This window comes from Manis pentadactyla, chromosome 6 (assembly GCF_030020395.1).
Source record: "Manis pentadactyla isolate mManPen7 chromosome 6, mManPen7.hap1, whole genome shotgun sequence".
Lineage (NCBI taxonomy): Eukaryota > Metazoa > Chordata > Mammalia > Pholidota > Manidae > Manis > Manis pentadactyla.
This window is the reverse complement of record NC_080024.1, coordinates 147,011,041-147,133,542: the sequence shown is the minus strand read 5'-3', so window position 1 is coordinate 147,133,542 and position 122,502 is coordinate 147,011,041. Positions and strand designations below refer to the sequence as shown.

Sequence of the window (122,502 nt, the reverse complement as noted above, 5' to 3'; positions counted from 1 at the left end):
CCTAGAGTGGAGCAATTCTGTAAGCTCACTATAAAAAGAGAAGACATTCACGCAGCAAACAATTAGAGAAAGTTGTAAAAGGCAACATACGACTCAATGCCAAGTTGAGTGGCACCGATGATAGGAAGTGTCATAGGAAGGATGGGAAAGGATTGATAAATGTGTGTGAGAGCCTCAAGGAAAGGGTGACAGTAAATGAAGGAGTTAATGATTGAAAGGAAAAAGCACTACAATTACGGTAGTAGGAAGCAAAGATCACAGAGCGGCTGCCAGATCTGCCCAGAGCAGAGTGGGTGTTACAGGGGAGGGAGAGAGAGGGGAGGGAACAGCATCTCACAGAGGGGCCTCTGCACCAGACGGAGGGGGATCCTAATCTACAGGCATCCTACCCTAAACTTGGGAGAAGGGAAGTGACTTGTAAAAAGTGGTGTTTTATGAAGAAAAATCTGGAAAGTCTGTAAGAGGAAGAACCAAAGAGTGAGACACCTTTTAGAAAGACATGTCCGTACCCAGTGAGTAAGCAAAGAAGAACAGCAGAGCCACCACAGAGTGTTCCTGACCGTTATAAAAAATAGGATGAGGTCTCTCCTTTAACGTGAAATAGCGCACGTGACGACTGGAGGGCAGACCACTGCTATGGACACTGACAAGAGTGAAACAGAAAGTCTTTCACCATCTCACTGCCTTATCTTCTAGGACAGTGTGTATGAGATGATCATAAGTGGAAAAAGGAAAGATATAAAATTGTACATGCAGTATGACCTAGCTATATAAATAAAATACATGTAGAAATAAGACTTGAAGGACATATGGCACGTATAAACAGTGACTATCTTTGAGTGGTAACTTAGGCATATTTGTCATCTTTTTCTTTTACTTTAAAAAATTTCCCACATGTTCCACAATAGGTATGCATTACTTTTAAAATCAGAAATATATTATCAAAGTATCTTTATTGAGATGTTTATTCTTTTTCCAGTGGCACTACAATGAATCATGTATAAAGGAGAAATAATACCCAAAATAAGAAAACAACTTTATGAATCAAGTTCTAATATTCTAATTTGGAAATTGCGTACACTGTCCTTTTCCTTTGAGACACCTATCCAGCTGTGATCAGATGACCTAAGCAGCTAAATCTTCAGTGTCTCTCGCTGCTAGATGGGAGCACCACAAGTTCTAAACCGTGACAGTTTTCCCCAGTGACTAGGATAAGCACGTGACTCAGATTAAGGTGTGAAGTATTTGCTAAATGACTTACTCATGCTCAGCGTGTTGCAATGTATATCTACTCTTCGGTCCACTTTGAATGAACAACCTCTGGTGCTCCCATAATTACCCTTTACATGTGATCTGCTGGTAGATAGGGAATGGGCAAATTCAAAAAATGTGTCATCTCTACATCAGCAGTAATGTTACCACTGAAATAATCCAAAGCATGATACAATGGTAGGTCAAAAAGGAAGTCCCATTTTGACATAAAATTCCCTATAATAATCATATTTTATTAACGGCTTTCAGGTAAATATATTGAAACATTATTTTTATAACAAAGGTCATTAACAGTAATTAGCCTTAGTATTTCAACAGCATGGTTTGCCCTAGAAATTTAAGTAACTGTTGCTGTGAGCAGGACCAAATATGGTGAGAATTTGGGGTCACATTGACAAAAAATCCTCCAATACATACTTCTTGAAATAGCTTTATCAGAGAATAAACATCTCCTCTATAATTAGCAATAAAATTTACCATGTTAATGGCTCTGGGAGAAATAATACATGTTTCCAAATTCCTGCCAACAGAGTTTTGATGCAGTGGAGAGAGAGAAGGTCAGGGAAGAAGTTTCAGGGTGTGGGGAGAGGAAAAGCAAAAGAATGAGAAGGTTTTGACAGGGAGTGGGCCTAGGCCACAGAGAGAGCCACTCCTGGAATCCAGGCCAATAGAAAACAAGCCTCATCTATTTTAAGACACTGCCCTGGGCCAACCAAGAGTGTGAGAAAGTTTGCACAAGAAACTAGCTTTGTTAGGGAGTGTAGCACCTCAAGTCAGAGTATTTATCTTGTTGCCAAGTGCTAACTGCAGCATAGATGCCAAAACTGATAGTCAGTGAGAACAAATATCTACTGTTCTGTGATTCAGCTATTCCAGAAAGCCAACAACCATCCTAAAATGTGTCATGCCAGAAGCAAGCAAAGAAAGACTGCATTTTCAGAGCAGCCACAGAATGCACTGTGAATCATGAATTCACTCATTCTGAACACCAGATGTACCTCTAGGCTTAAAATGATGCATTTCCTTCAAAGATCTAATGATGGAACATTGGTCTCATGTAACCACAATTGCATGTATATTCAACTCTCTATTATCCTTGTGGATTATTTTTGGATAAATGGATTAATTTATATTACTCAATGAGTCTTAATTTAGTTTCTTATCTGTTCCCTGGCCAATGCTGTATGCCTAGGAAAAGTAACACATTTCAATGTCAACATTCATAAAACATATCTAGAAGGAAAACAAATAATCACATAATAATTGAATGCATTCCAAATCCAGAGGTCAGTTACTTTTGTTTTACCCTCTTATCTCTTTTACCTTCTATATCTTTTTTCATTAAAAGTAGAATTAAAAAAAAACAGACCAACTGACACTAATAAAATGCAAACATGATTGACACAGAGATTTCAGATTTGGTTCCGTATAAAATGACTAGGGTTTAGTTCCTTCTGAAATGAATGAGGGAATCCCTTGATTTCTAGGAAGGAAATAACATAGAAAAAGGAGATGAATCGTGAGTGATGTGTTTTTTCACAGGCCTGGACCGGCAAATTTGTATTGCCTTCAAGTCCTGACAGCCTTTAGGTTTGTGAAAAAATGTAGAGAGAGAAGAAATTACTGTTCAGTTCTCACCGTGTTAATTAGTCACATGCACAGAATGTGCGGATGGGAATGTGGGAATATAGATGGGAGGCTTGGAGGGAAGGAGAGGAGATAACAAAGACTCGTGGAGCTCCAGCTCCAGCCGGAGCCTCTGCCCAGATCTGAGACCTCCAAACCCAGCCTCCAGTGGACATCACCTGCTGCCCATAGCCACCCCGGTGTCAGCCTGTCCAAGACGGGACATGGCCTTGCCCCATCCTTCTCCCAGACCTATTTCTCCTCATCTGCTTCCCACCTGCCCACTAGTCATCCAAGTCAAAGTCAAAGCAGCGCAACACCCTTGACCCTTTTTATCCACTTTCACACCCATCATTTAACAAGTCCCACTAATTTTGGATTTGAAAAATGTTTTGAGTTGATATGCTCCTCTTTTTCTCTAATACTGGCTTTGCTCTTCACCATCTCTGGCCTGTTCTCCTGTTTCTAGTGTTTTGTCTCTAAAGCCGTAAGATTGATCCATTTACATTGTAAGTCCAACCCAGCCAGGACTCTTCCTAAAAATCCTCCAGTGAGTCCCCATTAAATGCACAATAAAGTCCTAACTGGGTTCACATGGATCCAAGACCATCTGGAGCAAATCGCATTAACTTAAATTTTGTAAATAAGTCTATAATATCTGGTACACAGTAGGTACTCAAATTTGATAGTGTTTATGATTACCTTTATTACTGTACTTAGAAAATTGTATTAAAGTTCTATTTTTACATATTTGTTTCCCCAGTAAGTCTCTTGAGAGCAGAAACTGTCTCTCTCATATTTTTATACCCACAACATTTAGTGTAATATGTGCTCACTGGAGATGCCGGCTTAATACTTTATGAACTAAACTGAAAACAAACTTTATATCACAGTTTTGAACCTCCCTAGCACTACTGAAGTTGTGTCAAAGTGTGGCCCTCCTTCTCGTCTTGCTTTGCTATGAGGATAGAAACCTTTATCTTCCAGGACAGGGAGCTGTAAAGGGTGAGTCTCATGAACTAGATGTCAGGTGAATGCTAGGATCCTGGCTGCAGAGCTTGGGGAATTTCAGGGCCAGGTGCTGGGCTACGACTCCCTATGCAAGGGATCCGACCGCCTTGATGTTGACTAGCTGCAAGAGACACAGAGGGGATCCCACCTGTGGCAGGGAAAATACCTCCTCTGTTCCAGGTTTTGGGGGAAGGCATCATAGGACTTGGGACCCCTGGAGCTCTAAGCAGTGAGTTAGTATCAAGTACCAAGAAAGGAGGCAAAGAGCTAAGACAGATGCTAAGGGCTAAGGCCACAGGAGGTAGACTCTTAAGGAAAGAAAGCTAGTCCATTTTCTAAGTTTTGTATGATACACTAGACTATAAACAGAAATGAATACAACTTTTAATAGAAAAGAAACTTTTGAAGATGCTGCTAAACACTATGCTCCAGGTAATAGATTACCTGGTATATATATCTTCGTGACTGTCTCTTAGACTTATCAGTGTTCAACAACTCTTACTCCATAAAAAGTTCCTGTTTGCCTGGACATGAGTGCATTAAGCCCATTTCAAAATTTTGTTGGAAACTTCACCATCAAGGAGAAACCTTTGGTCATCACACTTTTCTATGGAGAGTCACGATCCTTTAGCCTATAGCTGTGACTCATGTTGAAATTATGTTGCGTGATTTTCTAATACAGCATCATAATCTCGAAGTAAGATCCTCTTTCTTCTTATGCTAATAGTATGGAAAGTTAAGCCCATAGCCTGCTTTTCCAAAAGTTCTAATATAGTCATTTAAAGTATCATGATGTTCATGAGTTCTAACAGCTCCGAATAAAATTATAAGGTAGGAAAGATTTGAAAAAAAATCACATGTTCTATATGTAAAAATACATGTTATTACAGATAAAATAATGTAGGTGAAGGATTGGCAGAATGTCTAATCATAATAAGCACTCAATATTACTATCATTATTATTATTTTTACTGTCAAAGTAATAATAATTTGCTGGTAATTATTGTTATTATTACTATCAAAGTATTGTTAGTAACACTTGAGTGTTATACTAAGGTCTGGTAATAATTATGTGATTATGAGTAGGTCATTGAACTCCTTTGGGCATCCCTTACTGCACATTTTAGTGGTCCCACACAATTCATAAAATATTTCAATGCACATTATCTTATTTAATATTTTTGATGACTTCTGGAAGATAAATCATTGTTTCACAGCTGAATAACCAGAAGAGTAGTCAATGGACTTTCTTCATGGTTAATGAATGGCAAGGATTAAATTATACCTAAATGTTTTAGAGTTACCAAATTTTGGTTAGATCAACATTTGTTGTTCATTATAACTATGTTCATGCAATTCACAGCTGAATCATATTCTATAATTATACTTTTTGTACATTTTGTTTTCCTAGCATTATTATCTCCTTTAAAAAAATTTTATATACACTTATTTTTATAGAGAGAGATATACAAGAAATAACAAATGCTGGCATGGATGTGAAGAAACGTGAACCCTTGTACATTGTTGGTGGGACTGTAAATTTTTATATATACTTTTTTTATTTTTATATATGTACTTATCATGAACTCAACCACAAAGCTTCTCTTAATGTATCATACAGTATGGGACTGGCATAAAAACAGATAGATTGACCAATGGAACAGAATTGAGAGCCCAACAAATGAACGCAGACATGTACAATCAACTAATTTGACAAAGGAGCCAAAATACTCAATGGAGAAAAGATAGTCTCTTCAATAAATGGTGCTGAGATAATTGAATATTCAGATATAAGAGAATGAAACTGGATTCATATTTTACACCACTTACAAAAATTAACTTAGTGGATTAAAGACTCAAGTGTAAGACCTGAAATCATGAAACTCCCAGAAGAAATCATAGGAACAAAGCCCCTTGATAGAGGGTCTTAATAAGGATCATTTGGATATGAGAACTAAAGCACAAGCAACAAAATCATAAGTAAACAAGTGGGACCACATGAAACTAAAAAGCTTCTGCACAGCAAAAGAAACCATCAACACAGTGAAACAACCTAACAAATGGGAAAAAAATATTTGCAAACCACATATCTGATAAGGGGCTAATACATAGAGTATATAAAGAATTCATACAACTCCATAGGAAAAACACAAATAACCCAACTTAAGAATGGGTAAATTATCTAAATAGACATTTTTCCAAAAAAGACATATGAAAGGCCAACAGGTTCATGAAAAGATGCTTAACATCACTAGTTATCAGCAAAATGCAAATGAAAACCACAATAAGATACCACTTTATATTGTTAGAATGGCCATTATCAAAAAGACAAGCGATAACAACTGCTGGCATGGATGTGGAGAAAAGTGAACCCTTGTACACTGTTGGTGGGACTGCAAATTGCTACAGCAACTATGGAAAACAGTATATGGGGGGATCCTCAGAAAATTAAAAACAGAATTACCATATGATCCAGCAATTCTGTGTACCTTAAGTTTATACAATGATGCATGACAATTATTTCTCAATAAACCTGGACAAAGTATAAACACTTGAGATATCTAATCAGTTTCATTTTGTTAAAATAATCATGCTCAGAGCCCCTGGCCTGCTCCAGCCCAGACAGGTTGTTCTTGAGTTCCCTGCAAGTGTGTTCCTGTGATGACCTAAAAGCCTGAGGGTTTCTCCCACATCTCCCATGGACTGGGTTCTCCGTTTCCTCCATCCTTGATTGTCCTCTTGTTTGCTGGCTCATTTTTGGGGAACACATGCTCCATTAGTCACATGACAGACATAGGGAGTCAGGTTTTCAGATGTCGAACATCTGAAAATGCCTTTTTTCCTCTCTTGCACTGGATTGGTAGTTTGGTGATACATAGAATTCCAGGCTAAAAAATATTTTCTCTCCAAAACTGAAGGCATTTTCTGTTATATTCTAGCTTTAGTCTTATTCTTAAAAAGTCCCATGTTATTCTCATTTCAGATCTTTTGTATGTGACCCGAATTTTGATCTGTGGAAGCTTATACAATTTTTCCTGCCTCCAAAGTCCTGAAATATCACAATGATGGGCCATGGGGTGGGCTTATTTCTATCCATTTTATTGGTACTCAATAGGCCCTTTTAATGTGGAAGCTTCTATCATTCAATCCTGAGAAATTTTCTTGAATTACTTCTTTGTGGCTTTTTAATTTATTTTCTGTTACATTTCTACTATAATATTTAATGCATAGGAGGAAATAGTACCATTAACTTCCATGAACTTCTATGAATTCTTCCCCATTCTATTCTCTGCCTACTGATTTCCACTTAAATATACACTATTCTGAATTTACACTAGTCATTCTCTAGTTTTATTTTTGTATCTTCATCATGAAAGTCTGACCAAATTATAGGTTATTTTTGCTTGTATTTGAGGTTTGTAAAAATTTGACGTTATTGTACAAATACTCTAGAGTGGGGGATCAGCAAATATGTTTAGTAAAGAGCCAGATAGTGAATATTTCAGTCTTGGTTGGCCGTTTGGTCTCTGTCCCCACTACTCTGTCCCAGTAGGAAAGCAGACAGTACACAATTGGGTTCGACTTGTTCAAATACAATTATTCTTACAAACAAAGGTAGCAGGCCATATGCTGTAGTTTACTGTCTCTTGCTCTAGAGAAGATGTTCATAGGAAATGTATGAGTTTCTGTAGGGTTTATACAAAGCCATGCCAAATTCCTTACAAAAAAATTATATATCCTACAAAGTCTTCTAGATCTTGGTTGTTCTACTCTAAATTATTCCAAACTTAGCCAGGTAGTTTCTTGTAGGTCTAGTTCATTTTTTCATTACTATTCCACTGAGTGAATTAAACAGTCACAAATTATGTGTCCATTCTCCTGTCAAAACATATTTGTTTCTAGTTTTTGTCTTCTGAGGTGGCGTTTGAATATATATTCTCACCAACACTATATACAAAGACCAACACACATCTCTTCAGCACTTGATGTTGTCAGATTTCTTAATTTTTGACCATCTAATGTGTAAAATGGTGTCATAATTTTCATTTGCCTAATTGTCAAGGAGACTGGACATCCTTTGATAATAACATGAGGATGAGGATTTTCTCTTCTGTGAAATGCTTATTGGAATTACATTTTTGTGGGGGAAAAAAGGTTGGGGAGGCATTTTTTTGTTTGGTTATTAGTCTTTCTCTTCTTGACTGACCAAAATTCTTTCTATATGTGTGTGTTACAAAAGCATTCTAATTTGGCATTTTAGAAACTTAGTTTAGGATGTCTTTCGATGCTATTAAATCTATACTGTCTTGCACGCCTCACATTTTGTGCATTTTTTGCCTTTTTAAGGAAATCTTTTCTATCTCGAAGTCAGAAAAATATTCTCCTCCAGTAGATTCTAAAACTGTTGTCTCTGAAGAGGACCACGGCTACTTGAAAAATGCTTGACGGCAACCCTGATCTTATCTATGCCTGGTGTACTGCAGCCTGGGAGATACAGGGAATCCACTTGCAGTCACCTGCCTGCACTCCTGGTAGCAGAGGAGTGTGGGAGAGGACTGAATGTGTCAGACTGCCTCTTCACCAGTCTGCTAATCTTCCCATTTGTCTATTTTTGGCTCAAGCTTCCATTCCTGAGGCTCCAGGTGCTGCTAATTTTTCAGCCTTTAGATATTCCGTGGGTGCATTGGGGAAGGATCAGCCTTCCCCACTGCTCACATTCTAGGGTTCAGCTTTCTTGGTTCTGTTACATCAATTACCACACATCACGACCAATCACTTTTTAGCCTCCAGCAAATTGTTGCTGTTACAGTCTCCCCGATTCCCTTTATCTTCCGAGGTTAATGCTATAAAACAATGGCAGCAAAAATAAGAAAATTTACAATTTTCGTGTGTGATTTTAGGAAGTTCCTGAGGTTAAATGAACATGTGTAATCTGCCATCTTTAATCAGATGTCTCCCAAAATGTCCCCAGCAGCCCTCTGGAGATGGTGTCCCTGTGTACGCTGGCTGGCTGCATCGTGACTGACACCAGGAATTTTCAACATTGTGGAAAAGGCATCTTTTTACTGTTGGGGGCCTCTTGCTGACCAAGCTATTTTACCACAGAGGCTTCTCCTCATTATGAGCTGTGGTGTGACATCTTAATGATGCATAGCTGAGTCAAGTGATGTACCTGAGCGTTTTCAAAATGCTTCTCAAGCTTAAATTGTGGGGTTAGCATTAAATCCACCTTATTTTATACTTTGCTCTTTTCTACTCTATCCACACCCAGCCCCTCCCTTCTCAGCCTTTCTCTCCCAGCCCCCACACCCCAAAGATACCAGTTCCTGGTGAGGTAAGAGAGGCTGCAGTCTGGGAACTGGGGCCCTGCAAGCCTGGCGTGCCCGGGCACCGAGCAGGGATGCGGGCACTGTCCTGCTTTCAGCCAGGAGTGTGTTCCCCATGCCCTGGTTACAGCTGCAAGACCAGGTGGCCTTCACATGAAGAACTTTCTGTGTCCACCCCCTGGATGCTTATGCTTGCCAGGTTAGGAGGTCAGCAAATCATTTTTCTAACACTCTAGAGCCAAGTTTCTTAGAAATCAACGTGCACACAAATCTCCTGGCGATCTTCTTAACATGCAAACTCTAATAACTAGGCCCTCAGCGAAGGCTGAGTCCACATTTCGAACAAGCTCCTTGGTGTTGGGCCTCCTTAGACCAAATGCCTCTGGTCTGAGGCCACACCATGAGCAACAAGGAACTGGGTGCGCTTTCCTTCTTTGTATCCTGTCTACAACCTGCCACGCTGTGCGATGCAGGGGACCCTGGGGGTGCTTAGCCTACACGCTCCTCCCCGTTTCTGTCTGCTTTGCTGCTAATGCCTGGCACATGCACCATTTAGAGAATTTCTGCTGGATGCTAGAGCCATGTCCCCAGTCAGGAGAGCTGGGTATGCCTGGGAGTTCTGCGTTTCCCATGGGAAGCCCAAAGGGTTACCCTCCACAGCCCCCAGGCTGAGTCTGCGATTTCGCTTGAAACTCCACCCTTACTTGCCTTTTGCCCGTCTTTACTCAGTTGCCCCTATATCCTTCCTGGTGTCCCCTGGGGGCACTTCCTGCAGTAAATCACTTCTACAGGACTCCCAGCTTAAGATCTGCTTTGAGAGAAGCCCACCTAAAACAGGTGGCCAAAGTGGTTCTTAGAATCTAATGGCATCTAAGAGGGATGACAGCAAAAAACTCCACATTATGAGACTGCATGCTGCTGTTTTCCAGCACAGCACCAGCACATAGTAAGTGCTTCATCAAGTTTTGCTCGATATAGTCAACTCTTATATCAGGACGACAAATGGAGACCACCCCAGTGGCCAGGCCCATTTCACAAATCTAAAGCTAAGTCAGCATGCGCTTATGGAAATGCCTCACTGTCGAGGAAACCTAAGAGACACCAGTCATGGTCCTCCATCTCAGCCTTACTAGGTCATCACACCCTAGAAGATAGAACCTGTTAGCCTTATAAGAAAATCCCAGCCCCTAGCCAATCACACCCTGTTTCCTGTTGCTTCTTCTAACGCTATAAAATTTGGGCTTGCCCCAAGTCCCCTGGGAAGAGCATTGTTTGTGAGGCTCTGTGGCCCCCATCCATGGAGTGTTGTCCCTTGAATAAAAAGCATCACACCAGTTACTAAATTGTCCTTGGATAAGATGAATGACTTGATTTGCTAGGTGATTGAATCAAATTTCTTGAAAGAGTTGACTTAAAACCTTCCATGATTTTCTGATCACGTGCTCATGGCCGACCCTGAGGTCTGACCCTACCCAAATTACCTGCCTAGGCAGGGCTGGCCCACCCTGATACTGTTTGGGGATTTGTAGACGGTATAGAAGTTTCAGCAATAAATGTCCCTAGACATTTGTTATTACATGGATCTGTGCTGAAGCCGCTGTTGGCACATCTGCCCCGCTCCCAGAAACACCACCCGATCATCTAGTGAATTGCCACATCAGCGCAGAGCTGCTGACCCAGCTCTCCTCTCTAATAACATATCTTTCTAATCATGAGGAAAGACAGGAAGGTCACTCCACACGCAAACCCATTTCCTGCATAGCTGTAACGGCAGCATATCATGCAGCTGCCGGGTGGTGGGGAAACCCCACAGTGCACGTATTCTTGCAACATTTTTGGAATACGGGCCCAGCAAATACGCATGTAGTATGAAGCATCATCCTTCTAAGGATAATAAATTTGCATGGAGCATCTGGCAGAAAATGCCTTTCTGAGCTTTTTTTGCAAGATCTTATTTTGTGTGGTTCCTTCAAATTCTTGCACAGCAGAATAAAAAATGGAAGAGAAAATGAATGTGCATTGTGGGGCACGTAAGGCACAAAACAAAATAATAGAATTAAAGATGCAGTTGACAATAGAAATGGCAAATATAAAAAGGTAAAGCAAATATTTTGCTCAAGTAACAATTACCATCCTGAAGGAGAGTTTTGAGGCATCTTAGTTTGGCTAGTCTCTCCGTTTTACATTTTGCATTGCTGTCTGCACCTGCCGATTCTTCACACATTTTTCTCTTGTTTAATGGTTTATGGTAGCCTTGACCCATTCCAGTTCATTTCTGGTCATTCCTTCATGCTTTTATAATAGACAATAAAAACTTGTTAGTATGCAAACAAAAACTGACCTTTTTCCTTGCTTCATTATGATAAAGCACTGCAAATATAGGGAGAACAAAATTGCATCCTGAGAACTTTAATAATGTAGACAGATCTGGCGATGGTCTCTCAAGCAATAAAATCTTGAATAAGTCTGGAGTCCCTAACAGACACCACTGTATGTGTGATTTTTGCTGCATTGCTGTCCACAGCTCTGCCATGGCCCTTGTGACTATGACAAGGGCGCATGAAAATTAATTATTGTGATTTTGGAAACCTTGGTATTTTTGCACATTTTTTTTTCTTTTTGAACCCTAAAGTTAGCTTTTTCTTCCCCTTTCTGTTTCTGTCTCTGAGCCTTTCTTTGATTCCGACTCCCTGAGATTGCACCCAGACAAAGCCCATGAGAGTTTGCCATTTTACACCAACAGACGGGTGTAGCCTACAGGGTATTTTGTCCAGACAGTACAGTGAGCAGAAATAATTTTTTAAGTATTTAAACAATCCCACACTTTACTTCCATCTCTTGGAAGAGTATTAGGGGGTCTCCAGCTGGGGACCCACAGCACCACCATGCACATCCCTATGCAGTTCTTTTCCAGGCTCTGCCCCCGGCCCCGCCGCGCTCCTGCTCTGCTTTCACAGTCCTCTGGTTCACTCAGGACCCCTTACTCCACAGCAGTCCGTCCTGCCTCTCTCTTGCCCTCCTTTTGATCAGCCCTTGGTTGTATCAGTTGATGTACTCTCTGGCTGCTCTTTGTCATATGCATTACTCAGCTCCTCCTGCCAGGAAACTACTCCAGGAAGCAAAAAAAAAAACCCTGTAATAGAAGCAAAGAAAATAGAGGAAAGCAGAGACGGGGAGATTGTGAATTCTCATTCATTAGCTTGATTTAATTTATTCATTTAATTCAATAAAGATCATTAAAATTTTTGAATTCAATTTAAAATGAAGATTTACAAGCTATTGATGAAAAAGTGCTATGTTAACTGCCATAAAACTCACCCAGGAGCACCAAGAGCTGGGCGAACTATTCGCCTCTCCTTGTTCCCTACCTCACCCCACCCAGTTACTCCCAGCTGGTTAGACATGTTTCTGCCTCCCCGACTCCCAGTTTCTGGTTCCATATCCCAGTTTCCATCATTGCTCTGGGCCTTCTTTAAAGCTGGCATTCAGTGAATGTTGAGTACATTCCATTCAAGTGAACTATTTGCATGGTACTGAATCAAGTTCCCCAGCCACCCGGTGCCATCCTCCTTTCCCTTTGCACCTCCGTTCCAGCACCTTCCAGGAGCCATTTCCGCACGCCCACTGCCCTCTTCCACCAATCCTGGGCCGAAGTAACCACCTCGCTTGTCCTCCCCTGGTTTTGCATTTATATACAGACAGTATTTTTTTCCTTAGTGAAAAGAGCCCAAGTTTTGATTCTATTAATAACAATAACAACATAGTGATGAATAAAGTTGTTGAGCAGTCACTGTACTAAGCAATTTACACATCTTGTCTAATTTCACTTACACAGTAACCATGTGCACTGATACTATTACCACGGCATTTCACAGAGGAGAAAACTGAGACTTAAAGATATTAAGGCGCTAACTCAGGGCTACACAGCCAGTAAAGGTCAGAGCTGGGACTCTCTGGGCACAGACCTAAGATGCTCAGACGCCTTTATTTGTGCTTTCGTGGGGGTGAGCATCAAGAGACACCCCCACTGGGTGGAAGGGCCTGAGGCCAGCACGGCATACCCTCAGCCCCGGAGAGCAAGCCCATTGTATAACACATCATCTAGTTTCATGCAGTTTGCTCAGTGGACTCCACCACCTTTCAAGTCTCATTAAACAATTTCAACCTTGTCCTAGCTGAGTCTCAGAGTACTGCAAGGTGGATGACGGTTGGCAACCAAGGATTATGTTCTTCTGCCAACCTTAGAGAAGCCAGGGTTTTATATTAAGGAAGGATGGTATTACCATACTTGATCGTCACACGGCATTTCTTGGTTTTCTCAACTGGATTATCTGATTGTATCCTCCTTGTTTGAAGCCTTAAACTACTCTATTCTTTTTCTCGTGACATCTATTAGGCTGTTCTTAGCTTTAGAGGCAGTGGTGTTAAATCCTTTACTTCCCTCATTGAATTAGAATTCTATGTGATAAGAGACAACACACCTCCCTCCTCTTTAATTTCCTGCAGCTTTTCACTATTCTCAACCGGGGTCTCTTAAGAATAGTCCTGCATATTTGTATAGGGCGGGATTCGCTCAGTTGGCAGGACTTCCCAAGTTGGGTTATTTGTTGTGAGGGCTGTCCTGTGCACGATAAGATATTTAGCAGCTTTCTGGCTTCTACTCACTAGCACCCACCCCACCAAATCTGACAAAAATGTCTCTAGACATTGCCAAACGTCACCTGGGAGGGAAAACGGCTCCTGGTTGAGAACCACTGATAAAGTCGATTCCAAAATTCAAAAGCTTTCACACAAAAGATGGCCATTAAAAGCTGAATGAAAAGTGATCAGATCTGGCTTAAATTTGTTGAATCATGTAATTTTCAAGTGTTAATTTCACAATTTTTTTAAAAACCTCAAAACAGATGGAAGAAAGGGAACAGCTCTTATAAGTATACCTACTAGGTTATAGGCACTTAACTCATAGTGACTCATTTAACAACCCACAAAATGTCATGAACTGAGTTTATATCAGGACTTAGGAAAGGTCCTGTCTTCTTACAAATTCTCTATTGAAGATTCACCATCAATATAATAATAAAAGTACAGATAATAATTAAACCCATGGGCTATAGAGGTAGATAGTGGATTCCAAGCCTGATTTTGCCATTTACTAGCTGTGTGACTTAGGGCAGGTTACTTAAAGTTACTTACCTTCAATTTACACACCCCTGAAGATGGATTTCATTACAGCATCTTCTTCATAGGGTTTTGTGCTGATTAAACAAAGCAATGCATGGAAAGTGCTTAGAACATTGCCAAACCCTAAGGACTCAATAAATATTAGCATCAGAAAATAAAAATACTAACTTTATGTAAAAAGGAGCATAATTGCAAGCTCATCAACTATAAGATGTAGCCCAATTTCAGAGGCATTGAAACATACATTTATCATTTCCCTCAAGACAGTTGATGTTCAGCATCTTTTCATGGGCTTATTGGCCATTTGTATATTTTCTTCTGTGAAGTATTTTGCTTTTTTAAAAAAAATTGAGTGGTCTTTAAGTTCATTATTATTTTGAATACAAGTACCTTATCTGATCTACATGCACAAATATTTTCTCCCCATCTGCAACTTGACATTTTGTTTTCCTAACATCTTCTTTCAAAGAACAAATGTTTTTAACTCTGATAAAGTCCCATTATCTGTTTCCTGTTTATCATCTGTTCACTTGGTATTCTAAGAAATCTTTGCCTCCCCTAAGGTTACAAAAAATTCTCCCATATTTTTCCCCTAGAACTTTTGACTTTCAATTGATCCACCTCAAATTCAACAAAGTGGTATATCTGTACAATGGAATACTACTCTGGCAATAAAAAGGAACAAATCACTGACACACACAACTTTAAATGAATCTCAAAATCATTAGGTGGCAGATACATGAGAGTTGATGCTATATCATTCTAGTTATAAAAAGTTCTAGGAAATGCAAACTCATTCAGCAACAAAGTAGATCAGTGACCATCTGAGGATGGGAATGAAGGCAGCGTGCATTACAGAAGGTGATGAGGAGACTTTAGGTAGTGATGGGGATGTTTGGTATCTTGATTGTACTGGTGTATGCACAACTGTGAAACTGATCAAATGGTTCAATTTATATGCTGATTATTATATGTAACATATGTTACAAAGTTGTGAAAAATATACATTTCAGATCAAGGAGATATGGAATTTTGCTCAAACTATTTGGTGCAGAATTAAGATCCTACATTCACACCATGCCAACCCCAGCATCTGTCTGACTCCTCATACCCTCTTACTATCCCATACTTTTTTGGTAGCTGACAGTGGTTCTTGGTGGTTTATGTGCAGTTTATGTGCAACACCTGTCCTCTAGGGGTCAGGCTTGTTCCAGAAAAATAATTCAAGCTAGTAAATACATAGGCTCACTGTCACTCTGGAAAGTAGCCTTAAGATGTATTAGAGGAAATCTGTGTGTGTGAATTTAATTTAACATTCAATCCAAAACTGATGTGCTTTAATACGAGAACCCCCTCCCCTGCCCTATCACTGTCAAAAAGAAAAAAAAATGTTTCCCTAGAGTGAGGATGTTGCCAATTAACTTTTGAAGAGAGGAGAACCCTTTAGAGGAGTCTAAAAGGGATCTTAAATTTGGAACCGCTGCATGGAAAATCTGTTCTATGCAGATTTTAAGCCAGAAGCATCTGGGAAAAAAACAGGCACACCTATCTTTTCAGGTTATTTTCTGCCAGAAGGGAATGTGGAACAACTTAGTTAAGAGCAATCATTTATTGAGGGCCTGTTCTGTGTCTGTACTAGGTGACTAGTATCAGGGACTGTACTAAGTGTATTATATGTGCTATCATATGAATGCTTACACAAGCTCTCTGAAGCTGGTTCTAGTCTTCCTATCCTCACTGGAGAAGAAGGAGAGGATCAGTGAGGCAAAGTAAATCTCTAAATTCCCAGGACAGTAGATCCTGGCTTCAAGCCTTGGTCTTGCTTCCTTCAAAACCTAAATGGATTGTCACTGCAAGATATGACATTTTTATTTTAACAAGACTTAACCGGTCTATACCCAAAGGTTAAGTTCATTAATAGAAGCAATTTTGGGGGCCATTAATGAAAGAAGTTTTTGGCCAGGGGATTTTTAAGGGCACTTTTAGTTAGAAAGTATTCATAATAACATTTTCTATTGCATGTGTAGGTAAAGCAGTGGTGCTCAACTGGAGTGATTTTGCCCCCAGAAAGTATTAGCAATGTCTGGAGACGTTTTTGACAGTCACAACTTCGGAGGAAATGTTGCCGTTAGTGTCTGGTAGGTAGAAGTGGTGGATGCTGCCATATACCTGTGTATCTTTCAGTGTTCAGGATAGTCCACCGCAGCAAGAACCACCCAGCACAAAACGTCACGTGTTGAAGTTGAGAAGCCCTGATGTAGAGCAAGCAACCGCCTTATAAACAAACAATTGAAAAGTATAGAAGCAACAACGAAAACACTAGGGGTCAGTAAGAACTCATGAAATGTCATTTACTCCTAAGTAATCGTCTACCTGTCAGCGTTCCAACTGATGCAAAGGCCCATTTTTGTACGTATTGTAGGAGCAAGTAAATACATTGATGTTTTTGAGAAGCCGGTCTTTTCACTACGGAAAAAGGGATTTACAAATAGGAAATGGAGCCAGATGAGGAAAAGTCCTGCAAGGCTGTTTTTGACTTGTAGATACCAGTGTGAACACACGAACCCTTGCAATCCCGTATGGGTGAGCAGAGTGATGAGGCGGGGGATTCCTGACCAAATACTTTACAAAGAAGCACTTTTCTCTTATCCTTATTTAGAGGCTATGACAATACTTCATTAAAGTGAAACCCAATCTTTAATCAGCGTTGGCATTCATCTTTCCTAATCCTCCCTAATCTTGTCTGATTCTAGACTGGATGGTGGGCGGCCACACCCACTTCATACGACTGGACGATAGATACTTGAAAGGTATGGCTAAACGCAGGACACCATTCAGGGCCTGAATACATGATGTGCTTCAAAGTTCTCTTTCCCATCCCAATCCCTGTATTTTCTGAAGATACTACATAAAGTGCACCTGAAATGAATTTTTGCCCTGAAAAAGGATATGGTCTCAGCTAAAGTGGAAGTGATATTGCCAATACTACAAGGGAGTTTACTGCCTTAATATAGTCTTGATGGAAAAATGCTTTGAGAAAAAAAGTCTATTGGGTTTTCCCTACTGCTTCTTCTTGTTTATACACCTGAGTATTCATGCCCAATTCCCTAATTAGCTTGGCAAAATAGACAATAATAATATCATATATCTATTAAAGAACAATTTTTGTAATATAACTATAATAATATAACAAGACTGAGTATATCGATTCCTATTTACAAATTCTACTAGAGCCTATTAGAGAAAAGAGTTATGCAAAAAATAAACTATAACTTTAATTATCTCTAAATTCTATGCTAAAGGAGATATTAATACAGTTTCAAATTTATTTCCTTACTTTATTAACTCACGTAGAGCTATAACATGATGAAAAAGTTATAACATATCTCACTGGAAGATCCCTGTTCAGTTTGAAAATCAAACTCACATGCTTCAGTTGTTTCTTTAAAATGACGAGAGAGGAAGTGGCCACATATCATGCAAAGGAGGACACAAAGCCACTGCAGGAGGTGTTTTGATTCCTCAGGGAGCTGCATAAATTGAAGGCTTTTTACCTTATTTCAACCTCCTTATTTCACTTCTGTGTTTTTTCATAGATCAAAAGCGCACTTTTAGAAATACAACTGCCAGCCTCTCACCTAAGCAAATCATGACCCAATTAAAATTACTAAGTAAAATTGGAAGCACATAAATACCATTCCTCTTATTTTTGTTTGAATCATTATCATTACTGCATACTCTTATAGTTTTATTGCCTATATTAAAATTGCCCATGAGTATTATGGTAGAGTGTGTGGCATAGGTTGTTAAAATTCTGTAGAACAGTCGCAAATGTGAAGGGTTGGTTCTTTTCCAGAAAATTCTGTTTCAATAGGGAAAAATGTGAGACTGTGCAAGTTACAGACCATAGGTTCATCTTAGAAACAGTTCCTCAACAGAACATTTGCTTCCAAACAGCAATTTAGAAAAACATTCAAATTTTGTTTTTCAGACAATATTATTCTCCATACGGAATATATGATTTTTCTGCCCTGAAATTTTAATGACTCCCTTAAAATTAATTACAAGTGTTTACTCCTCATACTTTGGCCCTCTAGATGTCTTGTTCTAAGAGAGTGCCAGGTGAAGCTTATTTTAAGCTTTCAACTTACTGATTTACTTATTATTTTGACTGTTGTTGATTTTTAAATGTCAACATCAAGGAGATTAATTTGTAAGATATTTCATCTCAAATTTTATCTTTAATCTTATGCCAAATTTTTCTTAAACAAAGACAAAATGATTCAGCCCCTGTCTGCTAGAACAGAGTTGCACATGGAACAGCCCTTAGGCATTCACCCTGGAATGGCAGCTGTGTGAGGTAACTGAAGTTTATTTACACAACGGTGTCTCCTCATTGTTGTGTTGAAGGTGGATAAGTCTTTAGATGATGCCGTGTTCCCAGTGGATGCTCAGACATGTGGCGGCTGACAGATTTACTAACTTCATTAATACTCTCATCAATTCATATATAGATCCAAGAATAGCCATACATTCAGGGAGTGAATTAGCTATCTACCAGATATAAAGATGTAAATTTTAATGAACAGAAATAAAATATTTGTATCAAGTACAAAGTAGGGAATTTCTTTGAACCTATTACTCATGCTATGTTATAACCCCATGGTCACTCTCGCCTCTGTGTGTATTCCACACACATTCCAGACTCTTCTGAAACATATCTTCTTTATTTGAACTAAAGGCATTTTCTTTAATCCATGTAGTCTTTTTTTTTTAAAGAATTTATCTTTAAAAAAATCAGTGTTTTTTAAAGGTAATTCTGAATGATACTTAGATTTCCGAATTTTCTTCTTTTTTTTTTAATGATTGATTTTTGGGTGTATTCTTTTCTCTTTTATACAGATATTCTCTCTCTCTCTCTCTTTCTCTTTCTCCAGGCACGTATTTTTCTTCTCTTTTATTTTGACCTGTCCTTGAAAGTCAGTGGAATTCACAGAATTCTATTTATAATTTCGGTCTTTGGATGTAAAGAATTTAGTGTATTCATGGGTGGTGGTTAGTTTATGTGACTTACCTGTATGCAATATTCTTATCTATCTATACCTGTTTTCAGGAAATAGACATGGCAATCTGATTTTGATTACAATGTATTTCCTTCTATCAAATGGATCCTATGCGATTCAAAACAAAGTACATTAATCAAAGATGTCAAACTCCCTGTATGTTCAGTAATAATTGTATGATTAAAGTTAAGCTCTGACACATTTTAGTGGAAAGAACAATGTCTTATTTGCATGTAATGCTTGGCATTGTTTAGCATCATTGAGAAATATTTCAGTTTGCGGGGAGGGGCAACTCTAGAAGGGAATTAGTGATATTCTAGTAGACCCAGAAAAGAATTCTCTTTCCCCAAAGAAAAAGCAGAAAGACACATGGCTAACAGAATCAAAATGGAAGAGTAGAAAATGTCATAGGAATGGTATGAGAAGAAGAGAATAGAAATGTGTATCTGCCAGAGGTGATGTGGTGCAGTTTGCAGGGAAAAGGCAGAGAAATTTGCGGGCTAAGGTAACAAGGGTACAGTAAAGATGAAACTGCAGCTTTACACTCTCCACTCAATCTTCCAATACAAGTCCAGGAAAAAAGTCAAAATGTTTTGAATTTTAGATGAGAAAAAAACGCCAATGGAATAGAGCACCTGGCCAGGTAACTAACAACATAATCCAAGGGAGAATTCGGGAAGTATAATCAATGGATTCATTCAGGGACAAATCCATGCATTTAGAAAATTATATTATGAAAGGAATACTGAAATTATTTAACTATCTCTTCTCTTTATCAATAGCACTTTTGTTTTCAATGGTGTAGCCAAAGGCACCACATAAAAAATGAAGGCCAACTAAGCTTCATGATTCTACTTGTTGGGAAGAATGAGGTCTGGCATTCCATTCTCAAGCTCCCATCAGCAGACCTGGCTGCCACACCCTCCAGAAACATCTCCCTGGCGAGGAAAAGCCTTGAGGAGGGGCACTGGTTTGTTCTGTTTACGTTAGAGATACAGTGGTTCAGTCCCCAGCCTCTGTGCATTCTGTCTAAAGATTAGACGCAGACTTTTATTTTTGTAGAAAATAGTTCCCCTAACCATGAGTCCCACTTCCCCCAATTATTTTTTTCTTTTCTTTCTTCCCCCCTGTATACCTGATTAGGGCATGGATGTAAAAGTTCAAAAAGAACTTGAAACTTGAAACCAGCATTAAAATGAAAAAAACCCTAAGTTGAAGTGTTTCAACATATTGCATACCTTATCTCCCCCGCCAACCCCATCTTTTTTTTTTAACTTCCTTGACTTGTCCTGCATTAATTGTCTTCTTGTACCTCTTTGGCTGCACCTGACCATACTTCATTTGGAAACTATGATGAGTCAGATGTCAGCTTAGACAATGGAAGGTATTAACAACAAATTTTGGAAATGTGTTATTAGGGTGTACCAAGTCATTTGCAGGGCATAGGGTGTGCAAAGTTACTCAAAGCAAAGTACTCTAGGCATCTAGTAAATATTTAATAGAACAATATTTCCTCAGTAGTTTTATATTACAGAACTTTTACTCAGTTCTATTAAAACCTAAACTGTAAGGTAGCAGAGATGGAGAAATAATCTCATTACAATAAAGAAGCATTATTGGAACGATTCACCTGATACAAATTACCAATAAAATGAGTTAAGTGAAGTGGCTTATGTTACATTTATTACACCAGTAACTTAAAGTTGAATGGTAAAAATATTTTAAAGGTTCTATTATTAGGAAAGAAACTGAGTTGGAATGTATCCCCAGCTCACTTAAAAGTAGACATATAATTCAAAGTTTAAATATCAGAGAAAAAAATATTCAAAAATGTTCCTCTGAATCACTCCCACCAGATAAAACTAGAAATACAGAATGACTGCAAAATTACACCACAAAGATAAGTAAGTTATTGACATTAGCCATCAGGCCTGCAGGTAATATGAAGAAGAAGTAAGGTTCTCCCCACAGGAGAGGTAGAAAGCTGAGGGGAAAAATACAGGCAGAACCCAAGAGGATGAGCCAGAGAGGACTGAGTTGGGCTCCTTGTGCAGTGCCCCTAGACAGCTGCACATTTGGGCAACATGCAATTATAAACTTGACAGCTTATCAAGCTTTATCTTTCATGTTGACTTGAATCTCCCAGCAGCCTTGTGATGGAGGCAGGATGGAATGTCCATTCTGCAAAGGGCTGCGTTCTGAGAGGTGAATGCCTCCCCCATGCTGGTCAGCTACTAAATGCACAGAATCAGGATTTCAACTTAGGTCTCCTGATATCAAATCCAGGGATCTTTCCATTCCATTCTCAGTGGGATCCCCGGAGAGGAACTTGAAACAATGAACACCTGGAGGCCAGGAGAAAGAAGAGCTTGATGATGAGAAAGTGGACATTAAGAAAAGGAAAGGGACACAGAAAAAAAGATGAGCAGAAAATAAAAAACACATTGACCCATTAAATGATCTCAAGCTTGAAGCTTCTTTGTAAAGTTGAAAATGTTCTCTAAGTGTCATTTCTGAACTGCACCCATTCTTACATGAGGGTAAGGAGGAAAACAACTCCCTTCTTCTGCTTTTTGCTTCATTTTCTACCACAGAGGCCCTGGCTCTGGGTCTCAGAATACAAGCTTGTAACTAAGACAGGGTTGGTCATGACCCAGAGCCGGCATCTTGTATCAAACTTCCTAGGTGTGAAAATCCCATCTGTCACTTGCCGTTTGTGTGTTAAATTACTATGCCTAAATCTTGGTTTTCCACCTTAAAAATGGCAAAGTAATCCCTACCTCTCAGGGGTTTGGTGAGAATTGAATTAAGTCATCCATGTGAGAATTGAATTAAGTCATCCATGTTTTTTGGTAAAAGGCATACTGAGTTTTAGCAACCTACAAACAAGGTTCTGAGTTAGGATAAAGTCTACCTAAGAAAGAAGTAGTATTGAGCATCCTTTTTCAGTAAGTACATTTAACAGCATGCTATAACTTGTTCAGTCAATGTAAACCAAACCAAGGAGAGAAGGGTTGGGTATTCTCTATAAAATAACTGAAAACAATAAATTGCTAAGTAGCATGGTTTATCTTTTTCAGGTGCATCTATCCTGAGTGTTTTCTACAAGCTCATAAAATCCAGCTAATGTGAAGAATCAGAAAGTTGTTTGGGTATAAACTCATTCCCTTCCTTAAGGGGTGGAAACTATGCCATAGAAGAGAATTCTTTGTTTCCATGTGTAGGATGAAAAATAGGAAAAGACGATCCACCTTAAAGATTTCCGGATTCTCCACTCTGCTTGTTTGGTTAGTAAGTACTGCTTCTGAACCACACTCAACCACCTCTAGCATGGCCTTGTGGATTATCTTGGAGACCATGAGGCCTCCTCCTGCACTTATGCCAGACAGGTTAGCCCTTGAGGGGGTCAAAGACATCAGTCATTCCCAAAGCTTCCAATATGGAAGTTACATCTTCATGGCACACATCAGGTCTGAGCCAGGGCAGGTACAGAGCCACAGCTGTGTCTTTCATATTGTCTGAGCCTATCCAGATTTTTAGTTTCTTGTAAGTGATTTCCTTGGTAACCTATGGGAATGAAAGTAGAAAGCAAAACATGAAAAATTTTATTTCAAAAATAAAATCATAGAAAAATGTGAAGCACCCTAAGAGCTGGATATGAGGTTATGAATAGGTAAAATTACTTTTTATTGTCATTTTAGAAAGCAGATTTACAAGGACAAGTGGGGAAAGTGCAGCTGTGTGCAAGAATTACAGTCACAGCATGTAACCCTGGAATTTATGCCTTCACACACCATCCAAAAGTCACTTGGAATAAAAATCAAGTGAGAATTAAAACCAATAAGTGAAAATCTATCATCATAGGGAATTCCTACTATTCTTTTTATGATCCCTCTTTAAATTGTACAACTTCTGTTTTATAATGGTACACTTTACGTTAAGTGCCTACCCTTTTCTATTGGTCACATGGAAAGACATCTTTGGAACCTGAGATTTTCCACCACTAGCAGCAGAACTTGTATTTCTAAACTGGCCAAATATATCTTTCCCCCTCAATTAAAAACAAAATTCCCATTAGCCAGGCATCCATAGAGACTTATGTCAAAGTAAGTAACAGTTCTAGATGATTAAAATCAAATAATCTTAAGTTTGAAAGAGAACTGAGAGGAGCCACTCTTACCACATTTGTGACACCCATCAGCATGTACTCGAGAAGCCTTGATGGCAGTGTCCCACTTCCTTATAAAACAGCCTGGCTCCACGGTTGCACAGCTCAGCTTGTAAGAAAGGCCTTTGCCATCCTGACCATAAATCTGCTTCCCTATTAGTTTTGTTCTCACTTGGGAGCTACACAAAATTAGCCCATTCCTCTTAGAACCTCCCCCTCATGTTCTGAGAGAAATCTTCTGCATACGTGGATGTTTTATTGCCCTTGTCTAGCTTGGATTAACACATAGTCTACAGGCACACACCTGATCATCTACATTTGCTCTCTTACAACACTAAACTCTGTTTTCTACCTTTATCTCGTATCTACCTACCACTTCAGCATTTTATTAAAAATAATAATAATAGAGAAATGTGGTATCCACATATAAATCAAGTATAAAAATCAAATGAATATTCATATTTGAACTGTTTATAGTTCATAATGCATGAACAAAACCGAAAGCTTCTGTGATTCTTGTAATGTTCACCATGTAACTTATTCACTATGTAAGAATTTGTTCTCCATGGAAGAACTTGTTCGTTATGCATCAGAAGATTGGAGACTGACGAAAATTAGGCTTGGGGTGGATTAATGATTGTGCATTGAGTATTGACCCCCCCATACAGAATTTTATTGTTGTTAACAACCATTTGATCAATAAATATGAGAGATGCCCTCACAAAAAAAAAAAAATTATATATATATATAAACACACTTCCAATTGTAAAATAAATAAGTAACCGGGATGTAATGTATAGCATAAGGAATATAGTCAAAATATTGTAACAACTTGGTATGGTGATAGCTGGTTCCTAGAATTATCATGTATATAAATGTTGAATCACTGTGTTGTACACCTGAAGCTAATGTAATACTGTGTGTCAACTACCCTTCAATAAAAAATAATTATCGAAAAAAAAAAAATTAGCTCATTCCTTCCTCCCTATGGCAGCTAACTGTTTCAATACAACAAACACCTGTGTTTGTGATATTGTAATTACTGTGTAATTACTGGGAAGATATTGCTGATAATGTAATTACGTTATATTAGATGGATGCCATTTCATTGACCTTTCATAAGATCATCAAATTTAAGAGCTGAAAGGAACCCCAGAAATCATCTACTTTCATCTCTTCATGGTGTGGACAAAATGAGACTTGGAGAGATTAAGTAAGTGCCTGTCCTATGGTTTTACAGCAAGTTTGTAATAAAATTATGGTCAGATTCCAGTTCTGCCATCTACACATTCAGTGCTCACACATTGTCCAACCATGGGAAAGGACGTTTATGATAATCATACTATCTAGCACTAATAATTATCCACTAGCAATAACTCAAGTCTCTCCTTGTCAGAGAGGTTTCCCCGGGTCACCCCGTGTGAAATAGATGTTCCCAACCCTGTCGCTCTCCATCCTGTTTCCATAGAGAATCGTATTAGTTCTACATTTGTTTACATAGAGATGTAGTTGTACGTAAGAGCTGATATTTTGATTTTCAGCCATGGTCACAATGAGTCTGAGCCACTTTAACAAGCCTGGAGTGGCTGAGGAGCCAGAGAACTGGCCTCTAAGGACGCCACCGACACTAACCGCTTTTCTTAGTGAACAGGTGGAAGCAAGGACCACAAACTTGAGAGACGCATAAAGAGCAGAAGAAAAGGAAGACGGGTATTTAAAGAAAGCTGCTGAGGGTAGATCCACACCGAAGCTGAGAGCAAGAATACACGACCAGCCCTGGACCAGGAGCGTCAGCATGGGGCTCAGAGGAAAGTACCAGAAAGGAGCAAAGGGAAAAGGCTGGGCGTTGAGTTTGCCTGTTTGGGCTTTGGGTGTTGGTGGAAATCGATTTAGTTGGTTTGGGGCAGGTCCAAAAGAGGGTCAATATGTAATACATAAAAACTGCATGCAAAACAACGAAGACAACCATGAAGACTGAAAGAGGAGATGCCTATGCCTGCCACTTGAAAGCCGAAAACTTTACTAGTAGAGGCAGGACAGCTTAATTCATGGGCATTTGTGCTATTGGAGGTCCTCCTTATTTTTTCTAAATGAAAGTGACCGTGCAGTAAGTAGCTGTGTAGTAGTTATTTTAAATCCTTGACTTTCTGCATGTAATTCTCCAGCACAGGATTTCTTGGGCCTCTGGCTGCAAAGCACCGGCAGTTTACCTGTCCCAGGCCGACGCCCTCCCCGGGCAGGATGATGCCCACGCTCAGGTGATCCTCGGCATCAGGCATCTCAAGGACCTGCCCCCAAGGCTCCTTTATGAAGCCCAGCTAACAGCGTCCTTGCAGCCGCATCGTTTGTACAGGTTTGCTCTGGGACTACTAACATAAACACAGTGAAACGCCAAAGCCCATCCCTTTCTAAGGCACTGGAAATTCACGTTTATGTTCCTCCTCCAAAATCACCCACACTGAGTGATAAAAACAAAAATCCATCCGTCTTTCCTCGGAAATACCTGACTGATCACGACTGTGCAGATTGACAGGGAGGGATAGCGCCTCTACGAAGCAGCTACTGAACTACAAAAGGGTTGCCTTTCTGTGTACTGTTCGGATTCAGCTCTACATTTCTGATGCCCAGAATCAGTAAATTCAAAGAGCTAGGAAATATGCAGCATGAGATATCAAGATAACCGTTTAAAAGTCAAATAGGTCCTTTCAAGAACATAATTTAGAAATCTCTCCAACTCAAGTAAAATCTGGCTATTCTGGACTAATTGGCAGTGCAGAGTTGGAGATTACAAAATTGTTACAAAATAGCTAAGAATGTAACTAAGTACTGAGTTCCACACATTGAGGCCACTTTAAGGAAATTTAATGTCCTTAACCATATTTTATGCTTTCCTCTTTGAAATGCTAGTTAATATAAAGATATCTTCATTGTGTATATAAACCACATGGACCAGATTTTACTGTAAGATTAAAGATTCTGATTCATTAACTCTTTCCTCTAGCAAATCTGCTTGTTTTGGGATATGCTTACCCCTGATGTATCAATCCACGTATCCTGCTAAAATCGCCGTTCCATTTTCCTTACACTGCATTCCCACAGCTGGGCTGATCCTTGGAAGGACCTACAGATGTTATATTTAAAAATACAAATACTCAAGCACTTCTTGCAAATCAGAATTTTCAAGAATGTGGCCCTGGAATCTGCATTAAAAAAAATAACAGCTGTAAAAATTCACATCATTTCACTATATGTTTTATGATCTGAATATGTGATGGCAAAGTTCTTTGGAAAAATAGTGCTAGATACTTCCAGATGTGATTGATCTGTTTGTCTGGAGGATTATTTTCCCCTTAAAGTTGTTCACTATTTTTCATGAAAAAATCTCATTTAGAACCCTTTTTGTTTTTACAGTTGACTATAAAAAATTTTAACTTTGACCAATAATTTCAAGATTTTTTTGGTAGTACATTTGATACAGTAAATACATCTGACATCTTATGTTACAATATACAGATCCATTGTTTCTTATGAAATAATGTCTTATTTTGGTTGCAGTCTGATATTTAGGATAGCACACCTGGATCATTTTATTTTGATTTTGAATCTTGTTGACTGGTTTTGCTTTGCTTCTAAATGTCATGCCCATTTTACAAATGACCTGCCTGTTAGTTCCAAAAGTTTTTTTGATATTGTTATTATTGGTATATTATTAGTGATTCCCCATCACTTGACTTCAATTTCCAGTTTGCAGTTAATGAATTGCTTAATAATGGTTAAGCTTAGCCCAAAGCCCAAACCTACTTTACATCTTTTTGAGGTCTATGCTTCACATTAGTTTTTAATTTTACAACTGTAGCGCTAAAAATAGCCTTCCTATTTTTAGAAATTGGAATAATAGGCTAAAAAAACTATGGCAAATTTAGAAGAAAGGTTCAGTAGTAAACAAGTATCTTATAAATCTCAACCTGCACTTTGTTGAGTATGTAGTTAGGATAGTCTCTCAGAGATTAATTTACCTACCTGGGGCCCGAAATAATTTAGCATATTTTAAGGGCAAAATTTTTTAGAATTACCTGTAAGAGAAAAACAAATTTTGACATGAGACTACATCGTCCAACTGGAAAGCCATTGTTTGGGTTTGGCCTTTCTGAAATGCATATTTCCAGGTCCCTCTGAAGGAGATGGCATTAACCAGCACCAACTGGTCAGAAGATGTCAGGATGTTGGGTGACAAGAGGCCCTTGATTTCACCTTTGGGAAGAGAAATACAGTAAAACACACCAGGGTAGCCACAGAATATGAGTTATTGTCTCTGATTTTGCTTATGTTTCTGACCCATCTTAGAACTGGTATAATTGCCACTCAGTATCTTCAGACAAGCCAAAAAAGGCTTTTAAGCAAATATGTAAAGCATTCATAATTCTTTCATAAATCAAGAATATAGTATGCAGAAGAAGACTAAGTGAGTGTATAGACTACCTGCCTATATTGTGGCAACATACAAAATTGATGATGAAATTTTGTCTTACTCTGTTAACACATGTTATGCTGTTAATATGTCTTTGTTTCTCTGCTTTCAGTAAAATTCTTACACTAATAATAATTTGGATTCCAGACGGAACAAAAACTCAAATGTAAAAGGAAGGATGATGAAAATCTTCTGAGAAAACCTAATACATTTTCCACATGTACATTTACATACGCAGTCTTACAGTGAGGAGGACTTTCTTCTACAATTCTGGACATCTAGAAGTTAATATATTCATGTTTGATTATCAAAATTTTTAATGTACATGGCAAAAATAGAGCTCCAAATTAATCAAAAAATAGATTTGTAAAAATATTTAAAAGACAAATGATAACTTACTATTGATAATATGCTATCAGTTTTGACAGGTTAACAAGAAGAGAGTTAAGCAACACACTAGAAAAATGGACAGAGGGTATGAATAGGGAAATGTCCAGAAGTCTAACAAACATGGAAATATGTTTGTGTTCACTAATAGTCTGTGAAATTAAAATGAAAACAATATTACTTTATATGATCAGAATTGCAAAAACATTGGTAACATGTATGACATCTAACATGTATTACAGGCAGGATGGCAGGACAATCTGTATTTTTTTAAATATATTATTGGTGAAAGTGTGAATTACTGCAGATTGTTTCAAAAACAATCCTACAATTTTTATTTAAATTCTATAAGTACTCTTTATAAGCGATCCCACTCCTGAGAGCAAACAGATTGCACCAATACAAAACAATATTATATAAGGATACCTATAAAAATATCTATATTAGAAAACTAGTACTTATAAGGATTTTGTTAAAAATCTATATGTCTATAAAATATGTTTATTCTAGTACTATTAATATGGCCAAATTTTTCAATAAATTATGATTGGTCTACACAATAATTTATATGCAGCTATTTTTTTTAATGAATTAGTTCTCAGTTTATATGATGAGATTTCCATGAGTGAGAAATTACCTGACTTCATGCACATTTTCCCCATGGGGCCGAATGGCCTAGAATAGATAGCATGGAATGGAGCTCAAATTCAGAATCTATCACTTAGTAGTGTGTGACCTTGACTGGGTTATTTAAGCTTTCAAGGCTTAGTTGCTTCACCTGTAAAAGGAGAATAACAGGAGTATCTAATTCATACTCTTTAAAGGGGATTAAACAAGGTAGTCGATGAAAAATACTCAGAACAGCCTGTGACACAGACTGAGTATCACTTAAGTATTTATTATTATCACTATTTAACAGACAGGGCAAGAAAGGAATCTTTAAAATCAGGCATCCTGATGAAATTAACAGACCTAATTTATATAATGATTAAGTTACCCAGTTAAGAGTACAAATTTCCGGTTATAAAATAAATGTCACACAGGTGTGATGTACAATAATTATACAAGAGAAATGAATCAATTTATACACGAAAAACCTTTTACAAGAGTGTCCATAGCAACATTATCCATAATAACCCAAAACTAGAAAACAACCCACAGATGTCCATACAGGAAACTGGATAAACAAACTGTGATATATTCATACAGTTGAATGCTCATCAATAAAAAGGCACAAACCACTGATTTATCCAAAAATATGAATAGATCTCAAAAATAATGTGCTAAGTTAAGAAAGCAGAATGCAAAATAGTGCATACTGTATTAGCCAATTTATTTGGAATTTTAGAATTGCAAAACTAACCTCGGGCACAGGCATGGAGGACATTGTTAGGGGATGGAAATATCCATTAGGGTGTCTTGATATCCATTGGTCAAAGGTGAGTGCACTTAAGATCTGAGCATTTCACTGAATGTGAATTATGCCTAAAGGAAAAGGGAGGGAAGAAGAAGATGGAGAAAAAGAAGTAGACTTCCGTCTCTTACCTTCGGTCTTATTTTCAATCCATGAGTTAATCTGCATCCTGGCTTCTTCTAAATTATTTTTGAAATCCACACTTTCAGGTTTCAGTTTATGTAACTGTTCAATACAGTCTAAATACTTGTACAAAGTGGGTATGGAAAAAGAAAAGACAGCAAATAAATTATGGCTTTAACACATTCAGACCATATATTGTAGGAATTCTATATAAACAGAAGCAAAAATGGGTTAAATATCATTATGCAGGACTCGGCCCAATTAATAAATATATACATTGTCATGTCTGAGTCAGAGTTAAGTAAAATGAACAAATTACCAGAGGATGTTATTTCAGTGATAAGGACATTTCTCTTTCTTTTCAGCCTCTGATGGTGCATCTTCTGTTCATAATTACACAATTAGGATAATCAGGCTCAGGAAAATTACTGTCTTCAATCTGGGGTTCCAAGATATCAATTCCTCTTTAAATACTGATATCCAAATTTTGTCAGTGTTGTTTTTAATTATAAACTATGTAAAATTTATGCTTTTTTTTGCTTCAAATGTATTGCAAATCAGCATCTGAAAATTAGAATACTAAGCCCTCCTATTTTTTTCTGTATGAAATAAAATGCATATATATAAAGTAGATTGTACATTCTCTATACAGCAGTATCTCTCTCCATACATATGTCTTTTCTCTTTTCCTACAGTTCTCATAGCACAAACAATGCTAGAATAAATTAAAGAAAGACAGAAAGGAAAGACTTCTGCCCTACTTATGGAAATGTGTTATTTTAACTCACTGGGAGAAATGGATGGGCTTCCTCTGCAAACATCGCACTTGCCATGTGGACTTGACTGTAGCTGGACTTGCTGATTTCAGAGAGAAGTGCTTGAACGTGTGGGTGAACCCCTGTATCTTGCTCACACTAAGATGAAGTTAAAGGATACTTGAAAACAGGGGCAGTGGTACCATGCACTTGAGTATCAACTGAGGTAAGACAAGAGAGCCTTGGGTGTGCAAGGGGACATGCAATCTCAGAAGAAATGGAATCAAAGTCTACTCATTTCACCCTTTGGACATATCAAAAGTTCTGCCTTTCACCTAACTGTTGTCCAACAATCCGATCATATGTGGAGAGCAGGTGCCATAACCATGTGTCACAGTCACCTCAAACGTGTAAGGGACAACTTGACAGGGTCCATGCCCTGGCCATAACTTGGCCTGTCTCCTCCACAAAATAGTCCGGAGCATATATTCATACTGACATGTCAGTTAGTACAGTTCACATCAGAGAAAACTGTTTTTGTTTTTCTCTGAGAAAACTCACAACAGAGGGAAAACTGTTTTTGCCACATTTTGTAATAAGTAAGAATTTGGGGCAATAAAGTTGCTCTCAGGAGCCACACCATAGATCACAGTGGGAAGGTGACATGTTCTAGGAAGGTACAGACTGCCTTAGACAAATTAAGGTATACATTACATATTTTCCCTAGAAATTATCAATAGGGCAAAGCATTTAACCATAAAACTCATAAAGATAAGCCACCTTTAGTTACCTTCCAAAAAAAATGATACTTTTCTATTTTTTGAGCACTCACTTTGGTCCAGACACTGGGTGCAGCCCTTCGAGCATCCAGGTAGCATCTGGGGTTTCCTTAGGAAATCATTTTGGGAAAAATCTCCCTTCTGCACTTACTGCTCCAGGAAGGGAAGAGCCCTTCAAGACTAAGTGTCTCTACCTCAGCTTTTTGAGTTTCCATTTTGTCATCTCTCATCCCAGACCTGAGTGAGATTATTTAAAACAGCATATGCAGGAATATCTCTATTCTAGACTCAAAGGTGTCTCAAATAAATACTGTTTTACTGCCTTAAATGGTTAGTCCTCACAGACTAATGATAGACTCCCATAAAAGAAATAAAAAGGAAGGAGGAACTACATGTACCTTTGTGTTTAAAGAATTTGCGGTTCTTGTTAATTTATTCAAGTGAGGCACCTACAGTGGGAAACAAAGAACTCATTTCAAAGGCTATTCGGATGCTACTCCAAAGGGCAGGTAGTGACATATGAAATCACTCTCGTGCTATAAAAGTTTAGTTCTTTACATTTTTGTGAACTTTCTATTATTCACCTCATGTTTCTCTTTTCTAAGTCTGGTTCCTCATTTGTTAAAAAAAGATATTATTTCAAAGAGGAAAGTGAATTTGAAGAATAAAAGCTGTCTTATGCTCTTAGCAGGAGTCTGAGTATTAGAGTGTTAGGGAAAGGGGTGTGTGTGTGTATGTGTGTGAATGTGTGTGTATTTGCCTTTATAATCCTTGTGATGGAAGGCAAGTGGAGATTTTAAAATGTGTTTAAAAATCAATTCAGGCTTACTCATCTGTCTTGCATTCCCAGTTGTGACACATAGTAGGAACTTCATAAATAATTTGTTGAACGAAGAATGAATGATTGTATGGATAACTTAATGAATCTTAATATCATTTACAAGCAGTTTATATCTTTAGTTACTCACTGAGCTTATAAAGATAATAGCTAAGTTCATATAATAATTTTTGTTAAATTATTTTCACAAATGTTATCTGATTTGATGCTCACAGTATCCCTTTGAGATTCCAGTAGCTTGTATCATTTTCTCCACTAGGAATGAATATGTTTCCCACACTCATGTTGACTGAATGAAGATGTAACCAGTTTTCTAAGGCCTTCATCAGAGAACACCTGATAGAAATATTGCAACTCTTCAAATATTTAAAGGGTTGAGTACCTTTAACATGTTTTGTGTGATTCCCTAGAGTAGAAATGGAATTAAGAGGCAGTAGATACAGGGCAGATGATATTATAACTTTCTTAAAATACACATGGAAAAGGACATAATTTTTGGGTATGTGTCTTTTAGGAACAGAAAAATGATAAAAGAGTAATGATCATGAAGAGGTAGACTTTAGCTCAAAGCTAAGAAAAACTAGCTAAAATGTAGAGCTGTCTGATATTTGTTAAAAAGCGACTTTACACTATTCCATTCTTTCTTACTGGTGGCTTCAAACAGACAACTTCTTACATGCTGGGTTCTAGTAGAGATTACAGCACAGAGTGGCGAGTGGGAATACCAGCTCTGGGATTGCCTGGTAATCTCCTCTATCACAGGACATACTTTTCCAAATCCAGGGACTCTGCATGAATGGGCCCCTCTCATGCTGCCTCACTGGCCATCAGCATCAGCATTGTCATCAAAAAACACATTTTGGCCCCTGGAATTCTGAGCATTCAGCTCAGTTTTTGGATGTCGTAAGACAGAATCATTAAGAAGAGGAAAATATGAGAGATTTTTCTCCATTTTGTATGGAAACCAGCAAGGAAACAATTTGAATTCTTTGGTTATTTTCCTAACTCAGGCTGCTTGGTTATCAGAAAAGGCAAATAATTATTTCCACTCCAGACTCTCTGCCTGACCTCTGCCCTCAGCACAGTGGGCCACACCATTTCTCTGGCTGCAAAACTTGAAGTAAGCACAAAGTAGATAGAGCTGCCTGTCAGCAGGCCACCTCTCACGTTCAAGGAAGGAAGGGGGTGGGTGACTCTACACACACTTGTCCCAAAAGACTTGTAAAGATTCCCACAGTGTCCTCATTCTCCACTACTTCTCCTTTTCCATAAACAGGTATTTATTAAGCACTTATTATGAGTAAGACACTTGGGACCTATTCTTCTAATGCATGGAAATAAAATAAAATTGAACACAGAAGTTTTGCATTTAATTTTTCTTGACTTTAAATATATTATGACATTCAGAGTTTGACTCCAGCATTTCAAATTCTTTCCCAATTTAAATCCTGATTGCAGAGAAGCTTTGTTCCCCTAGTTAATCATTCTCTCGGTAATAAGCAGAGAGGTGATTAAGGCATGTTGAAAGACGCCTACTAAGAAATATTTCTTACAGTCACCCAAAATTATTGGTTGAGTTAAAGCACTGGTGATCTTAGAAATGTAATTGTATAGATCGTAAATCCTTGCAAAACATCCTTTATGTGACCCACAGCAGGAAGGCCCTGGGAGCCTGAGGCTGTATGTGGGTGGGGGTGGAGGTGGGGACTCCCAGTTTTACCTTGGACCAGGTTGGCCTCACTCAGTGCCTCTCCCCTTGCCGTGGTGCCCATTCAACCCCTGCTGCTCATAGTAGACCTATGGGAAATCTTACCTTTTGCACCCTTTTTGAAAGAACTAATTTGATAGATAACCTTAAGTGAAGGTATACGTTCTCTTGTGTTTACAGAGTTGGGCATCTAAGAAATCTCCCTAACAAGACAGCATTTGAAATCATCACTTGACTGTCTTCTAGGCATGGCTGGAAGTGTATTTGTGATATACCTTTTCCATCTTATATGCACTGTTGCCTCTGGCCCCAAAGAACACCACAGCCAGGGCAGACAAGAGACCCAACGGGGAAAAGAAGAGATTCTCAGCTGTGTGATCATAGCTCATCTCTTGAAAGACATCAAAGCAAAACTGAGCATTTGCGGCACTGAGTGAGCCCATTCCTTTACCCAGGTTCTGGAAAATAAAGGCAAGCAACAACATTGAAAACGTAGGTCAAAACACCACTGGTTATCAGTTTACTTCAAATTAGAGGAAGAGTTACTTCTATTTTGTGAAATCTAAATGCTCAAGGTGGAGCTTTATGGGAGTGAAAAGAACACAGATTTTGGTGTCAGATGCATTTCCAACTCTGCCACATTCTAGCTTTATGTCCCTGGGCCAGTTATTTAAATTCCCCTAGTCTCTATTTTCTCTCCTGCAAGACAAGCTAAGAAACAACTTCTTTGCAGGATCAGTGTGAGGTTTAAGTTATGTAATATTTTAAAGAGTTGAGGACTGTGCTTGCATATAATAGGTGGTCCGATAAATCAGTGAATATTGTCATTATGTTATTGCTGTCAGTTGAGGTTAGTTCACTTGGTTAGCATAATTACAAAGAAGACAAGGTTATAGCTTTGAAATAGTCACAGAACCTCAGTGAGTCTTTCAAAAGCACACAAAAGGGACTGACTGAGCAAGAGAGTAAGGACGCATCGGCCAAAGCCCATTCTCGCCCTGGAAAAGTAGCTCAAAGTACACATCTCTCCACAGTAGGCTGGCAGTGCCATCAACATATATAATGGAGAGTATTATTTTATACATTTTTTAAGAGAGGAAGATATATAACTAAGCACATTAAAGTCCTACAGTACTATTATCCCACTTTCTCCTATGAAGTTGTCCTCAAATATTTATTGACAAAGACAGAGCTCCCTGCTCCAGGGTCTGTGGGGCTGGCAGAGCTCACCTTGGCTTGGAGCTGTTAAGTGGCAGCTGACAGCCACCGCAGGGCTTTGGAGCTCTGCACCCCATCAGCGGGGCGGCCCAATGTCAAGTGGGAGTGGTGTTTCTGGAAGAAGCACAGTCTTTCATCCCTGCCTGCTGGCCTCCCTCTGTTCCCTATGTCCTCCCTTGCAGTGAGGTTAGAGAACAATGGGAAGCCTCAGCAGGCCATTTCTGCTTCTCCCTGGTGTGCTTGGTGGAATCAGGTAATGGGACCCCAAGTCCTGCAGAGCCGGGTTCTGCCTCTCGCTTCCCTGTGGCGCTATTTGAAGAACCACCATGCAGAGGAGTCTATGGCCTCTCCGATCAGTGCTGGTCTAGGAAGAGGGAGGCCCCTAGGGTGCAAAGTTTAAGGAAGCACTCACTTCACCTTGTTGACCCTGTGCCTGTGAGACCCTGTCCCTGAAGGTGAGTTGTCCTTAATAATGAGCCACCCTCTGTTCAGCAAAACTTAAGGAGGCATTTGTGCCCAGAGTCAGACAAGCACAGGGACAGCCCTGGGATGAGTGCCTCCTTAAACTGTGCTCCCCACTAGCCTTGCTTACCTGCTTGGGACACCTGGTCAGGGTTTTGGTCACTACCCACACCCTCCCTCCTGATTTACCAGATAGAGACACCACCTGAAAAAGAGGAACTACATTTTGGTGCCACATAGCACGATTTCTCCTTAGGTGATCATAGGCATTTACAAACTCCTACAACCTCAGTGCAGTCATCATTAAAGGCCTCCCCTTAATCTAGGCATAAAGGCTGGTGATGGGAATGGCTTTCTGCAATGCTGGAAACCAGGACATCAGAAAGTTCACGCGGCAGACATGAACAGCTGACAAGAGAACTACCAGCACCCCCTCGTTTTAAATTTGTGCCTCCTCCTCCCCAACTAGAGCACCACTCACCACCCTTTCCTTTGATTACAACTAAATATTTTACCCTATGTTTTCTGAGAAAAGTCATCACATATTACAAACACCGTGTCAAAGAAGGTACGATTAAGAGTTTGCCCTTTCACCTTGTCCCAGCTTGGTCCAAGTTCCGCTTGGTGAGCCCAGAGCTGAGTCTGCAGCGCGACACGCAGCATCAGCACCCACCACGTGTCCCTTCCGTCTTCTCAGATTTGGTTGCACAAGTCATTTTTCATTGCACTGTGAAGTGGTTTAAAGTATTTATACAAAGGGGCAGAGAGTGAGCCAGCTGACATATGCATTGTAAAATACACTGCTTCCCTGGTTCAACACAGTGATCCAAGAAATGTAGAAAAAAACATTAATGACACATTTAATGCCATGGATTTTGCATAACAAACCAAGTGCTATTTTATAATTACAAAACATTACAGATGTTGAAAAATTAAATGTAAGGTGTGGGTATATATTACACACACCCTCTGGCTGTGACAGGTGGTGGGTATTAAAAGTCAGAGAGGAGGCTTTTGTCTTGGGAGCTGATAACACATTTGTTTCCTTGACTCCTAAGATGACACACGGTGAGTGAGATGCTGTCCTCTCCTGTGCAGAGGCCTCTGGGGATGGTGTAAGCTGAGCTGAGCAAGGCTTTCAAGCATCTCTCATAGCAGATGTAGGCGGGATTCACAAGCGAGGCAAGTTACAGATCAGCCGTAGCTTCAGCTCAGAAAGAGATCAGTATGGTGTCTGGAATGTGAGAGATGAAGGGGCCTTAGAAGGCATCTCTTCAGAGATTTTCAATCCCAGGTAAGAAATACTTCCTACACCATGATCCAGAACATATATTCAAAATGGAAACAAGGGTTTCACAAAAAATACTTTCCTTCTCTACTAATGGTGCCTTCTGATATATCCTTTTCTATTCTCCTTTTTCAAGTTTTAAGCACTGGTGGAAATTCCTTAAATTGTTTTTACAACCCACTAATCGGTCCCACCCAATTAGCCGGAAAACACTGATTTCGACCAATTGCCTCATTTTGCAAAAGAGAAACTAAGCCCCAGATCAGTTTGATCTAACTAGGCAAGCATTGAACACAGTGCATAACTACAAAGGATTATTGGTCTTCTCAAATTGTTCAGTACAGAGAAGTGACTTATATAAAGGACAGTTCTGGGTGTTTGTACTCAATGGCAGAAGATTTTATCTACATATTGATCTGAGGCATCTTGGCTGAGTTCCTTTCATCTGAATCCCCTAATGACTTTTGGCTTCTATTTTACCCCTACAGATTAAACTACTATGCCTTAAAAGCATTTTTCTCTGAAAATAGAGGCACATGTTTTTGCCTTTCTGTAAAGAATCCCCCAGCAAATTATTGACTAACACTGCACTGGGTGCAATTAAAGTCAGATCCAGGCACTTGTTCTAGCACCTTTTATTAAATTACACTCACACGTACATGCATAGAGAGGAGAGCTTCTACTTTTTGACAACAGTATCCAAACCACAAATATGTCCAGAGGAAGAAAAGGCAAATTAATGGAAGAAAAAAATTAAAGGCAACTAAAAGGGAAAATGAAAACGGCAGGATTTAGGTTCTTTATATTCCATTAAATGACCCCTGATTTGTGTAGATAACATAAAAACAGATACCAAATATAGTTACAACAGGAAATGAAAACACAGTACCCTTCACACAACTTTTCAGTGAGGTGATAGTGAATTTTATAGGATTGCACACACAGGAATAAAAACTTGGATTTCTGTCTTCATAAAACAGAATTGGTGAATGCAGACTGTTGGCAGGGTTTGGCTTTCCCCTAATGAGTGTGAAGAGGAAATGGCCACAAGCCAGTGGAAACATGACCCATGGTTTCCTGGGTTCTCAGATTCCCAGAAGGGAAAGGAAAGAAATGAAACAACCACAGCACTTATGGCATTAGGGAGACTCTGTTTGCAAGGAAACCTTGCCCACACAGAGAGCCCCTTACCCCCCAGGAAGCACTTCAAGTAGCAATCCTCCCTTCTGGGTAAAGAGCCATTGAAAAGGGACACCGGAGATGTGGTGTTTCTTGTTGAGGAGTGGGGGCTGGGGAAGGGACTCTTGAACAAGGGAAAGGCGGCAGTAGTCTTCATGTTCTGGAGAGAAATGAACTTCTCAGTGACTCTTACAGCCTCTCTAGACTCTGTGAAAGCTACTCCTTGAATCAGACCATCCGCCAGTACAGAGACATTGACCTTCTCTCAGATGTAGTGGAAGATTTGGATCCAAGGAGCAAGAGCCCGGGGACAACGAGGGGTCCACAATGAAAAAAGAACTCTATTAAGTTCACAGAGACTGATTCATCGACAGACGCTGTCCCCAAGACCCAAGGAATGGATATGTGTAACAACAGATGGTTAAGGATTCACTGGTTGGCTATCACAGAACCAGGGGGTTATTTGCAAAGAGATAGCTGGACATATTCAGTGACTTCCATGCTGTTATTACCTGTGAACACTATTAACAAAAGAACATTTGCTGGTTTCTCTTGCCTGTAAAGTCCTTTGTCTATATAAAGACTCTGATTACTGAGTAGACTGAGAGTGTGTGTTCCTACTTCTGTCCTAGATGTTTAAAGGGCCAGATCATTGTATGTGGTCACCCGTGGATCCTTAATTCCACAGAATTGCACCCATCTCGTGGTCCTGGCTCTTGCAGTCAGTTTTCTTTGTGTGGAAATGGATGGTGTCTACCCAAATCACCCTGATTTAAGTTCATGTAACAAGGATTTTTAACCCAGTAGATCTCTAGATGGGATTCAAGAGATCTTTGAACTTCTTAACATTATACACTACATTCTTGTTATGGGCATGTTTTGATGTTTTTAAACCTGATTCTCAAAGGGAACATTTACTTCTAAAAGTAAAGGACCGTGCAGCCTCACCCAGGCACCCCTGCTCTTCGGCCTCATTCTCTGGGGCCCACCTTCTGTGACTGGCCACTGCTGTTACTGCCATTTAAAGACTGCGAAGCTGAATCTTCAGAAGGCACCCCCCTCCACCCCCTCATTAGTTCAGCCACAGAGTCCTGACCTGTCAGGCTATCTCCCAGATCTGCCAGCTTCATTCACTGCCTACCACCAACACCTGCATTCTGCTTCAGGCCTCCGTCGCATCCCACCAGACCGCTGCACCCTTCTGCTTGTTTATGGTTTTGTAACATGCTGGCCTAGGGTACACATGTCAGCAACGAAGTCCTTCAAAGTGCAAACCTAGAAGTGTCACCACCCTCTTTGGAGCCCTCCATGCCTGTGCCTCAACCTTGGGACAAAGGCACATTCCAAATGGCATGGACAAGCCTGTTTGTGGCCTCCTCCTTGCACCTCCCAGCCCTGCTTTCCCACCCTGCTGCCCTCCACATCCTGCAGTCCCCCCTGCAGCTCTCAGAGGAGCCCTGTGGCTGTCAGCCTCTGCACCTTGGACCATATCCTGCCTCTACTGGAACCCTCTTCTCTTCTCCATCTGCTGCCCCATTGCCACCTCCCACCCGCCGCCCCCAATCACACAACTTCCCATGTAGATGCCACTTGCAAACATTGTGGTCGCTCCATCAAACCTAAGAATCAAACTCCTAGCAGCATGGACAAATCTTCTCTGAAGGGGCACCCTTGGAAAGAAGTGTTACATTTAAAAATCGAATGTTGTAAAAATATCTGGAAAGTACTTCTATCCATCTTGTCTTCCCTGCACACTTCCCTTTCCATTCTGTTCCTTTCTCTCTCCTTCCAATACACTGAGTTATTGAGATACATTATTTTGCTTTGCCTAAATTAAAAGCCAATAATAAAACTCAACATTCATAAAAGATTAGCCCCTTTAGTTTTACTGAAGTATTCTCACACTGCAAGTATGATGGCATTCTTGTTCTGGCGCACAATGCTGTGGGCAGGGGACAAGGAGAAGAAAGGGATCATCAGAGGGACGTCTCATGACTCAGTTGAGCTCTGACAGCCAGCCAGTCACCTGCCCTTTTGGGCACCCCCTTCTGGCTTTCCTTTCTTGAAGGGACTACTAGTATTTACAGGGCACATTAGACTTAGGAACACTATTGCAGTCATGGGTCTTCACAAAATCCATCTTTGTCTTCAGGGCTAGAAATGAAATATTAGTGTTGGGAGATACTCGGATGATCAAGGACACAGACACCACGTTTTCCTGTTGACAAATAGGATCTCTCAGTTAGTGAAGGGGTACAGGGTGTGCCGGAGAAAAATCACAGAGTGAGCAGAAGATAACTGTCTTTATATATAGTTAGAACAGTTTATGTTATTATTATTATTGCTATGTAAACTCTCAAAAAATTTATTAGGAGAAATAATACCTAGCCAAGTGAAGTCACCTAAAAGTATAAATGACACAACCATGAGAATATGGAGTCATGTAATTATGGATTTGTAAGAGGTGTGGTGTTCCAGGAGAGCCTGAGGGCATCAGAGACACCTGGCGTCAGTCAGCAGGCAGGCCAAAGGGGTGAGCCAGGCGAGGCGCTGGGGCCCGAGACGAGAGGACTCCCCGCCCAGCCAAGGCTCCAGTGAGATTCACGATGACGTCCACGGCAGCATGTTATGACGGGAAGGGCACACGTGGTCTTGGGTACCTGTTTAGCCTCTCTGAACTTTATTTTCCTGGCAAAATGAGAATTATCATCATCATCACCCTCATTTACACCTTACAGGGTTGAAAGGGGCACAGAGATGGGGTCTGGGAGAACCTTCTGTAAACGATAAAGCAGGGATGGCGATGAAGGCATCAGTGGTGAAGATGATGGTAACAGGGCTCTTCCTTGTCCGTGTCGGAGGGAGAAAGAGGTTCCTTCTGCTTCTTAGAGAGAAAAAACGCGGCAATGCGCTCTCACCCACCTTAGAGACCTGCCTTTATAGAGGCTTTGGCATGTGACCAGCAGAGCACAGGAAGTTCTCCAGGAGGTGCCAGTGGAGGTGGGGACCAACACTCGCAGAAGCGCCTGTTACCTGGCCACTGTCTCTGTCTGCACTTACACTCTCTGTTTGATTTTTGTTTCTTTCTCAGGACCTTAAAAGAATTTATTCATTTAAAATGAGGAAGGGGTACCCACCATCTGCCACAGTGTATAATCTAGCAAGCCACATGCACACGCACACACACACCCAGAACAGGGCAAGAAGTGTGAGCATAGCTCTCATAAAAGACGCAATGTGTTTCATGAATCCACCTGAGTGAAGGTCTCCCCAGAGAACACAAATGTGGTTGGGTACTTGAACAATTAAATGAGTATTAAGCAAAGACGGAGACAGTGTGCCAGTCAGAGGGGACAGGCTGGGCCACGTGAAAATAGTACACTTGGTCTTCAATTAGTACAAGGTGTGCTGAGCTTAGAGTCAGTAGCAGGGAGTGGCAAAGCCAGGTGGAGAGGAGGACAGGGTAAAATCTGGAAGGCTTTGAGTGCCATGCTGGAGCTTAGACTCTGTCCATAGGTGCTAAGAGGACAACTTCTTATAAAGAAGTTGACTTGATGCAATCTCTGTTTCGGGAAGATAACTGGGATTTACAGGTGATAACACAGAATATCTTCATGGCTTGAGGTTAAAGAGTGAGAGGGAAATACAAGTCGTAAGAGGCACAACAGACATGAGACAATCCAGAGAAGGGATTAGGATGCCACCAGTGGAAATTTCTAGTGTGACAAAGAAGGAAGATTCAAGATAATCTTAATGTTTTGAGCTTGAAGTTTAAGACAATATGTGTCCTTAACAAAAAGCAGGCACCCAAAAAGGTAGTGTTGACTTTTAGAAGGCAGTGATGTGTTTCAGCTGAGACTTGTTTAGTTTCACTCTAGGACATCAGGATGGACTTATTCAGGAGGCAGTGGTAAATTTTGATGAAGTTAAGCATATTGATAAATGTCGTCAGCTATTATTGAAGCCCTGTGATTGGATGGAGAGATCCAATCACAGGGATCATATAGAGAGAAAATTTTGAATAAGAGTTTTGGGAACACTTATGCTCAAATAAGCAGATTGGAGAAACATGCCCCCAAAATATAAAAATAAAAAAAGTTATCTTTGTTTAAAAAGAAATCCATGATAAGATCAATGACTTGATATTATCCCAAAGTGGTCCCTGAGGTCTCACTTCTATCCAAAATCACACCCTTGGGACTAACAACTATATTCATTAAAAAGACAGACAGAGTGCCTACTAAATGTTAAGTATTGCTCTAAGGAGGTGAGTCTACAAAAGCAAATCAGACAGGGATCCTGCCCCAAGAAGCATGAAGCTCAATGTTGAGAGATAATTTGAACAGCTGTGACCTTTGCTGTCATTGAGCCTGATGCATATTGACAATGTCCAACAGAAAACATCAGTGTTCCCACCAGTGCCACAGTTTCAGAGACTGTTTAAAGCTGGTAGAAGTTCCCCAAATTAAGGCTAGATCGTGACTAGACCATGTAGCCCTTCACCACGTGAGCTGGGGCCCTCAACTGTGAAATGGACATGTGAGCAGAACCAACCAACTGAAACTGTAGGGAAAGCTTGTATTTGTTTTTCTATATTATTTCCTTACACACCTGACCCTCAGTCTTTCCAATGCTTGCTGGCTTCAAATCTCTGGCTTGGAGTCCCACCATGACTGCCCAGAAAACCCTATCAGCAGAGAAAAGTGTACATGGTTCTGAACATGTCCCGCAGCGGAACACGTGCTCTTGCCTCCCCTTCCTGTATCTTTACAACCTACGCAGAGATGAGGGGTATATTATTTTTGAATGGCTATAAATGAGAATGGAGTTAATCAGAAAATTCAGTTTCTCAAAAAAAAAAAAAACACCATGCCACTGCATACCTGTTCATTTCAATCCCCACAAAGGTCTCTGGAAGAGTTATTTCAGGTGGCATGTTGGTGATTAATTTATTTTCATCAGAAGCTTTTTTACTTCTTTCGAATTATGTCACATGAACTCATTCATGCCATATTCATGGATTCCACAGTATTTATTGAAAATCAAGTTATCTGCCAGATCTAAAACTAAGCACCACAATGCCACATTCAGGCTACTCCTGATTTATCTAGTTCCTATTCACTGAAAGTCTTCTGTGATGAAAACAACACAATTCAATAAATAGGCTGTTACTGTTAATAAAATCCTAAGTGAATTTGGCATGGTCAACTGATTCTCAATTAATTTTTTAACTGTTTTATAAAGCTACTTATGGCTTATTATAAATAGTCACATATGCAAAGCTTTCTCTTATGAATTTAGATCCAAGTATTTAAAATTAGCTTGTCAGCCTATCTGTAAATGTAACCTTCCTGTGTAATAAATTAGCAACAATGAACCAAATCAGATTTATATTTAAAAAGCATTCTTTTAATCACTTGCTTACTTGGCCTAGAAATAAAGAAAGTTTCTGGTAGTCTCACTTTTGGTCAGAGGGGATAATCACATTGTACAGGTTATGTTGTATTTCTTTATTATGATAAATAGAGAAAAAACTTGTAAACTAGACAGCACATGGAATAACACACTGCAAATAACAAATGGCAACAAGTAAAAGGTATTTAATATTTGAAAAACTATGTACATGTAAAGTATCTATCAGGAAAAGACAAAAGATATCAACTTCAAGTTATTAATGAGATATTTTGGTTGGCCCCCAATCCCCAGTCTGTATTTGTTAGCATCTAGATTAGACCATGATTTAAAATCAGATGTGTTAGAGTAAACTCTGTTTTCTTAGGCCAGCAGAAAAAGTTATCCTTCACACTTATTTCTAGCAGCGGGGCTTACTTCCTAGATGATTTCTAATGAAACTAGAGTATCTGTGATTAGTTTGATTAGTTAAGTAGAGTTCCAAGAAAGATCCCCAGGGCTGCTTCCGCACAGTCACTACCGGAGGAGCACTCCGCAGTTTCCAGATGGGACGCCCAGATCTGTGTACACATGGGAGACTGGTAGAAATAACTGCAGTAGGAAGAGCCCTAGGAAGAAACGGGGGAGGTGGGTGGTGGTAGACATGCTAAGAACAGAGAGCAAGACAACCGACCCCATGTCTGAGAAGGGTCAAGTCACCAAAAATCATCTGCCAGTGTTAGAAGGATGTAAACTCAAAGGCAATACCACATGCTTCTAATTAAACTCGAATCTATTCACCTGTAACGGTTCCTTGATGTTGCTGGGACTGTGTGAGAAACCAACTGGGTTTTCAAGGGCAAGAGATTTTGCCACTAAACAAGATGACGTCATCCTTCCTGATGACGAACAGGAATGGGTGATCAGCCCTGAACACCGTAGACTCAGGAAGTCGCTTCTCCATGATGACACTTCCCGTGGCAGCTGCCGCCTCCGTGCCATCCTCCGTGACCTCTATGTATGCCTTGTGCATCAGTTTCGACACGTACAGGCGACCTCCTGCAGCTATACCCGAGAGATCAGCTCTGGATTCATCGAAGATATCTGTCAGCCCTAAAGCTTTTAAATAGTGTTTGATATCATAATTTTTCTCTATCTTGAACTGAGGAAGAAACACCTTGACATACTGAGAGCTCATTTTTCTTGGGTTGGTCCAGTCCATTAGATTCCGAAAGGTCAGTTTGTTTACAATCTGTAGGAATGTTTAAAAGGCAATTTAGAAGCATATGATTAAGAAACAGATGAACAACTACTACAAAGATTTACGGTTTTTCATAATTAGCCTCTCCTGGATATTTATGTGTGAGTATGCGAATGGGTCCTGGAGGATATCTGGAAATGGGAAATTATTAAAAGGAATAGTTCAAGTACTCTTTAATAGATCATGTTTAACTTGCTCTGCTATGACAAGGTGTGACTTACTTGTATTTCAGAGCATTTCTGTTCTCAGCCTACATATGAACATGTACAGCCTAAGTGAAACAATGGACAGGTAAAGGAATTAGGGAATCAGAGATCTTCAGAGGGAGAAAGGAGCTCAGTAGTCAGTGTTTCCTGACCATCTTCCCATCATGAAAGACATAGAAAATGATAATGCTTGCACAGCTTGTAGGAGCAACCAGAGGAACCCCAGGTGGCCTAAGGCAAAGAGCCCAGAGCTCTAGCCGGGTCACCACACTGACCCTCCTACTCAACACACGAGATAACTGAAGCTCAGCACAGGGTAGGGAGATGTGCCGAGTCCAGCATCTAGGAGCCCACTTTTCTCTCTCCAACCCCACTGCTGCCCTACTGCTGCCCCCACAATGACTCACAAACTGAAGTCACCAACTCCTCAATACTGAGAATTGGTCAAAGATCATTCCAGACTTATACTGGCAAGATTTTCATGCACACTGTTTACAAATCATACATATGGGCATTTGTTCTCAAATTCAGGCTCATTAGAATCCTAAACAGCTTTTCACAACTCCTATAAGCCTTACTTGTATTCTTATAAAAGACCTAAATTCATATAATCAAATTGAGTCTAAATTTTCTGTGTATAAATTATCCAGTCTGTGATTAATCTCGAATAACTTTTTATTCTGAGTTAGAATATGTTCCTCATTTAGCCCACTGCACAGCCAACTTCCACATATTATTTAATTATGTAAGATTATGTAGGCATGTAGACTTACAGTATTCTGACCCAACATTATTAGGAAACTCTATTACAGAAAAGAAAAACCAGACAATCAGTACAAGAACAAATCTATTGTTTGAGTTATCTACCACATATTTTATATGTTTTGGGGTGTTACTTTTTCAATTACTACAAATTATTTGAAGTTAAAATAATTGATGTGTTAAAATCTGATTGTTATGAAGATTATCAGGTGAATTATAATTTAATAGGAGTACCAAATTTTTATACTGTCACACTTTAGATTTAACAATGCTAACTTTATGACATCCCTCTTGCTGTCCATGTCAAAAAAGGGGATTAAAACGAAAACTGGATGAAATCATTATAATAATTCAGTGGTATTGTCCATGTAGGAACTGTATTTCCAAAGTTTTAAAATCACGTTTTTAAATCATAGGGAAAAGATGTATAAAAGTAATGCCTCTGGGTAGGAGGAGCATTAATTTCTTTATATTCTTTGTACTTTCCAATTATTTTATAAGACATACTCATTATTTTCCTAATCAAAACATCAAAAATATTTTAAACTTTAGTGGTAACTTTTTAGAGTAGCTGAATATGTATATACACACTCACACATATGTCTGTACACTTGTATCTGTCAGACCAATTGACTAAATTCCACAAGCTTCTGTCCCCTATCTTACATGATTGCTGTAAGGATCACATGAGATAATAAAAGTGAAGCTCACAGCACATGGCCCAGCACATAGTAAGTGTTCAGTAAATGGTACCTATTATTCCTTCTGATTAGAAGTACAGAAAAGGAGTGAGACCCAGGCTTTTGAGACTGAAGGTCACAGACTCAGGAAGCCAAATGCGTCCTCAGGAGGAAGGAAGAAGGGCTGCAAGAAGGTGGGGGTCTGAGAGCCGCTCATGTGCCTGGCTTGCATAGCCACCGCTGCCTGCCCCTTGCCCTGGACTCGTCTGCTGGGCACGTCAGTCACAGGGAATCTCCAACCTCTAGTCTCCCTACAGACACAGCAGCAGAGAGTGAACCTGTACATTTTAACTCATAAAGTCCCAGGACTTCAAAACTCCATCAGATTGCTCCTGCCTGAAGATACTTAGTCCATCAAAATTTCAGTACTACATGAAATAAGACAAAATCTCAGTAATACACAAAAGACTGCTTTCATGGCCAAGGACACAGATCTAAACTCATGCCCTTTTGCCTCCACAGCTGAGAACTGAGAGGGTTCCAATTTTACAGCTATTCAACTAAAATTATGCTAAACTGAGGTAAGTCTATCCCAGCATCATAATAGTGTCAGGCGTATGGTAGGTACTCCTTACATATTTGCCAAAGGAATGGAAAAAGTGGGTCAGTCTCTAATTTAAACAACCTGAAATCTTAAAGTGGGGGGAAAAACACCATCAACCGTCTCCCCAAAGTCTCCTTACTCTTCTGTAGTGAGCGTGGCAGCAGTGACTTACCAGGGAGAGGTCGTTCTCAGGTAGCATTATGTACATGCGTATGTCACCATCATATCTGAGCTCAAGAACCTTCATGGGCGGGTCCTTAATGACAGCCAAGTTGAATCTCTTTTCTTGATGCATCATGGCAACTGTTTTCCCAGGACACTGAAAATTGAGTCACCAAATTAAAAAAAAATAGTAAATCCACATTATTATCACTTACACAATAGAAACAGTGTTTCACTTTTTGTCAGGCTAGTAGACTTTTTTTACTTGTTGCCAATGGTGGCTGCATTGGTTTACAGCTCAGTGGTAAAAGCACAGACTTTGATATTAATTCCCTGAGTTTAAAACTCCCCAGCTGTGTGACTTTGGGCAGGTCACTTTGCCTCTCTGTGCCTCTATTTTCTCATGTATGTAAGAGGGTAAAAATAATCTCTACTGCATAGGATTGTTGTAAAGATGATGTGAGTTACTATATCTAGCACTTGAAACACTGCCTTGCATTTACTGTTTCATCTGAGATGTCTATATTATAAGTAAGAAATAACTCTTAAATGGCATTAATATAAAAAATGAATGCTATAGATTTTTTTTTACAAGGCCCCATTCTTAAATTGTGTGATTCCAATAGTATTGTCTATATTTCACTTCTGATGAGAAAAAAAATCCGTCGCTTTCATGGCAATGTTCATCACTCGTTGAGTGACCTTTGATTTCTATCAGGTCTCAGCACTCCGGTGTCTAGAACTTCTGAGGTGGGAAAATGCAGGAAGGACGCTTCAACAGTATTTTCCACTTGGCAAATAAAACAAAGTTTAAAAATTAAACCTGAATGTCTCTGCCTCAACATAAAAGGCTGAGTGGTTGGAAGGCACTGAAAGGCCAATTACTGGAATCATTTTACTTGTGAGAATAGGGACGCCACGTGTTTAGTTAACTTGCCTGTGAAGGTCTCTGTAGCAAGGCAAGGACCTCAACACAGTATTTTTTACTCCAATGCCTTTGAAGTTTCTGCTACACTAAGATTATCATGTATAAATGGCTAAAATAAAACAAAATAACCAAGAATATATGTTTTATAAAGGTTCATTAAGATGTTTTAGATCGAAAGCAATTAAATGAAGAAACAGACATAATTGCCACCTGGAAATGCATAACTTCATCAGCCATAACTTGTTCTTTGTAAAAGGCATCCTTGTTTTGACTCAGAAAAAATACCGATACCAAGTAACTCTAACCGGACAACCCACAGTTACAGTCATTAAATAAAAGATATACTGTTGCCATATTTTCTTCTTATAGGTCCACAGCTAGAATTTCTTAAGATAACTTCATATTTTATTACTTTCCTCAATCTTGAATATGTTTTAAGAAATATCCATTTACAGGGCACCTGCAGTTGTGTTCCATGACGTGCATTATCAGGAAGAGAGGAAGCTTGTCTTATAAGCAATGGATTCTATAGGACTGGGAGGCCGCAGAGGAAATGAGTAAAGCAACGGTGAACCCAGCATCAGTGCGTGCGGAGACGTGCCGCCATCCCCGCCGAGGAACACTTGGGCCAAAACGTCCTACGTTAGACAGATTCACATACCTTGGGAGACCGGAAACGGCACCTCAGGGTTTCATTCTTGGGGAAGGATGACTCCCACTTGCCCTTGAAGTAGACCGCGTTCACCAGCACCATTACAGCCGACGAGCTTATGCTGCCTTTTTGAAAGATGTTCCTGATTTTGCCTTTTGAAATTAAATTGAAAAAAATTGTTAATTTTTAATGCAAATTAAAAAAATATTTAAAGATGAGATGAGCATGAAGTTTTCCTTATCACATAATAATCATAATAATGATATTAATAATAACCTGTGAGCCATCACTCTGCCCAGCATTTTCTAAGCACTTTATGCACAGTATTTGGTTTATCTCTCACAAAATCTCTGGGAGGTAGACACGACTGCGGTTTCTGTTTCGTGTTGGGGAAGCTGAGGCACAGGGAGATTCAGTAATTTGTACTGTGTCACACAAGATCGTCAGGCAACAGGGTTCCAACCCAGGAAGACGATGCTCGGAGCCCCTCTGGGCCGGTATGCACTGCACTGCCGTTATTGCATTGACGAGGCTGCAGCACTCCAAATATAATTTAGCTCCATTCCACTGAAAGGGCTGACTACTTTCTTCATTTCACATTAACAAGATCTTTGCTAGATGCCAATCAAGCACTAGTCTTGAAACTTGAATGACAATGAACGGCACAGTCCTGGCCATCAGCAGGCTCACAGCCCAGCTCACAACAACCAAACACAGTTGTAGCATGCTGGTATCAGAGCCAGGTGCTCCGTGTGCTGCGGGGGCACAGATGAGGGGCACCCGTCTCCGGCTGGGCCCTCTGCTCGAACAGGGGGCAAGGTGGGAGTGGCGGGCAAGGTGGGAGTGGCGTGCAAGTGCTCCTGTAAAGCGGAGACTGTTCATTCAGACATGGAAGCCTGGAAGAGCCAAGTGCATTCGGGCAAACCCTAACTCTCATGCATTAAGGAGAGTGAGGTTGGAAAGCTTATCATTAATTTATGAAATGGTCATCATAAAATCTGTTTGTCTCAGGACACTGTTCCCAAACAAATGAGGTAACATAATAGACAAGATTCCTGAAAAACATAAAACATTCAAATGACTAAGATTACCCAGAACCACATTGTGGACACATACTAAAGCAATGTGCAATACAGTAATCATTACTTTGGACTAGTAGGAGCTCTTCCTTATATGTCTTACGAAAGACTCCCAGCTCTGACAGTTCTCAGTATTCACATATAATGGACGAATCTTTTAGAAAAAGTAGGGTACTGTACTCACCATTTGTCTTCTTTTCAATCCACTTATTAATTTTATATCTGGTATCTACTATATCATTTGTAAAGTCAACTCGTTCTACTATGGCGTTGTATAATTTTTCAGCACTCTCAGTATAGTTCTGTAAATATAGATAATATACAGTTCTGTAAGTAATGCACAGTTCTTGTATTTACAAATCACAACTGAGCACATAAGAAATAAGTTTTTGAACTTCCTTCATGTTCACTGCCTCACTCAAGGGCTCATTCCTGTCTCAGAAATGTAGAAATAGGGAAATATGACTGGAAGGGGAGCTGGAGAACTTGAAGTTGAATTTGCATAGCAAACACGCTGTTTTAAATTTACCTGAAATGGATTAGGGGAGGTAATAGAGATTATGGCAAACGCCCACTCCCTGGCTTTACTATTGCGTTTTCACCATAAATACTTCAATAGCTGCTTAACCCAGCTCCCCTGCTTGCATCTTTGCCTTGCTACTGAAAGCCTGTCAAGGCTACTTCTTGTTCTAAAGACAAAGCCCCTGGACCGGGTCTGTGGGGCTCTGCTGATCTGCACCCCGTTACCTCATTTCTAGCCACTTTCTCTTTTGTATCTTCCATCTTGTGCTTCCTGACCAGAGAAACTCCCCAGAAGTACCATGTGTCCTCCATCTCTGGGGGCCTTTGAACAGCAATTCCATCTACTGGAATGTCCCATAATTGTCATGGGTATGTCTTACTCATTTCCTATTTCTAAGCACAAATACCTCTCCTTGACACAGGTCTTCCCAAGCCCCTCCAGGTCCACTAATGGCCCCTCCCACTCATTTCCCCCCAGCTGTTACCACACCACGTCTTACCCACATTGGAGATTTTTCTGAGCCCTTCGCAAGACAGTAAATTCTGTGAAGTCACAACCAAATATGCCTTGCTTATTATTATATTCCCAGCACCAGCATGTGGCCTTGCACATAATGGGCACTTAGTAATTATTTATCATTTCATAATAAAATGAAATCACAGTGATCTAATTTATCGACACATCAGCAGTTCAACAAATACATTAACGTCTTGAGGAAAAATTTCAGTAATTGGGGAAAAAGTCATTACAAACCATATGTCTTGTCAGAAGATATTGTGAGAAATTTTACAGAATTTTCAACCCTAATAATGAAGACTGGCCAGTTATGCAGTGTCTGCCTGCATGATGAGATTAGCTCTATAAAAATGGTTTTATGTATAATATGTAAATATGTATATTATATATCATTTTTTCCAGTCCAGCTCCTATGTCTTGCCAATCTCCTTCAAACACAATTGCTTATGTCCTTAAAAGGAGACATGAAACTTAAATGACAAGAATAAATAAAACTGTTGAGATGGACTGTCTCTTCGTACATTTATTGGTCATTTAATAGATTCTTTCACAAAGGTCCACGTCAAGATTTTCCAGTGGGCTGTTTGTGTTTTTCTTTTGATTTTGGGTATCAGCACTTTATTGCTTGTATATATGGCAGCTATGTTCTGCCACTGTGGCTTGCCTTTTTACTCTCTTTATGATGTTCTTAAATGAAAATAAATTCTTAATGCTAATGCCACACATGCTATTTCTTTATCTTTATGATTAGTGCTTTACGTATCCTAAAACAAAGATCAATAAATCTTTGCTTATCCAAGAATATGAGTGTAAGAATCCATATTTACCTTCTAAGGAATTGATTATTTGCCATTCATATTTACATACATGATCCACCTGGAATTAATTTTGTTGTATGCCTTTTGTATCTAGGCACATTTTTCTACATGGATCGCCAGTTGAACCAATGCCATTTATACAAACACCATCCCTCCCTTGCTGCTCTGCAGAGTTCATAAATGAAATGCCTCTGTGTGTATCTGTTTCAGGACTCTCTGCTGTATTCCACTGGCCTACTGTCTGCCTTTGCACAAATACCAGCAAATCTTAATTATTGTATCTTTTAAGCCTTGCTTTCCAGTAATGTTTAAGTCCTTCAATTTTTTCCTCTTCTTCCAAATTGTCTTAAGTTTTCTTGATTCTTTGCTTTTCCATGTAAATTTAAAAATCAGCTTATCTATTCTCCAAAATCCATTGCTTTGAATCTATAAATAAGGGAAGAATAGACATTTTTATAATACTTAGTATTCTGTCCCTAAGCAAGATATAACCTTTGTTTTTAAAGTATTCTTTTCCTTCTATTAGCAATTTTTAAATTTTGTGAACATCTTTCATTAGATTTATTCCTAGGTATTTGATGTTTATAATGCCACTGTAGATGGTAGCATTTTAAATTTTATTTTTTAATTGTGGACAATAATTTGCACAGAAACACAAATGAGTTTTATACTTAACCTTGCTAAATTCACTATTAAATATATTTATAAATCTTTTAGATTTTCTACATATACAGTTGTTATCTGTGAACGATGATAGTTTTATTTCCTCCTTCCCAATCCAAATACATTTTACTCTTTTTCTTCCTGCCCATGACCTCCAGTTCACTGTTTGCATTGGTGGTGAGCTCCAGTGTGACGTTCATAGAAATGTTGCAGAAAACATCCTTGTCTCGTTTTCTGTTGTCAGGAAGAAAAAGTTTGGTCTTTTACCAGGACTGTTTATGTACAAAATTCCTTTGCTAGTTTATAAGAGTTTTATTTTCTGTATCTATTGATTGATACTAAGTTCCTTCTTCTTTGATCTTTCAATGTAGTGAATTACATTTATTGGTTTTTAAATATTAAGCCAACATTGACTTTCTTAGTCATCTCTGTGTCCGCACCATATCTTGTGTGGTTCTTTGCATATAGTCAGTGCTCAGAAAACAGCTATTGGATATTAAATGAAATGGTACATTAGCGGCACTTCAGTTTTAGCTACACAACAATACTATGCATGATTTCCATTTTCCAAGGATCTGTGTATTGAGTATTCAAAATTGAAGATCAAACCATAGAAGTTTAGGGCCATAGAGACTATTTAGTACAATCCTCTGATTTTATCAATGAGGACACTGAGGTCCAGACATGCCAACTGATAACTGAAGGACGCACAGCAAGGATAAGACTTGGGTCTCCTGACTTTCAACCCAGCATGTGAAAATGTCTTTTCATTACACCTCAACATCTTTAAAAAATGACTATGTGATCCAGTCATTGTGGGAGGCCCCTTGATTTAAAGGGAAAGAAGGGAGCTGCCCCCTTACTCCTGACCAGTCACCCCAGGAGCCCAAGCAGCAGTCCAGGTGAGGAAAGGGGTTTCACCCCAGGTCTTGGACTGTCCCCGGTGACCCAGAAACCCACACACCCACCCACAAGCAGTGATGGGCACCCCATGGCTGCCGTGATTCTGATGACCCTGGAGGCAGGCACAGAAGGCACAGGACATTTCCACTAAGCCCCACGGCGTCCCGGCCCGACTCTGGCTTCCACACACTGGCGCCTCCTCAGACTCCAGGGCCCAACAGACAAATCTAAGGTACCAGAGACCTGGAGCTCACAACACAGACTGAGCTGAAACTGATGGTGGCCGCAAGGGGTTGCTGGGAAATGGAGAGAAGCAGAGCTCTCGGTGACTGTTGTGGGGAATGGGAGAGAGAATGACTGTGAACAGAAGAGCCGACCGTGGGACACCGCGGAGAGTCCAGCTGGGGTGAGAGGCCAGGGGTCGTAGTGGCGACTGCACACTTTTATGCTTTGCACACACATCCTTTAGCAGCCCAGGCCCACGGGCCGAAGGAAGTCCTGGCACTGATCCAGAGTGAGGCTTTGCTGGGGAAGGAGGGTATTGGTATTGATTAGGGATGGATCCACAGGGTAGTTGGATCTGGCACTAAAGGCAGGAGACAGCTGATACCTTGAGAGGAAACGGAGAGACCAAGAGATTGAATCACTCAATGCAGTTGAAGAACAGGTAGAGTGGGGATGAAATACTGAAAGAACGAGAAGCATGGGATGACGTGGCCACAGTGCGAATCAAGAGTTGTGAATCGGGGGAGTGGAATAGCTCTGGGTGTTGATGAGTTCCGGGGTGTGGCTCGGGCATCAGTCACTCTCATGGTGCACTGAGGGGTTCAGGAAACTGTAAGGAGGGAAGTGGAGTCACGGGAACACTGAACTTACCCCAAGTGGTGGCAGGACCTGGGGGAGGATGGGATAACATTTGCAGACAGCATCTGCCCCAGAGCATAGTGAGCAACAAAGGGGAAAGAGGTAGAACAAGGCCCGAGAGATGGCGGCTGGGTCTTCAGAGATACCATAAGGTTTTTATAAAGACATTTTGTGTAGCATTATATTTAATATCTTCACCAATTCAAATAGTCTCATCCATATTCAAATGTGAGTAAAAAAGAGTACTAAAAAGAAAAATGTAAAAAGTTTGGAGATTATCTTTGTACCAACCTGAATGACTGAAGGTTGATGATAGTTGCATTTATACTCAGAAGTAGTTCTTAGACTAACTAACTGTCCTTGTCAATGTCTGGGTGGAAAAGAATGGCAGTGTCTCCACTTCCCCTGTTCCTGGTTGGACCTCACCTTTCCAGAGCTTCTGGGGGCACCACTTTATACACACACACACTGAGTGCCAGAAAAAGGAACATGGAAATATCTTGTAAATAGTAACATAACAGACACAACTCCCAGTTTAAAAGAGTTGGCAGTCCCTCAGGGACACACAAGTACATGTGGGAATAGAGGCACAAAATGTGGGGCTGAACATATGTATATAGGGGGATTTCTGTAAAGCCTGTGTCAGGTTCTTTGGTGAGGATTAAAAAGCAAAGTGGCCTAACGCTTCGTAAGTGGCAAGCTGCCAGAGGGTGTGGGAGTGGTGCTCAGAAAAGGGGCAAAGAATTTGAGTGGGTGACAGACAAAGGACACAGTGCTGTCTGGGTGGAGCACAGAGAGGTGGGAAAAGATGCAAGAGGAGATTAGCCAGCGAAGTCACGGAGGTGGAGTTCTAGACTTATCTGAGAAGTGGGGACTACGAACGAACATGCCCGGAGAATCACGGCCACTGGGTCTGCCTGGAGTGTGCTGACTGGCTTCCAGCTGTCATGGCGATGGTGGTCCGAAAGCCTGGGCCAAGCATGTTAGCACAGAGAGTGCCTTCCGCATCTCCCTGGTCTTTGGGCGGGCAGGGCGCCATGGTGAATGAGTTAATAACACTAACATCATCATGGTATGAAAAATCAGTCTGCTGACCTCAAATGAACCAATTCCTCACCTCTATGTGGAGTCTGAGCTGCTGCTCTGCCAATGGCTGTAGCCTATGTCTCCTACACAGAAGTTTTTGTTAAGTGATCTCACCAAAAAGGTAAGTAGGTCACTGCTAGAGGGAGGCATGAAGGGCATGGCCAAGGGACAAGGAGGGGAGCTCAGCAGTGGGGGATGCAAGACCATCCCAGTAGACACAAAACTCAGAGGAAAATAGACTTTTTCCTTTGCTGTTCACAGATACCCCTAAATGGGCTCTCTGCTCCTCCCACCACCATTACACTGCCAGGGGGCAAGTCTCTTCTGTTTTGGAGCCTATCAGTCTGGTGACCCTGACTATGTGGCTCAGGTGAAGTAAAGCCGTACTTTGGAAACACAGTGATGATATTTTGAAGGCAGCAGGAAGCACCATCTGTAGCCACAAGGCAAAAAAAATTCACTGTGATAGGGCTCAGTAGAAAGATGCAAGCCTTTATTCAGATGATGGAGTGAACAAGACTAGGGTCCAGAGTGGACCCAAGCTTCTGAGACAGGAGGCAGCACTCACCTTATGAATATCAAATATTTTTTCCACAAAAAGCCCATTGGCGATGCTGAGTTGGTAACCCTGGTGAGATGTGTTTATATCAGAGAGAACTCTTTTCAGTTGATGATGGAGTCCTGGCTGTTATTAAAAAGATTTATAACATTTATTCTTGGACTGCAGAAATATATATACTCTTATTATTCACACATGAAATAAAACAAGTATATTAAACCATAAAAGAACTGAAAAATAATGATGCTTATAAAATAGTAAACAATGCCACATACATCTATAATATCTTACCCTTTCTCAGATAGCGTCTGTGTTCCAAGTTAATTAAAGGCTTTACTAATGTAAGTAATGAACCTTAGAATAAAATTATTAACAAAGATAATGAACTTTCCTAATACATGTGCACTGGTCATTCATTCTACTGATGTAAATTGGCTGTGAATATCCAAGGATAGAAAGCAAAACGTTTAGCTCCACACTGCCTTGCCAAAATGTTGCCAACACACAAATAAAATACTGGTACATTAATAATTAGGAATCTATGATAAAAAATTATATTTGAAATGTCTACTCTGTGGAGATCTGAATGAGACATGTTCCTTTGCTTTAAAAGGAGAAAGAGCATAACCATGTCTCACTAAGACAGTAATTTTTCTAAATTTTGCTCGTTCTCTTTTTCTAAAAGAACGTGTTGTCTTTTACCTGAATAGAAGAAGAGTTTCCATGTCCTGAGATGGTGTCAAAGTGAAGTATCTGCAAACAGGGAAGGAGAAAAGCAGTGAGCAGTCATGCTGCCCAAGAAGGACCTGGTGAAATAAGGAAGGCCGCCACTGCGTTGTGAGACGTTGCCCTGGGAGGTCATTTGTGAGCACAGGAGGCGGGGGACAGACACAGGGGCTCTCCTGATGCACTTCAAATGCACACTGTTCATTGGGGAAAGTGCCACAAACTGGCACAGTTAGTAAATCAATGGCTACAAAATGAAATGTGTTTAATTATTTGGATTTGCTCATTCTGGGGGAGCAATCTAATAATTACTCGCTGATTCAACCTGGCAAGGACCCAAAAGTAAGTTAAAAATAAAACTTATTTAATCAAATGGAAGGCAAGATCAGGGTCTACTACTTAGGCATCAAGACATACTGAATATCTAGGAAATCCTGAAGATGAAGCTAAGTTAGGGCTTAAGAGAGATGATTTATGATCCTGCAAGTATTTGAAATTAAGTGGTTTTAGGTTTTCTCTTTCCCATTATGGCTCTCATAACCCCATTATTTTAATAGTTGCTACTCTGCCTACGCCTTGATTTTCTGCTGCACTTTATCTGAATTTCCCTAGGCCTTTTTGTCTGTGGGATCTGGACTACAAAACTGCTCCTCTACTGGGAAGTGATAAAGCACACTATGCGTATGATAATCCCTTATGCAACTACATGGGACAAACGGAATGTTTGAGGCCCCCCCAGGTATGGATGGAAAGGACAGAGACAGCCAAGGACTCATTTAATCTATATTCCTCCAGCCAAGTGTATGAAAGATCTAAATAACTGCCAGGTGATGGTGGATTTGTCCTACTGTCCAAGTTGCGAGTCCTAGAATCTTATGGGTTGGATTTTCTGTATAAAGACGTAGATTTTCTTTAAGGGAACACATGTGCTATATTTGAACCACATCCCCAGTGGGGAGTGAAGGTAGGAAGAGGGGGTAAAGGGCCACTGTTTGACACTGGATAGAAAACAATTATGTATGAGAATTTAATTAAGTCAGTGTTGCTAGCAGTGCCTCTGGGAGGGATTTCAACTTGAAGGCTTCAGACCCCAAATGAACACCGTGTAATCGGCAGGGGGAAAATGGAACTGCAGAGAGATATGAAGACGCGAAGGCAGTGAGCGTCACTGTTAGTTTTCATAGGTCAGAGAGACCTGGAAGCTACTTCAATTTCTGTATCGTCTTAATCTGAAATAATAATTAACATGAGATGGCGCGAGAGTTAAGGCCAATTGGATATACTAATCAGGAGCCAATTTAAAATCCACAGGTGGGGTCCTTGCAGGCAGCAAAGATCACGTGTGGCAGCCTGGCGCCATCCCACCCTCTCGGTCTATGCTGGGGAGGACCATGAGCTCCATCAGCCCCCTTTCTCTCTCTGCCTTGGCCAAAAGCGAAGATTTTTAATGCCTTAAATAATCTAATTATCTTTTCCCAAGGGATAGAGCTGATGGGTAGAATATGCCCCCAGGGTCCTTAATCCTGATTTCCAGTTTTGTGTCCGGTTTTATAGGGACCCTGACTCCTCCGCAGATGAGAAACAGAGTCGGTAACTTGTCACTAATAGAAGGTTCAACAAGGACCTCCCATTTCCATAAATCATTTACTTATGAAATCATTTATTTATGGAAATAAAAGCATGAGTGTTTTTAACTTGGACTATGTCGCTATACTTTTTTCATTCTTGCTGCTTTGTAACAGTTATGTTGGAAAATAGATGAAGTCTACCTCTCAGTACCCCTAAAATGAAAAAGGAAGTCATCACCACCAATCACCTCAAGAAAGAAACAGAGGGAGAGAAGCCCTAGACCTTGTGCCCACTGACCTTGAACTTGAGTAGTCCCTTTGTATCTCTCCTTTCTAAGATGAGGGATGGGGGTAGAAGGGTCCAGTTCTATGATATTTGAAACAGTTCAGGGAGAAAGACATAACCAAGAGAAGGCTAAGAAATCTTTGGAAGGCATGTTGATTGTTAACTATCTTGATTCAAATATAAACGGCTTTGTGGGAAAACCTTCTGAATGACTTGTGCTCCTTGGTTTTAAACCTTTTAATCCCTACCTCATAAAAAGAACCTAGTAATTAATGTGAAGCCCAGCAAGGAGAAAGAAATCCTTTTTTGGTCAGAATTCCTCCTAAGTCAGACTAACTTTTTACATTTCCTATGGTTTTCTTTCCTTAAAATGAAAAGTCCTAAAATCACCATTGGATAGATTGGTAATTGGTAACATATGAAGGTACCAGAAACATAAAATACCACGATAAAGGGTCAGGATTCAAAAGCGAATGTCTTTCTTGAGCTAACTCTTACAGGACTCGAGCAGTAATATAAAAAGTATATGAATCGCCAGAAGGCATTCTTCTTAATGTTTTGAAAAAAGCTTTAGCAAGTATAAATATTGAACATGATTCAACTGTTTCTAATTTTACTCCATTTGATATCAAAGAAATTATATGGATGTTTTCGTGTCTATAGTTGCCATATTTTCCTCTTACGTAGGTCGCAATAGCAAGAGTTATCAAAAGTAACTCATGAAAGGCACTGATGTGGGCGGTGACTCTAAGGAGCTGAGCCCAGGAGGACAGCAGCTCTCTGACTTCCCTGTGGCCCACCACCCAGGCGCTGGTGACCACAGGTCACCAGGCATCTGTAGAGCAGGAGACCTGAAGAAATGAACAAGTCAGTAACTCAAGAATGTCCCTGACCTGAAATCACACAATAACAAATAACTTTATGTCTTCTGTTGTGTTAAAGGTGAGTGTTGGTCACAGGTGTGGGGCCTGCACATCATTGTCTAACATACCGAACAGGAACAACTTTTAAGCTATTTTTTTAATTGGATGCCATTAAATTAACCCCCCACCCCAACCCCCCCGTAGTTTACAGGGAAGGACAATGAGGCCCAAAGAGATGAACTAATTTTCCCAAGACTAGCAATTTGGATCTAATCTTCTAATTCCCAAACCAATGTTCTGTTTCCATGACACCAAGTTGCCCTCACTTCATTCTAAAACATTAAGCACTTTTATTAATGAATGGGCACATTTTTATTAGCTGCTGGAAGTTTTTCCCCAAAGGCTTGATATTTATCAAAATAGTAACTTTAAAATAATTGGGGCTTTGCAATAATGTTCTCTGGGCTGAATTTCAGTTTGGTGGCCTTGGGCAAATGGCTCTTACCTGGGGGTTGATTCTGCCTCCTGGGGACATTTGACAGTGTCTGAAGACGCATGATTATCATGACTGGGGAGAGATGCTAATGGCATCGTGGGGAAGGGCCAAAGATAGTGCTCAATGCATGAAGAGCCCCTCACAACAGAACTACCTGGCCCAAAATGCCAGGAGGGTCAAGACTGAAAAGCCCTGCTTTAGAAGATCACCCTGAGTTTGTCGCAGCTCTGCCACTTACCAGCACACAGAGGGCATGCAAATCCCTCCATAAAAATCAGGATAATCATAACCACTGCAGTGGCATAAGCAGAAAACACAAGCCTACCCCAGAGCCTGACACTGATGACCTTGTCTGCAGTTCCCTGTTATTATCATCTCATTAAAGTCAGGTGTTCAATGTACTGGGCTTAGGAACCAGTCCAGCTCTTGGGTAAACGGCATTCTTAGACTCTGTGGTTATTCCCTAGCAGCAAATACTCACTGAGCTCATCCAGAGAGAGAAATGAATTATTCTAGTATAAATTTGCTGCACAAATAATCTTCAACAAACACTTAGGAGTGAAAGGTTTCAGCAGGGCAAGCTCCCCCTAGCACGCACTTGTGAAGTGAAATAGTGAAATGGAGCAGGAATCAGAGTAGATTCTGGCAGAGGCCTCCGTTCCACCTGCACCTGCCATCGGCCCTGCAGATTCCTGACAGAAGGAGGAGAACTAGGACCACTGGACTTCCCTGTACAGCCTGCCCAGGGCGGTGTATGAGAGTGGGGTGGCAAGCACTCTCTAAAGCAGGTGGTGAAGTGGATGGTGGGGATCATGTGATGCCCGTTCAGGTGAGCGGCTGCTATCTGGAAGGTACTATTACATCATTTGTGCCCAGATCACACTTGTTCAACTAGGCCTTCACTGCTCTCTCCTTGAAGCTTTTCTTTCTTAACCCTGTCTACTCAGGCAATGGTTCTCCAACTCAGCTTGTACCTGGAGAGTTTGTTCGAACACTGTTTGCTGGGCTCCATCCCCATGGTTTCTATCCAGGAGGTCTGGGGTGGGGCGCAGACATCTGCGTGTCTAACAAGTTCTCCAGGTGACGCTGATGCTCCTGGTCTGGGAAACAGACCTGGAGAACCAGTGTGCTAAGGGAAAAAGCTAAAGCTGCAGTTCTCGAATGATTCTGCTGTCTCCCACTGGAAACCAAGTCCTGCAAGTGCGTGCGTTCCCCACCCTTGGAAAGGGGTTCGTCGGGATGGCTTCATTATGCGGGGCCATTGCAGTTAACATATTCTTCTGGGGAAAACAATTTGCCTTGAAAACTAACTGCAGAAGCCACAGGTGGTGGCACAACCAAGACTGACCTTATCGATCTGAGCCGCACAGTCACCTCGCGCGCCCAGTCGGACCATGGCCAGGGCAGTGAGGATGCTCAGAGAGGAAAAGAACACGTTCACGCTTCCGTGGCTGTTTTCCATCTCCCTGAACAGGTTGAAGCAAAATTCTGCATTTGCTGCAGGAAGGGAGGCCATTGTGGAATGGAGGGCAGCCTAAGGAACGAGACAATGAAATGAGTTCTACGGATTTTATATTCATTTACTTGTTTTAAATTTGCCCTTTCATTTCTTCAGCCTAGGATGTAACCATCAAATATGTTAGAACAAAAAGAAAAGTTTCCTTTGGTCCTGTGTCCTTGTTACCAACACTCTAAACTTATCTCTTCTGGCAACAATGTTATGACACAGTCCCTTATTTCACATTGTTATTCATCAGTGCAATGTTTCCATGTTCCTGCCTCTGTGCTCCTGTTCATATCCAGGACATAATCCCGCTGTCCTTGATTTGGCATTTCTGTCTTCCATGGCATCTGACTGTTGGGTTTTCAAGTCACATGCATGGGGCCTACTGGTTCTCAAATCACCCAAGCTTTCTAAGCTGAAAGAGAGCAAAAGTGTATTTGCAATAAAATAAGTATTCTACGTTAGGTAATCTGTTAAAGATCTTTAGCCGTTGCTTTCTAAATCGTCCGTAATCTTTTTAAGTGTTCCCATTTGGTGATTCAGCACATCATTTCCTCACATCTTCTCTCCATTATAGCCTCCCTGCCCATTCTTAGAGCAATCACACATTCTGACTTTTTTCAGGTCCATCCTTTCCTAATTCCAGATAGGTCCCATGATTTCATCCTTGGTCCTATAATGTATGTATTCTTTTCAGACCATTTTCTGATTTTTTTTTGTTTGGAATGGAAAATGTGATTGCCCAATAATTACCATACTATGTATCACAAACACGCACAAAGCTTTCCCACACAGTGGTCTTTTTCTCACTAGGGAGCCTAAGGAAAATGAAATTATCTCAGACTCTTGAAAATGTTTCTGAAATATAGAGGGCTACCACCACCATGGAATTCTTATGAATCTGCTTTGGTGTTTCCTTGAAGACTTTCTCCACAAGACTCTAATAAGGCCAATACCACAATCAAGGTTGTCCCATGCTGGATGGATTAACATCAATCCTCCAGACTATTCCCCTTAAATACTCCGTGATATTATACCTCAGGGTGTGGCAGTCTCCAAGAGTCACGGACCCTTAAGGGACCCAGTCCTAATCCTGACCTGTTGCTAGTAGTTGCACAACCTGGGTCAAGGCATCAGCTTCTCAGAGCTGCTAAGTTTCATCTTGCTCAGTGAAATGGTCAGTTTACACAACAGAAAACCACGGTTCCTTCCACTTGTACACCTGTAAGAGGACCACTTCATGATCCCAGGGTATTCGGGGCGGGGGGTCATGGCGTGGTGTGGAGAAGGGAAAAGGTCAGGAGGTGGCCTGAAAAACTAATATTCTAAAATTACTATTGTGTTGACTTTGTTAAAGTCACAGAAACTTAATGCCTTTCAAAATTATGAATGACATCAAGTTTTCCATTTTTATTTTATCAAATGAGAGCTTGGGTTTAAAAAAAACTGAGGAACAACTCTAGTATAATGCTACATCCTTTGTAGATCATCAATGAATTGAAGCTGCTACATTCATCACTCCCTGAAAAATGGTAATAATCTGTTCTGTCCTGAAAAGCAACATAATGGGCATTTCCAGAACATTCCTGAGGAACCCACATTGTGCGTGTTGGAATTCCAACCCCCGAGAACATCACGGAGGCATGAGGTCATAAATGATACTGTTTTCGGCTATTTTCAATTCACTCTAGGTCCCACTCCTCAATTTACATCCCCCAGGAATACAGGGTAAGAAAATCATCCACTCTCCATACACCCTTTACTCCAAGGAGGAACATCTGTGTTCTTCTAATAGTTATCCAGAAAATTTTAAGTTGATTTTCATGTCAAATCCATGGTATCCAGAAGGAAGAGCAGGGGCACAGCTGTGATTAGAGCAACAGATGAAACTGCTTCCACAAAATGAGAGAAGGAACCAGAAAAGGCAGAGGACATGGGTGGGAGTTGGTAGATGCAGGACAGCTCTACTCAGTGAGTGGTGTGGACAGTGTCTAAGGTCCCAGACTTTTCAGAGGCTCAACATCATATTTTATGTCTGAAAAATAAGTATTGCTTCTAAGATACAGAGAAAGTTATAAGATTGAACTTAATGAGTATTAAAGTAAATAAACAAGTTGATTTTTATACTAAATTTAGTAGGCATAGAGCATTCTTTAGTTTTAAGGGGAAATTGTGTACAAGATGCTGTCTCTCAAACAATTTCCATTATTGCTTAAAATCATAATGAATGAAACGAGTCATTCTTAGAAGACTTACTTTAAAAGCAAAATCATAATGTCCAAGTATGTCCAGTGAAAATTAATGGAGGATTGCAGGCATATTTTAATATTTTTTTTATATAATGTGAGCTAGAATCTTTAAAGTAAAACATGAAAGATTTTTAAATGACACTGTCTGGGGACCTGCACACATGGCCCATGCGGTCTGGAAGCTGCTTGGTGGCATCATAGCACAAAGTACAAAGACACACTTTCTAAATGCTCTTTGGTTTGGCCAAGTCCCAATTCTTCTGTTGCTTTACAAATCTATGTCTTACTGTTTTACTACCCACTGAGGGGAGAAAAACCTTTGATGTTTTTAAAAATCATCCTTTAACTCACTTTCTAAACAATAATTACAGATTTTCATTCTCTAACATCTTAATCATCTTGGAGACTTTTCACAAAACTATCCTCATATTGAAGGGAACAGAAGTTACAAAGGAATTTGTTCATTTCAGGCAATCAAGTTCTTATTTTTATGGCTTAGGCACATTTTATGGTAGAGAAACCACACTAAATAAATAATCATTACAGAGAAAGGTGAGCCAAGACCTTCCGAGACCATCATAAATTCTCAAGCAATGACTTTTTAAATGATAGATGGCACTAGATAATATAGCCTCAAACATTCTTGTACAGACGTGTTCATGTACTTTGAAAATAAATGCCAAAATATGTTCCACTTCACATAATTGATTTTATTGTCTTTCTCTCGGCAGGTGAACTGTAAGTTCCACAAATGAAATCAGGATTCTTTCCTCATCATCTGATACAAAGTCTGAGTCCCACTTGCAAATAGATGACTATGTTTAGGGCTAAATTACTTGTTTTACAATTCCAAGATTCCATCAGGTAACAGATGAATAAATACTAGCATTATTACCAAAACTGATTTTTCCTTTCTTCCTATATTTACAGCAAGTTAAAAAAATAATAATAATAAGCACCAACAAAAATAAACCAAATTCAAACAAGCCATCCCCAAGTGCCAATTGATTTGGGTCACAGTTAATAACTAAAGGAAATTGCAAAGGAAAATAAATTAGGCTAAGCTACAGAAGATTTCAGTGTGAACTTAATCCACTGTGCCATTGTCTGGACCCAGCAAGGAAGGAGAATTCTTTTTCAAATCATGAAAGAACTTAGCTTTAGATCAATTTTTTGTTTCACTAAAAAATACCATAGTTTTGCATTCCTTACATATTTTAGCTTACTGTATAGATTATACAATTAATTTATAATTTTCAAGTTAACACAAATTAACAAAACTCATGAAGGTTTTTTAATCTCAACCATAAGACTTTAGGGTCTAAAAGTTCACAGGAGCCTGAAGCCTATTAGCTTAATTCTGGTATATTTCAAGCCAAGAAATTACGAATCCCTTCCTTCACATACTCAACATACTAATTGCATCAAAACAGAAGGATATGTTCTCACTAAAAAAAATTTTAAAGCCTAATAGAAAAGCAAGAAAAATAACTTTGAAATAAAGCATAGGAAAATCCAGGGATAAAACACATACAATAAAATATGAAATTATAATAATATTTTATGGACCTATGCTTGCTCTACCTAATTGGTAAATTATGTGCCTTAAATGTTAATCAAAATATTATCTAATCTTAGAATAATTTTGTCTTTACAAGGAAAAGCAATTGTATTTCATGGTACATAATTGAAAAAATATGAAAGCCTCTTGTATCTTACCTAAACACATTGAGAAAAATTAGTAACTACTATTAAGCATGCTTAATTTTTATGCTTATCATGTAAGTTAAATGAAAGGCTGTAAATAAAGTTACTCCTCAAAACAAGCATTTTCAAGTCTATATCTTTTAAAAACATGCTTTCAAATGTTGATAAATCCTTAATCACACAATCACCTTGCTATGTGATTAAGAATTTAATTCTAATCTCAAGAATTAGTATATTCCACCCTATGATGCCTTAACTAAAAACACTGGAAATACAGAAACTAGATTTGCACATCTTTGCCCAAATGCTATTTCTCTATTCCATGATGGAATATGAAGTGCTTCACTTGTCCCTGACCCCCTGCAAGGCGGTATATGCTTTTCTCTCCCTGACAGCACCTAAAATCAGCCACAGACAAGCCGCAAGATAGAGAAGCTGAGGACAGGGCTGCACAAAAATTTTGATATTACTTATTGAGCTGAGACTCTCAGGTACAGAGAAGTTGCCACTGCTCACTCGCTCTCTCTCTCTCGCTCGCTCTCTCTCTTTCTCTCTCTCATTCCAAATAAATGCCTGGCCAGACTTTAAGTTGTGGGCTTCAGAAATATTTACCTTACTCTCTTCATAGAGGAAGTTGGCAGCTGGTTGGGTGAGTCTGAGAGTTCCTTGCATTACTCCCAAATATAAAGCCTCTGACTCAGACACTCCCTGCTTCCTTTTGTGATGACCATGGATGTTTTAAATAATGTTATTAAAATGTAATCACGTTAAGGCCCTTTAAAGAGCAAATTAAAAGAAGTGTGTAGAATATGAGCTGCAGATCCGATTCAAAGTAGTCAAAATCGTTACTTTTAATGAGTAAAATTTTAGCATGAAATTGTATTTAATTTGATATTTGCATCACATAGTATATGCAGATATTCGTTCACTGTGGTATTATTTGTTTGTTTTTTTGTATGGAAAGGTATGCTTTGCATAGTCAATCACCTTTTTTTTATTGTGTATTGGATTCCTCCTTCTCTGATTTTGGTATCTAAGGAGGAATACGGCAGATGCTCACGTTCAAGGATTCACTGTGTCACATGTATGAACTGAGCTAGCCTAGAGCACCATCAGAGCAGTCCCGGGGGAACGAAAAGAGCAAAGCCCTGGAAAAGAGCGGGACAGGAAGCCCTGCTCTGGCCAGAAAAGTGGCGATCCCCACATTTGAGGGAGGAGGTGAGCTGCCTCTTTCAGGATTAGCACGGTTTTTCCCACAGTGTTTCTGACTTAACTTTATATATTATTCCTCCTCCACCCTGCCTTCATCTGAAGGGCATGTTTTAATGCTAACATAGACTCTCCTGATCGTTTCAAGTTCCCTAAGGTGAATATCCTATCAAGGGATAGAAGAGTTTGAACATATTGAACATTGGAGAGAGATCCACCTCCATCAGAAGGATATGTGAGTGATAGGATTATTGAAAACTAAACAAACAACAAAAACCTAGAAAATACTACAATTACTAACTCCAGAAAAAACAAAGCTTACAGTGAAATGTATACCACAGTACACTTCACAGCTCAGCTGTGGATAGTATTCTCTTGGTTGTAATTATTTAAATACTGAGTATTGAGTTAAACAAGACTTGATACATCTCTGCAGCTCTATTGGGCCGAGACTGCAGGCGCGGGGTGGGGCCCAGCGCACCCAAGAGGCAGGTGGGCCCCCCATGAAAGAACGGCTACAGATAGTCTCTAAAAATAAAAAGCAAAGAAAGGCAGTGTGAGCATGTCATTTCGCTGTCTGGGGGAAGCTACAAGAAGCAGCATTTAAAGCAATTGAGATTGGAGGTAGGTATACACCCCTTAAACCATCACTACCGTCAATCATACTTCAGTGAAGTCGCTTTAAAAAATGCATCTGGGAGTCGTTGCTCCTGTTACAGAAGAGAAACAGAGTGGGAGGAACTAAATAAGGCCTGTGCTCTACGTGATAGGCTTGTGGTCTCACTTTACCCTTTGCTGCTTAGATCATATGTAAACTTGAAATAAACGAAGGATAAAAAATTAGATCAAGGGTTAAATTCCAGCTTGGTAACTCGCCTGGTCGTGGGACCTTAAACAAGTAACTTAATTTCTCTGAGCCCCCATTTTCTCATCCATAAAATGAGAATCTCAATCAATTATATTTATATTTGTGTTTTCATCTAAAAATATATGTATGTGTCTATTTATATACACAGCATTACATTTGGGACAGGAAAGGCTGTCAATAATTTTAATCCCCCATGCCCATCTTGCCCTTATTTTATTGTATGACTCATGATTACCATATAGCATAAGAAATTGGGCCACTTCAGCAGTTTTTTATACAGCATTTTACCTTCCGGAATCTGGGCTTTTACTGCTATTATTCCTCTAGTGTGACAGCTCCATCTTTTGAGACAAATAATGCAATGGCTTGTTCACAGGGATTTTCATGGCAGGAGGAGCAGGGGGGCCTTTTAGGAGTAAGGGCAGCTCGGAGAAAAAGCTCAGCGTTAACAGTGGGAGGACAAGACCACTGACATGGTGGTTGGTGGAAGGACTGGGGTTACCAGCTGGCCCCAGTGTGCCTGGGCCTGTCCCGGTTTTAGCACTCAAAGGCCCACATCCCAAAATGCCCTCCATCCTTGCCCACTGCAATGCCCACTGCAACCCACCCCCTCCCTTCAGAGCTTGTCACGATACCAGTGTATCTAGTATATCCCCAAACTGTGCTTCCCACCAACACACGGGCATTCAGTTCTCACTATCTCCAGACACACCGAATGTATTCCTGACACCCAACCAGGCCCTCATCTGCTCACTGATCCCCAAAATCACCATGACAGGAAATGTGGGGTCCCATGCCACAGTTATAAGTAAGGCTTAGGACTAAATAAGTCAGGCACAGAAGAACACACACAGTATGATTCCATTTACAAAAAGATCAAACCAAGCAAACTGTATTGTTAAGGATGCTGACACAGGGTGGGCAGACTATGCTAAGGAAATACTTGCCTCTGCTTATCTCTATCAGAGGAGGGAGGCCTCTGAGGTTCTAGCAAAGTTCTATTTGTTATATTATAGGCATATATTAAGTGAACTTTTATGTATCCAAGTTATATAATTTTAAAAAGTCAATAAAAAATATAAGGAAATAAAGTGCCTCAGAGCTGGGGTCACAGCACATTGTATGTAAGGGATAACTGATCAATTTCTGGGAGCAGGTGCTGATGGAGGATGGGCAGGGATGCAGCACTGAGGATAAACAGTAACAGTGAGGTGAAGAATACGATGCCAAATAAGATTGGCAGGAGTGATAAACACGGTGCATGGTGGGAACAGGGGCCACAGGGTTCCCTCTGGCAGCCCCAAACACTAACAAGATTTCCTGGGGGTGATACAGGCGGCCTCTCCAGAACAACAATCCCTCCGGAGAAGCAACCTGGGGAGATTCGAGGCTCTGCACTTGGCCATCAGACATCCTCCACATCTTTCTTGAGACTCAGTAGTGAGCGTACATCTTGCCCACGACGGCAGCCGGCAGCCTATGTGCACATTGAGATCAATAATGCAGCCACACCAGCATCCTGGCACACAGACATGGTGGCCAGAATCTCACCTCCTTTCTCAAACCGTTCTCACTCACAAGATCATCTTTCCACAGCGCTCTGGTCTGTTCAGCCCATGCACATGTCTTCCTCAGGCACTTAGGAAGGTGGCAAAGAAGAGGTGAGGTGGGGGCCAGATTTACCACTATTTAATAATGAAATACAGCAAGCATTTCTGAACAGATTTTTTCCCAAAAACTTTAGAATTAGGTTTTACAACCTGTGCACAGGTGCAGTCTACACCCTGCTCAGACACCTGCTTATTGATGTGTAGACCTAGCTTCTGGGATGGTTTCCCTGTGACTCAGAGTGAGCCTTGTCCCTAAAGAGGCTTGTAAGCATTTAGCCTTTGCATCAAGTTTCCAAATAGTCCCTGACCAAGGCTGTCATTACGGGGTTCATTTAGTTTGTATGTGAATCAGACTTGAAGGGGTAATTTGCCCATCTCTGTTCTTTACAATGCCAATGGTTTTAATGTAGCCAGACGAACAAATGTCAGGACCTACAGTGTTCATCAGCTTGTCTCAAAACCTCCCCTCTGTGAGAGGGAGCATCAATAGACAGAGGCTGTGAGTTTAGAACATAATCTCATTATGATTTGTCATTGATCTCCTGTAGTCTAATTTCTTTCATCCCTATCCTGTGTAAATGTGCTTGGCATAAGGCTCTAAAATGGAATATACTAGAATATTTTCATCATTCTTCAAACTCGGATGCTCATGTGGACCCTGAACTATTTTGGCTGGCTTCTCTTTATATTGTCCTCCATCCTTCCGCCACTCCCTCTACTTCCCAGGTTTTTCTGGTTTGGAATTTTCCAGACATACCTGTCGGGTTCATAAAGTCACCTGGCTTCTCTAGCTGCTTACCTGAACTAAGCACCTTCAGCTGAAACTCAGGGTGTTTGTTCACTCTCGTCACCCCGCCGGGCCCTCCTCCACCCTCCTGACCTGGCAGTGGAAAGCCACATCCGCCCCGCCTAGATCCTCCCTGTCAGAATACAGGCTGGAGTTCTTTGATGTGGGTTTGCCCCTTGAGAAGTGGCCAAGTGTAGGTTAGCTCAGGCAGGTTCAGACCAATTGGTGGCTGACACCTGTGCCACTAGAACATGCACAGGGGCATGCATTCCAGACTTGGCCCCAGCATCCCATGCCTGAGCTCTGTGTTACACCCACCTGCATCTGCTGGGCACAAAAGAAACTGCAAGCTTGCTTTCCTCTGGCTGAATATTTTCCAAAGGATAGCCAGTGCTGACCCAAAAGACTGGGTCCTCCATTGTAAAAATCTACTGGAATGTGAAGGTACCCTAATCTTACCAACGCCTGTCAATTTTGTGTAGTGTTGCCTCTTACCCAGGAAGCAGGGATCCTGCTAGCTTATCCAAAATGAAATAGAGTAGTCATTGTTTCTTCCATAATGGTTTGTGAGCAATAGAGGAAAAGAGTCACAAATAATCCCTGATCTTAGTTTTTGATTTAGCAGTTGCAGTAGATTTTCTGATGGAGAAGGTTGTCGTCATACAGAAAATACAAGATTACAAATGGATTTCCTGTTCTCAGTCTTATGATGCAGTGAGCTGAAATATTTTTACTTCTGTGTCTTTTCTATTATCTACATATTGTACAGATTAAATACTTTCAAGTGGTGAAATGGCCACTAGATACAAAGGCAAGGGATCTGAGTGACACACGAATGGATAACCCTCTTGGAATTGCCAAGAATCAACCATAATTCAAACTCCTCTCGGCATTGTTTTCTTCTCCACTCCTCCCGCTCCTGGGTTTGCAATCACTTATTTAGAACTCACCAGTCCTAAAGAGAGATAAGCACAAGAAGGAAACAGCCTTGGGAACCGGCATGTCATGTCAATTCTTCTCCCTTGCCCAACAGTGATAACCCAAACCAGCTCCTAAGTGCAGATGAGGCCACATGAATCATGATGACCTAAATTTGACTATCTCTTGTCCTCATTTACCTACCCAGGCCCCAAGCCTGCCATGATATTTGGTTCTCAAGGAGGCAATGTTTCTCTTCTGTTCTGGCACCCTTGTTAGTTTTTTCAGTTTCGCAGAATCCCTGAGGATCCCCCACCTCTGACACTACTGCTGGTGTATATTGAGAGGGTGCTGGAGTCCCCGCCAAGCACGCTTTTTCCTGGTGCCCTCAGAGTTACCAAGCAGGGGCTCAGCTCCTTCATTTGGTCCCATGAGAAATGGGAAGAAGGTCTTTCCCCCACTTTTATTAGACTCTATTGCCAGGAACCTAATCAGAGACCCTTACTGCACATGCGCCTTCCAGAGCTTGTCACCCAAACAGTTTCCTCAACTGGTGCTTACACTTAGGACCAGGTGAAAAACAGATTCTCCTATGTTCCCTCATTCACCCACTGTACCTACAGATTCCTGTGCATATATGGCCTTCTGGGAGGTTCCTTGCCTCAGTTAAATTAACAATTATAAAGAAGCACTTTGGGGGATTACCAAGCCATCATATGACCCAAATGTGTCTGCATTTTGTCTGCTCTTTCCACTGTCCTTGCTGTCTTTAGCACTTCATCTAAAGGCTTTATTGGAAGTATATTCTTCTGCTCTTATAATCAAATGAGCTGCTGGCCATTTCTTCTCTTTAAAGGCATAATGTAAAGTAAATAAAAATGTCTGCCTTTCCAACATAGGCTGGTAATAAAACAAAGCAGTCTATCTAAACCCAAAGTTAATCTCTGCTCCAAAATGTGGGTGTCCTAACTACCTCGGGAGTAATTCCATAGATAATTAGGGGAAGTGCTAGCATCCGTGGGGCAAGCCCTGCTTTGCCATCATCATCTGTGTGCAAACTCTACAAGAAAAGAGATACTTCGTCCCCATGGCTTTGATGTCCTGACTGCCAATCTCAGATCATTCTTATTTACGGTAGTTCTCCAGCTCCCTAAACAACTGTTTTTATCAGTTTTTCAAGATTGAAAACAAATTAATCAAATTCAGCATGTGTGTCCCCACCATTGTAAAGCTTTATGTTCTAGATATCAGGAGACACACACACTCCTTCAGGCCAGAAACCAGGACGTACTTCTCTTTCTTCCCTTGTGTATATCATCGGTCTGATACTCTATTTAGGCTTAAATATGTGTTATTGGATGAATGAAATGACCTAGGGTAAAATAAGTATTATGACAGAAAGGCAAGCAAATGAGAGCCCTGGGGGAGAAATAATTGATTGGAAATGGGAGTCTTAAGCAGGCCTTATTTAAGTAGCAAGTATTTGCTCTGGATCTTGAAAAATGAAGACGCGAAGCCTTCCAGGGAGAGAGGACAGCGTCCCATGGGAATCAGCGTCCGTGAAGTGTTCTGGGAAGAGCTAGCAAGTACTTCGGAAGGTGGTGCTGACAGGTGAGGTGCTTCAGGCTCTGCTGCCTAGTTGGGTGGTGATATCATTAACAGAGAAATTCCCAAGTAGGAATATCCATGACAGAAGGGGAAGAAAATGAGCTCTGCTTTGGAGATGTTGAATTTGAGACGCCTATAGGACATCCAGTTGAAAAAGCAGTTGGAAATCAGGTCTGTATAAAAAAGAAGTGGTTGGTGATAGAGATGCTGATTTGGGAGTCTTTGACAAGTAGTGGGCAATTAAAACCACGAATGAGATTCACAAAGAGTCCAGAGCAAAAAGAAAAACTCACTGGGAAGGTCCCCTGGGAAACTCCTCTAAGTAAAAGACACACATAACTAGATCCAGACCTCTAACGAGGCCTAAAAAGGCCAGAAATCAACTATATAAAGAGGAGCCAAATACCGTGGTTACAGGACTGCTCAGCAACGGCAGCTGAAAGGCCAAGAGTGGGGCGGGGAAAATGCAGGGCTGGGTTTTGAGCTATAAATGCATGTGAGGTGGATTAGAATTTAGTGTTAATGAAGGTGCAGCTGAAACGGTGGACCATAAAGTCCAGGTGAGACAGAGCATAGTAAAGAAGGGGTGTGACCCCCTTCACAGTTTCCTAGAATACAGAGCACTGTTGCAGAATCACAGGCATCAATGCCTGGGGCTCCCACCCCAAGCTCTTATAACTGTGGTGAGCACAGAAGCCTTTACGGGCCAGTAGAAACCAAGAAAGCTTGATGGACTATAAGCTTAACAGGCACCATTATGCTGGGAGACAAGCAGTTACGAAGCAGGTTTTGATGAGAGTGTGGAGTACACAAAGGTCAAGGAGTGTGATTGGGAGAAAGAGCTAAAAATGTCAAAAGTGAATCTTTTTCGGAGGATAACAAGGTCCAAGGGTGCTCAGGGAGGGGACCTGCTGAGAAGGATCAGAGGCTAGACATTAGATGGGGTACCAGTGTGAACATTCAAGCCATGATTGCGCTGGAAGAAAAAACAAAAGTAGGAACTAAGACTCAGATGCCAAAATCGTCCAGAGCTCTGAGGGAATAACTTTGAGTCGGGCAGATGGTTAGGCTTGGAAGGAAAGGGCAGGTGTAGGTGTTTACAGCTTCAAAAGAGGATAGAAAACTCCCCTGAAAATGATGGTGGGGAGCTAGGAAACAGCTCTTCCTTTTCCCTCCTGGCCTAATCTAGGGAGTACATGGGAAATGACCAGCTTCTACCTGAGAGGTGCTGGAGGGAAGATTAGCAATCAGTCCAGGAGTATATGAGGGGTCCGCGGAGGAGGCTGCGGACTCTGGTAAGAGCACCATAGTTAGGCTGGGAATATAAAACTCCCCGGCAACAGAACACTAATGGGAAGTACATGACGCTCTTTTTGGAAGTAATCATTAAAATCTGTCAATAAGAATAGCAGTAAAACATTACTTAAGGGAAATTTCCTACACTTTCTAAAATATATGAGGATATTCCCAGGAAGCTGAAGTCATTTGTGTTTTGTTTGAAGTCTGGTTTGTTTGTTCTGAATTGCAAACACTGAAATGTTGATACGAACTGCGTTTGCCACCCAATCCTTCTAATTTATCTAAGTGAATAAAATCTTGTAGTAGCACGTTCCGTGGCTTAATTGCATGTGTTGTGTCATGATCAATTCATCCTAGATGCTTCGAATGTTAGGTCCAGCTTTACTTCTTGGGGTATTCTTTGTTTTATTATGGGCAGGGCACAGAAGAATTCACTTGGTCTATATCTCTGGTGTACCTGAAGATATTTACCCAATCCTCTCTGGTTTGCTCTCCTTTCCTCCTCTCCTTCTCTTTGACTTTGGAAATGAACAATCTCAGCTTTCACTTGGCAATCAATACCTCACACATTTGAATGAGTCACTGGGACTTCCAACAGTCTGTCCCCATCAGAATTCCAAAAACTGGAGGGAGGCCTGATTGGTTCCCACTTGTTTGTGCCGTGTCGTTTCATCATGCTGTCATGTTCACAAAACAGAGCACTGCACGGTGAGTTCCCAGAGAGCTGAATCATCATCACTACTGCTTATTCGTGACCTGTCCTATTCGAACTCCTTCAGTTCTGCGATATTTAAGAACAGACCAAGACAGGGAGGTTTCCCAAATAAAATTTAATTTCTTAAGACGCAAATTCGAGCTCACGTTTCACCTCAGAATTTCAACTTCCCAAAGAAATGCAATCGTGGGCTCATTTGATTTCCTTAATTATTTTTCACCCCATCTTGGATATCATTATCTTTCATGAAAAGTGAATCTTTTAAATCTCCAGATTCAAGGAAGCTTTAGCTTTGATCAGTTCCAGTGACAAAGAGAAGTGTGAATGGTGTACAGGTATAACAGCACTTTTTGTTTGTTTGTTTGTTATCATTAATCTACAATTACATGAAGAACATTATGTTTACTAGACTCTCCCCTACCCCAAGTCCCCCCCACAAACCCCATTACAGTCACTGTCCATCAGCATAGTAAGATGCTGTAGAATCACTACTTGTCTTCTCTGTGTATAACACCACTTTTTGAAAGTTCGCATTTTGTCACTTGACTTGCACAGAAGGTCTACATTAGTACCTGTTTATGCTCACCAAAAGAAATCCGAAGAGGATTTTTGCTTTTATGAAGGGGAAAATGAAACCGGTGTTCAGCGTTTGTTTTGCAGTGAACCTCATGAAGGCAGTGTTCACCCCGATCGGCCCGAGTGGACCCCCAGCCTGCGCCCCCAGAGCCGCGCCGGCACCTCAGCATCATGCCCTGTAGCTTTGAACTGTGTCTGTGAGCATCTGTGCTTTATCTGCATTTATTTTGTGAGTCTGTTAGCAAGATGTGTCCTTAAGTATCAGGAAAGCCTACGAGAAGTTATTTTGGGGGTCCTGGGAGCACTCAAAAAAGTTTCCACATAGATGAATGGTAATTGCTTCTTCACTTCACATAATTTTGGCTTAGAAAAGGTTTCACAGGCATACTGTACTTTTGAATGGTGGAGGAAACCTGTATTTAATTTTTCTATGAGCTTTTATTTTCTCATCCTTTAAAAACCATTCTTCTGGTTTTCGATGGGCGCTTCAAAACTGTATGCAAGCTATATTCTTTTACCTGCAGTGTAATTTTAAAATCTCCACTTTAATTTTAATTAAGTTTGTAAATTCGGTGCCCTGGGGGGGTAAGCATAATTCCTATTCTTCCTTTATTAACAGATATATACTGAACTAAATGAAACTTTAGAGATCCTTTAAGTCTAAATATCCCATTTTTACAATATGAGAAAACTAGGACTCAGAAAGCATGTGCTTTTTCAAATAAAAAGCAGCCAGAGCCCCCAGGATACCTGAGATTCTTTTCTTCCTCCCTGAGCCGCAATTCCTCCTGACCATTCTGGGCTCTTCTGCAGCACTTCCCATTTCTCCCTCTTGCACTTACCCTCAGTCAGAGATCGGAAGACAATGTCACTGCCATCTTGACCTGTTCATGAATATGCCCACAATCGATTTCTGCCTCAAATACGGCAGTCCATAGGGCTGTTCTCACAAAGGCTTGTGAGACATACAGGTCCCATAGAATCTCAAAACAAAAAAAAAGTAAACCAATTCCACTCAAAGCTGTTTCCTTACTATTCTTGGAGTAATACATCCCTAAACCATGCACATTCTCAGAGGGTTGCCTTTTTTTTTTTTATGAGTGGAATTGTCAGCAGCTTATAGAGATTCTGGTCTTCAAAGAGAAAGACTGTGTGCAGTGTATAGAGAGCACGTGAGAACATATTAACAAACTATAAATTAATGGCAAGTCTACCAAAATAAGGGAGGTATTAAAAACTTCTTGTATTATGGTCATTTCATTTAAAATTATGTTAATTATGGATGAAATATAAAATAAAACTGAGACTAAAACTGGGACCACCAGATCCACTCTGTGCAAGAAGTCACATTCAGTGAAAACACATGCCCCATCCATTTATTTAGGCTTCCTTAAAGAGACCATTGCAAGGATTGCACAAAGCCTGCCACATAAAAAGTGTCTCCTACATCCTTTTTAGGTATCTCTTCCCATTCCATAACTTGCACTCATAGCAACAACTAAATATCCTTCCCTTTACCGCAAATGCTGTTTCTTTGCCACAGTTATGTGCCACTTTCCATGCATGTTTTCGGTGCTCGCCCAAATTCACATTATCCCCATTCATGGAACACCTATGACATGAGACGCACTTGCTCTTCCCCATCAGCCAAAGTACATGCACATCTTTTGGAAGTTCAGCTTTTCTCCCACACTCTGACTACATATCCTGAGACTGTCACTCCCCTTTATTCTGGTCAAAGTGAATAAAATTCTGTGGGTGGGTGGGTGTGTGCAAAATGAAAAGAAAATAAGGTAAGATGATAAAAGATTTAAGCAACATAGATACAGTCATTAAGGGTAAATTTCATGGGTATATATTAGACACTATATTCTGATAACAGAGAATTCATTCATCTCCCAAAGGCCCCTGGCTTATTCATAGAAATCAGTCACATATTAGGTCACAATGAAAGCATCAATAACTTCAATAAGGGGAATATTACAAAAAACACCTTCTGATCACCTTGCAACGAAACTAGTTTAATAACAAAAGCTTAGCACCAAAAGAGCTTTCCACGTGGATACTAAAAACCCTTCTGTTAACTCCTGGGTGAAAGGGAAAACAAACTGAAGCTTCAAAATCATTTTTTAAAATGACACTTTCCAGTTCTAGTCAAGATAGAAAAAAAAAAAACACACTCCAACCTATTTTTGCTAAATACAACAAAAACCCCTGGACAAAAGTCCTAAAGGAGCCATGAGAAGACGGAACGATGAAACACAGAAGGCAGGATGGCCAGGCATCAGGACTCAAGGAACAGTTGGGATTCCTTACGCTGGCTGGGGTTTCCTACTATGCGTCCCAGCCTGGGCTCACTCCCGGGGGCAGGAAAGAGTCTCCAAGGAAGCCTGTCGTCTCCAGCCGGCGGTCTAGGCAGAGGAGAGCCCTTTAGACTCTACCCACCCCGTTCCAGGCAGGTGTCATGAGAGGAGCAACACCCCCACCTGCCTGCTGGCCTGGTTGCTGCAGGGACAGAGGGGTGAAATGATGACTCTCCCCACCCTACTTACTCCACACAAACACCAGAAGCAGTGTCACACCTTTAAGCACTGTGGCAACTGCAGACAAAGACAATAGAGCCCAACTCCTTCCCATCTGCACCGAGAGCACAGTCCCTGAGGTGGAGTCCTGTCAGCTATCACCACCCTGAAAGAGGTAAAATGAAGAAGATAGGAACCAGCAAAGAGCTAACAGCCCTCTTCCTCCCAGCTAGAGAGCTGGAGGAGGATCACGCAGAGGCAGGACACCCAAGGTTCCTTCAGTTTGTGCATGAGGTCCTGGGCTCACCCCTGTTCCAACTCTGCTAGTTTGTTTTGCTTTGTTTTCCCTTCTCAAATTTTTTTCGTATGGAGTGATGGTCCATGTATTTAACAATAATAATAATAAATTATCCTACTACTATTTCTTTAAACTCTCTTTCTTTCAAATAGGTGTGATTTCCCTTCCTCACAAGCTCAATTTTAACAAAGTAACAGTTTATTTCTGAATTACATTCTGTGCCATGCTTCTATCCATTTATTTTTTTGCCAGTTAAAACTGTTTAATGAAAATATATTCCAGTATTTGATTAAGTCCCTTAAAGTTGTTGTTTTTAAAACATGCTGGACTATTTTCGTTCATTTAATTTTTCCCTAAGAATCTTAGGTTTACTTTGCAAGCAAAACATCCCACTACAGAGTATAGTGGAAATAATTTTTGTGATTTGAAAAATCGACTGAGTCACATGTTACTTAAAGAAAACGGCCTTGGTCCTCTGATACCGCCACTCCTAGAGGACAGTATGGAGGACACCACTCGGCAGCCTGAGCAGGAAACAGCGTACATGCGCTGGAGAAATGGATAGGGGCAGCCAGAATTCAAACAAGCAGACACCTGACTTCCTTCAAGAAAGAGCCAAACCATTCAAACACTCAGGGTTCATTTAAATCTGAATCAGGTGGAAAACAAATTTGGCTTTGAAACCTCCAAATACGGAGTAATTGCGGTATGAGCTACAGAAGAATAGAGGTCGCATCCTCTCAGATCAGCTGATCAAATCTTGTCTGCCTTCACGTTATTCTACTCCAGATATTGGGAATCGAGTCTATAAGTGATTGGGAAAAAAGAATCATCCACACATACCAGATCAGCCATCGTTCATAAAGGTCCAGGTCCTGGGAGAATTCTTTTCTTTTTACCTTGCAGATTGGGTAAGTTTCACTCCAGGGCCTGCCTTCCACTTAGTTCATGTCACATAAATGGTATGCAGAGTTTCTGTTTTCATAACTTGGGAAATGCTACACAACTGTAATTGTATTGTAACGCAATTCTTTTTAGTGACCCACTTAGAAACACAAGTCAAACTTGTTCTTTCCTGTGCTCCTTGGCCTAGAATTATGTTCCCAAGTCATGGAATTCTCAAAGCGTGGCATGGTAAGATGGTAAGATTGAAGTCACCAAAAAATCAGTCTTTAATTTGGAGAGATAACTTACATGTTCCAAGGGACATGATCTTTAGCAAAGGAAAGTAGCTAAAGTATTCTTTGCCAATGGCCATGATTTCTGCCTCACTGAACCCAAATCAGAGACATCACTGATAGTTACAACTCACTGAGATTATGGCTCTAAATTTAGCCCCCTAACCTCCTTCTCTGACTTTCTATTATTTAAAGTACTCATCATAAATGCTACATAGTCCCATAACACCCTAACATCAACCACTTAAATTTTGGACTAATAATCACCCAATAGGTCAAGAATTTGATAAATTTGAACATTACCAAATTTAGCTTCTGGCTGTGACTTCACCATGATTATTTCAAAATAAAACAAGCTTATTTTTGGACTTGCTAATAAATTTCAAGTGCATTACTTACCCATTTCTAAAATATTAAAAAGTAGACCAGCTCAAACGTAAGGTCACTTTAGGTTGAAAATGTTCAAATATTTAAGTAATAACAGAAACCGTATGAAACAGTTTATTCTCATGATCAAATTACTTTTTGAAAGATGTCTTAATTGTTCCCATTAGTTAACATACCATTTATGCTTGTTCAAAAAATTAATAGCAAGAAAGTCTGAAGCACAAAGCTGCATGGATAAGAGATGAAATTATCAATAACCCCTTGTAGCAATTCAAAAAACTATGTCAGCATTTTGATAATGAGAAGTAGAGGTCTGATATTAGAGTCCTCAGTCTCTTTCTAGAGCAGGGTTTTCATCCATCCTTCTATTCCCTTCCACAAATAAATACTGTAACTAAACACAATCTGCCCAAATCACGAAGTGATATTTAACACTAGAACACAGTAGCAGGATGCACCCCACTTTCTTCCTGATGTCATCTAAATATAAGGTTATGACCTAACCTCAAACAAATCTTATCAACCTCTTAATTCACAATTATCTGCTTATATTATAGGCATGAGAGTAAATCAATGTTTAAAATGTTCTGTTGTTACAGACCTCTTGTTTTATAATCAAATATGTGATGATCAAAAAATAAAAATGAATCTAGAATGTATTGCTGAGTAGTGAAATATGTCACTGTATTAAATGACTATTCTCCCCCTAAATACTTATACATAGAGAGGCAAAGATTAATAAAGCCCTTATTTTACGGACCTATCTCTAAAAGTAATAGTGTTCATAGCATGTGGTTGTAGAGAGCAAATACTCAAAACCACAGGACAAGTGAGGGTCAAATGTATCCACAAAACTCGGGTCTTCCCTGTAGGTCCCCAGCACGTGTCACTGCCCTGGACAGTTTCTTCGGGGAGCCTGTGCCGCACCCTCTCCATCTCCTCTGCTGGCTCCTCCCATTGGCTTTGTGCTCTAAATGTGCCTCTTCTCTCGCCAGCCTTCAGGAGATGTCACCCACCCCCATCACGTCCAAGGCTCCCCACCACTGACGATGCCCACCTGTGTCTCCAGACCTGACCACTCTGGTAATCCCTACCTCCCAATGCCTATCTGACCTCTCACAAGCATCTCGAACCTCTCACCTCAAAATCTGCCACCACGATCTGATATTTTAATTATTTTAAAGAGTCTATTTTTTTCCTTCTCAAAGATTTCTTACAGATTTCCACCACAAGGAATGAAAACGGGAAACATGTCATAAATGTCACTGCTGCAAAGAGTCTTCCTCAAAACCTAATCTAAATGAGGATATCCCTCCTGCACTCAGGGACCTCCTTTTAGCATTTGTAAGAGCTCATAACTGTGTATCGGTATTTGCTGACTGTCTGTTTCTGTTGTATCACTACAACAACCTCATAGGATGCAGAGGAGACATTACAAATATCTTCAATAAATGAAATTACAGATAGAAGGGGACTAACCAATCTCCTTTTGTTGGTGAATATTCTGAGATGTGGCTTGTCCCACATTGAGTTAGCTGAAATCCATCAACCCTATTACATTATAACTGAATACTGATTAAATGAATTCTATTCCACAGATGCAAGATTAATCCAATTAAATCAATATAATATATTGGAAATGAAAATGCCATTACAAGGCAAAATATCTCCTCTTTGATATTTGACCTACTAGGGAGCAAGGCTAATCATCTGCTCGCATGTGCCAGCTCCCAACAGACAGGCTGAGACAGCCACAGGGCACCACTCAAAACCATGCCAGGGAAACGCAAATGCAAATCAGGTCCTTGGCACATGCAGCTTCTCACAAATGGGCCTGAAGCCAGGATCCTTAATATATATCATCCGTTCCCATTTCCTTCCAGCCCAAAAGTATGTTTAGGAGGCTGCTGTGTCTCCCAACCCCCAATACACATGTCAATGCACATAGCAATCTGTGAGTCAGGCTCACTCAGAGTGGGATGTCTTGGGCAGGTATGATCTGAGTCAGGATGCAAAGACTGTATCACCAGAGATGAGAGAAGAAAGTCACAGAGGGACGTTCATATTTCAGAGGGAAATTCCATGGGCATTTTGACACCATGCACAAAGCCAAGGAGGAACATTAAGAGAGCCTTGTGTCATAAAGTTGTCCATTCAGAGCGTTTATCTCGTGGCTTTTCCCCTTCCCATTGGTAGTTTCATTCATCCACTCCTTGATTCATGTAGGGCCTACTAGGTGCCAGGCCTTGCACCACACTGTAGGAATACTGTGATAAGTACGCAAGACTCAGTCCCTGCCTTCCATGGGCCCAAGATCTGGACAGGGAGACAGTTTGTGAGCTCTTACAAGGCAACGTGATGTGCCACAGGGAGGTGCTGTTGGAACAACCAGGAAATGGAGTTCACTGTTAGAGGGAGCAGGAAAAACTGGTCAGAGAAACCTAGACGTGTAGGGTAAGTTGGCGTTGATCAGGCCCAGAGGGGCAGCCAGGGAGCCCCAGCCACGCTTGGAAGGGGTCAGGGCAGTAGAGAACACGGCCTCGGGAGCTAGTGGTCAAAGGCAGAAAGGAGAAAAGACAGAATGGGGGAAAAAAGGAAGGCAGAGAAAAGCTAGGTAACGAAATAAAGAGAAAATCAGGATTTTAAAATATTCTTTTCAGTTGTGGAAGAAAAAAACATGTTTATGTCCAGGGAGGCCTCGGTGCTGTCAGCCACGCCCTGTGTCAGGCTTCTGTGAGGAGGGAAATAGATGTTGTTTCCCCACTATCAGTTTTTGTAGACAAGGGTCAGTAACGTTCATGTATGCACAGCTTTGGTTTTCAAACTGCAGGTTATATATAGTCCAGTGTTTTGCAGCTTCCTAAATTTCCTAGACAAGGGACATGAAACTCTTGTTACTAATTCTAACATTGAACCTAACCTTTCAAAATGGTGATGATGACTAATATGAAGTAGAATTTGGGAAAAAGAAGGCTCTTAAATCACTATAATGCCAACTACAAAGACATGAGAGTCCTTGTAAGCCTTGCCATTTACACACACACACACACACACACACACACACACACACATCCACCCAGGTCTCTGAAAAACGACTGACAAAATCTGAAATATAAGGCAAGAGTCTGGGAGGAAGCCATAGTGCCAGGCCACTGCCCTAGATTATTAATGCTTTCTAATCTTACAGAACCTCCCTCACCAGCTCCTGAAACAATACTGAGCACGAAGGAGGGAACTTCTGCTCATCCTCCACCCAGATTTCAGCTGCAGATCCAGGCCTGGTATGTCACAATGAAGGGCTGCATGGCTATCGTAACCTACTGTCACACCACAGCCCGGTCACTGGACCCCTGTGGGCCCTGCAGGGGAAGTGGGAAACAAACCACTCTTAAATCTGTGCTCCATGTCCCAAGGACAGAAAGGGCCAGTCACTGTCTGATACACAGGAAAATGCAACCCCCTCCAGTTGGCTGAAACATTTCACACACCCACATAGTGTAATGATTCTGTGGCCTGGGACACAGAAAAGGTGATGATTTGAGACTGAGACAGGTAACAACATGTGTGAAAATATCTCTGGTCGTACTTTGTATCCCTGACAGCACGTTCTCGTTATAGAACTTCCAAGTGCATGGAGAAAAAGAATTCTTCCATTTTCAACCATCAAAGGTTCATATGTAAATTCCCAACATTTATCTCAATAAATATCATTGCCATTTGTTTCCGCCATTGGTAGTAGGAAATTACATATGGGTAAACTATTGGAAGACCTCATATAGAGAACTTCATACATGTCATTTACAAAGTGATGCAATTCTTACTGATAGATGAATATGGATTTTTAAAAGTTCTTCAAAATGCAGATGTGTTCAGCGTAGCTTGCCCCACTGACTCACCCTTTAAACTGATGCTCTTACAAGTGAGTCCTGCTCAGCCAACCCACACCCTCCAGCACATGCCATCAAAACAGGCTGATTACACACCAAGACGACTGGTAGGAAGGAACTGGGATCGTTGTCACATTATCCTTCATTTTAATCCCTATTTATGCTTCCTACAACCCCAAAATCTCTCATGATTTCTCCCAAGGGAAGGGATGAAAACAAGAGGGAAGCGAGAAGAAAAGAAGCACAGAAGGAAAGAATGTTTTTCATCATTTCACAAGGAGGAAAAAATACGGAAACCCTCTAACTGGCTGGAAATGCCACCTCCGTTCACACACTGGGGGCACTGGGGCATTATTAAAGGCGTTTCCCCTGCGCTCCAGTAGTCAGTGATCTGAAAGGAAATTTGAAAATTAGACTAGAGTGTGAGTGCTGGGGGGGCTGGAGATACTGGGGAAGAGCTTCAGTGGGGGTGGCGGGGCTACCGAAGTCTTTGGAGGGGGCGCGGTGCTCAGACCCCTTTGACAGAAGGAGAGAAGCCCATGGGGTCGCCTGGCTGGAGAGGGGCTCAGGGGCAGAAGACTGACAGAAGCTACCATGTAGGGCAGGCGTCTGGGAGGGAGCCGCGGGGCCGGGCCCAGGTGCGTCCTCCGGGCCCCACCTCTCCCTGGACACCCTGACGACCGCTGTTACCCCAGACTCGGGCCTTTGCTCCTCCGGGGTCCATTCCAAGACCACAGGGCCTGTGCCTGCAGAGTGGCCCGTGCAGCTTTTATATCTGGTTTTCTGGTCAGCATTACCTGTGGCCACACAACCAAGTTCAGACAGAAAAACGTAATCTCGTTAGTTCACGAAGAATAAAGAAGGAAATCTGCGCTCACTTTGTACCAAACCCGTCTTCACTCGTTAAACGAGAACAGAACACACTTCCCTGGTGTGCAAATGAGATTTGCAGTCCACCCTGTATCGACCTCTAAGGCACTTTTCAGACAAATGGGAGAGTTTATACCTTTTTTTTAACTGAACTTCCAGAATAGTTTTACTTAATCCCTTTCAAGGAATCAGTGTGATTTTTTTCAGTATAAATGTAAACCCTTCTGCTAACATGCTAGCATTGAAAATTGTACCACACACTGGATCAGGATCTTCCAGACACAACTGATTAAACGTGAGTTTTCCTGTTGTTACCATTTCTGTTCAAACCACCACAGATGTTAGGGTCTCACACATACAAACAGTCCTTCTCCTTCGCCTCCTGTGCCCCATGCCTCAAAGGAGAGTCTCCTTGAGAAGTCCAATTTTTGTTTGTTTTTATGGAGTGTAAAAATATTAGCAGAGATGCCCAGGCTCTCAGGTATTCTTCTAGAAGAAGCCAATTACAGCACAGAAATATTCTAAAGCTTCGCTGTACCCACTTCTGGATTTTTGGGAGAACCTTTGATTCTGAGTACGTTTTTCAAGTATTCAAAAGTGTCTTATTATTACTAAAAACAACTACGACAACAAATGCATACCTCTTGCTATTACTGCTAAAGTTGCCAAACATAATTGTTAACAATGGAAATGTAATCAGTAGGGACTGTCCACCACCTAGCAGACTTTTGGGGGAATCACCATCATTATCCTGTAGTCCCTAGCTTTTGTTCTCAAGCGGGGAGTTCACATGTAACTTGTAAGCAAGGTTTTAGATCATTTTCAGTAAAAAAAAAAAAAAAGAAGAAGAAGACAGAAAAGACTAGCATGTAAATATCCATTCATTTCACTCAGTGTTGCTGTGACACCCAGGGTAGAAAGCCCAGACACGCATTAAATATACCCAGTGTGTAAGTTATCTTTTACAAGCTTCAGGATTTGCTCAGCAGTTGGTAGGCATTTTTTGCATAAAGTAAAGAACAAAGCTGATTTTCCTATATCCAATGTGTTGGCCAATGATAGATGCTGCCATCCACTGTCCTTCTGATCTCAAAATCATTCTGCCCCAAGCTGTACAGAGTAGAGATTGGCTGGGGGAGCTTATGACTCCTTCAGGGAAGTGCAGCAGGCTGTGGTTTTACTGAGCAAGAGGCGTCTGACCGTCAGGAGCCCAGATGCTAGAGGCAGAGTGTTCCTCTGAAGGCTGGTGAGAGCTCCCCCAGTCAGCCCTCAGGCTCCAGGGGCTGCCCCCCATGCTAGGGAGTCTGGGAACACTGAGGAGCCTACAGTGACCCAGCATGCATGAGAATGCCACTTACCTCCGCCCACTGCAGTCCTGCAGCCTCACTGCTGGGCACCAGCTGCTCCTGCCTCTTCCTTCCTAAGACTCCTCCTCCTCCACCTCACCCCTACCACGGCTCAGGGGAAATGCCCCAGCCTCCCCATTGGCTCAGCCCCCAAGACAGGATGGCGACAGCTGGAACAGCAGGATCAGCAGGGCATGAGAAGCCCCGCCCCTCTCCCACCCTGCACCAGGAGGAAAATCAAGGCGGGGCACCAAGTGGGCTTCCCTGTGCAGTGCAGGATGGCCCGTGGCAGCTGCCTGCTCAGCAGAAAGCAAAGAGCAGTGCCACGGTGCCTGTTAACTCATCCTACTATTTAATCATGAGGAAGTAGGTCCAACAAACTCCTGAGGCAAAACATTCTAAAGCCTCTGCCTTCACATTCCCATCTCAACTGTGTGTACCTGGATGTGGGGCAGGCTGTAGTGTAAGGGTCAGGGATCACAGTCAGCAGAATAGGGCACAAGGCGGGAAATAACCATGAGGGTGAACCAGGCCAAGAGGGGCCAACCTCCGGGTACAGAACTTAGACAACCCTGTCCTCCACCCAGGACTGAGGTCAAATCTCTGCATTTTATCCATTCCCGGTGCAGTCATTATGCAGAGTTCCAATGGTGTCCCTGAAAGATGAGGTGACTCAAGTCCCAGATCTCATAATAAGCTTGCAATGCTGGGATGATTTTTCCAATAGCAAATGGCAATATGCAACCCCGGAGAAACACTGACAACACACATACCCAGCAGAGACCATACGTTCTGAGCCAAGCATCAGGATACGTCTGCTGGGAAGGGCACTTCTGGTGTCAGAATACAGAGGTGTGGTGTGGTGGGAAATGCTAGCTCCTCGCCTTGCACCCCTGGGACCTCCTGCAAGCCATTTTGCCTATGCCTCGCTTTATTAATTTGAAAAATGGAAAGAATTTTAATAAATTTATGGCTGAGAGGCTTTTAGGTAACATATGTAAAGTAGTTAGTAGACAGTGGGCCTTCAATAAATGCATTTATTATTATTATTATAATAAAGACAGTCCTGGAAAATCCAGGACATTCAAGAATTCTAGCTACAATATTCTTCTATCTATTTACTACGTGTTACTCAAGGCCCACCTTAGGTCTCCCCATTTCCATCATCTTCCATATAATCACGAGCCCATGTTGATTTCTTTCTTTCTTGACAATATGCTTTCATCATATATTTTACTGAATTTTATTTATCCCCTTGTTATATAATCTTATATTGTCACCCTAAGTCACTCCCACAAGATCTTTTCCTGATCACAGAAAGCAAGCTATGCTGCTTTAAAGTCCCCTTTGAAATTTAATATAACCTGATAAGCAGTTGAAAATTAATTGTGTTCTGAGTAGTATTTTTGGTTGGCCGTAATCATAATCATCCTTCACACACACCTGGACATTTCCCAAATTATCATTTGGAAAAATACTCTTCATTTTTGTAGGGTACCGTGAACTGTATGGAAATGGAAAGCCCTTCCAGATTATGTCTTAATCTGAATCAGTCTACCAGCATCACTTTCCCACAGAAACTTGTACTTGGACACCCCTCTCATCTGGGAGAAGAGGTTCCTCCATAGGGAGTTCAACATCACATGTAGGTAGAAGACCTTTTGAAGAGGTGGCTCACTGTATCCTAATGCACTGACTACTAAAACAGCTTTAAAGCTGTGGAGAAAGATGCGGTCTGAAAACACAAATTTAATTCCTAACACCCTCGTCCCATCCCCAGTATAATGTTAAATGACACTTAAAAATTTAATGAGAAAAACTACATCACTGATGATAGGGTAGAGAGTTATGTCTAAGTACCAGAAAGGTCAAGGGAAGATATCTTGAGTTCACTTGCAAATCGCCATCACCGGGAGCAGTGACTGCAAGAGAGCATAAATGACAGAGGCCCTGCCCTCCCCTCCTGGACATGATGATACAGGACAGGAATGGAGGGAGGATGAGGAGGTGGCAAGACCAACCAGGAATAGCTTCATATGGATTCTCTTTTGTAACTGCAGACGGGTGGCATTCAAGGGCAGAATGACAGTGGGACCCAGAAATGCAGATGAATACAAAGGCAGAAAGCCCTGAAAGGGAGGCTTCCTGAGGTGGCTCGACAGGCCTTTAGGGTGTGTAGTTGCCTGACAAAAGTGGTCTTGAAAACAGGACTTCCAGAAGTTATACCAGATACAAAGCATCGATAAAGTTTCAGGAGAGTGAATTGCCAAAGTGGCTTTGTTATAAATTGGAGAATAAAACAGGGTTATTCTAGCCAAAAATAGACTGGATGCCTGACCATAGAAGATCCTGCAACTACCTCAAAGCTCTGGAAAACCATCACCCCCATAAGATAAAAGTAAAATGCATAAATCAAAATAGAGACATGACTGCACAAAAATTAGCTCTCCCTACCAAGCTTGTCCATGACTCTGAATCTCATCTTCTTCCCTGACATCTGCACTGCTGAATTCGTGCAGTGACATTTATAAAGGGATCCAAAAATCAAGAATGTCCAAGGAAGGCCTCCTCACAGAAGACTGAAGAATAGCATTGAGAGAGATGAAAGAAAGCTTGAATGGCAGGATATATTATGCTTATGGAGTAGAAAACTGAGTATTTTGTATGGGTGTCATTTCCCCAGAATTGTTTCATGAATATTTTTTGCTATTTTAACCACAATCCAGAAATTTTTATGTGTATGTATTTGTAAATTGAGGCTAATTTTTAAATTTATATAAAAATAAAGAGGGTCAAGAAGATAATAGTGAGGTATAAAAACATGGTTCTTAAGCAAATGCTAAAACTATAAAGCTACAGTAATTGAGAGAATACCAGTGCACCATCAACAAACAGGCCAATAGAACAGAATGGAGAAGCCAGACAGACCAACTGATCAATGTTGATTTAAAACAAAGACACCATTAGGTGGGGGAAGAGGAGGGAAGGAGACTTTTCAACAAACGGTTCAGGAACAACTGGATATTCACACTATTTTTGAAAAATGAAGTTCAACCTATCCTTCACAGCATTCACAAGAATAAATTCCAGATGGATTACAGGTCTTAAGGAAAGCAATTAAACACTAAAACTTCTAGAAGATAACAAAGGAGAATATCTTTATTAACTTGGTTTAGACAAAAATTTCTTGAATAGATACTGGAAGCATTAGCTATAAAGAAAAAGATTGATAAATTAACTTCATTAAAACTCAGAACTTTCTGGTCATCAAAGAAACACTTTTAAGAGAGTGAAAAGATAAGCCACAGATGAATAGAAGATATATGCAATAAATATTTAAGACAAAGATCTGTTGCCCTTAATTTATAAAGTAGTTTCACAAATTAGCTATAAAAAGAAAGATAACCCAATAGAAAAATGTGCAAAAGATTTATTTGTACAGGGACTTCTCATACATTGCTGATGGAAGCACAAATTTGAAAAACTGCTTTGAAATAGTCTTTAGCAACATCTACTGAAGCTGTTCTTAAGTCTATGCTTAAACTGTTTTAATCCCATATACATACTCAAAAGAAATGTGTACATATGAGCACTAAATTGACCAAATATGTATTCTGCTTCTCTCATGGTTTGTGCACCAAATTCTGGGAATTCAAAGAACCTACTCTCTTTCTAATTCAGGCATATGCAAGAAAAAGCTTGACTTCCAAGGCTCTTGTCTAGAAAATTCATTGAGAAACCTCACTGATGTCTTTGCCCATATTCCCTTATGAAGGCAGTGTACACAGAAAGCCTAGAAGAGAATATGAGGAATCAGGCGGAAACAATTCCTCAAAGTAACTCTCAAATATTATTTCAAATTATCATCAAAAACATTTAAAATATAAAAAGTAAACCAAGAAATATACAATAATAAGGAATTATTTATATATACATCCTGCTGCACCCTGTAAATGAATACTATACTGCTCTTAGGAATTGCTTAATATATTAAGTGTAAAACTCAAATTTAAAATGGCATATGCAATATGATCCTTTTTAAAATAGAAATTTAAATATAGGTGTATATATACATAGGAAGATTTGGAAGGATATTGGCATAATTTTAACAAGAATTAGAGTTCAGGGACTTGTTGAGTTTTTTAATGATTGCCGGTAGTTTCTCATGTTAATACCACTGGGTATATTTTTGTAAACATAATGTCTCATTATATTGTCAGTGGATTTAATAGGGTAGGTCCCATTCCATTAATTATCATTGACATTTGCTTCCAGTATTTTTTTTCAGAGCACAGCTTCTCACTTTAAGAATATCTGAATGTAGGTCAAGGGAGGTCAGTTGGGAAGTATAATTACACTTCAGTAAAAATCTTTATACAAACCTGTCAGCAGGCAGTAGATGTAGAGTATATGCACACTTCACTGTCTTCTGGGCCCACTCCAGTGGAACCACGGTGCATTGTATGAGAATGAAAAATGAGGCCAGGAGCACAGCAGTTTGGCCAAATGGACAATAGACTAATAACAGGGTAAAACAAGCTAGCGTTTGCGGGTGAGGTCTGGGGAGATACAGGATTTGCACTGTCTCAAAACGTCTCCTCAAAGATATTTAACAGCTACAAAGGGTTAAAAAACAGTTACTTAACAGTGGAGAAACCTAGCAATCAGATTATCCAGGTGATCAAGGTAAAGGTCACAGCAGGAAGACAAGCAGCAGCACGGACACCCTGACGGGGGCCCTGAGCACACAGCACCGCTCTTCTGGGTTTTCTTGCCCCAAATGCATCATCTCACCCCCTTCAGGAGGCCACACTGGGCAAACCCGAACTGACGCGCATTCTGTTAAATAGCGGATCCGTGCTCTTCAACACTGTCAGTGTCGCGGAACACCAGGAGGGACCCCGGAACTTCCACAGGCGGGAGGAGACCACAGAGAAACACCACCTCCAGGCCACGTGAACACTGTGAATTCTGGGTCCGATCCCAGAACGGAAAGAGACACTCGTGGAAAAAATGGGTAACATTCGAGTAATATTTGTAATTTAGGGAATAAGGTTGTTCCAATGTTAATTTCTTCTTTTCTGTGTCTGTACCATGTTTTGTAAGATGTTAACAGTATGGGAAATGGAGTGAGATACATAAGGGAATGCTTTGTACTATATTGGCAACTTTTCTGTAAGACTAAAATTCACTCAAAATAAAAAGGGTTTTAATATTGAAGTGTTAGAACATGAAAAAAGAAAAAGGAAGGTCTCAAATACTTTTCAGTCCCTGCTACAGGCCAGATACTATTCTAGACGTAGTCATAAGTAAGGCAGGCAAATCCCCTCCAATCTCATCTGAACTCCTTTTGCAGATCCTGCACACATTGAACAAATAAAGAGGAAGAGTAGAGCTATTAAATACAAGCTGAAAGAAAGGTGATGAGGAGAAATTTAATAAATATTTATAAGTGCCTGACTGAAATACCCCACAAGATATTGTAACAGTAGGATTCAAGATGACATTCACGGATGTAATACATTTACCACACCCTCCATTCCCTCCGGTGGCCAAGTCTGTCATCTAGCGCTGGGACAGGGAATTGCAGCAATACCGCTACAGCTGCTAAACTAGTGTCAGCCCCAAATGTTTTAGGGATTATACAATCTTAAGAAGAGCTGTGACAGAAGCAGAGCCAGAACTCAAGTCTCTAAACTGCCAGTCTAACCCCTCCACCCCCCGCCTTCCACAAATGCAGAGAGGCATTATGAAATAGCACAGAGGACAGAGCCTGGACTGACACCACACTGCTGGGGCTCCAATCTTAGCTCTACAACTACCAGTGTGACTGCAGCCAAGTTCCTGACATTCTCTAATTCTCGGTCCGAGGGGGTGACATCACATACAGCTGTGGGAGTCAACTTGGTAAAAGACTTACAGGTGGGAAGAACACAATAAATGTTAGTCCTCGTTGCTGTCCTTGTCATCGCGGTCTCCCATGAGCGCAGACTGTCTCACATGCATCTGGTCATTGTCTCCCCCACTAGGAGTAACCCAAGGCACACTTACTGACAAAGAGGGGGTAACTTCAGGGTAAAAGCAGAATAAAATGGAGCTGAATAATCAGCAGAACTGGTTTCATTACTGAATGCTATAAAGCTTTGTTTTGGAGGTGCCAGAGGACCCTTAACCATCCTTGACAATTGTACTTGATTTGAGTGGTGTCCTAACAAACCAGCAGCCACCAAGCAGCCCATCTCCCTGTTGTCAACACCCTGTGTCCACCTGGACAGACTGGAAACCCCCTTCCTCTTGTGAGCGTCACTGCAACAGAGAGGCTGACCCTGAGTAGTCACCGGCTCTCCCAAACTGTAAACTATAGCTTATGTTCTGGGGAACCCAGCTCAAAACAAGGGGTACCTCAGAACATCTGATGCACATGAGAATATATAGGCTCTTTCATCTCTTTTATCAGAATAAACCATATATGCAGAAAAAAAATTTTTTTCCCACACTGCAGCATGGAGCCATCTTAATTTAATTTCAGAATGATCCTATTAGAGTTGGCAGCTGAGCTCTGCCATGGGCCAAGTTCACTGGATTAGCATCCATCCAGCGTATCTCACTCAGACCAATGTTCCTCATCCTCCAGCTCTAGGAAACAGTAGGAACTCAAAGCAGTGAAACAGTTAAGGAATGAATTCCCCAGTTCATTTAGTAGGTGTGTATTGAGCATCTACTATGCCCCAGGCATTTTGGCACTAGGACAGCAAAAAAGACCTAAAAACAAAACAAAACAAAACAAAACAAAATCTGTCTCCAAGAAGTTCACATACTGGTTGGAAGACATTGTCAATAAACAGAATAAAATACATAATGAGAAAAGTGCTGATGAGGAAACAGAACAGGGGAGGGGAATCACAATCGTGTTTTGAGGTTGCAGTTCAGATAGAAGCGTGGAGCTGTTAAGTGGAAATTAGGAGCGTGGACAGGGTCCCATATGGACCCCTGTGGTCATGCAGAAATTGAGGTGGGTGGGCACGCATGAAGAGGTGGTGAGGGAGCCCAGGGGGGCCCCTCTGCGTGAAGCAGCAAGGAGCATCCTGGAAAGAACTCATGCTCAGGAGGAGTCAGGGCGTCCGTGACGCAAGGACAGTGGCTCAGGGTGGAGATGACAGGCAAGTGTACAGGCAGCCCCCATGTGCTCAGGTCGTGTTCCTCCAACACTCAAGTCTGAGGCCCAGGGAGAAAAGACTTCATGGGACGTTTCAAAGAGCCTCGACTCCACCCCTGAACCAAACTGGCAGAGCGACGCAGCCCTGCTGGGAATGGTGCCATGGGTTACAATGAACAGGTGGAGAGTTTTCCACCCCAGCTTGTGCCGAGAGCACTGAACTGCCTCCCACACCAAATCACTGGGCGCTTTGGACAGGAGCAGCAGGGCCAGGAGCTGAGGGGGACTTGACCCCCGTGATGCAGTGCCAGCACGAGAGGGCACCTTCATGGACCTGCCGGCAAGGTCATAGGCTTTGCCACTGCTCTGCGGTGCCAGAGGGGAGCAGGCTCCCCACTGAGCCAACCACAAGCAGGGGAACAGCAGGGAATCCCACGGAGGATTCGGGGAATGAGGAGTGGCGTCCTGAAGGACACCAGTGAGATCAAACGCAGGAAGGGACGGTCAGCTCCAGGTGGCCTGGGAGACACGGGCTACACAAGGTCACACAAAGGTTTAATTGACGGAAAACAGCATTTAAAAAACAGATCTGTAGATTGCATATAGAAACATGGAAACCCTACCAAATCTCAGTCTGGCAAACATCAGCCAACAGCTTCATTACCTCTTCTTAACAAAGGTTCTTTTCAACACTGATGGTCAGAGATGCTTGGGGGCTCGACCGGGGAATTCTTCGCATGGATGTATCAGAGCTGCTGTGGGTAACGCTGACTCATGTCCACATTACTGGACAATTCCATCACCCAATTAAGTGTCTGAATGGAACCTTTAATTGTCACACCTACATTGCCAAAGGTGCTATCTACATATAACCAAAATAAACCGTGGACAGGCATTTTATCCCCACCTCTGAACTGTTCTATCCTGCCAAAGTGATTAGTAACATGGACAATTCTCCTTGTAACTTACATCATGTAGCTCACAATGCTCTGCCCCCATACAGATGGCCATGCAGAAGCCCACGTGATCTACTGGAAAGCAAATCTGATCAAGCCACTTTCCTCAGGGGAGAGCCCTCACTCCCCGAAAGGGCTGCAGGGCCCTCTCCACCCAGGGCCCCTACCCATCACTCTGTCCTCATTGCCTGTCCCGGCCCAAACAGCCTTCTGACAGCACCATCAACCAAGTGGCACTGCTTTTCTGAAATCTGTCTTCTCTGCTAGAATAAAAGCTTTTGAAGACAAGTGCTTCAAATTTCACTATATATATATATATATATATATATATATATATATATATATATATGGCTTGACATAGTGCTTAGAACTTAGTAGGCACTCAAGAAATAGTTCTTCAAGAAACGAACCAGGGTATCAATGAATAATGAAATGACAAAAATCTTTTGAAGTCACTCACTCTGGGGCAGCAAATCTGGTGCTGCTGGAGGTATATGAACATTTTGGGGTCTGGGGTTGAGGCTGGGCTTGGTGCCTCATTGTGCTCTGCTTTCTCTATTGACCCAAAAAAACAAGCACCACCAGTGGGAGAAAAAAGGAGAGGCTCCCCCAGAATAAGAGATAAGGACTAGCATTCCCCAGAAAGCTCCCAGAGGAGAAAGGTGGCTGGCACTCTCAGGAAGAGAATCAAAGGACTGTGGGGATACTAAAGCTATACGGGGGTCAGTAGAGAATCCCAGGGGTTCCTGTTGCCAGAAGCACTGGGGCCTCCTGCCAGTGCCCCCTTTTCTCTGCCTTTGGTTACTACTAGCCAATAGACAGGGTCACCTCAATAAGGGGGAGATTTTCCCCAAGAGTGGTCTCTCCATCGGGTCTTCATTTCTGCCATTCCATTCCGCTCCTGAAAATTTCTGGGGAAAAAAATGACAGATCTCAAAGGACAAGAAATAAGCCATACTTATCAGTAAATAAGCAGACAAATCTCCCACTGTACCACCATCCAAATGGTGGTATTTTTTCCTTTGTCTTTTAAGTGTGCAGTGATTTTACATAAAAGAGCCGTCCTAAGCAGAGACCCTGTAAAAGTTGACCTCCTACACCCCACTGGCCACCATGACTCAAAACCTGGTTTGATGCTATTTGTGGGCCATGGTGGGTGGGGGTGGGTACCAGGCTTCCCTGTGTGTTAAGGTGTGGATGTGAATGATGTTAGGAAAGCGACAATTTTGTCTGAGTCACTGTGACACCTTATGCATCAAACACTGTGCTGGAGGCTCGGCGTTCTTGCAATAAGAAGGAGAACAAAGACTACTGATAAACTCAGAAGAACTTTTAAGTACCAGAAGGAATAAAAACAATAGAAATGAAAGCAAAATACTATCAGGGAACATCTGAGAAAAATCTAGAGACTTGTTTTTTGAAATTCAGATAAAGGAGAGCTTCTTCCCTTTCTTCTCGACTTCTTTTTTTTTTTTTAATTAATAGTCTTTAGGAGCAGTTTTAGGTTTACAGCTGTCTAACAGGTGTGAGGTGACATCTCATTGTGGTTTGATCTGCATTTCCCTGGTCAGTGATACTAACTAAGCTCCTTTACATGTATCTGGTGGCCATCTGTGTGGCCACTTTGGAGAAATGTCTATCCAGGTACTTTGCCCATTTTTTTTCTGCGATATAACTGACGTAAAACATTAGATCTTTGAAGGAGCGAAAATAGCAGTGTCCTCCCCACGCCAAGGCTGGGTGCCCTGCAAGCTCCTGGTCCCTCGCTGCAGAGAGACTCAGAAGCAAGACTCCAGTGCCCTCCCAGCTCTGCTGTCGGAGGCTGGCTTCCCAGGTCTCCCTGGTCCTGTATCAGCACCTGCACTGGTACAGAAGGTCGCTCTGTAAGTTACCCTTGCTTTGACTCTAAGTGATGACAGTCGGCTCAGTTCCCGTCCCTCCAAGGGGACTCTGGGGCTCAGGGACTGCATATGTGGCTGGGCTGCCAGAGTGTCTAACGGCTGGAGGCCGAGCCAAAGTGAGTGAGTGCCATGCGGCTCTGCCACACCCGGGGTGCCCCGTCTCCGCGACACCTCTGAGCCCCTGCACCGCACACCCAGGTGCCTTGCAGAAGGAGCCAGCATTCACTGGACAGACCCCATTCCTTGTCTCTTCAGGATGTCTCAACTGAAAAGTCGGTTCTGAGAAACTCCGATACTCCTACACCCAGCTTCACGCCTCCACTGCACCCCAGTTAAACCCGCTGTGCCGGGACTGCTGAAGTGGGTCAGGCCAGGGGGGCTTCTTGGCTTTATGCCACGTGACACGCGCTTGGAGAATGACCATTAGGAGACCATGTGCAGCAAGAGAGCGGCACAAGGCGATTTTATGTAATTTTAAGGAGATGTTCTTTGGTCATATAACTCTGCTGAAATTGTTGCTTATTGTTGCTTACCTTATCTTTATTAATAAATGTAATATATATTATATAAATTACACATTATATAACAAACATATCAGTTATATATTTATATAATATAAATATAATATTAATAAAATATAATATATCTTTATTACCAGAGCAATAAGTAAACCTCATCCTTCCGTGCTCAGAAGGGAAAGAGAAAGCTGTCATTGGCTGTCACCACATCAATAGTCAAAAGGGTGACCAGTCACCTCAGGAGGGAGCAACGGCCAATCTTGGGCTGCTGCTTCTAAGATGGGTTAAAGATGGGGAGGTCAGGGCCCCTGTGCCCTGTTCACACCTCTGAGAGAGCTCAGGAAGGACACCTTCCCCAAAAGGAGCCTGGGAGGCGTGTCAGTGCATCATGGCCACTGCTTCATGTTCTCTTGAGTAGAAAATAAGGAAGCTTTCTTTAAAAGCATTTTTTTATCTTCTGATTGATTTCTGTCTTTTACTGTCCTGAGCCTTCAGTCACTGTATTATTAGAAGAAAATAAGAGAGAGAGAGAGAAAAAAGAAGGGAGGGAGAGAAGAAGGAAGAGGGGAAAAGTCTATTAATAAATGTAGGGCCTGCAAAAGTTTGGTGAAAAATTCCACTAAAACGTGCATTGAATTAGACTTCTTATTCAGTCTCCCTTCATAACTCATTTACTTGCTGCAGTATATGAAAAGTCTTCAAAGAACTTAAGGCATTCATGTATTTATTATAGTCAATACAGAGTTTTGAACTAAAATTTATATCTACTTATACAAGGAAAATTGTACTTAAAAATCCAACCAAAGCTGAAGCCCTTAAATTGGTGTCTGAAGGTAGACTGGCCAATTACCCAAGAGCTCACTGATAAATACAGATCAAGAAAATCTAAGCCTTTAAAATTGTTCTGATTGACTTGATCATATCACTCAGCACTTCAATAAGGCACCAAAGACAGGAGCCAGAGAAGCTTCTTTGTAATGCACCTTCTCCCAAGAGCACCACAATCTTAAGGCTCACCGACACACAGGATGACTGAGAGATCCAGACCCATTTTGCAGATGATCAAACCAAGGCACAAGAGGTGTGTACAGGATGAACTGCTGTTAGTCACAGGTTTGTCCCTGCACCACCTCTGGGACTCTGAGCCTTACTCAACCGTGTTTTAGGGAGAGGCAAGCTTGCCACAGAAGAGAATCATGTTGGTCTGAATGTGCTTTATGAAAAACAGGAAGGGGTGGTTCGCCATGAACTGAGCTCGGATGGGGAGTCTTTTCACAACGAGGCTATTCCCGGTGGTGGCTGCTGCCTCGGTGCCCTCCTCATTGACCTCCACGTATGACTTGTGAATGACCTTTGATAAATACAGGCCCTTGGCTGATGATACTCCAGAAAGATCAGCTTTGACCTGGTTGGAGATATCTGTCATCCCAAGGGATTTTAGCAGAGAATTCAGCTTGTACTTGATTTCCAGTTTGAATCGGGGAATATGTACTTCAACTTCCCTTTCCGTCATGGTGGAAGGGCTGGTCCACTTGTAAAACATCTTCATGTTGAGCTGCTTCTCTATCTAAGAGACAAGCACAGATGAGCCCCCACAGGCCAACACACACCTTTGCATTAAACGCTGTTCATTTTATGGTTCTCAGTATGAATGAGTCAATGTTATCTTTCTTTTCTACCTTTAAAATGTGCTTAAAGCCCAGCTGAAAGAAAAAAGGGATCTTGCACTTGGCCACGTCTTCCCTTTTCTATGTCTACTTCTTGTCTCAAATGTGCATCCTAGCCTTTTGCCTTAATTCTCCCAGCATGGAAGCTTCACCCAGACTGCCTCTGTTGCCTCGGAAGTCATCGTGGCCCCATTTCCTGGAAGAACTCAACCATCTCTTCCTGGTTCTCACATGAACCGTTTCATCACGCCTCCTTTGAGCTCCTTCTCAGTGTTTCTCATCTGGCCCCCATGGCTGTCGGGTCCCCGACCACTCGGCCTCACTGCCCTCACACCCTCTTGCTCCCTGCCTGCCAGCACCCCTGGTGCTAAGCCCTGGGAACCCTGAACGCCTCCACCTCGCCACTCCACTCCGCAGATTCCCGAAGCAGCCTCGCCGCCCTGACTTCTCATTCTCCGTCCAGTTTCATGATCCTTTGTGAGCCCTTCAAACTTCACCCCTTGGGCATCTGAAACTCCCTAGGCAGCCCTCCCCACCTCTCCAAACTGGCATGCAAACCCCATGATTCTACTGTAAGAGTTGAAAACTTTTTTGCCACCTTTCCCCACTCTGACAATATAAAATCAGACATAAAGACAGTTTTTCTCCCTAAGCATCTTTTCCTTTACTCCTTTTTTGGCCTAATCCAAGTTGCCATGACTTCGTGACTCACGCCCGTCTCCCTGCCTCCTACCTCCGTGGCATCTACACTCCACTTTGCTCGGGTTGGAACAGGGTTCCCTTGTTCCACCTACTCCTCCAGTGAGGCATGAATTGAGATCACTCTGCTGGGAAACCTTCCTGATCCCCTCATTCTCTACCCCCTCTACTTCCGCAGGACCTTCTGCAGAGCCCACCATGGCACTTGTCATATGATATTATAACTCTACAGTGGCACCCATTTGCCTGGGTTTCTCAGCACTTAGTAGGCACAAAATGTTTGTTGTATAAATGAATAAATGAATGAATCACAAGTTAAGAAAGACCACTTCTAAACTGCTTACAAATTCGATATGCCTCTGTCTTTCACTGCAGCCTACCACCGATGCCCAGAGACCCAAGCCCTCAGAATTAGCCACACTCTCTGAATTAGTCACACATGTTCTCTGCGTGGCTGTGCTGCTCTAGAGATCCAAATGCATACATCCCAACCCAAGTGTTCAAGAAGCCTCCCTCCCTCTACTACTTGTGTCACCTCAAGCAGGCACTCCCTGACTTAGAAACCCCAACTATGGCCATTCCATCCGTGTGTGTGGGTTGGGGATAAGCTTCAAGACCCCAGAAGCTCAGCTGGTCTCCTAAAAAACTTCTGTCATTCCAGAAGAGCACTGGGAGGTCCCAGCAAGGCTGGGGAGTAGGGGCAGTCACTGCATATCAGAGGTTTGCCTGCTCTGCGCTAGACAGCCTGGGCTGCAGTCAGGGAAATGGGTTAGACCCAAACTCTAGGCACCTCCACGACCTTTACTCAATGACTGTGGCACTCATTTCCCCCAGAAAACCTGAATGTAAAAGTGGCTGTTATCCCATGAAAGCATGTTACATGTGGATCAGAAATACTGCTCCTGAGCAGAAGACTGATAATCAGATTTCTGTGGACTGGAACCCCAACCTGCAGTGTAATTTCATCACTATAGAAAAATGTTTCCCAAGTGTCAAATGTCCTCTATGTGTGTGTATTTGTACAAGATGGCATTTTTGCCTCCATGTGCACTTTTTTTAAATAAGAATAGATTGTTCTTCCTAAATGCACTGTCCTAAAGCCAGGGACCAGGTGTTCATTCCCCTTCCTCCCACAGCCCCTCTGGCAATACTGCTAAACCCAGTGTGTGACTGGCTTAGTGACTGACCACACCAACATTGTGAGATACACATAATGTGGGGAAACGTGTGCATGTGGAAAGCGCGTGTGCATTCACTTGCACACATGCTTTTGTTGCATGTTAGCATTCTTGTAACTTTACCTGTTGTAGATTAGCTGTGCCTATGGGAAGCAGAATAATCATACTTAGTTTGTTGTTAACATAGGGCAGCTCAAGAACTTGCATCTGTGGCTTCTTTAGGAAGGCTAATTTAAATGTTCCAGTTTGATACATCATTTCCACCATTATGCTTTTACCCTATTTTTTTTTTAAAAAAAGGATGTAATTAGATGATACAGTTACATATGTGCATGCACAGGTATGTATACTGATATTCTTGCACAACATGAATATATGCATTAACACTCTAAAGGCATGGATAAATATAAACTACAAAGCACACCCCTTATTACTTTCCTTTCCAAGGTTATAGATTTTTTCATTTTAAAAAATTAATGTTAGAGCCTGACTGGTCTGAATAATATATATAGCAATATGTATACCAAATGCATGATATATAGGCATATATAATAACAATAATGTTTCCCAAAAACAAAGCCTGACCTTCCACCTAAAATGATTTATATGGAAAAATGATATAGAAAATAACCACAGGAAAGAATGCATAGACAGGGGAGCAATGGAAAAAGAACAGGTTTTCTTCTCTGCCAGGGCATCTCAGGTTCAAAGGCTCTAGGTAGGTGTCCTGTGAGAAAGGTTACTGTCCCTCTTCAAGGAAAGGTAAAAAATAAAACTCAGAGAAAACATAATTAAAGGAAGACACAGAAACCAAGGTCAGTATTTTCACTAAAACTTTCTAAATTGCCATTAAATGCATTCTTCAAATTTTTTTCAGTCCTCCAAATTTGCATTCTCCAAAATTTATCATTAATCTGAAAATGAAATACCTCACATAGCTGAAAAGGGCTTTTAAGTGTCTCTCTTTTCTGAAATTTATTTTGCCATTGTCCTTTGAAATACACGGCATTCACCAGGACCATCACACAAGATGGGTCAAGTGTGCCCTTTCCAAAGAGGTTTGTGACTTTTCCTTATAATAAAAAGAGAAAAAAATAGATAACATGTTTGGATAGCATTTGGAATATGTTGTTTCAAATTGTCACAAATCTCAAAAAAAACCTCCTAATATACTTATTTTTAAAATCCACATATAAGTGGCCCTCACAGTTCAAACCTGTGTTGCTCAAGCACCAACGGTAATTGGAGTTCAGGATCTGGCAAAGTGGAAGGGATATTTCATAACAAAAGCACCAATCCACCAAGAAGGTATGGCAGTTCTAAATATCAATGTAACTAATAACAGACCTTCAAAATATGTACAGCAAAATAGGACGTAACTAAAAGGAGAAATAGAAAATCCACAATCATAGTGAAAGGTTTTAATACAACTTTCTCAGTAAATGATAAACAAGCAGACAAAAAATAAGCAAAGATATGCAAAAGCAGACATCACAGTAACTGATAAAATTCAAACATCTCACCCAACAACTAAAGAATACATTATTTTAAGTGAGCATAGAAATTTTACCAAAATCAAAACATGTTTTACTATTTAAAAAGTCTTCATAAATTTCAAATAATTGAATTCTTATGTTCTCCAGTTACAGTAGGATTGAGCTAGGAATCAGTAACTAATAAAACAACTGTAAAATTCCCAGATGCTTGCAAAGGAAATACAAACAACACTTTTAAATGTCCCATGAGTCAGGGGAGAAATCTTAGTGGAAATGAGAAAATATTTTGAACTGAATGACAAAGGAAATACAACTAATGAAAAATTGTGAGATGGAGTTAAAGCTATACCTGGAAGGAAATTCATTGTCTTAAATGTATATATGAGAAAAAAGAAGGGCTGAACATCAATTGTTCATCTCAAGAAATTAGAAAAAGAACAGCAATTTAATATCAGAGAGAGTAGAAAGAAGGAAATTAAAAAGATAATCATAAAAATTGATGTGCTAGAAAAAATTTATAATAGAATAGGCCCAGAAGTTGATTCTTTGAAAAGACTAAAAAATAATAAATCCATAACAAGTCTAATTAAGAATAAAAGAAAAAATGCATAATTCTGATTTCCAGAAATGAAAAAGGAGACAACACTATATATCCAAAAGACATTAAGATAATACAAGACTACTATGAGCAATTTTATGCTAATACATTTGAAAATTCAGATAAAGTAGAAAAATTCCTTGAAAAACAATTCAAAAATTTACACTAAAAGAAACAAAAAATATAAGTAGGCCTATATTTATTAGAGAAATGAAATCTCTAATTAAAATTTTCCCACATAGAAAACACAAAGACCAGGTGGCTCATTGTGAATTCTTTCAACCATTTAAAGGGAAAAAATAACACCAATCTTAGATGAACTCTTTTGAAAATTAGAAAAAGAGGAGGAACATTTGCTAACTAATTTCATGAAGTAAGCATTATTTCATGGTAAATTTTACTCCTTTGAAATTAGCACTTCCATTCATCAAAGGCACCACTGAGACAGGGAAAAGACAAGATACAAAATGGTAGAAGTTACTTGCAACATATGTATTCAGAATTAAAAATTTGTAAGAAAAAAGCAAACCAACCTTACATATGGGCAAACTGTTTAAACAGGCACCTCACAAAGGAGCACATGAAGCATATGAAGAAACATTCAACTGTATAATTCATAAGGGAAATGCAAATTAAAGACTGACAATACCAAGTATTCACAAAGATGAGAAACAAATGAAATTCTCATTTATTACCTCGGTGTGGCCAGATGATGTAGCAAATAAAAACAGGAAGATGGATTTAGATAGGGGTCAAATTCAGGTTTGCCCCTTAATTATCTCTGCAACCTTTGCCAGCTTTCAGAATCTGCCTCACAGTTGTAGAATTCAAGACAGCAACGTGCTTATATCTTAGGACTATGTAAGGACAGTATGTGATAATGCCTTTAATGTATTGAGTGGAGTGAGTTGCACATAGCAAACACTCGGTAAAACTATAAATTACAGTGCCGTTGGGAAACGGCATACGTAGGGTTGGAAGAACTTTCTGGAGCTAGAAAGAACGTAGTCCAATCCTCTCGTTTTAAAGACAGAGTGACTTGCTCGAAGTCATCTGTCTAAGTGGGTCAGGACTTGGGTGTCTTGGCTCCCAGCCCAGTACTTTCCAGTAACTCCTGATACTCTCCCATCAAGGACCTTTAAAGAAGAGATGAGAAATGTACCTGTTTGTCTCCTGATCCTTAAGGGGTAACTCGTACCTACTTCGTTCGGTGCTTCATCCCTGACCTAGGTTCTCAGACAACTTGGGTGATTTTTGTGGAAGCAAAGCTTTTATGTAACATTTTACAGCTCTGAATAAGAGTTTGGTAAAACCATTTCACTCTAAATCAGCTCTGACTTAATCTGTTAAAGATGAATGCCATGTGACTCTTCTTACTCTTTATTATGGTGTGAAAGTCAGAGGATGCCAAGAAAGCTGCCGACCACCATCCCAGGGGAGCTTACCTGATGGACAGCCATCACCTTGGTTGCATAGAGTCTGCTGGCGATGCTGAGGCTATGGTTAGAGTCTGGCTGGTTGATTTGAGAGAATAAGACGCCAAGCTCTGAATGAATCCTTCCAGCTTGGCTGCACTGGAATGCCAGGAAACAGAACGGAGTATTTAGTTGCTTGATTTCTCACCACTGGAGAGTTATAAATTATATGAAAACAATGAGTAGAGAATAAGGTGTTCGCCTCTGAATAAAAGGGCAGTGAGAACTGCAAACAAGGAATCAGCAGTTGAAGCATTTCCTTCTCTGCATTTCCTCTAGCGCGGTACTCTCGGCACTCCACGGCCTTGGCCACCTGCCACGCACAGAACCATAAGCCGTTACAAAGCACACGTGCACTCGCCGGCCTGACAGCTCACTCCAAAAGCATTTGGGTTCATACATGAAGAGATCCTGGCGGGCTATTCAGGGCGACCGAGTTTTGTTGCTGCCTTTGAACCTATAGAATCATTTCCTTACCACACTGCTCTCAGTGTCTCCATTTTCTGGGTGACCACTTAGTCAGTCACGTCAGCCTTGCCCTGAGTGGCCTTACACACCCATCTGTCCCTCACAGAAGCAGTTTTGTTAGGCAGCTTCAATGCATCCACATTCTCGGCCATCACAGGGCTTATGCCTATATTCCCCAAAGCAACATTTCCCAAACTATGAGTTTTAATCTCCCAACAGTAAGTTCTGTTCTGCAAAGCAAGTATTCTCTGACTCTACATGCATTTATGTATTTTCAAAATTCATCATAATCAAACACATAACTACTTTCATGTGGGAGTTCTACATAATTTTGATGTCAAAAGGAATCTTTCTGCTAGAAAGAACCAGGGACCACAGTCTCCAAGCATGTGGTTTAGGTAATGTTAGGCCTCAGGGGCTTATCGGTCCCCTCACTGGACTGAAAAAATCTAACACTGCATAGACGAGGAAGACTCAACAGGGTGCCTAGCCCATAAAAGACCAGAAATGTTTGATGATGACAATAAATCATATGATAAAATCTGGGGGACTTTATTATTGTTGTTCTTATCATTATCATCATTATGCTAAACTCTACAGGCCATAGCAATGACCAGGAAGATCTTAGGAGTAGGCCAAGGGAGACATCAGTAGCTCCCTAGGGGCCAAAGTGGGGGCTCTGCTACTCGACCCCTGGACTATTTTCTTGGTGCTCCCATGTTAAGGAGCATTTGACTGCTCAGCAGAGGTATCATCATACCTTAGCTGAGTCCACAAAGTCTGGTTTTAATGGTCCTGCAATATGATTAAAGTGAAGCACCTAAAAAAAGAAAAAGGGATTGACTGGCATCAAAAGCAACATACAGTCTATATAGCAAACAGTTACACATATCTGTCTTTCCATTTTAGATAAAGACCAATAGTGAGAGCTAACATTCAATGCTATCCCAAGTCCTGAGCTAAGCCTTTACACAACTTACTCACCCTCCCCAACAACTTCATAAGTAGATGCTGTAATCCCCGTGTTATGCTAGGGAAATGGGGCTCAAGAGAGATTAATCAGTGTGTCCCAGACCATGGCCTGTCAGCTCCAGGGTTCGAGCCCAGGTCTGCTATGCCCTCTGCCACTCTCGTACTATTCTCAGGCCATTCACTACAATAGTGCCCATCAGGGTCATGCACCATTACAATACCTACTTTAAGTGTAAGGAAATCATTAAAGTGCATCAAAATATGGAATAAAGAAATAAAAACAAACAATAATAAGATACGTGAGTATCCTAGGAGTTGTTAAGATGACATTCTTCTAGACTTCCCAGAGCAATTAAAAAAATATGTAATGTAAAAATCACTGCATGTCAGACTCTGTAAACTAAAGCCACCCTTTCTCTTTAAATTTCTCCATCTGTAAAATGGGGATAAGGATCCTGCCTGCCACACAGTGCTGTTAGGAACTTCAAAGGTACTAATGAATATTTTTAAAAACTTGACAACTTTTAAAGTGTTGTTCAATTCCATTTTAAGTGAAAGTTCTAGAGGGCAAGAATAGTACCACACATATGTTCTCTGTCATGTTTAAATCACTGCAAGGATGAACTCTAAAAGCAAACTTCAGAAATGGACATGTGAAGCCACCTATGGTAAGGAAGGGATGATGGATCACATGTATTGTGTGATTCACATTATAATGTATCTCATTATTTAAGTCATTATTCACTCTTAAGAAATACGATTTGCCCATATGTGTTTCTTCTTTTACTAGATGGCAGTTTTCTTGGTATACAGATGTGACCCAGAGGGGGTGCATATAAGACTCTACGGCTGTGGGGAAATCTTTGCTGCATTCCATACCTTTTCCATCTGCTTTGCACTGTTTTCCCCTGGCACCAAGGAGGAGCGTACTTAGAGCATACAGCAGACTCAGCGGTGAGAAGAAGATGTTATCTCCTACGTGGTTACTGGTCAGCTCTTTAAACATATCAAGGCAAAATTCAACGTTTGCTGTGCTGAGGGAATCCATTTTATGCCTAGCACCACCTTCTAAGAACAGAAGGGGAAAAATCTCAGAATATCATTGAAGGTACAGATTATATAGAGAGAGTTCAGTTATTACGTTTCATGAATTTAAGTTGGAAGACACTGCTTCATGAAAAATTCCACCCTCACCACAATTTTTGTGGGATTAGTAAGGGCCGGAAGGGGGATTCACAGTAGTTTTAGATTCTAAACACTAGAAGATGTACTATTCTTTTCAGCCAATAGTTCAAAGCTATATCACTATCATGCATGCGCCTTTAAAAGTGATCTGTAATTGTTCTGGAGCAAAAAAGCAGAAGGAATTAGTCCTTTGTGCTCTGAACTTCCATGTTTTAAGACACTCCTTATCCTGGAATTCGTCCAGAAAACTTCTTGAGCTACACAAGCTCAGCTGAATGACATGCTTTCCCACTGGACTGCTTACCTACTGTCCCAGCCCCTTCCACTCTGGTCCTTCTTGCACAAACAAGGTGATAGTCAATAAAACAAACTCGGGAAGCATTCTCTGCACATTTGTATCTCCTTGGTGGGACCTCATTTCCTGTACCCTTCATGGAAGTGAGACAATACCGGCAGACAGGCCACATGCTATCTGCATAAGGACGACTATGGATGGCCCCAGCTCAAATACTCCAATGGCTTCCCTTTCTCACAGAGCAGAAGCTGAACTCCTTTACATGACACAAAAGAATTTGTGATCTGGTCCCTGCTGCCTCTCAGACCTCATCTCTTACCAGCCTCCCACCAGCTCACTCTGTTCTAGCTCTGTCACCTCCCTGCATTCCTTCAACATGCCAAGCATGGAGCAGATTCCACCTCAGGGCCTTTGCACTTTCTATCTCTCTGCCGGGATGCTCTTCTCAAAGATATCCTAATAGCATACGCCAGCAATTCACTCACCTCTCTCTGTTCAGATAGGATGTCTTAAGACTTTCACTAACCATTCTGTTTGAAATATCAGCCCACATCCCTCCAGTTACCCTCCATCCCATTACCTTAGTATATATGTAAAATATATATACCCAAGGTTTGAGCCCCTGTCTGCTATACCCTTCTGCCCCTCTTGTACTGTTCATGTATTTATGTATTTATATTTACTTACCCTAGTTTGTACATATATACTTCATACTTCCATTCCCTTTGTCTGTGCTAAAATTCCATGAAACCATGTGTTCCATGCTCTCCACATACCCAGGAGCAAGCCTTGATTAGCTTAAGCTAGTTGAGTTAATTCTATCTTTATGTCAGCAACGAATTATACAAACTTTCAGTTATAGTAAGAGTAAGTTCTGAAGATCTAATGGACAGCATTGTGACTACAGTTACTAATATGGTGCTCTGGATGTGAAAGTTGCTGAGAGGAGATCGTAAGCAGCCACACCATACACACACACATGTGTGCGCACGCACAGACACACATACAGAGTTAATTATGTAAGGTGATGGATGTGTTAATTATCTTGATCTTGATAATCATCTCACAATGTATATGTACAGAAATCATCACATTTATACACTTTAAATATATACAATCCTACTTGTCAATTAAACCTCAATAAAGTTGGGGGGTAGAAAGTAAAACTGTGAGAATCAGGTGCTGTAAGTCTGGCCAAAAAGACAGGAGAAGATGCTACTGAAGGACTTTTGGAAAAGGCTTCCCTCTGTTAAAAAGAGACTCACAGGAGGAAGTCAGCCCTCTTCTTCCTCTCAGAGCTGTTGTGTCCTTGTGCGACTGCTATCACAGCAGCTATTTTGTGACCGTGCTGGAGCCAGCCCATGACAAGCCAGATGTCAGAGAGGAAAGACAGGAACCTGAGTCTGTCAACACACACTGAGTGGCTGGCGTAACCCACCCTGCTCTACCTGAAGATTTCTTGTCATCTATAATGATAACATTTCCTTCTGCTTGGGATCCTGCTGGTGTGTCTGCTGATGCCTGCAATTAAAAAGCATCCCAGTCCCAGCTCACCCGAGGGGCTTCTCTGTACCCCTAGCCCCTGAGCACTGGTGAGTACTCTCACCTCACAGTCACCCTCTCCTGGCACAGCTGCATGTTCTCCCTTCTTTAGGCCCCCAGGGATCTAGAACTATTCATTCTACTTCTCATCTTCTGAATTACAGCTTTGTGCTCTTTCAGAATCTGACTCCAGGCCCGTATTCTCTAGACTATTATGACAGATGACCAGTCTGTATCTCCTTCCGTATATATTTATTTTAGTTACTAACTTACCTTGTATTTTCGGCCAGTGTATCTCAGCCAAACTCACTGGAAGTGTGTTCTCTCGGGTATGACCCTGCTGGTTACTGACAGGCATCTGCGTCATGCCCCTCACTAAAATGTAGTGCCTTTGCATGCTAATAGCCAAAGAGAGCCTTGGGCGAAAGCCTCAGAACTGGGGCAGGGAGGAGAGGGCCCAGCTCAGCACTTCTCCGGCAGAGAGACCAAAAGGAGAAGACATGTCACTTGTGGACTACAGCAAAAATGAGGTTGACATATTCCCGTAATTGCAACTGGTTGTCCTACAATAATCATGAAGGAGTAGATGCATGTGTTCCAATTAGACTATCCCACCTAGTATAACAGAGCCTAGCAGTTATAACAAGCCTGAAGCATATTTTTCTTTGCTCTTAACAGTTTTTTTTTTAAGGTGTAACACATAAGTGTTGCTTATTTAATGAAAACTCTAGTATGTGCCTTTAATGGGGTTCTGTTCTTCAAGTCAGTTTTAATACAGTTCTCTGGGACATCTAATGATAATGGCCTTGAGAGCCTTTTGCTTAATTACCTTAATAACGAAACCAGTTTTGGTCCAATAAATGAAGCAAGACACTCTTCATTCTAGCAAATAGAGTTGACTAATGGAGTCAGGTTCTAGAATGCAATTTCAAATTTGTAAGTAAATGTAAATTTATTCTTCTTAAAAAATCTATGCCATATTGTTATTACAAAGCAGCCTGCCTACACTTCATAGTTCTTGTAGCCCTACAGTTACTGGGGAATTAGAGAAAGAGTGTGGAATACACGGATAGACCGCACATGTGTACCAGGCACGTTATACTATTAATCTGTTTGCTTTTCTTTCTTAACCACAAGCATTGAAGGCTGAGGTAGCCACTCCCCTCAGTTCTTGGCATAAGCCAGTCTGTTATTTACATGTGTTCTTATAAAATATCTATTTCCTTATTTTATGCATTTTTTTATTTGTATAAATGAGCTTATGTTAAATAATTTGTTTTCACTTAGGACTACATTTTTAAGATTCGCTCACATTACTCTGGAAACATAATCTGGTCCTTCTAAGCACTGTGTTTTTGTTCTTTCACCAATTTTGCCTAAAGGTACCTATGAAATTATCAGTGTCTTGCACTCCTCAGGACAAACACCCAAAAGGCCACCAGCCCCACACCATCACAGGCAATGTTGTGAGGGGCTTCTTCATACACACCCCTTACACAGCTGCAGGAGAATTTCTGTGCAGAGGAAATGGCTGAATCACAGGGTTCATGTATGTGCCAAGCACTGTGTACATTATTCAGAATTTAAGTCCCCGAATGGGAAATGTTCCCCCAGTTTTGAAGATGAGGTAGTGAGAGCTCAGGAATTCACACGTCATCAGTGACATGAGGAAGGTCTGTCAGTTGTTCTCTTCTGAAACTACTCCCTTTCCACTGGCTACCATATACTCTTCAAATCAGCTTTTATCTGAGATAAAATGATTTTATTTTATGATTATTATCTCTATTTTATAAAGATAACATCTTACCAGAAAATTAGGAAATTCTATCCCAGCTACAAAGCATGAACAGGCTATTCTGATAATTAATGGCTAACAATTACACTATTATCTGCCTAACTTAACAGTAAGTATTTCTTTGACAGTACCAAGAAGAAAAACTTTATGTTCGGGTTTTTCTCAAAAATTACTGAGAATACACAATTAGACTTAATTCATAACTTTGGCATTTGGCATGTTTACTGCAAAGCAGAGTTTTAACTACCATTAATTTACCTAGCACTTAAGATACTCTCTCCATTCATTTTCCAAAATTCCACCTTTCTAGCTGCTAATGGGCAGAGCTCTTTCACAACAACACCCATGTTAATCTTACAATCAGCTGATTTTATGCAGTAGCCTTAATCGACAGTTTCCTCTACATCTGAGTGATTGTCGCAAATACACAAAAGTGGATGAACTTAGATTCTTGTTTGCTGAATATGTTAATCTTTCTCACTAAATTTAACATTCCTTGAAGGCAGGGAAAATGTACCTGTGAAATTATCAGTGTCTTGCACAATCACCCAGAAGCCAATATGTATTTTTAAAAAATCATCATTCTAAATACCTTGCAATTTCTAATTTAATTAGATTACCCAGACAATTTCAGAAAAGAGGAACCCACTGATCACAGAAGTCCAAAAGCATATAGAATCCTATCACAGACACACAGACCCCACAGAGGGCTCCCCCAGATGGTAAGGGAAAGTTGTCCCCAGAGGTAGAAGGGCTTTAAATTGAGCCCCAAAAAGGGAACGCATTGCAGAAAACATCTTTTAGTGTACCTTTCTGTCTGCTTTGAGGATGAGAAAAATCCCTCCCACACAAATTAAATGTGTCCTCTGGAAGCTGTCATTGGAGAAAACCAGGAAAATACAGATGCCGTAGGCTGAAGCCCTTCTAGGTAAAGAAGGGGAATTTCCAGAAGGAAGAACTCTACCGGAAATGTGAGGAGGGAACAGGTTTAGAAGAGGATATTGAGACTAAAGTATTGTCAGAGGACACAAGGTCTGGGCCCGTCCTTTTGGAGGAAATGCACCTCCGAGGGTGGCAAAGACAGCCTGGCACACAGCCTGGGCAGATAGATTCCTACCCATTTCACAAGACACTTCTTCCCTGCCTTCCCTTTATTAGTGCCTACCTTCCCTTCCCGGAACCAGAGCTGTTCCTTTACTCTCACTCTCCATCCTTCAAACATTCAAAATGTCACATGTGGTCATTTCCTAGAAATAACAGGAACTTCACAATGTCACCCCATCACACAAACACAAACCATGAGACTTTACACCCATTAAGAATACACCGACCACTTCAGAGACTAATTTTAAAGCCCTAAGAAGAAAGAACTGAGATCCAGGAAATCAAGGCATTCTTCCCAACATATCAAAATATCAATGAATCCAGTCCTGTGAAGTTAGGGTCTTCTAAGGAACTAAGAAGTGTTTTATCACACAGAGGCCACAGCCATGTGTGACTAGCTCTATTTTGAATCAGGATCACTTGCGAATAATTAGAAAATATCAACAGAGTTCCATTTTGTTAACTGGGTCAGAGATTTGAAATCAAGTCAGCCTGCCTCAAGATTTTTTAAATGCACACTATCAGTGTTAATGTATTAACCACCAAATCAGTGTACTCAAAAGGTCAACAAAAGCCACTCTCAATTAAAGAATAAGCTGTCCTCTCATTTCATTCATTACATAGGTGCCCAAATGTGAAGCTTTGTGCTCTCATCTGGTCCTCTCTGACAACAAGCTCAGCTGAGATAATAAAGTACAGAAATACTTCTCTTTACCTTTGTTGCTTTCTGGTGGTGAAGTGGACAGTTCGGCAGGTGAGATTTGAGCTGTGTCCCCTAAGAGGAAACATAAAGCCTTCGCTTTTTGCTTCTCCCTTTCCAGTTGTGTCCTTGGTGATTCAGCTCTACACCTGCTGGACACAGAGGACAGCCCCGAGCAGGAAGTCCTCTCAAGGTGACCCAGAGCTGCTCTGTATCCCCAGGACTCTCAGAACGGCAGGGGCTTTCTGGAGAAGGACCCAGTCCTTACCTTCTTTCTGCCTTGTGAATGGGGAAGCAGTCACAAGCCTAACCTCTATTCAAGAAAATAAGCTCTCTTTCTAAAAAGAGTTAACTTGACCACATGTAAGCTGGCAGTGCCACATCCAGAATCCCAGGGCCTGCTTGTGTCAGTGAGCATGGCACAAAGCTACTCAGCAGGAAAGATCCCAGCCCTCATGGACACTTCCTGGCCTGGGGCACATTCATCCCAACATCTGAGTTCTCGTGCATGGAGCTCCAGCAATCTGCTGGCAGGTCATTCCTGTCCCATAATAAGAACGCAAGAATGAGCTCAAGCTAAAGTTATTCTGTGGTTTCAGTTTAAAAGCTTGGTAGGAGCAACAAGCCACTGTACCTAAAGTGAGTTCAGAGCTATGATTCAGGACTTCATAAGAAGGATTATAGGTTAGGGGTAGGGATGAAAACTGGAGACAAAAGGCGTTTGGGGTGTGCAGTGGCCGGACTCAGCACTATGAGACGAGCCTAGCTTCCCAAAGGCCACTCTTTTCTATGTGATACAAGGCCCAGCCCCCAGGCTGATGCCATTGCCCGAACAGAAGGTGCGATGGCAGGCGCACTGCCCTCATGATGTGAGGAAGGGCTTCACAGCCAGTGATGTTTCTCTCCATCTGCAGCGCACATGATGTCCTCTTAGTCAAAATTAAACCATTCTACAAGACACAGGAACTAGAACAGTTAGGTGCGAAGTTATGGCCCTAACATCCACGGGGCCCATAGTTTTCATGAAAATAGTTGGACGCTACCAACCACAGAGAACTGGAGAGAGGCCCGAATCTGTCCCGGCTTCCTGTGCTCAGAGTGATGTTTTCTGATGCAAGCCACTTCTGCTGGGGTTTCCGCCCCTTGGAAGCCTCTTGTCTGTGGTTAAGGCTGATCCTTTTCATCCTGTTTTCATCTCACTTGCGATCCAATAAGAAGAAGACTGATTTTCACAGCTGTCTTGCTACCTGAGAAGTGGGCTGACCAAAGGCTTTTCATCCTCAGTCTAGCTGGCCCCCCTTTTTACCTTCCCCATCAGAGGAGCAGTACTTTTGCTCCGTTTGGTTTTCCCTTCCACATGGAAGGAGATCCATTAGCAGAGCCCTCTACCCTCTTCCCTCCTCCTCCCCTAGAGTCTTAGCCTGGATTCCCTGAAAATGGAGCCTCAGACAAAGTCTTGCACGCCTGTCATTAACTTGGGAAATATCTCAGGGAGCAGAAGCAGCAGCAGAAGAGGACCAGGGAGAGAGGGAAAGCTCACACAACGGCTGCGCTAAGCGGGCTGCTGTACAGGGTCCCCCGGACCTTCAGAGAGGCCTTCTAGGGTGTATCTCAGACATGTCCACCCAGAGAGAACGAAGGAAGCATTTTCTTCTGGTCTCGCCCCCACTGGCCCCGGCTGGCCCTCTGGGTGTTAACTCAGGCTGCACTTGGATGCGTGTCAAGCATGCACACCCCACACCACAGCGTCAGGAAAGCCCTGGAGCTGGAAGCGAAATGTGAGGGGCAGTGCTGTCCGGTCGCAATGCTCACATATTGAAAGCCAGTGCGGAGCTGGCAGCCCCCCTAGGAGCTCGACGAGAAGGTGGGGTGGCAGAATCTGAAGTGACTCACAAGAGGTGCCCCACACCCCCCGTCCCTGGCACAGCCTGCTGGTGGTTCGGGAGGGGAGCCGCCCCGCACTCCGTGGCCGGGCCCCAGCTGTCCCAAGGAAGCACACACTCTGGTCTACTCATCCGCCCTAGGGTTTCCCAGGCAATGACCTACGTTGAGAGCCCAGTAATCTCTGGGACTGGTTTCTACGTCTGTCTAATTCTGAGGACCAGAATCAGAATCCCCGTTGCTGGCTCACACTTACTCCTGTCTTTCAGTCTGTCTGTCTGTCATAAACATTCTGTTCCCCATCGCCTGAATTCTTCAACTTTCTTTCCATAGTTGTCGGGATTCTGGGGAGGTGAGATGTGTTACGTACTGGGCCTCATAGCCTAGGAGGGAGCACACGGGCTGGAGGGCTGAGTGCCGGCTGGACCTCGGCCCCCAGCCACTCCCCACCTCGGGCAGGCCGCCGCTAGCTCACCACCTGCACCTGACGGCCTTCATCAGAAGGTAAATGAGGAGAATTGCAGGAAAACCCACAGGCAACCCGGAGGGCAAGTGAACCCAGCAGAAGTTGACTTAGTGGTGTTCTAAGCGAAGAATCCAGGCTGCAGTGCACTGTAGAACGTAGCAGAGAGGAATACACCCTTTAAGTTGCAATGTTAGAGGAAGCAAAGTAGAAGAATTTGTTTTGATCTGCAACTTCAGCCTACTCGACAGAGGAAGACAATGGACGACTCGTATTCACAACCTCACTCCCCCGGCCTTCCCAGAGCAAGGAGGCGTCAGGAGTAGTTGCGCCAGGACCACCTCTGGGGTTTTCACGCGGGTAACAGCGAAGGGTGGGTGTGGTACACAGTGAAGAAGCCAAAGATTTACTGTGAAATTGAGAGCCTCTGTGGAATGAAAAAAAAAAAAATTTTTGGATAAAGAAGAGATGGTTTAGACTGAGCCAGTTGTTCTTGGTTGGAAGCTTAGGATGGGAGTGAGGGTGAGGAGGCCTCCAGGAGACAGAAAGAGAGAGAGAGAGAATGCTGACTTCCAGGGGTTCCAGTGTGCATTAGGAACAGCACCCCCTTTGCAGAGCTGCCCAATTCAGCGTACAAAAAAAGAGGATGTTCAGTTCAATTTGAGTTTGAATACTTTCACAGTATAAGTATATCCCAAATGTTGTATGGGACATTATTTGTGTGATGAATAGGACATATTTACACTAAAAAAATTATTCATTGTCTATCTGAGATTCAAATTTAACTAGATGCTCTATATTTTATCTGGCTCGTCCACCTCTTTGGTACTTTCTTGTGAGACGGTAGTGAAAATATATCTTTACTGACATTTATTTGAACTAGACATAGAATTAAGGAAAGTCCACTAATCTTTGTATCAAGAAAGCTTGATACAAAGCTGGGTACTAAATTTATGTTTTGAAGGAAAGACAAAATTGGACAAGTGGCTGGTGTTAGAGAAAAAAGAAAGAACAATTGATGGGGAAGCTACACAAAGAATTCACTGCTTGAAACATACACTGAGAAAGAATTTGCCTTTTAAAAAAAACTAAGTCACATCAAAGACATAAATGCAAGTGGGTAAAACACAATGCAGGTGGAGGAATCAACTTTACACAAAATGAGAGGTGGCTCTTCCCAAACACAAGAGTAGAATAGAGCAGACGTATACATAGTTAAATAAATGTACACATATAAGAGTTAAAGTTTTGTCTAGATTGTTAATTCCTCATGGACAGACACTATGTTTTTTGCTAAATGCCTGACAGTTAGTTTTTTACTAAATGCCTGACGTCTTTTCATTAAGTGGATGGGAAAGGGATACACTTCAGGTTGGGATGAGACTATAGATGAAGGTTCAGAACAGCCGATTTGGAAAACTGGAGAAGGGCCTAATCAACAACACACAAGAGGCTCCCCCACTCACTGCCAGCTGAGACTGGAACCACACATGGTTAGTAACAGAAAGTGAAAAAAATAGTCTAATAAGTACATTTTGGTGTTATTTGAAAGTTCCCACCTCCCAGGCCTCCTAAATGCTTGGAATGGAATCCCCACAACCAAAACCCTCTTTTTGCAAAAGTTTCCTTCTTCAACAAGATATTTTCAAAAAGACCAGACTTTTTCAATGAAACCCTGGAACTCTTACTTTTCTCTTAAGTAAAGCGACTCTTTCAGAAGAAGCTGTGTCATGTGAAAATCAAGAATTTGAAAACAACACCTAGGAAACTTTCCACTTAGTCAAATGAGCTCTTGACAAAAATTCAACCGCAACAAAATGGAAAGAATGTGAGGCACAGACTGAAGAAATAATAATCAACAATGCTACCATTTTATTTTCCAGGAGGCACAGAAAGAGATTTTAACTATAATAAGCAACTCTAAGTAGTAGAAAGTTGGATACTTCAAGCCTTGGATAGACTCCATACTTCAGTCTGTGCACATGGAGTTTCTCCTCAGGTAAGTCAAGAGGAATTCAGTCAAGAGGAATTAAGTCAAGAGGAATTTGAAACGTACCCTGAGAAAGAATTTACCTTTAAAAAAAACATAATTAAGAAATTAAGAAAGCCACAGATTGGGAGGAAATATTCATAATGCATAAACCTGAAAAAGTATTTATATATAGAATACAAAAGAACTGCAAACCAAAAAGCTAAAAATAAATAAGTGGATATTTGTACAGGCACTCCACTAGAGAACATGTATGAAAGGCCCATGAGCACATAACAAAGTAACTGACACTATTAGTCACCAGAGAAATGCAAATTATCACACAAAAGCATACCACTTCACACCCGCTAGAATTAGTGAAGAAGATGACTGACTACACCAAATTCTGACACAGTGTGGAGCAACAAGAGCACTCCTACACTGCTGGTGGGAATGTACAATGGTACAGCCATTTTGGAAAAGGGCCAGATTCTTAAAAAGTTAAACATGCACCTACCCTATGATCTGTCCTCTCCAAAGTATTTATCCAAGAGAACTGAAAACATATGTCCATATAGCTTTAAACATAAGACCTAAACCCTAGATGTCCATCAAGAGGAAGAAAGCGTCAACAAACTATGGCACAACCATACATTGGAATACTACACATCTTAAAAAGGCATAAACTACTAATAAACAAACAGCACTGGATCTATCTGAAAAACACTGTGCTGAGAAAAAGAAACCAGGCCAAAACAAACAAACTACACACGTAAGTATGTATTGCGATAAAAATCAAAACAGTGGTTGTTCCTCATTGGGGAGGGTTGCCTGTGAAGAGGCATGAAAATGCTTTCTAGAGCAACAGAAATGCTTCACTTGACAGGGGGATGGCGCACATGAGTGCTCTCATTGGACGAAACTGATTAAACTGGTTTGAGCATTTCACCATATGTAAACCATGCATCAATAACAGTGTTTCATATTAAACTAAACTATATTTTGAGATAATTGTAGGTTCAACCACATGGAGTTGTAAGAAGTAATAGAGATGCTCTGTATCCTGTACCAAGTTTCTCACCAGGAAAACACCTTGCAAAGCTGTAGTATAATGTCACAACCAGGATATTGATGTTACAAAGCGAAGATACAGAATATTTCCACCACAAAGATTCCCCACGTTGCCCTTTTAAACGATACTCACCACACCCTAGCCTCATTTTTAAATCCTGGCAACACTAACCTGTTCTCTATTTCTATAGTTTTGTCACTTCAATCATGTCATAATTGTACAGTATGTCATCATTTGGGATTGCCATTTGTTCACTCTTGAGAAGTTCTCTGGAGCTTCATCCAGGTTGTTGCATTTATCAATAGTTCACTCCTTTTCACTTCTGAGCAACACCCGTTGTATGGATATACCACAGTATGTTTAACCGTTCACTGGCTGAAGGGCATCTGGAATGTTTACACTTTACAGATATTACAAATAAAACTATTATAAACATTAATGTAAAAGTTTTTATGTGAACATAAGTTTTCATTTCTCGGGAGCCAACGCCAAATTTCTGGGTCATATGGTAATTGCATGTTTAGTTTATTTTTTGTTTGTTTTAAAGAAACTGCCAAACTATTTTTCAAAGGTGGCTGTACCTTTTTGGCATTCCACCAGCATTGCACAGGTAATCTGGTTCTCCACATGCTCACCAGTATTTGGTGGTGCTGCTGTTTTTTATTTTAGCTACTCTGACAGGTGTGTAGAGATATCTAACTAATTTTAGCTTGCATTTTCCTAACAGTGAATGATATGGAACACTTTTCTGGGGGGTTTATTTGCCACCTGTATACGCTCTTTCTTGAAAAGTCTCTTCATGTCTTTGACCATTTCTGACTGGATTGTTTGTTTTTTAATGTTGAGTTTCGAGAGGTCTTCGTAAATTCTAGCTACTAGTACTTAGTTGGCTAGCTTGTTTTCTGTCCTCTTCACAGGTCTAATACTTTCTTCACAGGGGCTTTCACAGAACAAAAATTTTTAATTTTGATAAGGTCCAACTTACTAATTTTTCCTTTTATGGATCACACCTTTATTGTCAAGTCAAGAATTCTTTGCCTAGTCCTAGACCCCAAATATATTGTCTTTTTTCCTGGAAGTTCTAGTTTTACATTTACATTTAAGACTCTGAGTTAATTTTGAGTTAATTTTTGCATGAGGCTTACATCAAGATTCTTTTTTCTTTCTTTTTTGGGGAGATGGAAGGGTCAATGGATGTCCAGTTTTTCCAAACTGGATCACCATTTGTTGAAAAGTCTATACTTTCTCAATTGAATTGCTTTTGCACCTTTGTCAAAAATCTACTGAGCACATTTGTGTGGGTCTATTTCCAGATTCTCAGTTCTATTCCATTGATCTTTGTGACTATCCCCCTGCTAACACCACATAGTCTGGATTACTCTGTATGAGTTTTATAATTGAGTAGACCAATCCTTCCTTTTTTAGTCTTCCTCTTCAAATAATTAGTTTAAAAACATCTACAAAGGTGTTAGGGTTAAAGGCAGTTTTTAAAATAATTCTTTTTCATGCAGAATTTACAAACCAGGAGAATGTCACCAAACCTTAACAGCCCTGACATAGTCAAGAAGCATTGGGGAAATATATTCAAATCCTGGTTCTTTGCTCCTAGGAGGAACTGGGCATGGCACCAGTCTCTTAGGATCTCATCCATAAAGCCTCCCTCTGCCCACACTAGAAACTGACTTCAAATATTTCTTGTATGATTTCACCAGGACCACACAAGTTAGGGCATGAATGGAAGGAGGCTTTTGGGGTTCTCCAACAGTTCATGTCTATAAATTTTTTCTCCAATGTGGTGCTCTCTTACATTGGTGGGCCCCACTGAACCTCTCAACAGCCACACCTTTTATAGTCTCTCCCCCCGTGACTTGCTTTAAACATTAGAATGTCTAAAGTGCCACTTCTTTCTTTCCTATATACTAGCAATGAAAAATTGAAATTTGAAATTAAAAACACAGCACCATTTACATTTGCATCCCAAAAATGAAATACTTAGATATAAATCTAAAAAAACATGTATAAGAACTATATGAGGAAAATTACAGAATTCTTACCAAAGAGACTCAAGATCTAAATAAGTAGAGAGATAGTCCATGTTCACGGATAAGAGGACTCAATATTGTTAAGATGTCAGTTCTTTCCACATTCATCGATAGATTCAAAACATTCCCAGACAAAATCCCAGCAAGTCACTCTATGTGAAAACTGATTTTAGAGTTTATGTGGAAAAGCCAAAGATCCAGAATACTGACACAATATTCCTTAGCATAAGAATACAGATATGGAAAGCTTATTATTTCCTTTTTAACTTAGATTTAATTGACATATAACACTGTAAAAGATTAAGGTGTATAATGTGTTGATTAGATACATTTATATATTGCAATCTGATCACCACTGCAGCTGTAGCTAATGCCTCTATCACGTCATATAATTATCATTTCCTTTTTGTTGTAGGAACAATTAAGACCTAGTCTCTAGGCAACTCTGAAGCTTACAGTACAATACTGTTGACTACAATCACTATGCTACACATTAGATCTCCAAGAGTTACTGATATATTAGTTTCTAGTTTCCACCCTACAACAACATATCCCCAAAACAGTACTGAAGAAGAAAAACAAAGTCTTCTTTGGTAAAGGATTGACGCATCTGAGTCAAAACTTACTATAAAGCTACAATAATTAAAACAACATGCTACTTTCAAAAGAATAGACAAATAGACCAATAGAAGAGAACAAAGACCCCAGAAACAGACCCACATGAATAAAATTAACTGACTTTGGACAAAGGAGCAAAAGCAATTTAATGGAGGAAAAAAAATCTTTTCCACAAATGGTACTGTAATAACTGGAAAACCATATTAAAAACGAAGTTAGACACTAACCTTACACCTCTCACAAAACTTAACTTAAAATTGATCATAGACCTAAACATAAAATCAAAGCTATAAAAAAGTCCAAATAAGTGAAAGGTTGCAGAAGGAAAGCAGGTATTTTCTTTTGCTTTTGCTTCTCCGCAGAGCCAGCATAGACGGGCTCTCTGGTTGTGAAAAGTATAATTGATTCATTAAAAACAAAAATAGACCTTGTTAGGGCATAGCGCTCTCCTGTTCTGTCCGTGCAGCTGTAGTCATTAGGAGAGATACAGCTGTTCAGTTATCCATCGTAAAATCCTTTAACACTTGGAAGTTTATGAGTAGAGCCAAGGATTAGCTGATCTCATTCCACGAAATGAACACGTTTAGTTGGCACACACGATCATACACAGCAAGGGAGACGTGACAGATGGTGGCTCCCGGGCCTCATTTCTAATTTTTTCCTCACTAGGAATCTGACAAAAACGTTCCTTGAATCTTCATCCAGGATTTACGGACCACCTTCTCTGTGCCAGGCATGGTTCTAGTGCTCTACGCAGCGCAGGGAAAACCACCGAGCCGCTGCCGTCAGACATCCTTCCCGAGTGATCCCCTTCCTTAGGAACTGGTGGGCTGGGCTCAGCTGGACCAGATGGATCTTACTGAGACATCCAAGTTTCACAGATGGTCTTCAACGCTTGTTCCAGATGGCTCCTGATGTTCTAGTTACAAAAATAAAGAAATAAAAATAGTAAGAGAGAAGAAGTCCTTATTATTTATTAGTTGCAGGACATTCTGAGCTCCCATCAGTAATCCAGATATTCAGTGCAGCATATGTATCAGCTATGAAGACGATGCTTTCTTCCACAGCTGCCTAATGTCTCCTGCTGATCCCACTTCATCCTAGGAAACCTTGCCATCTACCAGCCCTGCAGCTTCTGTCTTGGAACTGCAGGCTCATCCAGCTGCTTTTCTCCTGGTATTTTGGCTAGACTGGTAGGGGACTGGATCTGAAATGAAATGGAACATTCATGGTGCCAAAACTAGGAATATTTGGTGTGTCTGTGGAACGCCATTAAACCCTGCCTCTGACGGCCACAGGACCTGAATTAAAGTACTTGGCTTGATGTCCTAGGGCTGATCTACCTCCTTGGCTTCTCAATCTCTCAAAAAATCGCCAGCCCTGCACCCTAGCCTGGCTCCACTGTCTCTGTTCCTATGTTCCTTAGAGACTGAACTCTACTGTGTTTAGATCAGTGTCATGGGGAGGCCAAGTGCAGCTCCCCAAAGAAAGGCTTACCCAGAGAATGCACTGGCTGACAGCTGGGCATTACTGTGCAGTTGCATTGTTGTTTTTAGATTTCCAACCAAGTAATACTGAGAGCAGGAAACAGTAAACATGCCGTGCCATTAGCTGAGGCTTGTATATACAACAGAGTCTTATTTGCAGAGTAAAAATGAAAAGAAAGGAAACTACTCCAGAGCTAAGATCCAAGAGGGAGAACGTGGAACAGGGATAAGAGGTTTTTTTTGGGGGGTGGGAGAAGGGCTGATATTCAAATCACAGAGTAAATGCAGGATCACTAAGCAGTTTAATTAATGTACTCTTTTTCTGAGAGATAAATATAAAATATTTAAAACATCCACTTGTAAAATAAAGACTCAAAACAGAGTACTTTAATTAATAAGTATACAGATATTTAAAAATTTCTATAGAATACCAGACAAAAAAGAAGGGTGGAGGGGGTGGAAGTCAGTATGGAAGGATCTGAAAGGAGAGAGAAGGGAGAGGACGTGAGAGCCGGAGGGAAGGGGAAAGGAATGGCCAGACTACAGGCTCCAGGGGGTTCTGGCAGGTGGAGACCATGTCCCTCATGTCCCTCTGATTGACATCAGGTGACTAGTCCCATTTCCTGGGCAATCCTGAGAAAATCCTCTGGGCCTCATTTTCCTCAGTTGCAAATTAGGCAGTTGGAGTAAATGACTTTCTGGAGTCCCCTCTCTGTCCTGGTACCCCGTGCCTTCTCTGAAGCCCGAGGCTGGCCCCACGCATGGCAGCAGCTTAGCAGACCTACTGAAGAGCTCAGGCTGCTCTTCGTTTTGTATATTTTGCATGTTTGCTTGTATACTTTTCACACATTAAGTATACATTGTAATTTAAAATACATTGCTGATTTTGCTTCTAAGGTTCTTTTTCGTCCCAGAGTCTATGATTGGAGCCAATGGCCATCTGATTACTTCCAAGGGACCAGCCTTAAGGGCGTGTCCTACTAACCAGGCAAGAGTCTATAAAGTGTTGAATCGTGAGGTTCTATATCCATCCCAGGAACTAATGTCAGACCACCGTTCTGCCTAACCGATTGCTTCACAGGAAGAGGCAAACTAGAATTACACCTTCCATTTACACAGCACAATGAACAGCAACACAGCAACAAGGTGACAGCCCTTGCACTTCATGTTTGCTCAACTTATTAAAGAATAAAGGCTTGCAGAAATCCTGGAGCTTGCTGACAAGGCCCAACAGAGCTAAAGATCTGAGATTTCTTGTGTTTAAACAATGCTCCCAGGTCTCCTAGGCAGTTTCACAGAGAATCAGTGCTGCCACCTTGCACACAGAGTCAAATCCCCTTTTCTGTCTTGGCCTCCCTGGGTCACTTACCCACATTGCTGAGGGTGTGCTCACCGGCACATACTGCCAACGGGGTGGCTGGCGACACAGGAGCGGAATCGGGCTCATTTTGCTTTGGCTCCTTTAGAGAACCGGGCACAGAGGAACCATGCACAACAGACATGATTAACCAGTGATGACCAACCAAATGAACAAATAAATGATTAGCAAACACATTATTGAATTGTGTCTTGGGTGCAGATGCACCAGGACTGGTCTCCATGTCCCCAAACCGAATAGCCTCCCCTGCTGAGAGAAACCCGTGGGGAAAACCCAGCCCACCACCCTCATGTAACAAAGCCTAAAATGGACAGATTTCAGCTTACAGAGTGGAGTGCTGGAAAAGACCCCCAACGCTCACTTAGGCCAAACTGTTCATCTCACAGAAGAGAACAAAAGGAAGTTTAGAACTGACATACTTCATTTGGACCTGACAGGACTGGAACCAGTCAGTCCTCAGGGGCCACCCCGACACTAGATCTCACT

At 41.1% G+C, this 122,502-nt stretch overlaps 2 protein-coding genes across 4 annotated transcripts; both read right to left on the bottom strand.

Annotated features, from left to right (window-relative positions):
* Nucleotides 1-43,851: 43,851 nt before the first annotated feature.
* On the bottom strand, nucleotides 43,852-85,557 carry SERPINB7 (serpin family B member 7). 3 transcript variants are annotated; one of them, XM_036876801.2, is made up of 8 exons: nucleotides 85,414-85,557; nucleotides 61,212-61,397; nucleotides 56,627-56,677; nucleotides 55,934-56,050; nucleotides 50,177-50,294; nucleotides 48,923-49,065; nucleotides 47,344-47,490; nucleotides 43,852-44,910 (listed from the first exon to the last, which is right to left on the bottom strand). In XM_036876801.2, the coding sequence occupies exons 2-8, from the start codon at nucleotides 61,377-61,379 to the stop codon at nucleotides 44,512-44,514; spliced, it is 1,143 nt and encodes a 380-aa protein (XP_036732696.1). In that variant the 5' UTR covers nucleotides 61,380-61,397; nucleotides 85,414-85,557; the 3' UTR covers nucleotides 43,852-44,511. The 3 variants fall into 3 exon arrangements, with proteins under 3 accessions (XP_036732696.1, XP_036732695.1, XP_036732694.1); XM_036876800.2 differs by lacking the exon at nucleotides 85,414-85,557 and adding an exon at nucleotides 78,577-78,721; XM_036876799.2 differs by lacking the exon at nucleotides 85,414-85,557 and adding an exon at nucleotides 65,936-66,011.
* A 10,774-nt stretch (nucleotides 85,558-96,331) lies between these two features.
* On the bottom strand, nucleotides 96,332-111,687 carry SERPINB11 (serpin family B member 11). The gene is given in 8 exon segments (XM_057504252.1): nucleotides 96,332-97,499; nucleotides 99,600-99,755; nucleotides 103,016-103,144; nucleotides 104,274-104,333; nucleotides 105,365-105,385; nucleotides 105,387-105,553; nucleotides 108,337-108,422; nucleotides 111,122-111,687. Coding segments are annotated over 6 exon segments (918 nt in total). The 5' UTR covers nucleotides 105,534-105,553; nucleotides 108,337-108,422; nucleotides 111,122-111,687; the 3' UTR covers nucleotides 96,332-97,094.
* Between the last annotated feature and the right edge of the window lie 10,815 nt (nucleotides 111,688-122,502).

What these genes read in the sequence shown, in the direction of transcription:
- SERPINB7 (XM_036876799.2), bottom strand. Translation starts at nt 65,995, where the DNA reads ATGCAAGGAACTCTCAGACTCACCCAACCAGCTGCCAACTTCCTCTAT. An exon ending in GTGCGGCTCAGATCGATAAG is followed by an intron (nt 56,678 to 61,211) that starts GTCAGTCTTGGT and finishes CCCTGTTTGCAG; the next exon opens with ATACTTCACTTTGACACCAT. An exon ending in GATTGAAAAGAAGACAAATG is followed by an intron (nt 49,066 to 50,176) that starts GTGAGTACAGTA and finishes TAATTTCAAAAG; the next exon opens with GCAAAATCAGGAACATCTTT.